At 45.5% G+C, this 123,250-nt stretch overlaps 2 protein-coding genes across 2 annotated transcripts; one reads left to right on the forward strand and one right to left on the reverse strand.

The window, feature by feature from the left end:
• The first annotated feature begins 12,812 nt into the window (after positions 1-12,812).
• SRPRB (SRP receptor subunit beta) lies at positions 12,813-28,949 on the forward strand. Its single transcript, XM_017872422.1, has 7 exons — positions 12,813-13,675; positions 14,245-14,339; positions 15,388-15,465; positions 18,658-18,740; positions 22,796-22,932; positions 24,427-24,481; positions 27,031-28,949. The coding sequence occupies exons 1-7, from the start codon at positions 13,522-13,524 to the stop codon at positions 27,242-27,244; spliced, it is 816 nt and encodes a 271-aa protein (XP_017727911.1). The 5' UTR covers positions 12,813-13,521; the 3' UTR covers positions 27,245-28,949.
• A 3,295-nt stretch (positions 28,950-32,244) lies between these two features.
• RAB6B (RAB6B, member RAS oncogene family) lies at positions 32,245-101,249 on the reverse strand. Its single transcript, XM_017872423.1, has 8 exons — positions 100,748-101,249; positions 70,018-70,076; positions 50,025-50,078; positions 49,700-49,805; positions 47,900-48,011; positions 46,569-46,662; positions 42,616-42,682; positions 32,245-36,846 (listed from the first exon to the last, which is right to left on the reverse strand). The coding sequence occupies exons 1-8, from the start codon at positions 100,815-100,817 to the stop codon at positions 36,782-36,784; spliced, it is 627 nt and encodes a 208-aa protein (XP_017727912.1). The 5' UTR covers positions 100,818-101,249; the 3' UTR covers positions 32,245-36,781.
• Positions 101,250-123,250: the final 22,001 nt, after the last annotated feature.

The raw sequence follows: 123,250 nt of genomic DNA on the forward strand, positions 1-123,250 counted from the left end.
TTGTTGTTTAGCTGTGCCCTGTCCCCAGAGGTGGAGTCTACAGAGACAGGCAGGTTTCCTTGAGCTGCTGTGAGCTCCACCCAGTTCGAGCTTCCCAGCGGCTTTGTTTACCTACTTAAGCCTCAGCAATGGCGGGCGCCCCCCCCCCAGGCTCACTGCTGCCGTTTCAGTTAGATCGCAGACTGCTGTGCTAGCAATGAGGGAGGCTCCGTGGCCGTGGGACCCTCCCGGCCAGGTGTGGGTATAATCTCCTGGTGTGCCCGTTTGCTTAAAGCACAGTATTGGGGTGGGAATTACCTGATTTTCCAGGTGTTGTGTGTCTCAGTTCCCCTGGCTAGGAAAAGGGATTCCCTTCCCCCTTGCACTTCCCAGGTCAGGCGATGCCTCGCCCTGCTTCAGCTCTCGCTGGTCGGGCTGCAGCAGCTGACCAGCACCAATTGTCCGGCACTCCCCAGTGAGATGACCCCAGTACCTCAGTTGGAAATGCAGAAATCACCGGTCTTCTGTGTCGCTCGCACTGGGAGTTGGAGACTGGAGCTGTTCCTATTCGGCCATCTTGCTCTGCCTAATTTTCATTTGTTTGCTATTTATTCTCCTCTGGCTTTGCTTGTGTATGCATATATAAAACTATATATATATATACACACACACACACATATATATATATTTTTAAATTTCTAGTGGAAGGCTTTTATTTGGTTCTGTGATAGTTATTTTGTTCCCTGTGCATTTCTAGCAAGTCATCATTTGTTCCATTTATCTGGAATTCCTAGGCTACCTTTGTCAGGCTGCAAGGAATTGATGGAGTACACTAGCTTTTTAACCTTTAACTAACTTGTTGGATTTTAGGCTTCCTGATACTTTAAATGTGTTGAGTGTATTTTCATAAACAGAATTTGAGTCATATTTCTCTCTCTGCCCATTTTCTCCAAAATTCATAAACTGTGAATATTCTTACTTCATGGCAATGTGTTTGTTTGCATATAGTCAAGCAGGGTTCCTAGGGCCACTTTGGGAGACAGAACCCAGAAACATGGCATACTGGCAAAAGGGTAAGAATTTCTTACCAGCCGGACTCTGGTCTCTGTCTCTCTGTGCAAACTGGTTAAATGAATGGTAAAAGTCACTGTTTATCTCCTCTGTAACGTTTTGATTAATACAAAAAAAGAATTCTGAGGCTGATCTTAAACTTAGTGAATCTGGTGTGCTTTGTGTCTTTCTGTATTGTTCTGTCATAAAGAGGGGTACCTTAGAATGAAATGTGTGCTTAGGACCCCATAGGCCTGCTGTTTAAGGCATCCCAGCAGACTGATCAGTCATGTCTTTGGGAGCCTGACCATGTAACCATGTGGCCATGCTTTCTCTTTTCACAATGGCAGCCTGGTTTTAGGGTTCAATTCCTGGCTTAGGGAATGAGTCCTTTATCTTCTGTCTGTGTATTTATATGTGCTGTGTGTGTACTATAAAAGAGTATCAATTAATTGGTTTAATAATAAGAGCTTATATCAAATATTTTGTCAGAAAAGTAAAAAATGTAATGCCTTTTATTTACTTCATGTGACTTAAGTAATCTTTGGGAAATAAAGACAATCTTAAAGATTATTGGTAAAATAAAATATCTTCAAAATGCAAATATTTAGTCTAAATTATGCAGGTCAGATATTCGGTTTGTGAAATGCTTTAAGGTCATAAGCTGCTTCTTTGACTTTTAAAATTGCTTAATTTATTTTGGAGCATTAGATTCTAGATAAGGCCTGGGGACAAATAGAATTAGCTACGCCCCCTAGCTATGCAAAGAAAGTTATAAAGAAAAGAGATTTTATATAAGAAAGGATTTTATATCACAAATTATTGTCCTAAAGTAAAATAAGTGGTTGTTAAAAAAGAGGGATGTTTAGGACAAGTTAGAAAGTCCAAGCATGTCATAGATGGTCTGTGTAAGTCACGAACTAATTTACAAAAGAGAATGTATGCAAGAAGACTCCTAAATGCTTCATGAAATGCCACTATGACTCTTAACTGTACAACTTGCCTGCTTTACAGCTAGGTAGATGCTGGAAAGAGTCAGACCTTATGTGTACTTCTGTCTGGGTCCTAGACTCCACACCTAACATATAAGTAAAATCCTGAATTTACTAAGGTTTTCACCAAAAGTAAAACTCGCTAAGAGTTAACATTGTAACACGTGAGACTACTGAAGCAACAGTTTTACATGCAGGGTATGTAAGAAAAGTGAATGCATTTTCAGTGAAAGATTATAACAAGGCATGGGAATGTAGATTTTGTTTTTTTGCCTAAAGGGTTAAAGGATTGTTTTAAGTTCAGACAAAGCTAAAAGTTTGAATGAGTTGTGGAAGATTTATAAAAATTAATATTGTAAAAAATTATGTGTGTGAACATATTGACTAAATTTAAAGGGGTATTTTCTGGTTTTCCATAAATTGAACATCAAAATAAAAGCACAAACAGGGTTTTCTTAAAGCACTGATCTGTTCTTTAACAAAATTTCTAAAGGGTTATATAAGGTTTATGAGAATCTCACCTTATGGTCAAACTGATTAAGATTGGAAAGATATGTCTACAAGGTTTTCTTAAAAATTGTAGTTGACATTAATAGTACACTAATGCAAAGGTGAAATTTGACTTTCTCTCTTGAACAAGATTTTCATGCAATATTAAAAGATAATGAAAGATTTTGTTTGCCTTTTGAATAAACTACCCCCCCACACACACACACCAAAAAAAAAGGAAGGGAGGGAAAGACAAGAGACAGATTGGTTGGAAAGTAAGTCTTGCCTCTATCAACAACTAAGGTTTTTGCCTCTTTAACACATTTTATGACGTCATTCTGCTAAATGAAATGACTAGGCTAACCTGGTATCTATCTTCACAATATCGAGTGTTTTAATCTTTTAACATATCTTTATAGGCTTCCCAAAATAAATTTCAGCATTCAAAATTGTCTTTTCTAACCTCTACTTTGAGATGTGCAGAGGGCCTGAAGCATCCAAAAGAGAGGTAAACAGAATTTATTTGGCTGTTTAGTTACATGGGAGCATTGTCAAAATAAAAAAAAATTAATCCTTTTCAGGTTATATTTTAGTGAATAATATTAATATATGTTCCAAAAATTGTATGAGATTTTCTAAAATTCTAATATGTCTGAGTATATGCTATCAATCAAATTATGATTATTTGTTATTGTATAGACCACAGAATAACCAATTTCTTGTCAATTATGTTTTTAACTATAACTATTTAAAGTCATCTTCAACAGTTAATGCTTAATACTGAGCAGTTTTCTGAAACTCACAAGCATGGCAAAGTCCTAGAATATGGTATCTTTTAGGAGGATTCATAAAAGATTAGAAGGGACCCTAAAAAGTTACTCTGAATACGGTTTCTAATTAAGTTTAGAATCATGTCATTTGAACTGGGTAAGAATTGCTGGAACTTTAATGAAAAGACTGACTGGGTTATAAAACTGCTAATCCAACTAGAACAAAAATTAATTAAATACCAAGAAAATACTTTGCCAGATTTTCATGCTAAATTAGCTGATACTGAAACTGTTTAGATATACAGTTTGAATACATTCCATCATTTAAATCAAAATACCTATGATAACCCATCAGTTATCAGTGTTATGCACCTAATTTGGGGAAGCAACTGGTATTCAAGAGGATATAAGTCTAATGTTAATTAAGCCTGAACTCATGGAGAACCAGGATGGCCACTTTTTCCTTCCTCGGTCCTTAAAGCTTTTGTTAGTAAAATTTCTGCATTACATGACTCATCATGGAAAAGATAAAATGATCCAAATTGAATATATTGATGTCGTGACTTATAAATTGCTAAAATAGTTTATAACAAATGTTTGGTCCCATATTCCTGGGAAAACAATAAAAGCTTCAGGTACATCTGGTCACCTGATAGGCCATTTAAACATTTTATAGAGGGATTTCATTCAATTGTTATTTTCAGTGCATGTTTTCTGGATGTATAAAAGCTTTCCCATGCAAGAGGGCTGATGTTATAACACTAAGTTATTATGCCACCATGTATTTTCACAAGGTAAAGACAGCTTTTTATGGTTCACTAAGGACAATCAACTCCTTCACAACCTAGAACCCGAAGATTGGATCTTCTGAGAACATCAGATAAAGACTGTCCTTGCCATCCACACTACAGCAAAACTTCTGGACCTTGAACTTTGGGTTCATGATCTCACAACTGAGAAGAGTGCCTCCACACTCTTGGAACTGTATACCCATTGGAACCCTTAAGGTAAGGCTAACCAGGGAAGCTTCTCTCAAAGAAGAAGATGGCATCCTTGATGTGAACAGCTTTTCCCGAGATCATGAGTCAAGACTTCTCTATTATCATGAGACTCCTATCTTTGAATATTTTTTCCTTGCTTATGCCTCTATGAAAAATAGAAGTGGAAAATGGATCTGTTGCGTACACTCATGGGGTATACTTTTATTTGTGAAGAATTTTGCAGCCAGCTTTAGGTCCCTTTTCCATGATGTGGAATAAAAGACACAATGATTAGAAATGTATCCCTCATAATAGACTCTATAGCAGTTTACTATAAAGGTTATGGCTACATAATAGACTAAATTCTCTTAAGAAAGTTATGCTAAATAATAGAATTGGCTAAACAGAAGAGTATCTATGCAGCTGCCGGCACTCAAGGCCTATGGAGAAAACATCAGGTATTACCGAGATTCAGTTGTAGTGAATTAATGAAGAGACTGCTTAGTTAAGTGAGTAGACTCTTTATCTAGCTCATTCTTTCATCTATTTGAGTTTAGGAGGTTTGGTTTATGGGGACCCTGGATAAGGAGCGTACTTACAACTTTGGTATTATCCTCCTGATAGTCATAATAATAGTCTCCCTGGTGTGCTATATTCTCTCAAAGGTTTTAAATGTTTGCATACAGCCATCTCTAGAATGTCAAATGGTCTCTCTTAAACTGGAATGACAAGAACTGAAAGAAATGTGCGACCATGAGGACACTGTAATCTATGAATGATGTGCTGAGACCAAAAACCCAAAATGTTGGTAACTGAGAGTGGTGCTAAGTAAGGCCCTACGTTTTGGTCACACTCTCAGTTAAGTGAGAACCTGACCAAAAAAGGGGAATTTTTTAAAACAAAATTATGGGAGGCCATTTTTTTTTGGACTGAGCTCATGTGTTAGGCCCCAACAGACTAAACCAAACCAAAATGGAGTCACCTATGCTAAGACGTTAAGCAAACACATAGATCCTAGAACAGACCACAGGCCAGGTTTTGTTTTTCTCCTACAAATCTCTATAACAAACATTCCTGATAGCATATGTATCCACCCTCTGAAGTTCCCATTAAATCTTTTAACCAAATTCATTTCCTCTCGCCAAAAGACCATAAAGCTTCAGATGATAATACAACAAAAGTTCCAGCTGGTTCCACCACCCCTGGCCATCAGGGAGCCAACCTGCCTTCACTAGACAGAGCAGGGCAGGAGTTCTGTGATCCTCAATAGGTAGGGACTACACCTCAAGCCAGCATGCAGCAGTTACAGGAGAAAGACCATTGGCCCCTCCACCTCCCATAAAGATTTATGGGGATCACATCTCTGGAGGAAATGAGGCAGAATAATAGGGTCTGGAGGCAGGGAATATACAGCAGATGCATGCTGACTTCCTAGAACTAAATAAAATGGAAACGCTTCAGCTATCATGGGAAATGCCTTCTCTATTTACATAGGGCATACCCTGAGTCACCAATGGAAACCTCTAGAGGGTATTTAAACCCCAGAAAATTCTGTAACTGGGCTATTGAGCCCCTATGCTCAGGCCCTCTGCCACCCTGTGGAGTGTACTTTCATTTTCAATAAATCTTTGCTTTTGTTGCTTCATTCTTTCCTTGCTTTGTTTGTGCATTTTGTCCAATTATTTGTTCAAGAAGCCAAGAACCTGGACACCCTCCAGTGGTAACACTACTGTGCATATAGTGGACAAAATTAAGTCCTTATTTGAAACATCTAGTCTTCTAGATGTTTAGAAGTGCACAAAGTTATGTTAAAAGTAGAGGTAGTAAATAACACATTTTATAGACACCCTTTTGATTCATATGAAATATTGTCTTTTGGAAATTGATCAAACCACTTCACATTATATTTATGCTGATTCAGGGAGGAAGGAGCAGAAGAAAGTGCAAAGGGCTTTATACCAGTGTGTTTACAGTATGACACAATTGACTATTGTCCTTTATATCTGTATTTCCTTTTACTTTGCTGTGTATATAAACAAACATTTACATAGCTTCGGGATTTTGGATTGGTAAATATTCATGATGTGTGAAAAAGTGTGATACATACTGTATGATCCCAATCGCATAACATTGGATGGTGTCCTAATTTATAATATCTAGTCTTTCTGGATGTTAAAGAGGTTGCCAGCATATAACAAAACTAGAGTTAGTAAACTAATACATTGAGTACACTTTATGTTAAAATTCATAGGATTGTTCTTAAAAACACTTCAAAAGTAGAATTGTTAAAATTCCCTCTAAGTATTAGAGATGTTTATACCTGTCCACTGGGTTGATAGAGGTAGGAAGGGCAAGGGTTCTAGGCCATGTTCCTATTTAGAAGACACATTCAAATTATAGCCTGTGCTTTGTATGTGCACCATTTATTCAGTGCTACTGTGTATAAAGTGGAAAACTCAAGTCCTATTTAAAACACCTAGTCTTTCTAGATGTTTAAAATTGCACAATATAGATTAAAAATAGAGGGCTAAAGTAACACCCTTTATGCATTTTTGTGGTGGTGGTTATTTCCTAGGACTGGTTGCATTTGAGAATGGAATTTTTAAACTTGATGCTGACTGTTCATTGGGTGGCAGCAGGCGGGAGGAGGAGGAAGTATGCAGGGAGAAGGGTTCTGGGCCCGTGAGTTAGATTAGTTCAGATGGTCTAGCCATTGTTCTATATGTGAATTTTAGTTAATATTGATGTGTTTTAAAGAATAAACAAGTCTTAATGCTCAAGGTAGTTTAAAAGTAGAGGTAGTAAAATATCCCTTTATAAATGTCCTTTTGTTAGTTTTTAGGAAGACCTGTCTTCTGGGAGTAACCTTTGTTAATCCACCTCTTGGAGCTAGACATAGTCCTGTACTTAGTCACTGACATGGGAGAAGAGGGAGAAGAGGAAGGGTGAAGGGAAGGGCTTTTCGCTAGTATCTCCATATCCAGAAGATAGTTTGAGATGACAGCCATAGGTCTGTCAGCATTTTAGTAAAGTGCCCACGTTTATTGTGGACAGAATTTATTTTTTGGAACACCTAACCTTTATGAATGTCCTGAGGTGACAATGTATGATTAAAAATAGAGCTAGTGAATTAGCCAATTTGTATATATATTTTTGTTATAATCGATAGAAAAGATGCATGTTGGACATGGAATTGTTAAACCAGCACTGAGCAGTGTATATCAGGACTTGTTCATTAGGTTGGCAGCAGAGGGGCAAAAGGAAGTATAAAGGGGGAAGAGATATATGCAGATATACATTTACATTTTGATGATAGCCACTGATGTGTATGTGCATCTCTTTTGGCTGTACCATAGGAATACATTAAGTAATTCAATGAAAATATACCTTCTTGCTAATATTTTAATGGTATAGATCTGCTAATGAATTCTCTTAGAAACATACTTAGTGTATTCTGTTGCTTTATGTTTCATTTTAAATTGAACATTAAGGGAATGCAGTATTTTAATTGGAACTCTGCCAATGCTTTTATCTGGAGGTGTGATGCCATTTTGTCTTTTATAAAATTTTGTCCCAAGAAAGGCAGGATTATATTTTTTCTTAATAGATTGAGTTGGTGTAGTGTTTTCTTGACTATCAAAATACTCATATAGCTTTAGGATTTTGAATTGGTAAATATTCATTATGTGTAAAAAAGCATGACACATAAAATTGCATGATGATCTCAATCCCATAAATTTGGATGTTGTGTCTATACACACACAGGACCTAGAAGGACAAGTCAAACTGTAAACTGCCTGTGATTGTGGATGACTTTGCTCTTTGCTTCATGTGTTTCCCAGTTTCCTAAAATGCACATGTTAGCTTTTAAAAAATAAAGGATATTTTAAAAACCTTAAAAAAGAGATGAACATTGTGATAATAGGCAAAAAATACTAGAGACAGTTACTAATAACATACATAGAACCAACACACATCTAAAATATGAAGCGACTCACTCATAATTAAAGAAATAGAATACAGGAGAACATGCATTTTTTTTAAGATCAGCTAAAGTTAAAAAGCTGCTAACACGCAGAGGTGGGAAAGGAACAGAGAAAACGGTTACTGTTACTAGTTTTGATGTGACTCTAGATTGGAGAAATCTTTCCCTAGAGGGACGTTTCGCCAAATCTATTATCCTTCAAATGCATATGTCCTTTATTCTCGATTGCACTTCTACGAATATATCCCACGGAAGTACTCTCACAGAGTATTTATAATAAGGTAAAAAAAAATATGTAATCCTAAATTTCTATCATTAGAGGACCAGAGTAATTTAGGACATATCTCAACACTGGGATACCCCGCAGCATTTACAGAGAGTGCAGTATAGCTATATGAACTGCTGGGGAAAGGTGGTTCGTAAAACAAGTTTCATAATCAGATGTATAGTATATAATCATATATTTGAACAAAAAACATGAATATATATGCTTGCGTGTGTGTGAAAGGACAGTTACATATAAGCAGTGGCCTTGGAAGGGCAGAGAACAAAATAATCATTTTAATTTTGCATTTTTATATACCATTCAGCTTCTCAAAATGATCTATTACCTCAATTACTTTTTTCAAGTGGCTCTCAGGGAGAAGTTAAATAGTAAAATAATCTGAATTTTGCAGTTCCTGGTATTATGCAATTGTGTATTTTAAGGTCTAAGGAAAGTATGCCCAGATAATTCTACAAAGGTCCCAGCTAGATTCTGTTAATATCAGGAAGGATTTAAAGTAGAAGAGGCCCCTTCTGTGTTTAACAGACAAAAAGTTATACTTGAATGTGAAGGAAAAAGTGCCAGTGGGTGGAAAAGGCTGGGAAGGATGAACAGAAGTGAGTGGAATGTTCCCTTGTAGAACACCATGGTGGCTCTTCTCGTCTACATCACTGTAACGCCAGCATGTGCACTTCACATGCCAGTGAGCAGTAGTGACAGCACGCTTTGAGTAAAGCCAGGACAGCTGTGGCTGACACCATTTTCCTTCTTCCCCCAGGAGAGAACCTAGAAGTGTGGCACTGTTCCTCTGTAGTACCAGGCTGCCTGTGACTGAGGCTCAGGGCTGTAATCTGGCCTGGCCTTAAATCCCCCTCCTTGGTCTCAAAAGGATAAGGCATCATTTGTTCACACTGTGCTGCTCCATCAGCAGATAGGGACCGCCCAGGACCTCCAGGTGTTTCCTTCCCAGATCAAGGCATTTAAATAAGTGCAAAGTGGGTGCCTGCTAAGAGCCAGCAGTTTTGGTATAGAGCCAGATCCTCCCTATGCCTACACCTGAAGTATGGATGATTACGTTGTACAATGTATGCTGTGGGACTGTCCACAGTATCAGAGAGCTGAATAAGCTTAGATATGGTGCAATCAAGTGAGCAAGTCCGCTCTGAAGTGAAGCTCTTCGTCAGGACCTCTTGTGTTTCCAGTAGACTCACCTTTCTCCCCTTCCGTCCTTTAAGAGACAGGAGGGAGCTGCCCAAGCTGTCTGGCCAGATGTCTGTGGACAAAGTGTGATTGATGGATGTGGGCAACTGATCCTACTTGTATCTGACTAAGAATATTGAATGATGTTAGAGAAAATCCTAAATGGTGCCTCTATTCAAATGTAATTATTCTTTTTTTTTTTCCAGACAGAGTCTCACTCTGTTGCCCAGGCTGGAGTGCAGTGGCGCGATCTCAGCTCACTGCAAGCTCCGCCTCCCGGGTTCATGCCATTCTCCTGCCTCAGCCTCCCACGTAGCTGGGTCTACAGGTGCCCACCACCATGCCTAGTTAATTTTTTGTATTTTTAGTAGAGAGGGGGTTTCACCGTGTTAGCCAGGATGGTCTTGATCTCCTGACCTTGTGATCTGCCCACCTCAGCCTCCCAAAGTGCTGGGATTACAGGCATGAGCCACCATGCCTGGCCTTCAAATGTAATTATTCTTACCAGCAGATCCCACTTTTGAAGAAGCTAAAATTAGAAATTAAATTTGTTAGGCTAGGGTGACACATCCTCAAACCCACTAAGGCAGGGATGTGAACCAGGAGGGTGTCAGACAGGAGCCTGGGGCACGGCAGTGGACACAGTAGGCCTGGGATCATTCATTCAACAGTTGACCAGTGCCTCCCATGGGCCAGGTACTGTTCAGGGACGGGGAATACAGAGGTGCGTACTATAATCTCTTTAAAAATAATGTGTTCATTTGTATTTACTGCTCTTATCCATACAGCCTTCTCATTAGTACATATGTACAGAGGAATGTCTGAAATAATATTTATCAGGTATTATAGGTAGAAAAATGGAGGTGATCTGTGGCTTTCATTATTGCTTGAGTTTTTAATGTAATAAGCTTGTGTTAAATTCTGTTTTTAAAAATCCTCTAAACATTTTTTTTAAAGCCATAGCAGGGGAATCCCATGATTGGTATCCCTAGGTCTGAGGTATGTTCCATTGTACATTGGAGCTTTGGGGAGCAGAAGGAAGAAGGTGTCTGGTGAGTGGGACATTTTAGTTTATGGAAGAGAAGGGAAAAATTCCCTGACTATATTGGTTTCATTGTAACTCTCCATCTGCTAGTGGAATCAAGAACTAAAACTTACCAGTGGGCAGCAGTCAGTATCGCATGTCTTTCCTTTGCATCTGTGCCCACAGAGGTCCCTAATTCATTTAATGGCTTTCTCATCTTCCTAGTCACCCACACCCACCACCTAGGATGCAGCCTGGATAACATTCCTTTTACTTAGTTCACAATATCCGACTAATCACATCCTATGTATTTTAACTCTCAGACATCTCTCAAATTTGTGCCCTCATTTTCATACCTATTTCTGTCTCTGTATTAGATTCTGAGCATCCTTTGCCTAAATACTGCATCTTTTACCTAAATGCTCTCAGCTGGTCTCTCTCCCTGAAGTTTTTTTTTTTTTTCTCTCAAGTGTTAGTTCTCCATAGATCTGCCAATTATCTATGTCACCTCAAATGACACTTCTTACTGCATTCTGGATAAACTCTAAGATCCTCAACATAGCACACAAAATCCCTTCTGGTCTGATTCCTGCCAATCTTTCTAGCTTCATCTCCTGTCACTCCTACTTAAATGACTGCTGTAATCAATTTTTATAGATTTTATAATTGATGATTTGACATCAATTCATCACCAGGCCAAACTAACAGCCAACATTGTTTACATTTCCCCTGTGGCCTGGCTTTTGAGGGTGTGCCTAAATCATATTACAAAGCTTCCTAACACAACCCTTAACATCCGTGTTTCACTTCTTGCCCAATCAAAAATGTCTCTCTCTAGCTACTTGCTGACACATTAGTAATCAAGGCAGAGTCCCAGTTCCTCTCTTTTTTTCTTTTTTGGAGGCAGGGTCTAGCTCTGTTGCCCAGGCTGGAGTGTAGTGGCATGTGATCACAGCTCATGGTAACCTGGAATTCCTGAGCTCAAGTGCTCCTGCCTCAGTCTCCCAAGTAGCTGGGACTGCAGGCATATGCCACCATACCTGGTTAATTAATTTTTAATTAAAAAAATGGTTTTTTTTGCAGAGACAGGGTCTCACTAGGTTGACCAGGCTGGTCTTGAATTCTTGGCCTCAAGCAATCCTCCTGCCTTGGCCTCCCAAAGTGCTGGGATTAATAGCTGTGAGTCACCAGGTCCAACGCCAGTTCCTCTCTTTTTCCTTGTCCCTGTGCACATTGAGGTTTTGTGTGGCCCTGAGTGTTATCAAGCTAAATAACAAGCAGAGAGGGAGGCTCTAAAAGAAAATAATATTTATTCACGAATAGGCATTGCAATGGGAATACATATGCCATTTCAACTATGTGCACATTCAGGGAGGTGTAAAGGAAGACAAAGATTTTAAAGAAAAAATGAGTCAGATTCCATAACTGTTTTGAGATAATTATCCTCGGCTACAAGGATCAAACAGCAAGGATGGCATCAGTAGTAGGCTGGACAGGCAGTTGCTGGGTAGCTGTCCTCAGACATATGTTTTGTGTGTAAGGCTGTGATGGCCTTTGTGCAAGGTTGTGGTTTTTGCAGTCTTTTGTGACGGTTTTTGTCATCAGGCATTGGTGCATGAGAACCCTCCCTCCATGGCCTTTCACCAGCTCTGTTTTTCTGATTTAAAAAAATAAATAAATAAAGTGACTCCATTTTGATTCTGACAACTTTTTCAGTGGCAATGTGGAACTGTAGTAACTTTTTTTAGTCTTTCAGTGACACTGACATCTTCATGCCTCTACTCAGTCATACAATTAAATTAAATCATGTGTGCATTTTAAAACAATGACACTTGTTTAATGACAGAGACTATGAACTGGGACCCTCGAGGTTGGCCACTTTTGGTGTTTTATTTGGGCCACAAGTTTTTGAATGCTTTCAATTACCTACCAAAATTTCCAAAGTGGAAAACTTCCTATAAAAATCTGCCTTTATTGCTTCTCTTGAAAACTGGAAGAACTGGCCACCCAGGTCCCACAACACCTACCTGGCTGAATAGGGTCGGCTCCACTTTCAGCAGAAATAACCTCTGCAGTTTTCAACAGCCCCAGCTCTCCTGGGCGTTGATTTTCCTAGTTGCTTCCTTTAATGCAGACATTTGAGTTTGCAGCCCTAGATTTACACTGTAGGGGCACTGAATTAGTTAGCTTTCCCATGCACATCATTTCTTATACTCATTTTCTTCTGCACAGCACCTCTTTTTCCTTTAATCACTCGCAGATGCTAACTCATTCTTCAGGACTCAGTTCGAATTTCCAGAAGCTTTTCTCTGAACTCATGATGGACTCTGCGTCCCATTATGTACTCCCGCATCGCTCCGTGCATCCATCTGGCACATCCCTTGCCGCATTAAATTCAGATTAAATGTTTGTAGGATGCTTGAGTTCTTCACAAGTCTCACGTCACTTAGCGACGGTTGGGAAATCCTCAGTGGTAGTTTCGGGAGCCATTCATTCATTTTATTGATTTCATCATTCTTTCAACAGCCATAACGTACGTGACGACGACTGACTCGTATCTTAAAAGATGTGTGTGTCCCTCGACCAATAACCTGTCTGTACCTATCGTTCTGGAGGAGGACCAGGTACCAGAGAACTACAACTCCCATCAGGCACTTGGGGATCGCCGCGGCTGAGGGAGAGACTAAGGCTTAGGAATCACCATTCGCGTGAGGCTCTGCCCCCTGCGCCTGCGCAGAGTGCAGGGCCACGTCGCTTTTGCGGTACCAGAGACCACGCGTCTCATCCATGGCTTCCGCCAACTTGCGCCGGGTGGCAGATGGCGGCGGTGCTGGGGGCACCTTCCAGCCCTACCTAGACTCCTTGCGGCAGGAGCTGCAGCAAACGGATCCAACGCTGTTGTCAGTAGTGGTGGCGGTTCTTGCGGTGCTGCTGACGCTAGGTAAAAGGCGGCCGGTGGTTATGGCGGGTTCGGGGCGGACAGAGGTCCGGGCTGAGAGGGCGCCTTGAGGGCATCAGGAGGGTGAGACCCACCCATTCTACACCCCACCCTCTCGCCTGAAGCAGCGGCAGCAGCGGGGCGTTAAGGGAGATCCCGGGCGACCCCCGGAGTTATGTCCTGGTCTTTGGGGCGCGGATTGCTCTTCGTCACCTTCCCTGTTATGCTTGAGCGCGCTGTTCCCCGCCTTCCGCTGTTCTCACTGCAAGGATTCAGGGTCTTGACACCAACTTTCAGCCTCCGGTGTTTGCGTGCGAGCGCTGGGATACCAAGGTAGTGAGATAACACTTGAGTCCGCAGTCCGAGTAAGGAGTGCAAAGAAAAGTTGACCGTTGACACTGCCCGGCTCTCAGTGGGCCCCTAACAACAGCAATAGTAACCATTATGATAAAAGTCAGTTCCAGGTGAATGAGGTGTTTCATCACAGACTTCTGTGAATTTCCCCACCCCAGCCATGCACTTAAACTGATTGCCAAGGCGTAATTTGTTGTTTTTCTGTGTCTATTCCACAGTCTTCTGGAAGTTAATCCGGAGCAGAAGGAGCAGTCAGAGAGCTGTTCTTCTTGTTGGCCTTTGTGACTCCGGGAAAACGTTGCTCTTTGTCAGGGTAAATGATTTCATTTACACCCCTGTTAAGCTTAATAGAAAATTGTATAGCATCCCAGTATTCCTGTCATCTCATGGTTTATTTTGTAAAAGAAGCTGATGCTGGTAAATTTGAGAGTTACCAAATTTACTTGACTTACTTGGGAGAACAGAAAGACTCTTAGAAACCCATAATTGAGAAATATTGATCATTTTTCCTCTTTTTTTTTTTTTGCCCTTGCCTGATGCTGATATTTAGTCTTATCACATTTAAGGGTTTTATTTAATTAGTTTCATTCCAGAACAGCAGAAGGCACAGAAGCCAGTGGTCTACAGTTTATCATTCCTTGGTTAACAAATTCTTATGAGAGTTTATCAAAGACACTTTTTCACAGGATGATCCTTCTTTGACATAGTGGGCTAGTTAGCTTCTTTTTACTAATATTTATTTTAATACATTTAGTATTTTTAACAGTGTGTTTTAACATGGTGAATAGGAGAGGTTTTCTGCTTTTTAACTTTTCTTTCTGAGAGTATAAATTATTTCTCTTCCATTCAAGAAATAGCTCAAACCTTTTTTTTTTTTTTTTTTTTTTTTGAGACAGGGTCTGGCTGCAATGCCCAGGCTGGAGTACAGTGGCGAGATCTCTGCTCATTGCAGCCTTGACTTCTGGGACTCAGATGATTCTCCCACCTCAGCCTCCAAGTAGCTGGGACTACAGGCGTGCGACACTAAGCCCGTCTAATTTTTTATATTTTTTGTAGAGATGAGATTTTGCCACATTGCCCAGGCTTCAAATCATTTTTGATGGTTAAAAATCTTTACAGAAGATTGGGAAATTTGGCCACTAACTGTCTTTTGAGAATAATGTTTTTATTCCATTAAGGAGTAAAATTTGCAATTAATTAGATTTTTTTTCTACAGGTAAAAAATACTAATATGGTCTTTTTCACCTATTGCAAGCAGCATTCATTTACTTAACCTTACACCTGGGAGACTTAGAATAATATAACTCAATTTCGGTTTGCTATTAAAATGTTGACTATCTCCCATCTTGTTTTTTTTACAGTTGTTAACAGGCCTTTATAGAGACACTCAGACTTCCATTACTGACAGCTCTGCTGTATACAGAGTCAACAATAACAGGGTAAGATGTTTGTGGAGTTTTGGAGTCTCACAGCCTTACTTTACTGTGGTATGTCAGGATGAGTTCATCTGAGGATATAAGTACCATTTGTAGCTTATTTTTATGGAGAAACATATTCTTTGTGACAAATTCTGCTCTTGACAATCTGTACAGTAGATTTAATCATGCCCTCCTCTGCATTGTTGTACCTTAATGTACAGTAATGTTATATCACATTTTATTCTTACTTTTTGTTTCTGTGTCTTCTTTCCAACTTTACAGTGAGTTCTTAAGAGTGGGCATTAAACCTTTTATGTTTTGAATAGGTAATACATGCACGTGGTATAAAAATTCAAAAGGTTAGAAAGGATATTTGGTGAAAAGTAATTTTTCCTTTCTGTTCCCCACTACCCAGTCTTCTCCTTAGAAGCAGTAACTTACTTTTTTGTGTGTGTAGCCTTCCAGATGTTCTCTGCATATATAAACATGTCTGTATATCCTTTATTGTTTTTTCTTTTTAAATACTGTTCTGCCCATTATTTTTTTTCATACAGCTGATATGACTTGGGCTTTTCTTATTCTCCTATATTTGTATACGTAGTACCACCTGGTTGGTTTATGAGCTGCATAGTACTCCACTCTGTTGCTATACCACACAATTAAATTCTTACTTAATCAGGACCGTGTTAATAGACATTTAGTTTTGTTATTAGAACCTTTGTTTTTACAAGCAGTGCTGCAATGGATATCTTGCAGAGTATATATGCGTATATTTCAAATATAAGGAATCATGGGTCCTGGCTTGGTGACTCATGCCTGTAATCCCAGCACTTTGGGAGGCCGAAGCAGGCAGATCATTTGAGGTCAGGAGTTCAAGACCAGCCTGGCCAACATGATTAAATCCCGTCTCTACTAAAAATGCAAAAATTAGCCTGGTATGGTGGCGGGCACCTGTAATCCCAGCTACTCGGGAGGCAGAGGCATGAGAATCACTTGAACCCGGGAGGTGAAGGTTGCAGTGAACCAAGATTGTGCCACTGCGCTCCAGCCTGGGCGATAGAGGAGACCAGACGAATTGTAATACATAATAAGTTTGTTTATTTGCTTGTTTTTGAGAAACAGTCTCACTGTGTTGCCCAGGCTGGAGTGCAGTGGTGTGATCTTAGCTTACTGCAACCTCTGCCTTCGGAGTTGAAGCGATTCTCCTGCCTCAGCCTCCTGAGTAGCTGGGATTATAGGTGCCCACCATCATGCCTGGCTAATTTTTGTATTTTTAGTAGAGATGGGGTTTCACCATGTTGGCCAGGCTGGTCTTGAACTCCTGACCTCAAGTGATCTGCCCACCTTGGCCTCCCAAAGTGCTGGGATTACAGGCGTGAGTCACTGCGCCTAGCCATGTAATAAGTTTTGGTGAGTGAGTGGAGTGAGGGCTGGTTGGAGGGTGTGGGTGGATGGTTAGATGGATGAATTAGAATTGTGATTTGAGACCTTTTCTTCTTCTGTCTTCTTTCCCCTTTCTCAGGCCTCCAGAATTAAAGATTGTAAAGAAAGATAAAGGGACGTATTTGTAAATATCTTAGAGAGAGATATATATATTTTTCAGTGATGACACTCTTTGTGGCCCAGACCTTTTTAAACTCCCAAGGATTCAGATTTTGAAATTCCAGGTTTGGAAGGTCATCTGGTACCTGCACTAGATTTTTAACATAGGATATTCCAGGATATGTTTTAGATCTGTACCTTCTAATATGTAGCCACTGGCCACATGTGACTGTTGAGCATCTAAACTAGGACTAGTCCAAATTGAGGCATGCTGTAAATGTGAAGTACACACCAGATCTTGAAGACTTAGTATGGAAAAAAAGAATGTAAAGTATCATTAATACTTTCTTTTTTTCATTACATGTTAAAAGATAATATTTTGGATATATTAGATTAAATAACTAGTAAAATTAATTTTGCCAATTTCTTTTTACTTTTTTATTATGGTTACTGGAATATTTAGAATTACATATGTGGCTTCTGTTATTCTATATTTCTATTCTATCTGTATTTCTACTGAATATTTAGAGCATTTTTCCCTTCCTTCTTCACTCTTTCTCCTACCCCCTTACGTTTTCGATCTCATCTCTTTAGACAATAATGTACCTAGTAATGTATCTTCCGAATTGCTTAGGGTATGTGGTGTGCTGCTTTTGAAATGGAGCAATAAGTTCCAACCTGGGGTCTCCAGACTCTTAACAGTACTTTAAAAAAAAAGAGGGACTAATAAAAAACATTTATATTTGTCTATAAAGAAATGCACAGGCTATGTGAAAGGTAAGGTCATAATAAACCCAGCTGGAATTGTGTTAAACCTGTACAGATTGTCTGCTTCTGAACTGTGGGTATGGTTGGCTGTGGAAAACGTAGAACAGCTGAGAAATGATTAGTGGGTCTGCCGCATGTACCAGGCCATATCTGAGAGTCTTATTGTTAAGCACAGCCACATTTGCACTGAATATAAGCTCTATTCCCATTCCAGGCCTTGACCTTATATTCAAGAATGGTGGCCTGGAATGGTGAATAGAACTTACTAGGGTGCATCATAGATTTGCTCAATAGGGGCCCCAGAATTGACACAAATACTGACGGAGTTGGAACAAATAAATAATGTGTCTGGAAGATAAATATTTTAAAAATTAGATTAAGCGTGGAAATGATAAAAGTGTACTTTTGTTATAAAGATTGGAGATCCCAGTAGCAGTAATAAGCTCTATGAAAAATTGTAAGTTCTTATATTACATTATTAGTTTATGAGTATTTGTTACTGTTTTCACATTTTTGCTTATACTCATACTGTACTCCTACTTTGCTGTACTCACACTGGTTTATCTCCCAAGCTGACTCAGGTAGATCATGCTTCCCTGACACCCCCAGACAGGCTTCTCCTGTACCCTCAGAACATTTATCAATGTTCCCATTTTATATTTATGTGTAATTTTACTTTACGTTCACCTTTCTCATAAATTTTGCTAGATCAGGAACTGTGTCTTTGGCCACTGTTACATCCCCAGAACGCTGACTAGTGTTTTATGAGTAGAAGATGCTCTGTGAACATTTGTTTGATTAATTGATTAGGTACCAGTTTGGTAGCCAAAATATGATACTAAAGGTTTATACTGTGAACGTGGAACTCTACTGAAACATTAATGTTATTGCTGCCATCCCTAGGGCAATAGTCTGACCTTGATTGACCTCCCTGGCCATGAGAGTTTGAGGCTTCAGTTCTTAGAGCGGTTTAAGTCTTCAGCCAGGTAAGAAGGAAAGAAGTGAAGTGGGCTTGCCTAGGTCTGTATCTGTTTATCAAAGCCACTCATGTGATTTGCCCTGGTGGTGTTTGGGAGGCAGCTTGGTATCCTTTGGTAGGCCTTGAGGTGACCTTGGGGTCAGTCAGTTCTGGCTTGCAAGTCCACCTTCACCTGGATTTTGAGGATTTTATGGGATTAAAATGCTTAAAAAGTGTTTTTTAGTGTTGAGGAAATGTTAACCCTTCTTGTCATTGTTACTAAATGTTTGCATTTATTCTGAAGATGAATTTAATAATGTATATGACTATTAAAATCTGAAAAAAGAGTTTTAAAGCTGGGCTGAATCCTAGAAGTTATTAAATGCCAGCATCATTTATATATATAGTTTTTGTTTTTTTTTGAAACGGAGTCTCATTCTGTCGCCCTGGCTGAAGTGCAGTGGCGTGATCTTGGCTCACTGCAACTTCCACCTCCTGGGTTCAAGCGATTCTCCTGCCTCAGCCTACTGAGTAGCTGGGATTACAGGCACACGCCACCACACCCTGCTGATTTTTTATATTTTTAGTAGAGATGGGGTTTCACCATGCTGGCCAGGCTGGTCTCGAACTTCACTGGCCTCGGCCTCCCAAAGTGTCGGGATTACAGGCGTGAACCACCGCGCCCAGCCCATATATATTCTCAAATTACCTAAAATTGATGTTTCAAGAAGTACAGAACAGTATTTCCATATTTCTTTTAGTGTGTGCCCTGGTGTTACTGATTCTTAAGTTCTTCCCTAAAAGTCTTATGCTGCAGTTTCAGATGCTTCTTTTTTGGTCTCTAACATTAATAAGAACTGAAGAGGAAAATCAGTATGCCACATTTCGCTGATTTGAAGACACATTTTATTATCTCTGAATTTGGAATATATCTTACAGTTGATGGTGTCATAGTTTAATTGGCAGTATTTTGTCTTAGCGGTCCCTGAAATAATGTCTTTTAATTGACAACATTTTAGTTTTGATGGAAGGAAGTAGTTGATTCTTTGCCTTTTATTGAAGATGTCTAGACTGAAATTTCATTGTTGCATCTTTGCCCACAAGATGGGGTGATGAACAATTTGTCATAGATAAGAATGTGATTTTATTCCTTGGACAATTGAGACAAATCTAGAACTGGTAAATTTTGCCATAATTGGGTTTTATTTCTAATTAATTTTTTTTCTTTTCTATTGCCAGTTCTAAATATTTTATGATTTGCAGTATAACTACTCCGTGATTCATGTATTTTGGGTAAATAAAACATGCAAAATATGAAGATAAAACTTAGTTCAAATACATTATAATAATGATACATGCAAGTTGAAAAGACATTTACTATATTGGTATGTGACTTTTTAAAATTCTACTGTCTTGCTTTGCCAAGTTTCCCTAGTGGCTATTTACCCTCTCCTGATTTGAACATATGCTATTGCTGTTCTTATCGTGGTTCCCTCCCCCACTTTTTAAACACTGCTTATTTGATTGTCTGAAACCAATAATAGCAGTTTCCTTTTCCTGAACCTTAAACACTTGAACTTTGATCTTTCTCACATCTTCCTTTTATTTATGCTCCTTTTTAACCCCCAACCATACTTTTTTTTTCTCTTACATTCAGTGATAAGAATTACCAGGATGTTTATGGTCTTTTGCTCCCCATTGCTTCTTGAATTTTACTTCTTCCCTTTAGATTCAGTTTTCTCTCACTGAGTATATCTTTTAGAAGTGTTTCCAGAGAGGGTGATGAGTAGTCAAATGTTTTCAGTCTTTGTTCATTTGTAACTCTATTTGACCCGCATTTCGGAATGGCTGTTTTAGCTGAGTGCAGAGTCCTGGGTGGCAGCCGCATCACTCCTGACATCATTCATCTGTTGCAGATGAGAATGCTGTTGCCAGTCAGTTAATTGTCATCTCACTGTAGTAAGTCTGCCTGATTTGACCTATCCAGGGATAGATTTTCTTCTGCTTAAGGATGGATTTAGCTTTATCATTCTTGGAATTCGGGTGTGCTGTTCCAGACCAAAGATTCTCCTCAGTTTTGGAAAATTCTCACCATTGTTTCTCCAGGTAGTGCTGTTTCCCCCATTATCATTTCTCACACCCTGGAATTCTTATGAATGTTATTGAACCTTATTATTCTGCCTTTCTTATTTCCTCTCTATCATATCTTACAAATCTTTCTACCTCGCATATTGTAAGATTCCCTCAGATTTGTTTTCTAGTTTATTACATTCTTTTCAGCTGAGCATAATCTCTGCTTAACTTTTCCATTGATTTATTAATATCATTTGCTGTATTTGTCTAAAATACTTACCTTTTCAAACCAGCCTGTTTCTTTTTATATTATTCTATTTTTTATTGTAGTTTGTAGTATTTTCTTAAATAATTTTAAACATTTACTTTATAGATAGATAGCTTTATTATCCTAGTTTTGGGGTGCTGATTATTCTCTTTGGGGTGCCAGTTATTCTCCCTCATGATTATTTTCTTCTGTGCCGTGTAATTTTTGATCCAGAACCTTTCTTCAAGAGTGACACATCGCTGATACTGTGGTTGGTCTTCTTTAATCCTGTAGGATATGAAAGCCTTGCTCCATAAGCAGTTTATAATTCCTTCTGTTGGGGCCATAGGGCTTCAATAAGTCTGGCCCAATTTTTATGTAAACTTTTCCCCTTGGGGGTCTTATACCTGGAGAGTATAAATTCATACCCTATATCTGTGTGAGGCAGTGGACGCCTGGTGTTTCTAAGGGAACTTTTTTTGCAAGCCCCGACCTCCCTGAGACTATTTCAAGTTGTAGGCTTTGTGCAGGGCGTTCGGTTCTAGCTCCCTAGCTGCATGTTGGCCATTGCATGTCTCTTATCTCCACCTGGGCATTCAAACCCTTGCCCATAAGGCTTGTATTTTGTTTTTTTTTTGAGATGGAGTCTCGCTTTGTCGCCCAGGCTGGAGTGTAGTGGCGTGATCTCAGTTCACTGCAACCTTTGCCTTCTGGGTTCAAGCAACTTATCTGCCTCAGCCTCTCAAGTAGCTGGGATTACAGGCTCCCGCCACCATATCTGGCTAATTGTTATATTTTTAGTAGAGATTGGGTTTCATCTTGTTGCCCAGACTCGTATCGAACTCCTGACCTCAAGTGATCTGCCCATCTCAGCCCCCCAAGTGCTGAGATTACAGGCGTGAGGCGCGACACCCAGCGCCTAAGACCTGTTGTCTACCGTTTCCCTGGGCTGCTGCACTTTAGCTTTGATATTTCTTTTTCTCTGTCACATGAGGAGTCCCACTGTGGCTGCGTTCAGTGACACCCTACCTGGTCACTGTGCTTCTAGTTCAAGTGCCCTCTGAGATTGCTTTGTCTTCCATTTATGCACCAGTATTCTTCATAAGACAGAAAAGCATGAGCTCCACAGGTCATTGTGTCCCTCTTCGCTGTCTGACTTGGTTCTCCTTCATTTCTCCATCTCCCCGTGTACCAGCTTACCTTGACTTCCCCAGGGAATTTGTTTCATGTATTTGTGCCTTGAACATACTGTAGGCTGAGTATCCCTTATCCATAATGCTTGGAACCAGAAATGTTTTAGATTTTAGATTTTGGATTTTTGGATTGGGGATACTCAACCTGTACTTTCCAGACAGTCTGTGTCCCAATTTTTGGTCTAAGATTCAACTCAACTGTTACATTCTCCTTCAAGTTACCTTTGACCTGGTCTCATTTAAATGATCTTTCTCTTTATTCCTATTACACGTATGCATAATTCTGTCTTGGCATTTTTCATACGGTTCTCTATATGATGATGTGTCTTGGAGGACAGGCATCATTTCTTACTGTCTTTTTTCAGCTTCAGTCATTGATACACAGTAGCACTCAATAGTTCTTGTTAAATGAGGATTTGTGTTGTATGATAACATATGCACAGACCTGCATGTGTGTCTGCTGAGTGTTAATCACCAAGATTGACTTTGAAGAAATTCAGGATAGTTTTTCAAGATAATGATGTCCTGTTACATGTTCACGTGCTAGTTTTTCTTTTTTTCTCCCACCAGGGCTATTGTGTTTGTTGTGGATAGTGCAGCATTCCAGCGAGAGGTGAAAGATGTGGCTGAGTTTTTGTATCAAGTCCTCATTGACAGTATGGGTCTGAAGAACACACCATCATTCTTAATAGCCTGCAATAAGCAAGGTGCCATCATGTTTTCTTGCAATAATAATTGAGTTTTTTGGGGATTGCTGCTACTAAGAATTATTTCCATTATTTACAGTTGTTATTATTGAGGATGAGAGATAATTGCTATAAAGAACTATAAATTGAAGGATTTTTAATCTTAAAATTTATTTCTACTCCTACCTTTTCACCAGTCTTCTACCCAGAAGACCAAGGAATGATAACCAAGAGACTGCTAACTGATTTTTCTTTGATACAGTGTTTTTTCCAATTATAAATTATTTTACCTTACCAAGTTAAGTTCATCAGATTGACAATATGTGATATCAGATGCACAGTTTTGAAGGATAGAGTCTCTGCTTTCAAACAAGTTTAACAAGTTTACTGTGCAGCACATTTTTTTCCTTTTTTTTTTTTTTTTTTGAGACGGAGTCTCGCTCTGTCACCCAGGTTGGAGTGCAGTGGCACGATCTTGGCTCACTGCAAACTCCGCCTCCCGGGTTCACGCCATTCTCCTGCCTCAGCCTCCCGAGTAGCTGGGACTACAGGCACCCACAACTGCGCCTGGCTAATTTTTTGTATTTTTAGTAGAGATGGGGTTTCACCGTGTTAGCCAGGATGGTCTCGATCTCCTGACCTTGTGATCCGCCTGCCTCGGCCTCCCAAAGTGCTGGGATTACAGGCATGAGCCACCACGCCCAGCCAAACCACAGGTCAGCAGCACATTTTATCAAGAGGAGTTTGCTGAAGTTGTTTCTTTTAACCTGATAACCGTTGAAAACGTTCCAGTAATCCCCAGTAAAACTGGGCTTCAGTTCCGTTACCTGTACAATAAGATAGACTGGCGGATCTCTTCAGGTCTCTTTCAGATCTGAAATTCTGATTCTATGATGAGTCCAAGGCATTTCTCAGAAGTGACCAGTTAATATTGATAATGCCTTATCGGGAATGCAGTTATTAGCATCATTACCTAACCTCTTTATTTCTCTGATTGAGTATAAGGAGGGGAGTTACTGTTTATTTGCCATGGGCTTTGTGCCAAACCAGGGCTTGTTTCTTACCTTTAGTACACTTAATGCTTTAAACATATCGTCTTAGTATCAACTGGAAACATGCTAAGTTTACTTTTAAATGACAGGTAGGGCATTGTCTTTTGGTGTGTGAAGGCACTTCTCACAATCACAGCACTGGTAATTTTCTTTCTGTTAAACTGACTAAACTTATATGTGCATTGAATTGAAAGGTCTGTAAGGTGTGAAGAACTTTAGTGAAAGCTAAAGTCAGTTTTAGGGTCACCAGCATAATATGTTTATAAGCATTATCTTGGGAAAGCCCCTAGTGCAAGTATAAAGCTTACTTTGATAGAGAAGGAACTAGTAAAAAAGGTATTTTTTTTTTAAAAAAGAGAAAAGAAACTTGCTGGTTTAAGTAGGAATTTTCCTTCTGTGTAAGAAGTCTTGGGAAAAAACCCATTCTCGTTTAAACTACAACAGTGTCTTTATTTCTTTACAGATATTGCAATGGCAAAATCAGCAAAGTTAATTCAACAGCAGCTGGAGAAAGAACTGTAAGTGTGAAAGAGGCCTGTTGGTTAATTATATATCTTAATACTTAGACTGTAAGCAGCATATGCATGTTTCTTTTGTTTGGTTGTATGTGATTATCACAATTATAGACTGAAGATTAGTGTGATACGTATTTGTTAAATAATTTACAAAATAATGGAATCACAGAAACTTACTAGGATGCTTATATTTTAAAATTTCATGGAAAGATTTTTTTGAAACCATAAACTCAATTTATTTTACCATTGTTACTAAATCATTTATAGTTGAAAGGTTTTAGAAGCTAAAAAATTTTACATGCCAACTTGAGAACGGTGTTATTTCAGTGAGTGGAAGTGTTTGTTCACCACTCAATAATGCATGTAAAGTGGTATTTAAGGACGCATGTAAATAATAAAAAGTAAAAACTGAGAATCAGGAAAAAAGAAATTAAAACATTTAAAAGCCACTGTGGAAATTATTATTGACAGAATAAGAACAGAACACTGAGGAAGCCTGCAAGTCTTTGATACTATATCGTAGCTTCATAGATTATTAAAGTACTTGGCAATATTATATATCCTGCTTTGAGTGTTTCAAAGTTTATAAATTGAGCTTTTGAATTTTTAGGCATCTAGCATGTCTTCTGTGTTATGCCAATTTGTGAGAGCTAGCCAAAAGCTGGCTTAAAAGAAATGATCAACATTTATAGTAAAGCAAGTTATGTTTTCTTATTGCTTTTGTGTAAGGCCTTGAAAAGGATCTGATGAGGAAAAACTGTATAAATTCAACTTTTAGAACCTTGTCTCCTCACTATGATTTACTGACTCCCTTATTCATTTAAGAAGCACCTGTAGTGCATCTAGTAGATGCCAAGCCTGCAGTCGGGAGCAGCTGTAGGAGGAGATGTGTTCCTGTACTCAGGAGCTTAGAGTCTAGTAGAATCTAGTCAGCTTCGGGCATTGGCAAACTCCTGCCTGGGCTTGCAAGCCAAGAGTAAATCGACATTTTTAAAGGGCAGGTAGAAAACAGAGGAAAAATATGTGACAAAATATTTAATTTCTGGCTCTTTGCAGAACAATTCTGCTGGCCCTGCCTATGCCATTTTCAGTGGTTCCTTTCCCTTCTGGAGCTGTGAGTTTATCACCCTGCCCTGTGCTCTTGATGCTCACTCTCTTGGATTGTATCTATTGCTTGCCGTTAGGTTAATAGGGACATTGGAACAATTCGATGGTTGGGTTTTTCTAAAAATTCTCTTGAAATTGTTGGGAATTGTTTTGGGGAAGCCAAAGCTGTCATAATATTATTTGTGAATCAGTGTTTGGTTATTTTTAACAGTACAGTCCAAGTCTTCCCCTGGTTAAAACACGTTTTCCATAGGCTGTTTGCTTTTCACTCTGTAGACTTAGAGAAAAACAATACAGAAGGCAATGCTTTATTAAAAGGCAGTGAAACGAAATGTTGAAAAGTTGTAAAGGTTAACATCAGTTAAAACTAGGAATCTGACTAATTTTAGTTGAATTTCAGATTTATGAGAATTAGGTCCTGTTAGCTTTGAGGCATTTCATAGTCTCTGAATAACAAGGTATACTATATTTACATGGCCTTGTGGCAAAAGCTGAATACATACTTTTTTTCCTTAAAAATTTTTTATTATAAAAGATCTTATATATAAAAGTCACATGCATTAAGCTTAAAAAATATTAAAATGAGTATCTATGTACTCACCACCATACCTAGAAGGCCCATTTTTCTCCCCAAAAGCTTTTCCGTCAGGAGGTTAGCAATATCCAGTTTTGTATTATTTTTTAAAAATACTTTTATAGTTTGTGTGTGTGTGTGTGTGTTCGTTCCTAAACAAGGTATTGCTTAGTTTTGCCTGTGGATTCTTCACTAATTTTGAAGCAACTTTACAGAACAAGAAATGCTTTATTTTGTAAGAAAGAAGATTGGCAGCATGCATTCCTCTGCTTCTGGATAGCAGAAAGGGAAGGGGAGGCCAGCAAATGAGTGTTGCTTATGTACCCTTTATTAGGACCGGCAGGTGGCAGTAAGGGGACTTACATTGGGAAGTTTTGGTGGTTAAAGAGGTTGGGTAATAGTAATTGTGCCCTAGTTAGATATGAGCATCTGGAGTTTGTGGATTTCTCAACTCCATATCCAAATAGACTCAAGATAAAAATACATACCCTATCTACCCACACTTAACTTTCAGAAACTTATGTCTTTGTAACACTTACAGCATGTATTTTAAAAATAAATTTTTAAATAGCATCATTCAGGAGATCCTCTTAGGAGGGGTCCCTGGGCTGGAAGAAAGTTGGTGTGACCTGGTCCACTGCTGACCTGCCCTCTAGCCCTGTGACGTCCGACCCCCTCCCCCACTAACCTGCCTCACCTCTCTGTCCAAGAGAGGGACTTATAAATGCAAAGGATTATTCAACAATCTTAATAGCATAATTGGCGATTCTATGGTTAAGTTTTAAATGAGTGCTGAAATGTTTAGAAACTAATATGATTTAATTGCTGTATAAAAATATTGCCTCCTGATTTGTTTCCTTTTGCCCCACAGCAACACCTTACGAGTTACCCGTTCTGCTGCCCCTAGCACACTGGACAGTTCCAGCACTGCCCCTGCTCAGCTGGGGAAGAAAGGCAAAGAGTTTGAATTCTCACAGTTGGCCCTCAAAGTGGAGTTCCTGGAGTGCAGTGCCAAGGGTGGAAGAGGGGACGCGGGCTCTGCTGACATCCAGGACTTGGAGAAATGGCTGGCTAAAATTGCCTGAGAGGCAGCTCCAAAGCACAAGACCCGGATGTGTGTGATACACAGTTTTGGAAAACGGGCTGTGGTAGTCTGGAGTTGATAAGGAAGGGATACAAAATGTGGTTAGAAACATTTCCTTGTTGAAACAAAGTACTGTTGAAACCAGCTTGGAATTTTTTTTTTTTAAGTTCATTTCTCCCTTATGGCTGCCTTTCAAACAAGTACCTTTTATTTGATGCCTGTATCTTCCCTTTGTTAAGGTTTAACTTGATGTAGGGTCAAAGTTTTTGTGACAACAAGCAGACTCCACACAGAGAGGATATGATGAGATATGGCCATCACCTGAAAAGTTTTCTCATCTTCTCCTTCTATGCTTTGGTCCCTTTCTCCTGGAAACAAACCTGCCTATGTATGAAGCTAGTTGATTTCCGTTGCCTCTGAAGTTCACAGGCAAAACATTGTCTAGTCCTTTGCGAATTTCTCTGATTTGTGGGCACAGTTAACGAAGTTTCCCCACATATGAAGACAGGTACAAAATAGCAGAGCCAAGCAGACAGTAGGTCTGTTCTTCATTAGCTCAGTGACTTGTCCACACTCCAGTCTTAGCACTTATGTTTCAAAAGCTTGTCACAAACCCTTGGAGTCATTCCCAGATAACAGGACTGGACGTGATAAATCCCCTAATGCCAAGGGTCTAGTGTGTTCTTAGTGGTTATACTGGGAAGTGTATGGAGATTTAGGTGCTGCTCTGCTTCTCTGGATGGCTGAAGGCTCCTGGGCCATCTTCATGTGCTGCTCGAAGAGCTCCTATTTTGTACTCTTGGCTAGAATGCTGTGGAGCAAATACAAAGTGAAAAAAGTTCTCTGTAAATTTCTGAAGTGCATATTCATTGATGCCAAAAAAAAAGTTGCCTTTTGAAGTGATGTTCTTTGCTGTCTTCTTAAACGTGAGGCTTTTAAAAATGATTAGTATATTTTGTGGTAAAGAAAACAGGCTGTCTGGCTCAAAGCAATTAAATAGAATGGAATGGTGAGTACAGATGAGTGCACATGTCAGGATTCTGGCCTAACTCCTTGTTTCCTGAGCCTAAAGATTGCAACATACAGAAGAACACACTCTCCTATTCCTACCTCACACACTCAGGGACAAGCCCAGCTAAAGCTTACAAGGAGAGCAGGGTGGCTCTGTCCAGGTGAGAAGCCAGTTGTGGAACAGTGTGTTAAGAGCCATGGTAGGAGAGGCCCGCAGTTCTCTGGAGCATTCAGCAGGGGCACCCCACTTGGCCTTGAGGATCGGGGGAGTCGAAGGATAAAGCATGGGGCTGATGCCATCTGAGGGAGTGTGATCGTCCATGTACAGCCTCTGCCTGCTGTCTCACATGTCCCTTCTGGTGGGTCACTTGGGCTCTGGGAGTACACGTCACCTCAGACCATCTGGCAGAAATAAATACTCCAGGCTCCCACCCCAAAGCATGTGTCAGCCTTGCTGCTGGAGCACGAAGACAATGTAAATGAAACACGAAATGGAGAAGTCGTGAGACCCTGACCGAGTCCTTATTTGAAAGCTGCTGCTAGTGTTCTTAGTGTCTTTTGGACTCTATTTCTTGCCCTTTTCCTTATTAGGCAAGTAGTAACTTAGGAAGTAGCTAAGAGCAATGAATGACATGCTTACCTAATCACAGGAGGAGCTCATGGGAATAAAAGTCAGTGGCTTGATGCTTCTGTTAAGAGACATGTGTCCCTCTCAGCCTCTTCTTTTTTCTGGTTTTTACTTCATTGGAGGAAGCAGCACACCAGAAAAAGTGAATGAAGAAGGGGTACAAGTTTGAGTTTGATTCAAGACCTAAAGAAGGTCTTCCAGAAAAGGAAAATTCTATCTAGAACCACTAGTAGTCTCAAATGTTAGTGGGCGTCAGAATTACCTGCAATGCTTGTTAAACTGATTTGAGGACCTACTCTTAGACAACTTGATTCAATAGCAAGTCTGGTATTGCCTCAGCAATCTGCATGTTGAACCAGTCTTTTGTCAGGCACATGGGGCTCCTGGGCACCCCTAGAGATGATCTGGCCTGGAGTGTCACATGTGCCTTTACTGTTTTGTTTTTAAAGTCTCTTGGGGCAACACCCTGCGAGTTTTTCTAACAGGGTCAAGTCAGCAGGCATGGGAACTCTGACCTTGCTTCTTGCTCCTGCAGGCATTCCGTTCCTGTGGCTTTGGGCCAGGATGAGGTCATAGTGACTAGTCCTTGGGAACTGGGAAGGGTTTTGATGGGAGGTCAAATGTGCTCTCTCCACTCAGGTGGTGCCCTCTTGTGGCCCTGAAGGCATTTGACTAAAGTAGGCCCATTTTGTGAGATGGGCAGGTGTGGCCAGAGTAGAAGGATGGATGTCAGGTCATGGAGACGGGCCGACTAGGCACGAGTGTATGACATAGATGAGACATTTGAGCTTGAAACACCTTAGGAACATGGAAGTGTATGGGCACTGAGACCTCCTAGGACAGCAGCTGCCTAATGCAAATGACCCTGTTCCTTGCTAAGGCTGCGGTGAGATGCTGTCGTGGAAGGAGCAGCTGTGATGAGTGAGCCCCAGGCACTCTGTTGGTGAATATGTCCACTTCTGGAATGGAATCTCCCAGTGGGTATGGACGTGGACAGACCCAGAGGGGTCTAGGCACTGCACTGTTTCTTCCTTTGGCTCCTCTCCAGCCTGGGCCTTGGTAACCTCTCCACTACCAGGTGCCTGACAGTCCACTGGGGGTTCCTAATCAACAGCAGCTGCTGGTGGTGGGGAGTCCCTGGGGTCTGTCACTTCTTCCCACTGCCTCTGTCTCAGTGCCTCCTGGGCTGTCAGTGTTCCCCTGTGGTCCTGCCTTGTATGAAGCACTGACCATGCTCTGTTGACTTAGATCATTTCAGCCAGTCTATGCTTTTTCTTGTTTTTGAAGTTTTGGGTTCAGCACAATTGTCAGAGCTTCAGTGGGCTCATGCCTGTCCTCACCTGAAGGCTATCAGTAGCAATTAAGATGCCTATCTCTTTATCTCATCCCTTCACACATTTAAGGAAAAGTGATCACCACACCTACCTTCATTTAAATGCGCAGGAAAACAATCCCACTTACCTTCAACCGTAAAGCTCACAAGAGCCTTGTACACATTCATCCATTGGGTAAATGCTACGCCTTGCAGCAGACCATGGAAACGCTAAACAAAACACAATTCCTGCTTTAGAGGCTGGTGGCCCGGTTCTGAGGTTAAGAAATTTGCCCTTTCAGTGTGGTTTCCCCACTCTCTCAGTAGTGTGAGCTCCATGATGGCTGCACTTGACTCGTAAGTGCTGTGTGGGCCTGTGGTCGGCTGCCAGCCACGCAGCCCCAACAGGACTGCCACTTTTCCATTGGCCTCTGAAATGCCAGTGTTCCCATGATGCTGATGTGTGAGGCACATGGCCATGTTCTGTTGACTTGAATATTGTTTCAAGGGCTTTTTTGTTTTGTTCTGTTGAGACAGAGTCTCACTCTGTCGCCCAGGCTGGAGTGCAGTGGTGCTGTCTCGGCTCACTGCAAGCTCTGCCTCCTGGGTTCAAATGATTCTTTTGCCTCAGCCTCCCCCAGTAGCTGGAATTACAGGCGTGTGGCACCATGCCTGGATAATTTTTAGTATTTTTAGTAGCAATGGGGTTTCACCATGTTGGCCAGTCTGTTCTCAAACTCCTGGCCTCCATGATCTGTCCACTTTGGCCTCCCAAAGTGCTGGGATTACAGGCATAAGCCACTGTGCCCAGCCTGTGTTTCAAGTATTGAAATCATTTTGTTTCAGAAAGTTTTTTTTTTTTTTAATTTGAGTTTAGCACACAGTGACCTCCACTCTCGTACACTGATGAGGAGAACCATGCTGAGCAGCGTCGCTGAATGCCACACCGTGCACTCTAGGCAGGGCGTTCACCACAGCTCTGCCATCGTCCCATCCATGGCTGAGGAATCCCAACAGCACTTCCTTAGTCTGCCAAAGGCAGGAACTGCTGGACAGCTGAGTGTGAATGTGAGATTACTCGCTTCCCTGTAGTGTGAAGTCGTGTCACCATAAATTATTGGGGAACGACTGCTTGTCTTGGAACCACTTCACTCAAGCCTTAGTCTGGCCCATGCAAGCACCTACTCACTGGCCCTCAGCCCTCTGTCTTGCCACATCCCCTGTACCTGCTCTGCCTCACATTTTACAACTGGCAGCCAGAAAAAGTAAGGCTTAGTAGGCAGGGACATCTATTTCTTGTCTCTTCTAATTAAAGATGGCTTCCTTGAGGTGGCAGCAGATTGGAGGGTGTTCTGGAACCTTTAGAAGCTTTAGAAGGGAGGTAATTAGTGAAGTTGGACTTGAAGAAGAGTGAGATTCCCAGGCTACTGCAATTTACCTAATCCTGGCTTTTGTTCCTCTTTGGATTAGTCCCAGAACGGTGCTGACTTTCCGAGCATCTTTTAGTCTGGAGATAACTGAGACCTGGAGGGGCCACTCAGGGATGTTCCTAACTAGTGTGGGGTGGGGCTAGGGATGGAATATGGCAGCTAGATATTGTCAAAGGTCATTACAGTTCACCTTAAGTTCTTGCCTTTAAATGGCTTTCTGAAAATCACCAGAAGCATAAGAGATCCAGTTCCTGTACCCTCTCCCCGCTTCCTAATCCCCGAGCCATGGCAAGCAGAGAGTGGGGATGAAGGAAGATACGGTACCCCTGACTCTCAGTTCTGCCTGGAGGCTCCCTTCCCGTCAGCCTTTCAGCAAAATGGAGATTAGGGGAATGTGTGTGGATTTACTCTCCTGAGTGTGTCCCACCTTTCCCCTTTTGGAGTTGGTGGACAGCCCAGCTCCACCAGTAGAAGGAAGAATGAAAGCGGCAAAGGACTTTGGGTAGTGGACATACCACCCAGGCAGGAGAAGAGGGACTCTGTGGAGCACACACTTGAGGAACTCTGTTTTTGAACTCCCCATGTATGACTGCACCACTTAAACATAGACCAGAAGCGTCGTTTTGAGAATTAGGACAGTTTATTGTTTGACCAACATGCTGAGTCTTTTCCACATTTTACACAGTTTAATGTGAAATCAACATGGCGGCTATGTCTTCTGAGCCCATAACAGATGGAATTGCCACCCTCTGTGCTCCTCACAGCCAATCACTTTAAAGGGATGGGTGAGGGGAAAGTGAGGGGAGAAGTGGACACACACCGCGAGATGCAGGCTGGCATTCGATGCTACGGAGGCTTCCCACCTCCTGAAGGAACCATCTAAACCCCTGCTGCAAGGATTTCCTGATGAAACCACATGCTTCTGGGAGTGCCAACCAGACAGGGGTCTGGAGTCCAAGGAGTTTGCACATTGAGATCCCAAGGTTTTGGAACACCTAAATAGTTCATGTCAAACAAAAATTCAAAGGGTGTCCTGATCTGTGTGGGTGCCCATGACAGAGTAGACTTGGGGACTGGCCCTTGTGCAGTAGAGGAGCCCAAAATGCCACTGATATTCTCACTCATATGCTGGGAAGAACCTAGTGTCCTAACCAAAGAGTAGAGATGGTCTGAGGAACACACCCACGCACAGCAGTCCTTGCTGTGTAATAAATACGGAGTCACATTTGTTCACACACAGGGCAGCAATGGATGAAAAATGGAAACTTCACTGGTTCTGATCACTCCTATCCTAATAAGCAAGTCGCCCTTCTCCATCCTGGTTTTCCTGCCTGTAGATAGGAAGAGTTGTGAGAGCTCTACTTCACATAGCTGTAACAAGGTGACAATGCCTCACGTTCTTTGGGGAGAGGTAGTTCGGAAACGAGTGGGCACACAATCTGCTCAGTTGATGCACACAGACATCCTTTTGTTCAGCTGCCCCTCACGTGGCTCAGACATGCCTCACCGTCCTCGGCTACCTGGTCCCATCTCATCCTGACAATCCTCACCTGCCTTCCATCTTGTGAAGGAATGAGGCTGCTCTACCTGCAGGATGCCGAAGCCAGGAGGGCCATCCCTTTATTGTCACAACTGGTACCCCAGGGGAGGGCCTCCCAGCACTGGCTAGCCACCAGGATGATGGAGACATTGCACCCCAGATGTGTCTGCACTCTTAACTACCACCATTTCAATCCTTGTTTCTGTTGCCAGAGACACTGAAACTGGTCTGGCCATTGCTCTCCGCAGACCTGGGAACGTGACTGAATGTTTAAGGATGACAAGAAGAAGAGAGCAGCGATAGACAGCAAAGAGGCCTCTGACCCACGGAAACTGCTGCCAACAGCTACCAAGCCAACTAGCCTTGGATCAGACAACTGCAGCCATGGTGCTCATGATTCTGATGTCACACTTCCATGATGATGTATGTATGATCACCCAGCAAGTTAGGAGTAATCAGAACCAATGTGTTTCCACTTGTAAATAGGCTGTTTGATTTTTCCATCTTACACTCAATTTTCCTGATGCCTGCAGAACAGGAGCTTTGTTGATAGCTTTTGAGATTTACCTCCCTCACTCCCATCATCCCAAAAGAGAAGGCCAAAAGAAGAGGATCCTGCTAATCTGCCAGGTCAGGCCGGGTCTTTGGGGAGAGGGACTGAACTGCTCAACTGAGAACATTTCCTCAAAGGAATCCTCCACTTTGCCCTCTGCTAACCCGTCTGGATTCAGCAAAGATGCAATGCTCTTGCTGGGGTGCTAAGGTGATGCCATGACATCTTCTTCAAGAGCACCTAACAGTTTATTATGGAACCTTAACTCTGTGCCAATTCGACCTGCAACCAAGGGGACAAGGATGGTGCCTGCTCAAGACAAAAATCAGGGAACCAACAACTTCTGAAAAAGAGGTCTGGCTGCCTTTCCACACCCCAGCAACGGAGGGGTGGAAACTGCACCTGCGGAAGGGAGCGTCATGGAACTGCTGAGATAGGAGGACGGGAGGAAGCCACCCTCAGCCTCAGAGGCCAAGGGGCTGGGGACAACCCAAACTCAAAGAGAGGATGTCGTGTGCATGCTAGGAAAGGCAGGACTCACTAAGGCCATGTCAAACCAAATGCTATCTTTTACTGCTCCTCTAGGCCTGGATGGAAAAACAGTCCATGGTGCCTTGGATATGTGTGCCCATGAGAAGGGAACTGAGTTTCTACTGTTTTAAGGATGTTTTTTTAAAAAAGCTAATCTTTAGTGCCAAGAAAATAAAAATCTACCATACGTTCATTCACTGAGACCCAGTACAGATCCCTGTAAATGGGGCGGTCTCAGAGGCCACAGGTGATGGCCCTCACTGCCAACCAGGCAGGACACTGTCATGTGGACTCCTGTAAATTCTCTCGAGGTAAGTAAGCACTCTTCCAACAAGCACCACTTGGGGGTGTGCCCATGGTGGGGGGACACTGGCCCACACAGGCATGCACACCCGTGCATATAAAGTACATAGAGAAATGGTGGAGATATTCCTGTGGGCTATGTTTGCCTGTAGTTTAACACAACTATGCATTATTTTATTGATGGCAAGACAATCACAAGTTATTTGACAATATTAAGTATTTCTTATTTCAACACGTTGCAGTACTTTTGAATTTCCAAAACTTATCACAATGCAAGTTCCAACTTGAGAGCAGGAGAAACAAGAATATACATTGAGCACATGTATCTCCGTGAGGATGTGTTTGTGGAAGGTGTATACACAAGTCTATCTCTATACATAATTATGTACACACATATAAAAACTAAACACATGACATCTGAAACACATTCAAACATTGGTCCTTGCCTTCTGCAAGAGGTGTTCAGTGGGATCCTGCTTCCTCTCTTCTTCACCTGAAGATAAATTCCTTGCTAGAGATGAGCTGTGGCTTACAGCCTCCTAGGCAGAGGGTGTGTGGCAGGCCCACTGCACAAATATCAGTCCTGCCAGATTCTGCTGCACTTACCACCTGCCATGTCAGATTAATTTCTGAGAAGTTTCAAAATTCATTCCAACAACCTTGTGGAGTTCAGCCCACCATACCCCAGATGGTCATTCATTCCATCTATGACATGCCCAGCAGCAGCTTGGAGGGAGAGCCAATGACAGCAGGGAGGGTGGGGTTTACATTTTGGCCAGACTCACTGCCCATTGCACCTGGCTCTGTGCAGGCTCAGGGCAGTAAGTCTGAGTCTATTTGGAATGCTGGCCAAGTAGGTTATATCACTTAGTGGGAAGAGAGAGGTCTCTTCAGAGACTTTGCAGGTTCTCAGGACTAAGCCATTCTCAGGAATGAATCAAAAATGGAAGAGATGGCTCTCTGGGGGCAAGTCCTAGTGCCCTGGGCAGCCTTCTGGAGACCCCACCTGAACCACACCCTCAGGTGACCACAGCGCAGCCACAGTAGCCAGAAAGATATGTCCACAAAGACTTCAACTGTGCCATGCCAGTGGGTAAAAACATAGCAACAAATCAGCTTTTCCAGAAAGCACTCAACAATATTAGAAGCTGAGGCTCTACGAACATGGATCTTTCCAGGTGGTGGTTCTGCAGACAACACCCCCACCTCCCCAATCACAGAGGATCAACTCCAGGTGGTACAGGCTCCAGCTTTCCTGACATCCAGGAGGAAGGCTTCAGGATGGCACGCTGCCCAACATCACACAGAGTTTCTTAGACTTGGCCCAGGCATGTGTACTGACTGCTGGGTGGACTGGTTAAAATCTTTTCAGAACTACACATGGCACCCCAGTCTATAAACCATGCACCACGCAGCTGCAATTGCCAACAGCACCCCATCCTTCTGATGGCCTCTTGCTCTGCCAGTCCCTGAGGGCACAGAGAACACAAGGTTGCCTGTACCCTCAACCCCCTTCAAGGCTTTTCAGGGATGGAGAAAGAGAGGTGGGAGCAGTTCCCCTGGGGGCTGCTGCCGGGCTGCCTAGAGCCCACAGTCCTTGGTCTCAGCTCCACACAAGGTTGACGACCCACTCTGGCCATGGAAGGACAGAGTCAGAGCTACCTTTTCAGAGGCTGATGTGTTCAACCAATGTTTGATTTAAACAGAGTAGGGCCTAGAGAGTGGGGCCAGATGGCCCCAGACTGAAGCCTAATTAAGTTGCTCAGTTAATTGTTATAATTTATTGGGCTGGGGATGGGAGGAAGGCAGAGGTGATGAAAGGTTCAAAGAGAACAGGAAGGAGGAGGTGTGTGGAAAGGTTCTCTATAAGTTTACAAATATACAAAACAAAAGCACATCTTTCAAATAAAATGACTACATTTTATCTGGCAAAAAATTGTATACACATGATTTAAATTTTTTTTAAATTTTAACAGTTTTTGGCAATCTTAATAAAGTACAATATATTACAACCAAACCAAAAAATAGTTGTTTAAGTAACAGCTGTTAAGAGTGATGTGATCCCTGATGCCCAGCCTCCCTCCCCATCCCACCCTACTCCTAGAGACAGAGAGAAAAGAAAAATCCTCCCATCTTGATAACTCGGTTCCCTCCCCCCTTAGGAAGCTAGCCAATAGGAAGCAACACAACAAGCAAGGAGTGTCATGGGAAGCCGCAGGTCGGCTCTGCATTAGCAGGAGCAGCCGCCCTCGCTGGCCGGGGGCTCCTGGGGTTTGTCCAGCTTGATGTCGATCACTGCAGGGGGACGGGCTAAGGAAGATGACTCTCCTGGAGAAGCTGCCACCCCACTCAGCCCTGTGCACTGTACCCTTTGGTTACTGCTCTGTTTCTCTGCAAACACCTAGGGTCTTGGCTCTTGGTTTGGCTGGGCTAGGAAGGATGCAATACCAACTCCCACCTTGCCTCCTCTTCCCTTCACCCGTCCACTTCCCCCAGCGCCTGTCCACCCAAGCAAAGCTTGTGTTGCCTGGGCCGTGGGATCACCATCTATACCAAGGCCAGGGAGTCCCTTTCCCAGAAGCCTTCCCTTGACCAGTGCTCAAATGCCAGCTCCCAGCCCTGGCCTCAGCCCGGTTACCTGTCAGCCCCACTCAAAGTGCAATGGAGATGAAGAGCCCGCTGGGTTCACATCTCAAAGCACAGGGGTATGTGGGCCTTGCCTAATTGGCAGCAGGAGGAAAACCCTCAAACTTTAGTCAGAACACATCACTTAGATCCTGAGGATGGCTATTGTGAGAAGCTGTGCTTACAGCCCCCTCGCCAGCCCTTTCCACTGGTGCCCTCAGTGGCTGTGGGCTAGAGAAGCACTTACCAGAACCACCAGAGGGACTGGTTCCAAATGCACAGCCAGGCTGGCTCTCTGCCTTCCTCATCGGGCTCAAAACCAACACTGCGTTTGAGATTTTAGCCTTGCATCAAACCAGACCTAATTAGAGCTGCGGATCAGGTCCTTCAATACCTCACAGAATTGCTCTTCCTAGACAGGGCTTTGGTGCCGGCTGTAGATGATTGCCCTGAGACAGGGGTGTGTGGGGTGTGGTGGTATAAGAAGCACTGTTTTGGAACTTCTTGCTGGCATCCTAAGGATGCTTTTGTGGCTCCTATTTGAGGACAACAGGAGAGGTTCTTTTGGTTTAAGCATTATGAAAAGTCATGCTTCTCCTGAAGTTCACATTTTCTTTCCTTGTCTTGGCTGTGAGAATGCTCAGAGCCAACTTTTTGGCCACCTCTAACAACCATGCAGCCATAGCATATATTTTGAGTATGACTTTATCTCTGACTTTTCTTTGCTTTTTCTACCTTTATTCTCCCTATGTGTGTGTACACACATACACATACGCCTTTATCTTGTGTGTACATGGGTATATGTATCTTCTACCATGGCAGTGTATAAATAAATGAGTAAATAGATAATAAGCCAGTGCCTTCCTTCGCACTGCCCACCACAGCCCACCTTTTGTTCTCTCTACTCCAGTCAAGCAACCTACTTCTCTACTGCCTATCATTTTTTGGCAAACCTACTGCCAGGAATGCCCTGCTGTTTCTGCCAGCTGCAGTTCTATGGCCCATGCCAGTAGTGCAATCCCCTTCTGTATTGCTGGCCTAGGCACAGGCCTCCTTGAGGTCTCCTGGTCTTCTCTGAGTGCCCCTCTGAGCCCAGCCAGCTCTCTCTCAGCATAGTGGCTTCCCAAAGTCAGCTCTGGTGACAACCATGTCACACTCTGCTACAGAAACAAAGTGTCCATGGATTTCTTACTCTGGCATTTAAGGCCTCCCCATTTAAGGTCACCCCAACCACCTGTTGACGCGAGTTCATCCCCTTCCCTCTATCACACACCAAGCCTCCACCAACCAGATTTTCCGCACTTTAAACACGTCTTATGCTTTCCTTCTTTCCTTTGTTCTTGCTGTTCTTTGCTTCTAGAAGTGATGCTCCCTCCCTGACACCCAGCCTTCCTCCCCATTTCCACCTCTAAAAATGTCCTCATTCCTTGATCCAGGGTGCACGCGTTAGTGGCCTCTCCTGCTGAGCGTTTACTCTGTGCTGAGCACTATAAATGCGCTACCTCACTTCCACATTAGACCTCGTGCAGTGGGGAGTAAAAGAGCCACCTTCCAACTGGGAAGCTGAGGTGCCCAGGTACAAACCCAAGGCTATCTTGACCGCAGCCTTCTACTTTCAATGACCTGGCTGTGCTAAGCCCCTTGTGGACCAGCTTCTCAGGCTCAACACTACTGACATTTTGGGCCAGACAATTCCATGTTATGAGCAGGTCCTATACACAAAGGACGTTCAGAAGCATCCCTGACCACTATCTATGAGATGCCAGTTAAACCCCATTCCCCCTCCCCCAATTTATGGCAAGTCAAAACGTCTGAAGACATTGCCAAATGTCCCCTGCGGGGAGGGGAGGAAAGGGCTATCAGTCCTGGTTGAGAACCAGTAGTCTAGCTTAAAGCTTGGCCACTGTTACAGTATGACGTTCTGCCCAGTATTGAAGTCACCTACTACCACTAAAAAAATCTCATGTGCAATTGGAGTCACAATACTTTTGTACACTGCACGGCAGTAGTTCTCAAATGGATTGCATCAAATTTTTCTGGGATATTTGTCAAAAATATGTCTCGCTGGGTCCTACCTTGGTAGATGTAGCGATGGGCCCCAGATGTGTGTTTTTAACAAGTTCTTTGGAGAGTCCCAACACAAAGACATCCAGGAAACCAATTCTACTGATACTCCCCGAACAGCCCTGTCCAAAGAACTTTCTCCGATGATGGAAATATTCTATATCTGCATTGTCCAAGATGTCACCATTAGCAACATGGGCAACTGGCCACTTGAAAGGATGCTAGTGCAAGTGAGGAAATGAACTTTCAATTCAACTGCATTTTAACTAATCTAAGTCTGAAGAGCCACATGTGGCTGCAGAATTGGAGAGCACAGGCCCAGCTCTTCCGCTAGGAGCTTTCACACAGGCTCTCGTTTAATGTCACCTCCTTCCTTGTTACGGCACATGCTGCTGAAACGCAATGCTCAGGGGCCGCTTGCTGACTGAGAGGATAGGGAAGAATGACTGGACCCATGTCCAAATAATGCGCCAGAAGGGGAAACTCACGGTTTCTCATAAGCCTCAAGAGGTTTGATATGTGCCTTTCCGGCAGGCATGGCCACAGCACACCCACCTCTTCCCTCTGGGTCAAGTGTGGCCCATCGTGGGCCACAATCACTGCCCACTGTCCCTTCTCCCTGGTTCCTGGAACAGTGATGGGTGGGTCCAGACAGCCTGTTACAAACTTACCCCCTACTGCTGGGTATGCTTCCGCAGTCCCAGCGCCTCTGACTCTACTGCAGCGCAATCCTCTCCGTATCTGGAATGTCAAAGCACACCACAGCCCCACCAGAGAGTGCAACAGGGCTGTGGAATCCAATCATTTGGATGTGGTTCCAGCTCTGAATTAAGGAGCTGGGAGGCCTTGGGCATGCTCTATCTGGTTTGGGGTGTCACTGTCCTCACCTGTTTAGAGCCACCTCATGAAGTGCCCACACTATTGCTGTTCCTTTGCGTAAGCCAGCCTTATTCAGAAAGAGTTCGGGGCCCATGCGATGGAGGCATACTGTATTTGAGCAGAAAGTGGGGGTTGGGGGTTGTGTATGAAGAAGCAGTAAGGGGCTTATGGCTCTACCATTTGGTGGCCCCTTGGCCTCTACTTTGCTGAGAGAGACCAGTGGAAGGTGCTGCTGGGCAGAAGTATTGGCCAGAGCGGCCCTGAGGGGGCCTCCTGTCTTGAATGCGAAGAAGAGGTGCAGCAGCCTCCCATCTGGACCTGCAAGATGTCCAGATGGAAGCCTCAAGCCACACGTTCACCAAGCCCTGAGCCGAGCAAGTGAGGCCAAGTGTGAACAGTTTATACAGCGCCACAAAGCAGTGCCTCTGTGTGTCTGCTCTCAATGTTGAACACAATTATGAACATGACCCCAAAGCACCCACCTTCGAAACACCTGAAGTTGGACTGTGAGTAAGCAGAAATGCCAGCACCCCAACGCCAATGAAGCAGAGTGACAGCTGCCTCTGCCTGGTCCCTCTGGGACCTCTGGTGGCTGCTCCAGCACCTGCCTCGTGAGAAGCCCAGCAAGCTGGCTCCTGGGCAGAAGTGAGAGGATGGGGGTACATCCACCTAGATGAGGGGACCCCATAGGTAGAAAAAGGGACACATGCCACATCGCCCTGTGCAGTCTGTTTGCAACCTGCCCTGTATCCTTTCTCCCAAGGGGCCCAAAGGTCAGTGGTAGCTGGATGAAACGCTAGGCATACCAGGACGATGATGAGCTCGCTGTCACCTGCACTCAGCCCAGTCTCACCTGATTGTGGGCCCAGCCTGGAGCCCTGAACAACGCGACTCTGGGAGAATGTGAATGAAATGATCACCACTCACCCTGGCCAGTGTGCCGCACCTTGGGAGCTGGTGGGATGGAGAGCGGGCAGTGCAACCCTTCCCCTCGCTGGCAGGCACAGCGGAGATCGCCTGCACCTTGTCTGCCCCTCTCCCTTGGTCCTGCTCCTATGTTTGCCCTACAGGTTGGCTTCTGTATGTTCCTGGAACCTCAAAGGAGTCCCATGTGACAGGTGACTTCATGGGGGCTCTCTCCTGAGCTCTGGAGCCTGGCTCTGCTACTGAGAGCCGTGGGGTGCCCTAGTCAACTTTCTGAGTCTCAGTTTCCTCATCTGTGATTGCAGTCTTATAACTGACCAACCAGGAGATACTCCTCAAACCTCCTCCTCTCGGCCACTGCTTGTCCTCTGGTGACACACAGACCATGGGACTGCTGGGGCACCTGCTCCTTGGTGAGCCTTCCTGCCTGCCCCCCCGTCCCCTGCCCGGGGGATGGGTCTCGAGTCTGCTCAGAGAGCTCCTTGACGAAGGCTGGAGAGGCCCAGCTTCCCTCCAGGCCTGTGTCAGGCTCCCCCTTGCTGCAGCCCTGAGACTCCCAGTGTCCTGCCTGCCCTGCCCCAGCAGCTCCATCAGGCCTCCAACACTAAGCTGTGTGCTCCTCTCGCTTTTTATTCTTATCAGCCCGAAGGTGCCCTTCCATCTTCCAAGTGCCCTTCTCCGATCTGTCAGGGATGTCTACCCTCAGAGGCCTGTGGTATCAGTGGGGGATGCTGGAGAGCTGCCGCATAGGGACAGGTCCATTCTAAAGGATGCCAGCCAGGGATCTGCGTGCCTGGTTTCTGGTGGCTTACTCAGGCGGGGACATCTGACTAGGTGCAGGGGAGGCCCAGGTGTGGGCAATGCCTTCCCCTGCTGAAACAGTTTTCATCTGATCCTCTCAAATGCCCTTAGAGAGACAGTGTCCCACATGGAATAGGGCTGGATATGGAGGAAGCAAGCCCGAGTGTGAATCCTAACTCTGTAACTGCTGTGTGACACTGGGCAAACCAGACTACCTCTCTGAACCTCCGTTTCAGCATCTAGGTGTCTCTTCAAGTTGGGGCTGGTCAGTGGGTGATGTAACTGTCCCACAGACCAGTGGGGAGCCTCAGGGGCTGTTCAGGGCTGGGCAGAGAAGGCAGGCGGGACAAGGAGGGGGCATCTGTCTGAAGGGAGTAGCTGTCTCGAGTAGACTGAACCATGTTGAGATCATATCCCCAGTGACAGAGCCTTCCCTGCAGCGGAGACTCTGCCTGTGTTCATGAAACCCACACCCATGCTCACTGTAAAGAGGGGCAGTCGCTGTTTCTCACTCCCCACCCCACAGCATCACTCTGTGCACACCCCTTTGGTATCTTCCTGCTATTCTGGAAGAAGTAGATGGTTAGAGCCAGATGGGGCTCCAAACCATGGGGCTCAGCTGTATCCTGTCTAGAGGAGGCCCTGTGCCATTCGCGGCAGGCTAGGGAAGGCCAGGCAGGGACTGGGCGAGTGTCTGTCCACTGCACTAACCTTCAGTGAATAAATGGCTCTTATACTTCTTTTCACTTACTTGTCAAAGGAAAAGGATACTCCCTTCTTTGCTTTTCTCCTGGACATTCTCCATTCCAGGTAGAGCCGACGCCACACGTCGAAAAAGCTGGAAAGATGAAGAAATGCAGCGTGAACCCCAACCCTGACCCTCCCCTCTGCTCCTCACTGCGCCTGTACCCTCTCCCCTCTTCCCCTCCCAACCTGCAGCTTTACTCTCCCATCCGCCCAGCGGACGGTGCCCTCAAAGGCAGGGGCTATGCTACATTCTCTCTCCCCCACCTGCAGTGCCTCTCACAGCATCAGGTCTGGGCAGGCCTCAGTAGCTCATGGAAGGAACAAAGCTGTGGACTCTTGCCCAAGCAGACTGGCCACAAGGTCACTGGGGTAAGCTTAGGTCACGGCAGTGACTGCAAAGGACCTCCTCTGGTGCAGAAAATGGTTTGGGCCTCCAAGTGACAGGCCTTAAGGTGGGTTTCTGCACACAGCCCTCATGGGGACCAGGCGTGGGGAACTAATATGACCTTGAGAGGAATGACTCTGCTCAGGGAGCCCTGCAGGTCCGGCGCCAAGGCAGCGAACAGCAGGGCCAGGGCCACATGGGCACAGTGGCGAGGCTTCTCTGAGAGCGTGAGGGACGCAGGAGTGTGAACACAATCTTGTGGGCTTGTTTGGATGTGGAGTGTGGGTTGTTGATTGTGTGTGGGAGTGTGTGTGCAGTGTATGTGTTTTATCTGTAGGACTGCGTGGAGAATGTGTGTGTTGTGGGTGATGGGTGTGGGTAGGTGCATGTGTGTTTGTGTAAACATACGGGAGAATGTTTGTGTGGTGTGTATGAATGTGTGGTATCTTTGCGTGTTTGTGTAAATGTGGGGGGAATGTGTCTATAGTGTCTCCTTGGTAAGGTGTGTGTCTTGGTACATGTGGGTTTTCTGTGTGTGTGTGTTTGTGTGTGCGCGCGCGTGTGTGCGCGCGCGTGTGTGTGCACGTGTGCGCGTGCCTGAGTGCACATGGGCTACCTCGTTTACAGGCCACTACAACCCTTCCACCAATTCTGAACACACATACACTTCCTTACCANTTTGGATGTGGAGTGTGGGTTGTTGATTGTGTGTGGGAGTGTGTGTGCAGTGTATGTGTTTTATCTGTAGGACTGCGTGGAGAATGTGTGTGTTGTGGGTGATGGGTGTGGGTAGGTGCATGTGTGTTTGTGTAAACATACGGGAGAATGTTTGTGTGGTGTGTATGAATGTGTGGTATCTTTGCGTGTTTGTGTAAATGTGGGGGGAATGTGTCTATAGTGTCTCCTTGGTAAGGTGTGTGTCTGCGTACATGTGGGTTTTCTGTGTGTGTGTGTGTGTGTGTGTGCGCGCGTGCGCATGTGTGTTGGGGCAGGCGTGGGTGGCAGGGGACAGGTGGCAAATGGCAGATAGGGTGCGGGCAGAGATGGAATCTTGGAGGTGACAAGTACAAGGCAGAAGTATGAGGCACAGAAGACTCTGAGCTATGCTCTAAATGCTGGTCCCCCTGCAAATTGCTATGTTGAAACAGAATCTCCAATGTGACAGTATAAAGAGGTGGGGCTTTAGGAGGTGCTTAGTCAGGAGGGTAGAGCCCTCATGAACGGGACAAGCGCCCTTAGGAACGAGGCCTGAGGGAGCCTGTCTGCCCCTTCCACATTGTGAGGATGCAGCAGGAAGGTGCCATCTAGGAGGAAACGGGCCCTCACCAGACTCTGAATCTGCCTGCACCTTGACTGTGGAGTTCCCAGCCTCCAGAGCTGTGAGCAATACATTTCTGTTGTTTATACGCTACCCTACCTATAGTGATTTGTTACAGTAGCCTGACAGGACTAACCCAGGAGCACTCCCTGCTCTCCTCACAAATACGAATTACAGGAACTGGGTGGGCTCTGGGCTCATGCCCTCCACTGCATGAGCTCTCTGAAGACAGGGTGAGTCTTATTCATGGCCTCACCCCAGAGCCCAGCCCCAACTGAGCACCTGGGCTGAGTGACAGGGCTAAAGGCCGTGAGGGCCCAAGGCGGGAAGCTGCTGGTGGGTGCAGCACGGTGTGAGACCCTTGTGGGCGGGCTGCAGAGGAGGCTCGGCGGGAGGGTAGCTATTAGTAGGCAAGGGTACAAAGGACCTGGGCCATCCTTCCTGAGCTTTCCCTCATGGCATTGGCCCTGGGCGGCTCCTATCTGCCTGTCTGGCTCTCAAAACGGTCACAGCCTCGACTAGTGGCCAAAATGCCACTAGGGATTTTGAAGGGTGCTCTAGGGTCAGGTACGGGTTTCTGTGAGTGGATATGCTCACATTTAGATCCAGGAGTCTGCACTGCATGGAGACTCCTCTGAGCCACGTAGGGTCCGAAACTGACCACATTTAACTCCTGCTAAACCACTGCGTGGGTTCCAGAGCACTCTGGGGGTGGGGGCATCAGTGCCTCCCTGACCCTGACTGATGAGGCAGATGCTACCTGCCCTATGGACCTGCTGGTGCTGCCCTCCCTCTGCTTCCCTGCTTCCCATTACTTTAGCGCTCCCAAAGAGCAGCAGCCCAGTCTCTCCTCCACGCCCCCCGGGAGCAGGAAGGACCATGGCAGCTTCAGCCCCACACCAAGGGAGGCTAGGAACAGATGGGAGTGAGTGGAGCCCTGCTGAGGGCACTCCAGTTAGGGTGGGGCGCTGAGTCCTGGAGCTTTGGGGTCCCCAGTGTCACACAGTGTCCCTTCCACTCTGTCTCTTCTTGTCACTCTGCCAGCCCACCCTCCCCATTGCCACCAGCACTGTTCGCACGGGGCAAACCATCACTGCATCCAAAAGGCCAGTGCTGCATACACAGCTTGCCGAGGGTTCCCAGCAATGCGGGGTGGCAGGGCAGAAGCGAATGCCAGGCCAACCACACTCCTCACCCAGAGTCTCCTCCCCACACCTCGGACACCCTGCAGCCACACCTTTGCTGTTCCCCTGCTTGGCATGCCCTCCGTCCTCACCACCTCTCCAAGTCCTATTCGCATCCCCAGTGGCAGGAGTTCTTAACCTTTCCGTGAGCCAACGACCGCTCTGGCAGTCTATGGACTCCTTTGAAGTATGTGAAATCAATTACATAGGATGATAAAGGGAACTACTGAGTACTGGATACACCTCATCGACATTTGTGCTTCCTTATGAACACACCGAACAGCGAGAACTAGTAAGAGATCTAATAACTACGGTGACACTGAAACACTGATGCATGTAAAGTTCAAGATACCTGCAACACTATGAGGTGATGGGAAGGCATCTGTGATTTCTACTGGTGGTAAAGCCATAGGCACCACTAATACGACTGAGTGTCATTGCCTACATTAATCACTGAAGGACAAACAGACGTCCTTCAGTGCTATGGACGGGTTAGTGGTTAGTGAAGATAAAAGGTGCAATGTTTTCCAGCCCTGTCTGCTGACCTGCTAAATTCCATCCACGGACCACTCAGGGGCCCTCATGCTGCAAGGCTCGGCCCTAACTCCACTGCCTCGCCCTCCTGTGAGTTCCAGCCATACCGTGGTGGGCTCTTTTCCCTAGGCCTGAGTTGCCCTCCACAGCCCTAAGCACTTGCTAAGTGCAAGGCATGAACCCCAAACGCTGATTGGATTGAATTTTCCTGCACCCGTCATCCGAAGTGGGGTGAGGGGCTAGGGAACCACTGCTTCCCTCAGCCACCTGGAAGCTGGTGGCTGGACACTCTTAGGGACTGCTACGCGGGCTGTGACTGGCCACTGCTATGGTGGCTGGTGACTTACATTCTCCAGTCGCTATGCCCGGAGTGCTCCCTCCCTCTCTTAGGTTTTACCAGCTCCGGAAATTAGCTCTCCCCGCCCTGGGCGCATCTATGGGTGTTCTGGTTGGCTGCCCCAACCCCGCCACCAGCCCCTCAGGGCAAGGCAGGTCTGAGCCTGCGGCTGACCACAGGACCACACCGTGACAGGCCCGGTGCCAGGTGTGTCCTCACCTGCTTCACGTTGTAGCCAGTCTTCGCGCTGGTCTCAATGAACATGACGCTCAGTTCTTTGGCGCGCTGCTCCCCCTCCTCGATGGTTATCTGCCTAGAGATGAGGGGAAGGGGGGAAATCAGTTCAGCAGAGGAGCAGCCCCTGGCAGAGATGAGGAGGGACCCACCCAGCATGGCAGAGGGAGCCCACCAGGCCCTTGGTCAGCCCTGAAGACAGGCTCTGATCCCAGGGGTCCCTCCTGGGCACCAACCATAGTCTCTCTAGCACAAAGCGGGCACCAGGGAACAGTAGGACACTATCCCCTTCCCCCACTCCTTCCTTCATGTCTTCTCAGCTTCAAAGCAGGCCCTGGGGTAGGGATGCCCCACGCCTGCCTTTCCCAGTAGTAATTACTGCAGAGCTTGTGCTTGTGAAGAGATTCAAGCCACACAGTGCCACTCTGGGTGGTACTATTAGTCACATTTTCCGTATGAGAACACCAATGCTAAAAGTGTCTCCCCAAAGCTACTTAGCAGAGAGGGCTCCATGATGGGGCAGGCAGAAGTGGGTGAGGGTATGAATGGCCTAGGTACCCTTTGTACTGGGATTTGAGCCCAGTTTTCCTTACTTTAAGGACAGAACTCTAGTAAAGCAGGTTCTAATTCAGATGATTCCTCAGGTGGTCAAGGGACAGTGCAGGAAGCCTGCACTGCTTGCTGGAGTCCATGGCCTGTCACTTTATCTGCCCAAGTCAGGGTCACGTGAAATGAGTGGAAAATGTACACACATGGTACCTCAGTTCTCCCTGTGCATGGAGGGCAGCGTGGAGGAGACTCCTCAGAGAAAGCTTCATGCCAGACGCAGCCACAAACCAGGCTAAGCAGGCTACAGCTATAGGTTTGTGGTCTGAATGCTCTGCATGCTCACACCTAGGGCCCAGGGTGTTCACACCCCCATGCACACTGGTGCGGACACTTCACAGGCACAGACAGTAAACAGTACACACACTGGGGCTTAGGGAACTGCTGTGTTTGGGGCAGTGCTGTGGCCATGGCAGGGTCTTAGACCATGCACTGCTGGGCCAAGCCAGGTGCACAGGGCTCTGTGTAGACAGCACACGGAGGAGTGTCCCGCCCCTGTCTGGTGGTGGAAGATAGGGCTTCACAGATGAGACACCCATGGGTTAGAGTCTACCAGGCGTTCTCAAAGCTCCTAGTGTCTCAAGGGACCTTTTCTGGATGCATGGTCAGAAGCACAGACACACCACCCATGCATCCCAGAGCTCCCTGTCCAGGAGCAGCTGGAGAGGAGTGGAGGGTGGTACCCTGCACCTGCGTGCCCTTGTACCTACCTCTTATCAGCCAGGTCCGTCTTGTTGCCCACCAGCATGATGATAACATCACTGCCCCTCTCTGTCCTGACGTCGTCGATCCACTTAGAGGTCTGTTGGAAGGAGTTGAGATCTGGAGGCAGAAAGTGAGGAAAAACTGAAAGCCAGGGCCAGCCACCAGCAGGAGATGGGAAGGGGATGTGTGAGCCAGGAGCAGGAGGGAGGGTGAGCATGTGCCCTCAGATACCCAGGGAGGGGTGCAAGCTCAGTCAACACAGATCAGCCGGGTAGGGCCTTTCAGAGGGAACCAGGCCCTGCCCTGCAGCCCTGGGAGCCGCCTGCACTGTTTAGCCGCCCTTTGTGGGAGAGGAATTGCCCCATCTGGAAGATCATGGTGTCATGATTTGCTACATGAAATAGTGGCTTTAGGGGCCCGCCTGAGAGTCAGACCTGACTCTGGGGATTCAGAGTGGAGTGTGAGAACTGGGTCACACGTGTGTGCATATATACACACACACACACACACACACGACTTGGCAAGTTTGGAAACAGTGAGGGGTGGGCAGAGGAGGACACAGAAGCCTCTAGGGAAAGAAGGACCCTACTGAGTGGCCTCCCCACCAGGGGAACTCAGGAGAGTTAGGGGAAGGCCAGAGGGATTTCTGAAGAGAACCCTCAGGCTCTGCAGGTGAGAGGAGGGGAAAGGTGGCCCCAGGACTAGTCAGGGGAGCCAGGTGCACTCAAAAATCCAGGAGAGACAAGGCCACTTCTTGGCAGCCTGACCTCCCTCAGCTGCCATGACAAGCCTTGCAGGGCAGAGCAGCTATAAGGCAAAGCCCACCACTCTGCAGCCTGCACACCCAAGGGGAGGGGAGGCAGCTGTCCTCAGAAGCCGCAGTTTCACACAGCCTGGTATCCCTTCTGATGTGCCTCAGGCCATGTGAACTCAGGCCCTTGTGGGCCCAGCTCCCACCTGCACTCAGGTGTGGATGGGGCCTATAGTCAGAAGAGGGGTGGACAGAGGTGGCAGGCAGAGCCAGGGCAGCAGGATGGGTGGTGGGGGCATGCACCAGCGTGGGGTCACACATGCTTCCTTGTGTGATTTTAGGGCTGCGGACAGCACCTAGGGCATCCGCCCACTTCACGGTAACCACAGCCCTGAGGGCTTATCAGGTGTGTTCCATTACACCAGCCTTGCAGGTCTGGCTTCTGCATCGGCCCCTGCCCCACCCCACCCCACCTCTGGCCCTGTGTGCCCTCGAGGCTGTGCAGTCCTGTTAAGAACACCTGCTCTGGCCTGAAGAGCCACAGTGCTGGAGAAGGATTACCAGTCTACTGCGCTTCCAGACCCCCTTGGCCTACCTTCCCAGGGAGTCCTGCACCCACAGCTGCTGGGCCGGGGTTGACCTAGGGACCAGCGTCTTCTCCCATGGTGACACACATACAGAAGTAGCTCCTTAGGGAGCTTTCTGACAGCCAGGGAGAGGGAGGGTGCAGAGAGGCTGGAGCAGAGCCAACCTTGTGAGCATCTGCTCACACCACATGCTGGCCCCTGCTCTGAGCAGGGCCAACCTGGCCCTGTAAAACCCTGCCTGTTGCAGGAGGGTGGGGGGCAGTGGAAAACATGTTGGTGTTCAAAGGCAACTCACCACTGCTCCCTGCCTTTCTGCATTTAGGGAGCAATCACACACGTGTGCACACAGATGCATGTGCACAAACATGCATACACACACACGCATACACACAGGCCTGGCCACGGTCACACCTGGGCCCTGGAACCCCCAATGAGCCACCCTCCCTTAGGCGCAGACCCTCACTCACTTGTGATGTCGTACACCACCACAGCCACTGTGGAGTCCCGGATGTAGCTGGGGATCAGGCTGCGGAACCTCTCCTGACCAGCTGTGTCCCAGAGCTGCAGTCGCACCTGTTTCAGGGAGGGCAGGACCACAGGCAGATGGGTCAGTGGGGCAGTGAGGTCCTCCTGGTCCGGGGAACTGGGAGAGCTGGGCTCTGCAATGCTGGCACCACCAGCTCCAGTCCCCAGTGTCGGCAGGGGCTCTCAGTGGTGACCAGCTAAAGATCCTAGGGGATAAGCCCAAAGGAACCTTCCCTGTCCCTCCCAGTCCTAATATTTGGTGCTCACCGTGCGGTCCTCCAAGTACATGGTTTTTGACAAGAAGTCAATCCCAATGGTTGCCTGTTAGAGAAAAGCACAGAACAGTCAAAACCAAAAGGTCTCATGCAAAGGGGCAAAAGCCTGGTGACCGCAGGTGGTGGCATAACCAGCAAGAGGGGACGTCCATGTCAGGTCTAACGTGGCCATGCTCTGTCCTCCCTGCCCCTCCACCCACTACTCAGCGGCCCTCTTACTGAGGGATCAAGCTGAGGAAAGATGGGGGTGGCCTTTATAGGGCGAGATCCTCTCTGGAGAAGGAAAGTGCTTCGGGAGCAGTGAGAGCACCGTGGTGAGGAGGCCTCCCCAGGAGCAAGGCCACTCAGGCCACTCAACACACATATCCTGCTCTCCCCACCTGGCCTCCCTGCCTTGTTCCCCTTACAGACTAATCTGCAGCTTCCAAAGCCTCTTCCCGCTGCCCTAAAGCATGGGCCTGGGCTCAACACTGGCCTCGGGAGGGTGGGAGGCAGGGGGCAGGAGCAGGCAGCTTGCTGCTGTGTGGGAGCAAACAGGAGCATGGCTTTTCTCAGGTGCGGGCACTGCAGACCACCCAGAGTGGCCTCTTGCTGGGAGGCCCCACTGGCTCTTTTCTCCTCAAGCCAAAACGTTGGAAGCTGTCACCAGCTCCCCTGTGCCACACCTATGCCTCTTCTGCCCTGGCACCTGCGAGAGGCAGCCAGTCTTGTGGCCAGATGGCCAGGATTCTGTGTGTCCTTGGGCAGGCCACCAACCTCTCTGGGCCTCACATGCACCCAGTACCTGTCAGGAGGACTGAGATGCTGTCAATGTAAAATGGAGATATCATTGCTATATAATCAATAATAACAAAGACTTGGACACAGCCCAAATGTCCAGGGCACTGAATAAGCCTAGTGTGGTACATCCATGTGATTAGAATCCTTGGCAGCTGTTAACAATCACATTCTTGAAAACATATTTAAGGATTTGGGGAAATGGTCATTCAGTTAAAAAAAAAAAACAGGTTATAAAGCATCATGTGGCGAGTGATCCCAATTAGATTAACTCAAGTAGATCCATGAGTATTTTTCATGTTTTCTTCGACACTGAAGTGAAGGGAATCTGCTAAAGTGTTAATAGCATCACAGTCTGAATAGTGACAGTGCATTTTGTTTCCTTCATTACACTTTTCTCTACTTTCCACAATGAATATATAACAGTTCTAAAATTAGAAAGAGTCCTTTGAAATAAAGTTTAATAAATAAGTTTAATTGTGTGGAATGCCATGATTTTCTACTGCAAAAAACAAAACCAAAGGAAGCCCAAGAAAGTAGAAAAGGTCATGTCTCCAGGCCCCCGAGGCTGAATGCAAAGGTGTGCACCAATGTGTGTGCACAAGTGTGCATGTTTACATAGTCACACTCCCAAATCGTTCCACAAAGGACTGAGGGTGGCTGCATCCTCTGGGAAGCTTGCTTCATAACACAAAGATATGGAGGGTGATTCTATGTTCCGGAGCATATGATGCTAGAACGAGGGCACTAGACAAACACCTTAGATACAACCCAATCAATCCCTTACTTTGGAGATGAAAGAACAGACGAAGAGGGTTAAAGGACATGCCTAGGGTGACTTCACTCATCAGTAGCAGGGCTGGGAAGATCAGAGCTGCAACCTCGGCAGCACCTGGGCTCTTTCCAGCCCAGCTTCGCATACTGTAGCCACCGAGGGACAAATCTGCAATGACCAGTGCTTGTGGATGCAGACTTTTTCCTTCACAGGTATATGTTAGATTGACACTCCTTGTCTTCTGATTCCCTTATGGAGAAATGTACATAGCAGGTAGAAGTCTCTCAACTCCTCAATGCTCAACAGGCTCCCCAGGAGTGACATGCTCCTTTTGTAGAGTAACCCTTGAAAGAAAACCAGGTGTATGAGCTTAGGTCTGGTGGCAGGGACTGCTGGTTGTCCCCAGTATGTAGTCTCCCCTTCTATAGTAACAGAATTCTGGGTGTGCAGATGGACTCAGGGCTGCCCCAAATAAAGACCATATTTCCCAGCCTTCTTTGCAGCTGGGTGGCTACATTCTGGTTAATGGGATGTGAAGGTGATGCAGGCATATTTGGGGACAGGTCCTCTGTGGGCAAGAAGTACCCACAGCTGCTCCCTTTCCCACTGTCTGGTGGGGATGAGTCATAGTGGCCCATCCAGATGAGGATGACAGAGGAGCGATGACATCAACAAAGCCTGACTCCCTGACCCTGAGGAGCTACTTCAGCAGCGCTGGACTGCTCAGATTGTTCTATTTTGTTTAAGCCACTGTTATTTTGGGTTTCTGTTAACATAGCCTAACTATAGCCTAACTGACAAGCAAAGAACCATGAAGAAATGTATCCCTCAAAGGTAGGCACCCGATGGCAATGCTACTGGTAACTGTAATGATGACAACCCCATCACACCTCACATGTCACAAGGCACTTCTGCTTCCATGAAGGGCAGAGAAGTCACCAAATGAAACAAGGAATTGTGCTACTTGGATGAAGTCCCAGCAAAGCTCAACCCAGTGGCCTCCATAATCATAAACACCATTACTGAACATCCATATACTTTCTCTCACATCCCATAACAGCTTGACCAGAGGCAGCAACGAGGAACCTGAATGAGGCCAACATCCCATCTTCTCCAGCTCTCTCTTAATTCCCACTTCCAGCTTCCCCATCAGAGAAACCTCTGGTCCCTTAACTGTCCACTCCCTCAGACCTGTTCTAGCCACAATCTCCATCTGACCAGGCCACTGAGCCACTGAAGAACTTCCATAGTTGTGGAGATGGTGCCAAAGCATAGGCATTGTGTCTGGGTGTAACTGAGCCCTCAGCTCTGCTCAAAAACATATTCCTAAGTTTTGCTTTCAATAATGGCTGAGTGGCTTGTATCAAACAAACCCTCCCACAGAAAACTATTTTAATATCTGGAAAAATACAAGAAATAACAATTTGCAAGCACTGAAGAATGATCAAAAGCAGGACAAGGCAGGGCACGGTGGCTCATGCCTGTAATCCCAGCACTGTGAAAGGCTGAGGCAGGAGGATCACTTGAACCCAGGAGTTTGAGAGCAGCCTGGGTAATATAGTGAGACTTTGCCTCTATAAAAAATAAAAAATAAAAAATAATCAGGTGCAGTGGTGCCCACCTGTAGTCCCAGCTACTTATGAGGCTGAGGGGGAAGAATCGCTTGAGGCTGGTAGGGCTGAGGGTGCAGTGAGCCATGATGACACTACTGTACTCCAGGTGGTCAACAGAGCAAGACTCAGGCTCAAAAAAAAAACAAAAAAAAAAAAACAAAAAAAACAAAAACGTATGCAGAGGTTACAATCGCTGAAGGAATGCAAGAGAACTAGGTAGATTCTACATTAAATCAGTTTGTCTCCTGAAGAAACTCCCCAGTCCCACCAAATTAAAAGAACTTCAAAAACACCTCAGACTCCACTGAAACACCAGAAAGGCTGGCTTTGGGAGGGACAAGATCATCTCAGGACTGAGGGTTACACCAGAGGACTAAGAGAAAACCAAAATAAATCTATTGCTATGGTCTGAATGTGTCCCCTGCAACCTCAAATTCAAATGCTGAAACTTAATCCTCAGTGTGACAGTATTAAAAGGCACATCCTTTGGGGAAATGATTAAGTCATGAGGACTCTGATCTCTTGAATAGGATGAGTACCCTTATAAAAGATGCTTAAGGGAATGCCCTGGCTCCCCTCTGCCATGTGAGGACACAGTTTTCGTCCCTTCCACCACGGAGGACACAGCATAAAGGTGACATTTTTGAAGGAGAGAGCAACTCCTCACCAGATGCAGAATCTGCTGGAGGCTTGATCTTGGAAGGAAATCCCAGACTCCTGAATTGTGAGCAATAAATGTCAATTGCTTATACATTACCCAGTCTATTTTGTTACAGCAATCTGAATGGATGAAGACATCTGTCTTAACAAGGTCAATACATGATAACTAACCATTCCCTAAAAAATATTAACTGCCCATCATTTAATTGCCTATTAAAATAAAACAACACTCTTCAGAGGAAGGTAACAAAATCCAGGACTATAACTTATTATTCATGAGGTCCACTGTATAATAAAAAAGGACTAGAAATGTGAAGAAACAGAAAATTCAAGCCATAATCAAGGGAAAAAGCTCAACAGACCCCTACATGACCCAAATGTTGAATTAGTAGACAAAGACTTTAAAATTCTTATAAATATGTAAAAAAATTTTTAAATAAACAATGGGTGACTGTCAAGAGATTTATGAAAATTCTAAAACAAAACAAAATGGAACTTTTAACACTAAAAATTATAATATCTGAAATAAAAATGCATTGGATTTAAACAACAGTAGCTAGGACACTGCAGAGGAAAGCTCAGTGAACCTGAAGACAGGCCAAAATAAATTGCTCAAACTGAAGCACAGAGAGAAAAACGATGCAATAAAAATAAAGAGAGCTTTAAGCACTCCTAGGACCATATGAAGTGAGCTGATATAAATGCAATTAGAGGCCGGGCATGGTGACTCATGCCTAAATCCTAGCACTCTGGGAGGCCGAGGCAAGCAGATCACCTGAGGTCAGGAGTTTGAGACCAGCCTGCCCAACACAGTGAAACCCCATCTCTACTAAAAATATAAAAATTAGCCGGGTATCTCGGCGGGCGCCTGTAATCCCAGCTACTTAGGAGGATGAGGCAGGAGACTCATTTGAATCTGGGAGGCAGAGGTTGCAGTGAGCTGAGATCGCACCACTGCACTCCAGCCTGGGCAACAGAGCAAGACTTCATCCCCCAAAAAATAATAAAATAAAAAATGCAACTACAGTATCTGAAGGACAGTGGAAACAGATGCAAGCAAAACCATCTTCACAATAGCCCCAATTTCCCCAAGTTAATTAGAAACATCAACCCACCGTTCCAAGAAGTTCAGTGAACCTAAAACAGGGTAAATCTGTAAAAAACCAAACCAAGGTTTGTCATAGTCAAATTGCTGAAAATAAAAAAATAGAAAACCGTAATAGCAGCCAGAAAACAGAACAACACGTGACATACAAGGGAACAATGGTAAGAATTAGAGTTGATTTATCATCAGAAATAATGGAAGACAGAAGACAAGGGAATAACATCTCTAAACTGCTTAAAAAATAAAACAAGACACACACACAAAAACCCTGTCAGCCTAGATTTCTATAGCTGGTGAAAATTTTCTTCAAAAATGAAGACAAAACATAAACATTTTCACATAAGGGAAAGTCACATAATTTGTCACCAGCAAGCACTCATTATAAGAGATGCTTTAGGCTAAAGAGAAATTTTGTAGATGGAAATTAGAATCTTTAAGGCTGGAATACAAGTGCACCAGAAATGGCAAATCTATGGGCAAATATAAAAACATGCTACTTGTCCTTGATTGCTTCCTATCACAGTAACAATGACATCCACAGTAACAACTAAACATCTCAGCACTTCATCATTTCCCAGCTCTTGTACTAACTGCTTTAGATACATTACTTAATTTAATCTGGACAATAAATCTATGTGATGAGTTAGGCTCTTCTGTATTCTGTGTCACTGCTAAGAAAACGGAATACAAGAGATGCTAAGTGACTTGTCAAATGTCCACAGCTGAGACTGCAGTCAAGATTCAAAAGGTATTTGCAAAGTTGTCTCCATATGTCCAGACTTATCCCCACACGCCTCCAGGCTCTGAGTATTTGTTATTTCTCCTGTTTAAAGAAAGCCTCTTCCTAGGCCCTCTTGGCCCTGGCCTTCTCTGGATGATGCTTTCTCAGCCATCTCCTTTCTCTTCTGTATCTCAGTCTCTCATTCTCTACTCACTCTTTCCTTTCATCCAAGAAACATTCTCAAGATTCTCACATCTTTGAGTGGAAAAATCCCTCATTTTCACTAAGTTGCTCTCTAGTCATCTGCAATCTCTCACCTCTTCTCAATGGGCTTCTTGGAAAAGGACTTCAAACCCACTGTATCCATTTCCTCTATGCCCACCCATTTCTCAACTAGGTCACTCTGGTTTCTGTCCCTCTGCTCACAGCTCTTGCTATGGGCATCAGTTGCCACTTCATCACCAAATCATGAGGACACTGCACAGGCCAGACACAACACACTTGACCCTGCTGACCATTCCTCTTCTATGGCATTTGTTTCTTCTTTGCTTTCCATGACTTTACTTGTTTCTGGCTTTCCCTGTCTCTCTAATTGCTGTTCCTTATTGTTCTCTTGTAGGATCTTCTACCTCTCTTTTCCTAAAATGTTGGCATTTCCTACTGTTTTGTTTCAAGGGGAACTCATTTACTCTCGATGCTTCACATATGATATACTGATCAGTTCCCAATCTATAACTCAGGCCTTACCCCTGTTCTGAGCCCCAAATCTATGCATCCAGCTACTTACTACAAATCCCATTTAATTATCCACTAGACAGTTGACTAAATATAGTATGTTCTGAAAAGAGCCTATCATCTTCCTCCAAATCTGCTTCTGCTATTTTTCCTATTTCAATAAATGGCACCTTGACCACCCAGGGCGCCCATGTCTCTGGAACCTTGAAAGCCCTCCTGAGTTGCTCCTCTTTACTTGCTGTCTGTTCCCTCACATCAAATGAATACTGAACTGGTTACTTGGCCTCCTAAGGGCTCTCACCAAGCTCCCTTTTTCTCCATCCCCAACCCCACTGCCCTAGTTTAGACACTGAACTTCTTTTACCTAAATAACACCAACAGCTTCCTGACTATCCCTCATGCTTTCCACTGTAATTAATCTTTCATGTAGCAGGCAGGATGTCTTAGTCCATTTTCTGCTGCTGTAACAGAATACCACAGACTGGATTTTTTTTTTTTAATTATTATTATTATTATTATTTTTGAGACAGAGTCTCGCTGTGTCTCCCAGACTGGAGTGCTGTGGCGCGATCTTGGCTCACTGCAAGCTCCGCCTCCCAGGTTCACGCCATTCTCCTGCCTCAGCCTCCCTAGATAATTTATTTTAAAAAGAAATTTACTTATCACAATTCTGGAAGCTGGGAAGTCCAAGAACATGGCACTGGTATCTGGAGAGGGCCTTTGTGCTGTGTCATCCCATGTCAGAAGGTGGAAGGGAAAGTGAACAGAGAAAAAGGGGCCCAAACTCCCATGGATATCAACCCACTGCTTCAATAACTGCATTAATCCATTCATGAGGGTGAAGCCCTCATTACCTAATCACCTCTTAAAGGCTCCACCTTTTTTTTTTTTTAAAGCAGCTGCATCCTTCTAGGATCACCTCTTAATACTGTCACAATGGCAATTAAATTTTAATATGAGTTTTGATGGTGACATTGAAACCATTGCACAGGGTTATTTTTCTGAAACATTAATATGATCATATCACTCTCTACTGCCTCTAAGAAATAGCTCAAACACTTCAAGCTGGCCTATAACGCTGTTCAGGGCCTGTCCCTGGCATTCTTTGGACTCATTCCCTCCTTGCCCAGCCTGCACTTTATACTTTAGAAATAATATTCTGTACAGAACTCCTCACAAACAAGTTCCTTTGTGTGTCTGGGCCTTTTCTAATACTGTTCCCTCCTCTGGAATGCTCTTCCATATGGTTTATACTTATCTGGAATTCAAGACTCAGCTCTTCTACAAATCATTTTCTGGGCCCTCAGGTTGGTCCAGGGCCCCTCATTTAACACTTTCTCTGTTAAACTGGAAAGATCTCATACTGATCAATCTCTCCCACTGGCCATTGATTCAATGATTCTCAGTATGTAGCCCATGAGTCACTTGCATCAGAATCACATCAGGAGCGTGTTAAACATGTAGATTCCTGAGCTCCACTCAGACAGACAGAATCACAATCTCTGGGAATCAGAATTCCAGACAAGCCCTCAGATAACTCATTTGTGCAGTAAAGTTTGCAAACTGCCTTCTGTTGTAATCAGAGTCTGGGAAGGTTGTGATGCCCAGGAGTGGCAGATGCCCTGTACGGGGTGAGAGACAAGAGGGAGATGCTTATGCATGAGAAGGTGCTATTCACAGAAGAAAGCAAGGCTTACTCAGAACCAAGGTCACACAGTCAGTGGTGTCAGTATCAGTTTCCCTGAGTGCAAAGTCCCTGCTCTTGACTATTCAGTTGTACTCCCTCTCCTTCCTGAAATCCCTTCATTTCTGAACCTGTCATGCGCCCTGAAGCTGTCACTGAATATTCCTGGGGGTCACATACTATCTGGCTACCTATTGTCATAATCTTATGGTCATCAGCCATAATAGTTCAGCAGAGCCCACTTAAGATGAAGTTCATTTGCCAGAAGAGAAAAGTCAGCTCTCTAAGGACAGAATAGAAACAAGAACTTTTTTGTTTTTGTTTTTGTTTTGTTTTTGAGACGGAGTCTCACTCTGTCGCCCAGGCTGGAGTGCAGTGGCCAGATCTCAGCTCACTGCAAGCTCCGCCTCCCGGGTTTACGCCATTCTCCTGCCTCAGCCTCCCAAGTAGCTGGGACTACAGGCGCCTACCACCTCACCCGGCTAGTTTTTTTGTATTTTTTAGTAGAGACGGGGTTTCACCGGGTTAGTCAGGATGGTCTCGATCTCCTGACCTTGTGATCTGCCCGTCTCAGCCTCCCAAAGTGCTGGGATTACAGGCTTGAGCCACCGCGCCCAGCCAAAACAAGAACTTTTAAGAGGGCCTTGGCTGGGCCTCAGTTACTAGAAAATTTCTAGCTCTTTGACATCATCTATTGCCTCAAATAAGGCACAGACAGTTTTACTGGTTGAGAAATTTGAGAACAATCTGCAAAGCTACTACAGCAGCCAGAAAGTATGGAAAATCCTGGAAGTGACATAGATACAGAGAGGTGACCCCAAATTCTGCATATAAATGCTACCCAAATCTCTGACTGACCCGAGCAGACCCTAAGCAGCAGCCTACCTAAGACTGAAAACAAAATAAAACAGGCAAACAAAAAAATCTGAACATAACTTTCAGTTGCTGCCTACCACAGTGGGGAGAATTGAGAATCTGGGTCCAGACAATTTAGCTGCCCACTAAAACCAAGAGCACTCTTCACAGGAACAAATAGAGTCCACAGTTTTAACATAATGTATAACCCAAAATTACTAGTCACATGAATTAAGAAGAAAATGTGAGCCATATTCAAGAAAAAAGAGATTAAATGGAAACTAACTCTGAGGTACCCAGATGTTGAAAATAGCAGGCAAGTATTTAAAAATAGCTCATATAACTATGCTCAAATATAAAAATAAGCTCATAATAAAGGCACAGATTTAAAAATCTCAACAGAGAAACTAAAACTCTTTGCCCTAGGAACCTTTGTGGTTGCAATCCCTATAAACATCCCAATAACTGAGTATTCCCAGAGCTTCAGGAAAGGCTGACCTTCAGAGAGCTGGGTTCTAAAGGAGACTACTTCCCTCTTCTAGCTTGCCATGGAGTCTCCTGGTCAAAGCATTCTTTCTCTGAACTTCATTTTCTCTTGTGAGGTATGAAGCAAATTATTTTTGCTGGTAACTATTTTACAGGGATGTAAACACAGGATATCATGACAACACGAGCAGCAGGCCTGTCCTTGGGGAGTCTCCTGCCAGCCAGTCCACAATCCCTATGACCCTCCTCTCCCTCCTCGGCTGTGCTGGGTGCACCGTGTCCTCTGAGAAGGCTGAGCTACACACTGCTAGGATTAGATTGCTCCAAACCTGGCAATGCTTATTTATTCCTTTAATATCTTTGTGCTTACAAATAGCACTGCATATGAGAAAGGGCAGGCACTTCATTTATGCAAAATGTGAGGAACCTTATGAGTATGGATTTCATAGCTGCATCCACATTTATCTTCTTCTGAATGTGGTATTAAACAGTATCTACAGGGGTTCAGACATACAGTGCAGAATGACAGTACATTACACGCTTCCTTCTGCACAGAAGCTTCCATTGGCCCTGCTGATCCCAGAGGAAGGAGAGGTTTCCTGAGGCACTTGTTGAAGTCTTCTTTGCTATGTGCATTTATTATGAAATACAATTTTGTATCCACATTCTGACAAGACACAGTAATAAAGTCTGCAATGGAAATCTGCATGGTAATTTGCATAAATTGACTCAAGATTCTCTTCTCAGGAAGAGAAATAATGAAAAGGCATGTATGTGCATCTTCTTTTAGCCTTGGCCAGGCCTGGGCCCAGGGCTGGGGAAGCATCCATAAGTGGCAGAAAGCAGCTGGGCATGACAAGCCTTTGACAATGAAGTTGCTGTTTGTGCTCTGCACCACTAACCATTAGATTAAAGTATCAGGGTAAAGTCATGCAAATTAGCTTGCAAATGAGCCTGCTGAAACTTCAGGATCCAGACTGGCAAGTGGGTGCTTTGGAGAGATGAGACAGCAGTCTCTGGCAAATAGGCTGGGCGTGTCCTTGCCAGAAGCGCAGTAATGTGCCCTGGGGGAGGGGATTTTGGCTCAGAAGGCCACAGTACAGTTACCTGCATTCTTCCAGACACCTCAGTTTCAAAGTCTGTATGGTCCTGGAGGCCACTTTTCTCCCAATGGAGAGTGGCTTGTACTTTAGTCACCACCCAATTTAAATATGTGATTGCTCTTTTATTTACTGACTGTGCTTTGAAAACATATACCTTCAAACTTTAAACAAGGTTAAATTTCATCAATATCAGTGGGTCCCTTCAAAAGCCACCCATATGTGAAGGTTGTGTGGCCTGAAGCTCCCTGAGAGGCCTCCCAAAGGGTGACAAATGGATCCATGTGTGCCAGCCCTCCCCTCAACTCTTACAGCAGAAGATACTCCAGGTGTTGGACTTTTGAGGGCATCTAAGAACTTACTTATGGTAACCTTCAAAATGAATTAGGAAAGATTACAAGCCTGGAGCAGAGATCTGCATCCTGAGTCCATTCCACTTATTAAATGTATCAGGAGCTACTGGTGGGCTCACCCAGTACCCACTGGCAACCTCCTACTCCCTCGCTTGACTACTTTAGACTGTAAAAGCTAAATTTGGCTTTCCCAGCCTCTCTAGAGGCGAAGGGTAATGGTGTGACTCCATTCTGGCCAATAAGACACAGGAAACAGTCTGCTGGAGGGGGAGGGATTCCAGGGAAGCTCTTGCTTTTTCTGCCTTGAACGTGGATGTGATGTCTGGAGCAGCAACAGCCAGCCCGCACGAAGATGAGAACCCACAGGTCACGACGGCAGAATGGAAAAAGCAATAGTCCAGGGGCCTGATGGTAGCACCACTCAGTGTGCCAACCACATGACCTCTTGCACCTACAAAATTAAAACTCTCCTTCATTTATGCCACTGTTCATCAGCCTTCCGTACTAGAAGGGGACTACATTTCTAATTTGCATGTGCTGACAAAGAAGTGGACAGGAGGGCATAGGAGAGGAGAGAGAGAGAAAGAAAGCATGTTAGAGGCTGGGCAGTGTGGTTGGTACACTGAATGGTGATAAATCAGGCCCCTGGACTACTGCTTATTCCGTTCTGCTGTCATGGCCCATGGGTTCTCAGCTTTGTGCAGACTGTCTGTTGCTGCTCCAGACATCACATCCACATTCAAGGCAGAAGAAGTAAGCAAGAACTTCCCTGGAATCCTTCCCCCCAAGCAGACTGCTGCTTGTGTCTTATTGGCCAGAATTGAGTCACACCATTACCCTTCGCCTCTAGGGAGGCTGGGAAAGCCAAGTTTAGCTTTTACAGTCTAAAGTAGTCAAGCGAGGGAGTAGGAGGTTGCCAGTGGGTACTGGGTGAGCCCACCACTAGCTCCTGATACATTTAATAAGTGGAATGGACTCAGGATGCAGATCTCTGCTCCAGGCTTTGGTAATCTTTCCTAATTCATTTTGAAGGTTACCATAAGTAAGTTCTTAGATGCCCTCAAAAGTCCAACACCTGGAGTATCTTTTGCCGGCTCAATGCCCAGAGGGAACACCTGGATGACCTGCGGTGCCCCAGTGGGTTTCTGAGGCAGGGTCATCTTGCCAGAGTGATTGGCATTCAGATTTCATGACATAAGAGTGTCAACTCATATTGTGACCCCAGAACATAATGTCTGCAAAAAATGAAACTCCACTCTATTAATACAAAAAAAAAAATCCTCATGTTGCTAGGGGTAACCAAGGACTGTAGTCCAGTGCTCTGCCCGAAGTCGACGGGGTCAAGCATCATTTGGCAGAGCAGCAAAGCACAGCACAAGTGCACATGCAGGGATGGTCAGGACACTGTGGAAAGTTATCATTCATTTCACTTTATCATTATCATCTTGGTTTGTTGCAGGGTTGCCATCATTCTTTCTGTAGAGTAATGCACATTTGTATCAACAGTGGTTTTGGCCCATAATTTTCTACTACCTCGACTTTAATACCTCTGTGAGCCATAGTTTAAATACAAATTAATTACATTCCTACTTCCAAAGTTGAAGGCCACTGGTTTAGATGATAGAGGGCCTAAATTCCATCTGAATAATTTCTAGGTTAAAAAAAAAGTAATACTAAGAAACTGAAAAGCTTGGCCCAGGTCTCCCAGCGAAGTGGGACTTGAACATGGGGCTTAAACCCAGGCCTCTTTTTGAAGGGAAAAGAAAAAAAAAAGGACTGAGGCATAGGGGACATGCTGAATCCTTCTCCTCGGCATGTGCCCTCACTCTGACCACCTCTACCAGGGCAGAAGATCCTGTCCCCATCTCCCCCAGGTGCTGGGGACACACGGCATTTGAGATTCTGTGGGTAAAAGGCCCCTTCTTCTGGCACTCTGCCTCCGTCCTACATTCTGTTCGAGAAAAACGCACCCAGTTTTAGGGCTTTAGGAATCTAGATTTGCCCAGTCTCCCACAGGCTGGCCTCAGAGAACAGCCATTTTCAAGCATTTTGGCTGTTTGATCATTACTTCCCACTGGACTCTTCCTTTTTCTTTCTGTCAATGGCATTGATATTCTTCCAGCATGTCCAGACAGAAACCTGGGGCACATTCAGGCCTCTTCCTCTTCTGTATGTAACCCACAGACACACTGTTCGCTGGCCCCTTCCACTTCCTGTGCTGTCTCTCCTAGGTCCCTCACTTACCTCCCACACAGCGCTGCATGGTTCCTCACTCGCCCCTGCCCTCCCTGCCCTTCCACACACAGCTGTATCTGAGTCTTTGTGTGTCCCGCTTCAGCTGTCACCCTGTGTGTCCCGCTTCAGGCCCAGTCCCTCCAGCCCTGCCTGCCACAAACTCTGTATCTTTGATCTGAGTCTTTGTGTGTCCTGCCTCAGCTGCCACCCCTGGTCCCGGCCCAGTCCCTCCAGCCCTGCCTGCCATAAACTCTGTATCTTTGATCCCGTCAGTGTCTGGGTCAGGAACCCTCCATGGCGCACCCTTCCTACCCAGGGATCCCAACTCAGTCTTGGGCCTTCCACAGTCCCAGTCACTGGGGCCAACTCACCCATCAGGCATGAGGGGCACAAAGCCCAGTGCCCACAAGACATGTAAGGGCCAAGGAAAATGTTTCCATTTTAATTTATCTTAAAATCAGAAGAAGAAATGACTATAATTATAATGAATCCAGTCTGAATTACATTCATCTCTATACCAATGTAGCTGTAAAAATATAATTCTTAACATTTTTTAAAGGAAGAAACCTGTATTCGTTTCCTAGGTCTGCCATAACAAAGTACCGCAGACTGGATAGCTTCAACAACACAGTCATTTCCTCACAGCTCTGGAGGCTGGAGTCGGAGACTGAGGTGTAGGCACAGTTGGCTTCTTCCGAGGCCCTCCCTGGCTTACAGATGGCCGTCCCTTCCTGTGTCCTCACGCTGTCTTTCTCTGTGAATGTCAATGTCCTCATTTCCTCTTCTTCTAAGGACACCAGTCATATTGAATTAGGGCCACCCTAATAATCTCATTTTCCTTCTGTAGAGACCCTATCTTGATCTACAGTCCCATTCTGCGATACTTGGGGCCAGGACTTCGACACAGGAATTTTGAGGAGACACAATTCAGCCCATGTTAGGGCCCCTGAAGCGAAATGCCTGAGGCTCATGAAAGTCAAAATGCAGCCCTGCCAACAGCCCACTCACAGGCCCCACTACTGCCCTCCTTCCACTCCAACACACCGAGCTTTTCAGCGTCTTAGTACTGCATTGTTTTAACCTGGAAACTAATCAGATGGAATTTAACCCCTGTATCATCTAGACCAGTGGCCTCCTTTAGAGGTAGGAATGTGGCAAATATGTATGTATATATTTATTAATTGACTGACTGATTGAAATAGGGTCTTGCTCTGTCACCCAGGCTGGAGTGCGGTGGCATGATCATGGCTCACTGCAGCCTTGATCTCATAGGCTCAAGCAATCCTCCCATCTCAGCCTCCTGAGTAGCTGGGACCACAGGCTCATGCCACTATATACAACTAATTTTTTAAAAAATTATAAAAACGGGGTCTCATTATGTTGACCAGGCTGGTCTGGAATTCTTGGCTTCAAGCAATCCTCTGGCCTTGGCCTCCCAAAGTGCTGGGATTACAGATATGAACCCCCAACCTCGGCTGTAAATTTGTATTTAAACCTTAGCTCATATAGGTCTTAAAGTCTAGATGATGGAAAATTACACCAAGAAGAAAGTGCTCAGCAACCTCAGAATCTTGCCCGAAGTCCTACAGGTGTCTCTTTTCATGCCCCTTTTCTATTCCTGGGTTGGGTGTGGGTGTCAGGGTCCAGTATCTGTGAGTGTGTGGGTGTCTGTCCACAGGGAACCTCTGGCTTGACCCTCGCTCAGGTCTGTTTTCCTCATTGGGCCCTACCTCACCCACACCAGCAAAGGCAGTGCGGGGGCTTTTTAGGCCCGAGTCTCTGTTTGTCAAGGTCATGCTGCTCAAGGCTGGCAACCCCCAGGGCCACCTGAGAATGTGCTGACCTGGAAAGAGATGGCAGAGCACCAAATAGCATGTTGAATAAAGCATAGCCTTCCACGCACCGTGACCTCTCCTGTTTGCCCCCTCCCTAAGCAGCTGAGATGTGCTGCGTGTGGAGCTCGGCTCCTCTCAGAAGGGCAAGATCACTGGGGAGGGGCAGGTGCTGGCTTATGGGCTAAGCAGCCAGATACGTGGCCTGCAGACACAATGGCCAGGCCCCAGGAAACACTCATATTTATTTCATTAAATCAACTTACAAATGTTACACAAAGAAATAATCTGGAGACACTTTGTGAGAATAAAGAGTCATGCTGCCAAGATAGGATCCTGGGGAAAATGGCCTCACCAGGTCGAGATGGTGGGCAGGAGGCACGTGAAGGACCAGAGGGGCTGTGAGCCTGCAGGGGCTATGCTGGGGGATGCGGTGAGGCGCCCAAGCTGAGGAACAGACCAGAAGGTGCAGTCCCCACTGGGATCAGTGGTGCCAGGACTGGGAGGTGCTAGGATTTTGGAGTGAGTTGAAGGGTATCCATCCCCAAATTCATGTCCACTTGGAACTTCAGAATATGAGCTTATTTGAAAATTGCAGTTTTGAAGATGCGATTAGTTAAGGATCTTGAGATGAAAAATCATCCAGAATTTAGGGTGGGTCCTTAAATCCAATGACTGGTGTCCTCGTAAGAAAAGGCAAGGACAGAGAGAGACAGGAGGCCTGCTGAAGACAGAAGTGGAGAGTGGAGTGATGCAGCCACTAGCCAAGGAAGGCCCAGAGGCACTGGGAGAAAAGGATTCTCTCCCAGCGCCTTCAGAGAACAAGGCCCTCTGTGCCTTGATTTTGGACTTCAACCTCCAGAATGGTAAAAAAATAAATGTCTGTTGTTTAAGGCCCCTCTACGCAATTTGTTAAGGCAGCCCCAGGAGGAGAGAGAAGAAAGCCTCAGGGCAGAGCGGCAGGAATGCAGTGAGGATCACCTGTGAGGCCAGAACATCTCAGGCAACGCCTTGGCCTGGGAGGGCGAGGAGGCAGCCACTCTGTTCCCAACGGCTCTGTGGGACCCAGGAAGGGACCCAGTGCAGGTAAAGCTTCACAGGCCTCCAGAAATGCTCCTCCACGCTGTCAGTGTGTCCTCCTGAGAGCAGCTGAGTGAGCTCTGGCAGGCCAGGGACCTGCTCCCAGGGACAGCCCATTAGGTCAGTGGTTTCCTAATTTGTGCCATGGTGTGAGGCCCCGGGACGTGCCAGTGGGCTCTAAATGCTTCACAATCACTGCTGAGGCTTTAAGCATGCTAATGCCCGAGCCAGCCCTTGAATCTCCCAAAAGGTAATGCTAACAGGCAGCCAGGAGTGATAGTGGGCCCATGAGAGGCCCCAGAAGAGTGCTGCAGCCAAGTCCTCCCCCTCCATCCCCAGCAGCCACCTGCAGAGACTGAACCCTTCCACGGTGGCGTGACTGCAGGTTTCACACAGGTGGCTCACAGACCAGGCCTGCAGTATGTTTCATTTGGCCTGTAGAAGAGGAAGGGGGGCTGGCCCCAAAGACAGCCAAGTCTCATCACAGTGCACATACTGGAAGGTTTTTTTCTACCATAAATTTTGAAAGTAGTTACTTAGTTGGGGTTTTATATGGGAGAACCACTGCAGACATGAATCTTATCTGGCTGTGACTCTTGTTTTTTTACTTCTTCAAGTGAGTGGATTTAGAGGGGGTGATGGGCAGGGTGTTGAGAGGCCAGAGAGTACATGTGCCTTGAGAACATGTGTGTGCATGCGTGTGTGTGTGTGTGTGTTTGGGGGTGAGGAGGTAAGTGTGAGGCAAGAGGAGGCAGAAGACCTGCCCCCTGAGGCATCTCACGGGGCCTATCAAGTAGACGAAAAGTCTTGAGAGGTCTGTAGAACCCAGCTCCGCACACCCAGGTCCTCATGCCAGTCCCTCAGGGTCTCCTGCATGTTCAGCTTTAGACCGAGGGAGAACTCACCAGCTGTCACTGAAGATAGGGATAAACACCCCCCTCCCAGCCCTCCATGCCCTGGCTGAAGGCAGGGCCAGATTCTGTGGCCAGGCCACTTTCTTCTGCCTCTCCAAACATACAGTAGGCATTTGACAAACATCTTTTGTCAGAATGAATGAACGAGAGGGGAGTAGTGGGGCCAGAGACAGAAAGTGTGGGAGGGAAAGAGGGAAGGAGGGATAGATCCCATTCTAGGAACTGTCTGGGCACCTCAGTCAATCAAGGCAAGGCAGCTCTGCCAGGTTGTACAGCTGGAAGGGTATCTGAAGGGGTGGTGAGGAGTCATTGCTGTGCAGGGGCACAACTTGGGGTGAGGTCTGCTGAGCCCCCAAAGACCCTGGGATCTTGTCTACTTCTCAAATGCCTCTGCCACCACGTTAGGAAAAACAGACAAAATAACATTTCCCTTTCTCCATCTCCACAGATTTCATTAAAATGAGCCTCTGTATGCACAGAATTGGAGCCCTGGTCTCCCAGCCTAATTACCATTTTTAAGGGCACTGGGAAAGGAATTCCACCTGCTGCAATATCAAAAAAAAAAAAAAAAAAGAGAGAGAAAGCCTGGGATGGGGAGGGCAGTCCTCTCTGAGGTTTCTCTCCATTTTGTCACCACATTTGGTCCTTGGAGCCTCTTGATCTGATGGGTCTAAAACCCGAGGCCAACTCTCCATGATTTTTTTTTTTGTGCCAGCAGGCATTGGTGACTCCAAGTATGGTCAGGCCTGTGCTAGACTCATGAATCCAGTGGTGGGTCCCAGAGGGTCCTGGCCTCAGCCAAGTGCAGAGCCCAGCCCAGAGCCAGAAGCACACAGGAGCTACTGCACAGCTGAGAGGCTAAACCAGCCCTGAGGATGATGCTATAGGAGAGACGGTCATGGAGAGAACAGAGGATGAAAGGCCCTCACCACTCAGACCAAACGTGTGCTCTGGGCCTTGATGCATCCAGAGAATTCTCGCAGCAGAGAAGAGAGGAAAAGGCATTCCAGCAGAGACAATGACATGAGCCAAGGTGTGGAGGCATAACAGTGTCGCTCCAAGGGCAGCAGGAGCAGGGAAGTCAGCTAGACCACAGGATGGGGGACAAGCAGTAGGCAATGGGAGATGACACTGAACATGGAGGTAGGGCAAGATTTTGAGGACCTTGAATGACATGGGGAGTAGTTGAGGCTTTGATCCACACTGATGGGACCTACTGCACAGGCCTGGGAGGAGGCCTTTGTCACCCACCACTGCCAAGAACACCAACCAACCAACAGTCTCACTGTTTTCAAGGGGACACTAACAAGAGGCATTATAAGTAACTTAATAGTAAAAACTCCAAATAATATATGAGATCATTCACATACACACATGCATGCACAAAAATAAATGAATACCAAGTCAGACTTCAGAACTAAGTCTGCTGCAGCTGTCATCTTGAATTCAAACTGATCCAGTAGAACTCCCCTCATTAGGAGGACAGGCTTGGTGCTACAAAGCCCTGGCCCAGAGAGGATACAACAAAGACAAAGTGTGACCAAGGTGAACATCCCACAGTCCACGCCTGAGGCTGTGCACATCAGCCACGGCCCCTCTCCCAGAGCCTCTGTCAGTTCCTATGGTCAGTTCCACCAAGTTCATGGGCTAGCCAGTATTTCAGACCACAGCAGAGCAGAAGCAGAGGTAAAGTAAAAATTGAGACCACTGCAGAGAAAGAGTGAAAATTAGAGAGAGGCGGACAGAGGGGCTGTATTTAAGGCAAGGAGGATAACTGGTCCAGAGGGAGACAGACAGACTAAAAAGTAGACACAGAGCTGCAATCTGCAGTGAGCTGTGCTCCACATACTCTGTAAATCCAGAAAGGCGGAGGGACATCTTAGAACAGCAGTCCCTGGTGTGTTCTATAAATATTCGTCCTTTGAGAACTCGATGACCAAGGGATTCCATGATCAAATACATCTGGGAGATCCTACACACTATATCTCTCTTTCAATAAATCAAAACCATCCACTGATATAGTCAGGCTCCGAGAAGCCCTGCAGCACAGCAGATTTACTTTTGTTCGCCCAGTGTTCCCTAAATCTGTACAAGCTCTGAACCCACCTGCCCCACACCTACCAACACCTCTTGGAATAAATATCTCACAGAATCCACTGGTGTAGAAAAATGCATTATCATTTGTCTCTATCTAAGGAAGAAAACAGCACCTTTTTTCCTTAAAAGAGTTGAAATGATTAAGTTTGGTGCCTTTTGCAAAAAGCTATAGTTGCGTGGAAAATTTACTTTACTTGCACAAACCTCCCTACTCACCAGGGTGCCAGGAAAGTGACATGTTATTAACCCCCAAGAGCTTGGCCTTCAGGGCACCTGGAACCACCTCTGGGCCTCTGGTTGATCCCAGACTACCCCTGCAGGGCCAGGAGCTGCAGAGGTCACTGAATCCAGCCTTCTGCCCTGTAGGGCAGGGCAAGCTCATCACACCAGCCTCTCCAGGGAAGGAAGTGCCTCAGCAACCGTGTGTGTGTGTGTGTGCGCGCGCGCGTGTGCATGCACACTTGTGCGTGCATGTGTGCGCATGCGTGTGTGCATGCGTGTGTGCATGTGTGTGCGTGCGTGTGTGTGTGTAGGGGGCAGGGAGCGAAAGAGAGAAGGTCCCAGCAAACACAACCATTACAACCATGCATGAGATGCAAGCTCGCCTAACACTCTCATTTTCACCTCTCTCATTTTTCATCTTGTTCCTCTTCCACATGATGACTCCCCTGAATAACCAAACACTATCATGGTTTGGATCTGCCTGTGAGGAACAAGAGAACACAGACTCTCTCTATTTTTAGAATTTTCCTCTGGAAAATGTTTCCTTTACCAAGGTGTGGATTTTCAGAAGGGCTCAAGCTCTTTACAGGGATGGGGCCAGTATAGAGGTGGGAAGCTCCTCCATAGCGAAATGACACCCTGGGAACCCAGGGCCATTCCACTCCCACCCCAGCTCAGCAAGTTTCAAAGAGAGGCTGGCTGCTGCCAGGTGATATGGAGGGTGAGCACCCAGGACCTCACCTGGTATGTGTTGTCGAAGCTGTCGTACATGAACCTCGTAATCAGAGACGTCTTCCCGACTGCAAAACAACAAGGAGACAGGTTTTCAGTCAAGGCATCTGAGCTAGGCTCTTCTAAACACACTGCATTTGAAGAAAACAGATAAAACCAAAAAGCACTGAGGAAAGGCCGAGTTGCAGAAATACAGAAGTGGGAGATAGGTCCCTGCCAAGGACCCCGTGGTGTGGCCACCGAGTCTCTATTCCAGGTGGGCTGAGAGCTATTCCTGCCAGGCACCAGGCTGCTGCCAAGGAGGAGGTGTCCCACTGCCCCATGAATTTCCACTACCCAAATCCAGGTCTTCCTTGACCCAGGAGAACCCAGCTGATGCAAGAACCATCTATGAAGAATCAGGGTAAGTGACGCGAAACAGGAGGCTCCTCTCGTACTTGCCCATGTACACTTGGTTGTTGGTCATACACTGGGATGGAACCTGCCCTTTATTTCCTGTTAATTCAGCCTGAAGATTGGTGGGGACAGTGGCTTTCTAAGGAACCAAGGGCGGGGAGGCAAATGTCATTTCCCAATGTCTCTCATGGACAGGACTATTCTTTGTGTACCTGACCGTCCCACTCATTGCTGGATGGTTAGTATACCTAGAACCCCGCTGGGCAAATGCTAGGAGGATCGATCCCCAGTCATTGTGACAACTGTGGACTCACTCACACATCTGCAAATGCCCTGTAAGGGCAGTGACACCCCAACTGAGAACCACTGGCAAGGCTGAGAGAAACCAGGATGTCTCTTGGGAATCCTACGAATGCTGCTAATTTCCCAGACTGTAAAATTTGGCTTCTGACCTCACCCTGGGCTGCTCCCCTGGGGCCTGGCAGTGACAGAAATGTCAGCTGCTGCGTTTCTAACCATCTAGGATGGGAGAAGAGGGCAGTCAAGGAACATTCATTAGGAGAGGCCCTGCACGATGCTTCTCTGTACTATACCATCATGTCTCCGCCATGGCCCTGGGAGGCTCTGTTCCAGAGTGGGGAATCTGTCCAGCTGTACTGGCTCAGAGCCCTCTCTGCACTGGGCTGCAGGAGGACAGGTAACGCTGGCAGGCAAGGCAAAAACGCCCTCGCCCTCCCATTTCCCAGGCTGGCAGGACATTCGCAAGCTGTGCCTGGTGGGGCAGCTGGTCACTCCCTGGAGGGAGCAGGACAAGCCAACAGGACCCCTTGGCAAAGGCCCTTTACCAGCTTTAAAGCCTCAACGGTGCACCACGTAAAAGACAAGTGCAGTTAGCTCCCAGCCACCAGCATGTGCTAGGGGAAAGATGATCATCTACTCAGAAGGAGCATCTGACTCACTGTGTTTGGGGTGAACTCGGAAGACCCCATCTTTAACCCAAATTTGGTTAGCTGGATTGAAATCCTACTGGGGTACTTTTCAGCTGTGTCACCTTGAGGTGATCACCATCCCAGGACCTCAGTTCCTCATTTAAAAATGGATATATTAACAATGAAGACTTCAGGGGGCTGTAGTAAGAACTAAATCAGGTAAAAAGTACAAGGCACATGGGAAATGTTTAAAAGTGGAAGGAGGCAGCAGATAACTGAGCTAGGTAAGGTAGTTTCCGGAATATCAGAAGGAAAAAATATATGTGTCACTTCTACCCCAACCCTCAACTCGGGGCGGCACTCAAGTCATCCCCATTTCACACAATGGGCAATTAGGTGGCAGCTCCCGGCCCAGGGTCAGAGCTGAGTGGGGCTGGGATGAGGCTGCCTGACCAGGTGTTCAGTTCCTATCCAGGTCTTCCTTGATAGGTCATGCTGGGTTCAGGATTCTGCCAGGCCAGGATTCTGCCCTTGTTGGAGAATACTGACCACCATGCCAACTCTGGGTGGTCAGTGCCAGAAGTGAATTGTAGGGTACCAGCTGGTGTCAGAACAGCCCCATTTTTAAAAGAACATTTCTGGGGTGAGCAGAAATGTGCCCAAGATATCTTCTAATTATACCTGGAAGCAGCCTTTTAAACTTCTGATAGAAATGAAGCTATAAAGAACATTCTGACTGCTTTAAATCTCCCCTTAAATTTCACATGAAGGTGAGAAATGGGGGGCCTCCCACACCTGGAAGATCAGCTCTGAGGCCATGAAGCCACAGGCACCTGGCTGAGGACCACAGAGGGAAAAGTGGGGCAACCCTGAGCTAGCAAGAGGCAGATGCAATTGGGGAGAACACGGCATCCTCCTTTTTGAGAGGCCGTGGAAAGTTACTGCCTCCTCAGGAAGAGAGGCATCCCAGGGTGCACTGGTCACTTCCCTAGGCAGCAACGCTCTGCATCTTGTACCTTAGGGAAAGGGGTGTGCATCAGGGATCAGGGTGGGGAGATGGATGGGAAGATACTAAGCCTCTTCTCCCAGTAGGTTCCTCCCTGGGGCCTCCAAGCACAGAGAGGAGAGAAAGCAGAGTCTCCAAAAAGCCACTAAGGGCACAGGAAGTTCATGGAGTAGCTGAGAACTTGGAAATCCCTGCAACACCTTCTAATGCCAAGGTGCCCCTCCTTGAGACACCAGCCACTGGCAGTGGATTAGTACTGGCTCACAGGTCTAGGTGGCAGGAAAACATCCCCCAAAAGTTTTTTACTGGGACTGTGCAGGAGGAGCTTTTAGGTGTGGGGTCCTGGCCAGAGCCAATATTTTCTATGGGGGAATGCACAGAAAATAGGACCATAATACGCAACACATGACCCCAGCATTTACAGAGCATGTTCCAGGCACATAGTAGGGGCTGAGTCAGGCACAGAATTGACATGAGAACAGTAAACAGAGGAGACGTGGCACCTGCCCACCGAAGCTTGCAGCAACACCCGGCACCACACCTCCCAGCCCTCAATTCTGGGCGGCACTAATGTCATCCGCACTTCACACAACGGGCCATTAGGTGGCAGCTCCTGCCCTAGGGTCAGAGCTGAGTGGGGCTGGGATGTGGCTGCCTGACTAGGTGCTCAGTTCTTATCCGGGTACTCCTTGATAGATCATGCTGGGTTCAGGATTCTGCCAGGTCATTATTGCCATTGCTGTGGCGCTCCAGGGAACAGCCCATCCCAGGCCAAGTCTGGAACTGGGGGCCTTTCTCTACTTGGGAGGGGCTTGATCCAATCTGAAAGGTCAGAAACTGGTCACTGAGGTGCCCTGGAGGTGCTCTGTCAGGCACAAGGAGGGCTCGGAAAGTGAGAATTTTAACATCTGGGGCCCAGCACCCCAACTCAGGCTTGAAATGGATGAGGGACTCATTCTTGCTTTTATGCAAAAGGCAATGACTTTACGCTATTCCTCTAGGCTCGTTTTTCTCATTTCTCGGAGCTAAAGCCTTCTTCCCCACCTCAGAGCCCACTAAGACGACCCATGTTCTCATCACCCCTGCAGTGGTATCCGAGACCCTTGACCTCCATGCTTTGTCTCTGGGGAAGCGTCCGCAGACCTGAGGCAGAGCTTATTAAAATGAGCTCCTCTTGTCCATTTCTGCCCAGCCTCTGCCCATGGTATCACATAAAGGAGCTGAGTGGGTAAGGGGTTGCCCTGTGCTAAGCTCCTCTCCCCTCTAAAGGGCAAAGACCCCTTCCTCAGCCCACATCTGCCCTCAACAACTGCCCAGGGTAGAAAGTGCTGGAACCTGCAAATGCAGAGCTTGCACACTGCATCTACCTGGCTACCTTCTCAGTCCCCCAACCATAAAGGGTGGGCAGTACTCATCCCTAGCCACCTGACTGGGCACTCCCACTCAGCCTGAGAGGAGCAGTAGCACGGGGCATCCCAGCAGCCCTGCAGACGGGCAGGTGGACGAGCCAGGAGCTCCTCCTATGTCCCCCTGCCTCGCAACAGCTGCCAGAGCTTCTGTGGGAGCTGTCCTCCCGCCAGCTCTGTTCTCAAGGTCACACCACTGTGCTTCTACCGCAGTTCTCGGACACCACTGCAGCAAAGTGGAGCTTTTCCTGAGGACAAAGATTCAGCTCCACTGGCAGGTTTTATTAAAAATAAGCAGGCAAATCATATTGAGCTTTTTTATTTTCTCTCTGATCATGGCTCAGCAATATTCTTGTAATCTTCTGGTAGTTTAGTCCCACATGATTAAGCAGGGAGATGCATTTCTCCTTTTTCAACCAAATGAGGGTGAGAAAATTCATTACTGAGCATTTACCAGGAGATGCTAGAAAGAAGGAGAGGAAACTCAAACTCTTACTGGGCCTCTATTTGGCAGCAGATGAGAATTTGGCACTTTATTTAGGTTCTCTCATTTAATCCTCATCACGATCCAATGAGTTAGTTATTATTCCAAGGTCACAGAGCTGGGAAGTGGTGGAGCTGGAATAGGAGCACAGATTTGAGCCAGAGTCAATGCCTCATCCACTCTGCTGTGCTGGTTTATGTAAAGGTCTGACAGCAGCAAAGCAGCAGATCCCAAAGGCAGGGGTGCAGGTGGCCGGGCAGTCAGGATGGCTGCAAGAAGGCGGGGCAGCTGTGGGGCTGGGGAAGGCTGTAGGTGGGGTGAAGGGGAAATTCCAGACAGAGGGAACAATGTGCGCAAAGGCACAGAGGCAGGGAGAGAAAACGCTTGTGAGAAGAAACAGGAGGCAACAGGCTAGGTTGCGATGGGGGAAACACATCTCAGGGCAAGTGGAGCCAGACACTGTGTGGGGAGGAGTGAGTGGCAAACACTGTTCATGGAAGCTCCATGTGGCTGTCAGGTTGATTTAAGCCAAACCCATCTCTGGGGCCAGCTGTGGAGGGAGGGAGGGGCAGACAGAAGCACGAAGGCAGGGGCAGGGGCCAGACGGCACAGGCCATGTCAGCCACATGGAGGAGCACGGATTCTAGCCCAAGGGCAGTGGGAGCTTCAGAAAGGATCTTCAGCAGAAGGATGGTGTGAACAGGTGTGGCAGTTCATAATTTCCATAGTGGGCTCATAAAATATTCCCATCCCATGTGCTCTTCTTACAATCCAACTCTGACATTCCATTATGGAGTGAATATGGGCAGGCCTGTGACTATGGCAGAAATGGCCCTGTGGGAATCCCAAGGCTAGCTTAGAAAGAACAGCACAGCTTCTGCCTGGAGCGCGTTCACACTCACACACTCTGGAAGCCAGCCCTGCAACCCAGTTACCATGCTGTGAGGAAGCCCAAGAAAGCCTACAGGAGGAAGATACGCATGCAGCAACCAACTGGGGCCCCCGGCCAACAGCAACCAGCAGACCTGTGAGTGAGTGAGCCTTCAGGTGACTCCTGCCGGCAGACTTCAAGTTGCCTTCAATGCTGCATGGAACAAAGCCACAACTTCCCTACCAGGTCCTACTCAAACTACAAATTCGTGAGCAATGTAAATATTCTTACTGTCTTGAGCCACTAAGTTTTGGGGTGGTTTGTTACACAGCATTAGGTAATCCAAGCAATAGACCTGTGTTTTAAAAAGAAGAAAACTTGTTAGTCCATTCTCACACTGCTATGAAGAAATACATGAGACTGGGTCATTTATAAAGGAAACAGGTTTAATTGACTCACAGTTCCCCATTGCTGGGAAAGCCTCAAGAAACTTACAATCATGGCAGAAGGCAAAGGAGAAACAGGCACCTTCACAGGGCAGCAGGACGGAGTGAGTGCAAGCAGGGGAAATGTCAGATGCTTATAAAACCATCAGATCTCATGAGACCTCACTATCACAAGAACAGCATGGGGGAAACAGCCCCCATGATCCAATCACCTCCAGCTGGTCCCGTCCTTGACACGTGGGGATTATGGGGATTACAATTCGAGGTTAAGATTTGGGTGGGGACACTCTGCTACAGAATGGCCTATGGAAGCCGGACTGGGGGCAGAAATCTTGCCAGAGATGGAGGATCACAGTGAACAATGCAGAGGTGGTGGGGCTGGAGAGAATGGGGAGGAGAGCAGGGGACAGGACCAGTGACTGGTCAGATTCAGAGAGGAGCCCAGAACTTCTCCCTGCGACCTGGGTTCGTGGCCATTAGATGCTAGAGCTCTTCCCTGAACCCAAGCCAACTGGGCAAGGAAAAACACCAAGCAATCACCTTGGATTCAGGTCACTCATAAAAGCCTTCTTTATAATTGTCAGATCAAAAGCACAAATGCCAGCACTGCATTCAGAAAAAGCAATTAACAATAATCACTCAATCTCCTGAGCTAAAGATGTAAGCTTATTTTTCACTATTGGCATCAGCATGAAACATTTATTTTCTTACCCTAGTGAGAACTACTGTCCCAGGGGTCTTGCACATCCATGGGGATGTCCAGAGGAGCTTGGTCCCATGTACCCTAGAAATCCCACCAAAGGAGGGTGCACTGGATGCTGGCCCTTCACAATCAGCTACCCCTGCCTACCTGGACCTAGCCTACCTGGACCTCACCTATGGGGGCTATTCACTCCATCAGTGCCCCCCATGGGCCCCAGGCCCCCATCTCACTGGCAGGTCCCAGGTAAACAGATTCTCGTACATTATGGTGGTTTCTAGGTAGTTGCAGAGGCCAGTGAGGCTTCTCCAGCCACTCAGCAAACATCCACTGGGGCTCATTGTGTACCAGTCCTGTGCAGGGCACAGAATTTGTAGTGACAAAGCAGATGCACCTCTGGCCTCAAGCAATCCATATCCAGTGGTGAAGCAAGACACAGATCCAAATACTAAAATGCCAGGCAATACAGGAAAGGTCTCCTGAGAGGCCCATACAAGGAAAGGCCACTCTGCTGGGAAAATCACAGTAACCTCTTGAAAGAAGCACCATTTGGGCTGAGCCTTGATTGATGGAGATGAGGGGGTCACAGGGAACGACATTCCTGGGGGAGGAACTGAATGAAACCACAGTCATGTGAGGCTGAGATTCCTTTGCTTAAAATCATTTGCCCACATTTCTCCATAGCTGCCACGTGACGCCAAATCCACCCAGGGCTTCGGAGTCAGTGGCTATGAGAACTTCTGGTCTTGTCTTGTGCCCACATCACAGGCTGAAAGCTGAGTGGGCGGTAAGTCCCCAGACTCCTCCACTGACACTGCCTCCCTCCACGAAGGACAGCTCTCCTCCCTGTTGCCTCCACAGCGGGTGTGGATGTGGGTGGAGAGGCTGCTGCAAGGGCCAGAAACTGGGAACAGCGGGAGGCAGAGCACAGACTTTAGCCAGAGACTCCATGGAGGGTTTGCCAGGACCTGGCAGAAGGTGCACCACCCACTAGCTAGCCCCTCGCAGAGCCAAGCCAGAACCCTGGCCCACAATCTGCTCTTCGCTGTGCATCCACACTTACCACACACACCAGCTCCTCAGAGCTCCTGGCCAAACAGTGGGATCCTGATCCTCCTGGGGTTCACAGAGCTGGGCTCAGGGCCTAGGGCCCCAGGAGTTCTGGGAGGAGATGGCAGGCAGGACAGATGTGGCATAACTCACTGCCATTTCTAGGCCACCTTGGTGGGCTGCCCACCTCTCAGATGCCTGTGTTCTCAGATGCCTGTGTTTTCAGGAAAATAGTCCTTATGCCAGGGAAAGAACCTCTGCATCCCTCGCCCCCAGACCCCAGCAGCCAGGCCCATTTCAGATAATGTCTGCAGCTGCCAGAAGGTGGTCCTCAGCGCTGAAAAGGCAAATCTGCTTCCTCATTGTGCAGACCAGTAACCCAGTCCTAGCAGAGACCTGGCTGACTCAGTCATCCCATCAGCTCAGTTTCTAGAACAGAAGTGGGAATTGCTGGTATAAATGCTGAGAAGGACCTGCAGAGGGACTTGGCTCTTGTCCTGCAGCTGGGAAAGAGGCCAGGCTACTCACATCCCTGCTGCACAGGGCCCTTGTGGGGAGGCCTCCACCATCCCTGTAACCTCTGCTCATAGTCTACCATTCCTGGCCTGACTGTGAGGTGCGGCCCCCAGGCCCTGTGGTGACAAGCAAAACAGTTAGAGACACCAGCTATATCTGTCAACCTTGTTTCCTTTGGCTCTGTTTTCACCAAATAGAAAGTGTAGCACCATTCTTCCTCAAAGGCGGGTAAGCTTGTGAGCCAGGCTCCCCGCTCCACAGCCCACCCTGCCACACTGGGCTCCAAAAGGCAGCCCCAAACTGGGCATGCATCTTTGGCAGCTCCCACTAGAGCCCTGAGGGGCTGGCTGGCTCACCGTAGGCTAAATGAGGAAACACGTGAAAAACCCCATTTCAAACCATCCCCCAAAAGACTCAGATGGTAATTAAGAAATATGCAAAGCTCTTCATTGGACACTTTAATTAAGTGTGTTAATTCCCTCTGCTAGAGGACGCTCAGCCGCCTGGGCCTCACCCAGGGATCCAGAGAAGACGGAAAGGGGAGGGTAGAGGGGAGGGAGGAGTCGAAATAAGGGAGGGAGAGGTCAGCCAGACAGTGGCACAGGCTGGTCTGGCCCAGGCCCTTCTCCTGCACCAGCGAGGAGGCGGACTGATGCCTGACCCTCTCACTTCTCCACTGAGTGCCCCGTCTCACTATCCTGCACCCAACCCTTATCCTCTATCCAAGCTCAGGGGGCCCAGTAAGCCTGCCCATCACAGCAAGAAGGAACAGGGCAAGTACATCCTAAAGGATCCCATCCACATAACAGTACATGGACAAGGGCAGAAAAAGGAAAGCCAAAATAAAAGTCCCTTGTGATCAGGTAAGCTAAGATTCTAGACAGGAGTGTTCCCAGGATGGCTGGTCCTCCAGCTCCTGAACACCTTCAGCAGCTCTGTGGTTGCCGGGGACATGATGGTCTGCTGGGGCTCCACATGGTGACTGGCTGGAGAATGGAAGATTTACTCTCAGTTTTCCTTCCTATACCAACACCCTGGACCTCCTCCTGCTTTTTTCCCCCAGAGGCTCCACCTTTAACACAAAGAGGCAAATTCCAGAGAAACATGCTGCCAGCACAGCTGGGCTGGGAGAGGCCCCATCCTCAGGTACCCGACCAAAGCCCTGGCTGCCACAGAGGAGGGCTCAGCCCCCTCTCCTGCCCTGCACAAGGTGCTATCATCTTTGGTTTTCTTCTTTTCTCTCTAGCTTCCTCTCTTTCTGCCTCCACCCCAAGGTTTATTGAGGTACAATCAACAAACAAAAAATGTATATATTCAAGGTGTAAAATGTGATGTTTTAATATATATAGAGTTGACCCTTGAAGAAGGCAAGAGTCTGGGCACTGATACCCTGCACAGTCAAAAATCCTCATATGACTTTTGAGTCCCCCAAAACTTAACTATTATAATAGGCTACTGGTGACCAAAGCCTTCCTGATAACATAAACGTTGATTAACAGGTATTTTGTGTGTTGTATGTATTATATACTCTATTCTTATAATAAAATAAGCTATGTGTTATACGTATTATATATTCTTATAATAAAACAAGCTAGAGAAAAGGTTATGAAAATCACAGGGAAGAGAAAATAGATTTACTGTTCGTTAAGTGAAAGTGGATCATCATAAAGGTCATCTTTGTCGTCTTTACGTTGAATAGGCTGAAGAGAAGGAGGAAGGGAAAGGGTTGGTCTTGCTGTCTCAAAAATGGCAGAGAAGAGGTGAAAGAGGTGGACAGGGAGGCAGAACAGGAAGGCACACTGGTATCAATTTTATTGAACAATATCTACCTTTAAGTGGATATGCATAGTTCAAACCCATCGTGTTCAAGGGTCATCTATCTATGTATCTATCTATCTATCTATAGTCATGTTTTGCTTAATGACAGCGATAAGTTCTGAGAAATGCATCATCAGGTGATTCTGCCGTAGTGCAAACATCATAAAGTATGCTTCCCAAACCTAGATGGTCCAGCCTACTACACATCTAGGCTATAATGGTACCCTACTGCTTCTAGGCTGCAAACCTACACAGCACATTATCGCAGTGAGCACTGTAGACAATTGTAATTCAGTGGTATTTGCGTATCCAAACATATCTAAACAGCAAAGGTACAGTAAAAGTACGGTATAAAACATAAAACATGAATACAGCCACAGGACTGGAAGCTGTTCTGGGTGAGCAAGTCAGTGAGTGGTTAGTAAATGTGAAGGCCTATGACATTACATGACAATAGACTTTATAAATACTGGATATTTAGGCTACACTAAATCTATTTAATAATTTTTTTCTTTAAGACTAAATTAAACTTAGCTCACTACAACTTTTTTTACTTTATAAACTTTTTAATTTGTTTTAACATTTTGACTCTTTGTAATAACAGCTTAAAATATATACATTGTACAGCTATACAAAAATTATTTCTTTGTATCCTTATTCTATATGTTCTTGTCTATTAAATTTTTTTTTTTACTTTTTAAACTTTTTTGTTAAAAACTAAGAGACAAGCATACACATTAGCCTAGGCCTACATGGGGTCGGGATCACCAACATCGCCGTCTTCCACCTCCACGTCTCCCACCAGAAGGTCTTCAGGGGCAGTAACACACATGGCACTGTCATTTCCTGTGATAACAATACTGCTTTCTGGAATTCCTCCTGAAGGACCTGCCTGAGGCTGTTTTATAGTTACCTTTTTCAAAAAAAACAAGTAGAAGGTGTACACTCTAAAATAACAACATAGAGTATAGCATAGGCAATCTTTGGAATAGGAATAGGCAAAAATAGGAATTTTTGAGCTCCATTATAATCTTATGGGACAACCTTCATATATGTGGTCTGTCATTAACCAAAACACTGCTATGCAGCACATGACTATATATACATTGTGAAATGATTACCACAATCAAGCTAATTAACATATTAATTGCTTCACATAATTACATGCTTGTGTGTGTGTGTGTGATAAGAATACCTAAGATCTACTCGACAAGACACAGAAAGACAAATACTGCATGATCTCACTTATATGTGGAAACTAAAAAAGTAGAACTCATACAAACAGAGGGTAGAAGGGTGGTTACCAGGGGTCAGAGGTGGGGAAATGCTGATTAAAGGGTACAAATTTGCAGTTATAAGAGAAGTAAGTTCTGGAGACCCACTATATGGCACGGTGACTCCAATTAATAATAACGTATACTTGAAATTTCCAGCTTTTCTTCTTCACTTTCTAAAGCCCCTAGGCCCAGCCTGCACACCAGTCTTGGCCTCAGTCCTTCCATCCTCCTGCAGGGCCTCATGAGCTCTCAGGACACTGCAAATCATCCCTGTCCTGGGGCTTCTAAACTGAGAGTCCATACCTGACTTGAGATTTCCTCTTGTCCCCCGGCCTGAAGCAGACGCTCAGGGCACTAGGGACAATCCATTTCCCTACCTGCTACAGTCAAGTCTACTGTGAGGACTAATGACTTGGGGTACGCTGCTCACGTCATTAGTCCTCACAGTAGACTTGACTGTAGCAGGTAGGGAAATGGATTGTCCCTAGTGCATCCCATTACCTTACCCTAAGAAATGTTGTAGCCAAGAGTCAACCCCAGCTTCAAAATCAGGCAGAGGCGAACCGAATGCACGGGTGTGGAGGGAGAGGCAGTGCTATCCGGAATGCGACTACTGTGCACAAGGAGTACTTGTACTTATGACTCATGAAAATAAGATTTGAAAACATAATTATTTAAAATAGTATCAGAATAAAGTAGCTATATATCAAAACAATGAATAGCCTCCCAGTCCCTCTGAATATCCCTACTGTGTTTGGGGAGGTCCAAAACCATTCTCCCCAGTGTAGAAGCCTCCTTTGCAGCTATTTTGTAGGCACATAACTGAGCCTTCTCCCAACAGATGTTCACGCAAGACTACCAGATTCAACTGATATGAATCTGGTGAGACAGAGAATTCCCTCTGGATTCTAAATTCAGGGGCAGCCATGATGTGCGTTTCAACAATGGCACCTGCCAGAACCCATCATAGGAGCTGTGTCTTCCCCTGGACCAGTTCTATATGACTCGGGCTGCTGCTCCAAGCTCAGATCTCTGACCTTCCCACGGATTCTATGAACTTCCCAATCATTCCTCTAATACATTCACTGTTTGCTCAAATCTGCTGGATAGAGAGAGCTTCTCTCACTTATTCACAACTACAAATGCCAGGAGAGATAAAATATAAGGCAAAAGTTACATAAGCTAAAAAGAGAAAGCTAGACCAAAAATTTGCTTACAAAAAAAAATCTTGAAAAATCTTCCCTAATTATTGAAGTTAGACTAAGAAACTGTCTAAGCTCTCTGGCAGTCAAAGGAGAAAAAAAGAAGTACGACCAACAGTAAGATTCACAGTGTTCAGGAGATTAAATTCCATCAATTGCCAATATTGAGCTTTTTATAAGAGCTGGGCAGCAGAAAGTTCTCAAAAAGAGTTTAGAGTGCAGAAATTTTGTTGCCACTTAAAGGGGAAGTCTACACATTTATACAATCAACTGGATGAAAATCCCAGATGAAAATCAAGGCTGATAAACCAGACCACACAACACTGCCTGCCCAGACTGATGTTCCCTACAAACAAATGAATACACAAAAAAACAAAAGTCCCAAGACTTTAGCTCTGGTCAAAATGGAGTAACACAGACCAGATTTAGCCTCTAACCTGAAACGACCAAAAGACAGACAAGATATATGAAACAACAATTTTTTTTTTTGAGATGGAGTCCTGCTCTGTCGCCCAGGCTGGAGTGTGGTGGCCGGATCTCAGCTCGCTGCAAGCTCCGCCTCCCGGGTTTACGCCATTCTCCTGCCTCAGCCTCCCAAGTAGCTGGGACTACAGGCACCTGCCACCTCGCCTGGCTAGTTTATTTGTATTTTTTAGTAGAGACGGGGTTTCACCGTGTTAGCCAGGATGGTCTCGATCTCCTGACCTCGTGATCCGCCCGCCTCGGCCTCCCAAAGTGCTGGGATTACAGGCTTGAGCCACCGCGCCCGGCAACAATTTTCAAGTCATTGGATATTAGGCAATGATAACCCCTGAGATACACGAAACAAAGGAGGGGAGCCCCACAGATTACTGCCCTCAGAACATTTCAGGCCACAGCACAGGGAGTGGGGACCCAGATGAAACCCAGTGGACACCCTAGGTTGAGAGGATAGGGCTGAGGCTCAGAGAAAACACAGCAGCTAGAGTTCAGAAGATGGAATACCAGAGAGGAGGGAGGTGCAGAAAGGGAATTGCGGAGACCTGCAAAGGGTTTCCCTCAAGCCTTCAGCTGAGCACTGATCAGCAAATGTGTATGAGGAAACTACTTGAGACTGGGGAAAGACTGCCCAAATGGACTAGAGGAAACAGTGCTTGGCATCCACACCAGGCTGGAGACAGTGCTCATTCCCAGCAGCCAGAGCAGAAAGTCTCATCATTCACGGGATGCTGGGGAGAGTTCTCAGAAGGGCAGGGCCTCATAGTGGGTAATAACTAGCCATATACTGAGCCCTACTCTGGCCACAGCTAGCAAATCTTAAGAATATTTATGGGAATAGAAAAACTATCCACACACAACATGGCAAAATCACAATGTCTGGTATCCAATAAAAAATTATCAGGCATGTAAAAAAGAAAACAGACTCACAAAGAGGAGAAAAAACAATCAACTGAAACCAACCCTAAACTGACAGAGATGTTATAATTAGCAAAGATATTAAGAAATAGTTCTTATATATAACTGTTATATAATATATATTATATACAACTTAGTTACTATATATTATATATAACTTAGTTATATATAGCATATATGTTATATACTATATCTTAGTATAATAACATATAGTATAGTATGTTTAAGAAGTTACACAGGGGAAAAAATAGATTTTCAAAGACACAAATCAAACTTCCAGAGGTAACAACTACTGGCTGACATGATTAGACAGATTAGATGTTGCAGAAGAAAAGATCAATGAACCTGAAGACAGTAATAAAAATTACCTGAAGCGAAACATGGTGAAAAAAGAATGAAAATAAATGATCAGAACACTAGTAAGCTCTATGATAATGTCAAGTGGTCTAACATCCATGTAATTGGAGTCTTCAAAGGATGAAGGCAGAGGCAGTGACAGAAAAAATATTTGAAGAAATGACTGAAAATACTCCAAAATTAAAGCAAACTAGACATCCACGGATTCAAAAAACCCAAGCACAGGAAACATAAAGGAAACTAGAGCAAGGCACATCATAGTCAAATTGCATAATCAGTGATACAGAAAAAAATCATAAAAGTAGTCAGAGAAAAAAAGACACATTACGTACAGAGAAACAAACATAAAAAGGACAGTAGATTTCTCCTCAGAAGCAATGCAAGCAAGAAGACAATGGTGCAATATCTATAAAGTACTGAAAGAAAAAACCTGCTAACCTAGAATTCTATGTCCAGGGACAACATCTTTCGAAAGCAAAGGTGAGATAAAGACTTTTTCAAACATACAAAAGCTGACAGAATTCATCACCAGCAGACACTCACAACAAGAAATGTTAAAGAAAGTACTTCAGGAAGAAGTGAAATGAAACCAGATGGAAATGCGGTTTTATACAATGGAATGATGAATGCAGGAAATGGTCACTACATGGGTATGTAAGATCTTTCTCTTATTATTTGAGTCTCTTTAAAGGATAATTGACTATTTAAACAAAATTAGCAGCAATATATTAGATCACAGACCTAAGAAAACATAGAGAAATATCTGTTACCCTGTCAGACGCTACACACACTGGGAGAAAATGAAGTGCCACCTTTGAAATACTAAAAGAAAAACACTGTCAACATAGAATTCTATACCTAGCAAAAATCGTTCAGAAATGAAGGTGAAATAAAGGCATACGTTGAGACAATTCACTGCTAACACATCAATAATACAAGAAAGAAAGCTCTTTGGGCAGAAGGAGCAGTATACCTGCACTTTCACACTTAGATCACATGTGGTCAGCATGTGCACTAAAGTCTGACTGACCTAGGTTTTAATCCTGGCTCTGCCACTCATTTCTTGTGTGATCTTGGGTTAGTTCCTATTCTCTCTGAGGCTCCGCTTTCTTCATACATCCAGTAAGGATAAAAATGCCTATCTCACAGAATTGTTATGAATTCTATGAAAGCAGTAACAAGTTAAAATTCAGGGTATCTGGGTGAAAGGCATATGTAAAGTCTCTGTACAATCCTAAAAGTGAGTCAAAATAAAAAGTTAAAGAAAAAATGGTAATTATTTTAATTACGTGCACACATCCCTGTTTCTTAGATTCCTGGCACATTCAGAAAATGGCTTATTCTGACTGATTAAACATTCTGGTCAGCATGAAATTTTCCTAAGGAACTGGAATATAACTGTACTTGGCATCAACTCAGGATTCACGAAAGACCAGGACTAGCTGGGCACTGCAGAACTGCTATGTGTCCCTCTAATCACAGGCCAGGAGATAGAGAAAGCCTGGATCAATCAATTCAGTGGCTGGGGTTCATGTAACCACCACGTGTGCACATGCACAGAGAAGAATGCAAGTATACATATATACACATGTGTACTTGCTCAACTCAGCAGGCACCAAAGGCCCTGGTGTGGGTAGGAACTCTAGTTTCCCTGGTGTCTTAGCTATGAGGACTGACAGTCAAGGGCAATACCTTCAGGGTTACTTGAAAACCACCTGAGATTTGACCAAACAGCTTGTATAGACTGCATACCTCTGTGGTTAGCCCACTCATGTTCTGAGTCCTCTCTGCCTTGCTGAGCCTTCTCACATACCCTTGGCAGCTTCAAAATGGAGCAGGATCTCTCCACCTGGACCTAAGACACAGCTGTGGCCTGGCCATGAGACTAAGCTTGCTCAGGCAAGTGGAAGGAGGACTCCAGACTGCAGGCTGATGTAGGCAAGGCATCATACCAGACGCCCGTCCCCTTCTCAGAGGAACTCTTGGCCTTGGCAGCTGTAGTGCTGACCTGCTAACCCAGGGGGTCCTGTGGTCTCCATGAACATAGGGCGCTGTCCCTGCACTTCTGCAGCCCCAGCTTCTCTTCCTGTCCTTCCATACACCCTCACACAGCCTGCTCACTGCTGTTCAACCTTTCTGCTTTGCCAAGGAGGAGGGCACAGGCCCAGCCCCTGCCCCGGCCAAGCCAGGTGGTGAGGGCAGCACAAGGGGCAGAGTGAATTTCTAGACCTCCTCATTCAGTCAACAGAAAGAACCCTCCTCCTGTCCCTAGAAGGACTCAATGTCACCTGCTCAGCATTGATTCCAGAGTAGGGATGGCCTTTCCAGTGAAGTTTAGAGATGAAAACCACTGACTCTGGGGTGGAAAATGCACTTTAGATCCCAAGGACCCTGGGCCTGGGAGTAGGCACAGGACCACCCAGCAGGCCAGGAGGCCCACTGTGTCTCTAGCCCTTATGGACACAGACTGCTGGTCAGGCATCAGGGTCACCAGAGGGCCAGGCTGGGGGATGGATCAAGGGGAGCTATGTCAATGTCCACATATGCCCCCCCTGGACTTGGATGCTTGGGCACCAGGGCAAGGAGATGGTGGCCAGGCTCACCCATCCCCATGCTGCAAGCTCTCGGTCCCTAAGGTTAGCCTTTCTCAAAAGCAGCACCACAGATGAGCCATAGAGGAGACTGTAGCTGATCTTGTCAGAGGAGATGCAAAGAGTGGCCACAGAAGAGGGGCCGCTTGCCCAGGATCACATAGCACCAGGGTCAGGGCCAGATGCTATCTCTTCTGGTGCACAGACCTCAGAGACTGCTCTTCTTACTCCTGCTTTTGCCACCAATCTGAGCCCAGAAGGCTTACCAATGTGTCCCCATGTCATGAGGCCCAAATGGAAACATACAACATGGGAAGTGCCAAGGAGCAGCAGAGAGTGAACCATACTAAAGCCTGGAAGCCCAGCTTCTAGAAGGATCACAGATGATCAGAGTAGCCCCAGAAAACCAGGTCATGACAAGAAGGGCCTACAGAATGTCTGGTCTGGCCCTGCATGCCACAGAGGAAAAATATGAGGCCTAGAAAGAAGGAGGGTTTACTCAAAACACAAAGACAGAACGGGAAGAAAGAACAATAGCAGATCAAGAACCAAGGCCTGACCCCAGTGAGTGTTTCATGGGTTGGACCAGGCTGGCTACTTAACCTGGGACAAGTCTCAGCTCCTCCTGGACACTCCAATTCCTTACGTGTAAAATGAGACCATCTCAGGTGTCACCTTCCTCTAAAATCTTCATCCCATCTGTATTAGTTATCTGTATTCGCAAATACCAGCAATTCAGCGGCTTAAAACAATATATTAATACATTTATTATGTCACAGTTTCCATGGGTCAGGAGTCTGAACATGCCTTAACTGGGTCCTCTGCTCAGCATGTAACAAGGATGTAATCAAGGTGTCAGCTGGGCTACATTTCTTTCTGGATCAGGGAGTCATTTTTCAAGCTTGGGTGCTTGTTGACAGAATTTGGTTCCTTGTGGTTATAGGACTTTCTCCCAGGGGCTGCTCTTATTTCCTGAAGGCCACCCACATCCCCTGCCACATGACCCCCTCACAGGCCCTCTCCCAGCACAGCTGCTTACTTCAAGGCCAGCAAAAGGAGTCTCATAAAGAAACATAATCATGAGAGGGACTATCCCATCACCTTTGAACCTTTGCCACATAAACTGATGAAAGGAACGCCACCCATCACCTTTGCCACACTGTATTTGCTACAAGCAAGTCACAAATTCCATCCGCACTCAGGAAAGGAGCCTATGCAACGGTGTGACTCACCTGGGGTCACCTTAGGTTGTGTCTACCACACCATCTCACAGTCAGGTTCCTAAGAGATGCAGCCTTTACTCTTTACTACACCTCTGCCTTTTCTCCTACTGTGGCAAACTTGGCTAATCACCTGGAAGAAAACCTCACCGGTCTCTGCCTTAAAACTAAAGCGCTCCTAGCTGGCCGGGGCAGAGGCTGAGTCCTGCCTGTGTACTTCACTGGGCATTTGCATGCTGCTCCATCCAGTTCTCCCACATTGCACCCAGCCCTCCCCCAGGCAGAGGTGGAAGGACCAGCAGACACAGCTGCCCAGACCACACCTCCAGCTGAGACTGGACTTCTTGCTACATGAGAGAGGCAGGAGAGGAGCTGAGTTCTTCTGGCCCAACATCTGGGATGCTATCCTCTTCTGATAAAGATGGGTGAGAGCCAGGGTCAGGCGGCTAGGCTAGGTACCTCTTCAGGTCTCCAGTTCACTTCTAACCTGGGCAGCAGCCCGCAGTGTTTGGGTTGAATGTAGGGGACGGAGGGGGCATTTAATGAATCAGAATCAGGGGAGAATTTCCAGATCCTGGTGCTACAAGTAGGATTTGTTAATATCCCTAAGAAAATTTGGGAGTGATTTCTCCCCCTAAGGACACCCTTGGAGGTTTTCTCTGTTCTGAGAAGTGCAGAACCAGATGAAGATTACCCAGTGCCAAGCCCTGACTCTACTCGCAGCAGCCCAGAGACAGTCTGGGAACTTCAGGGTCTGTTTCCAGACCCTGGGCAGGGTGGGGCAGAGCCAGACAGCCTTGGGGAGGAAGAGACAAAGCTCAGTCTTTTCCTCAAAGCCAATGTTGGCAGCACAGAGGCAGTGTGCTGGGAAAAAACCCTCCCTCAACCTCCAAGGCAAGGTAAGAGCCATTCTCTCTTTTCATTCCTCCTGCTTTGCTGTGCTGGAGCTCCTCATCTTGTTCTCCACGCAAACACAGAACTGGTCACATTGTCCTGTGCCCCCATACTCATCAGTGGCTCCACGGGAACCTCCAGCCTTTAATTAAATTTGGTCAGAATCCTGGGATGGACAGCACCCCCCCTGGAGCTTGACCTACCCTGGCTCCCAAGGGCCCTGTGCATAAACAACAAGCCCCCGTCTGGGTCTGGTAGGAAGCAGTGTCTGTGAGCCTCTCCCTTTGGTCTCAGCACTTCTGTAGATCTCTCTTCTCCAGTGCCCCTTGCTTCCCCTGTTTGCCCTGTTAGCCCTCCCCCTTTACTAGACAGGGGAAAGAAACAAGAAATGTGTTCTAAGTGCCTCACTTACTGTTTAGTGTATGCAGTGTTTATTCCCCCACTCACAAACAGGGTCAGAAGAGAACATTTTCTCTACCTTTCTCAGAATTAGCACAGCCACTCCCAGAGAGAAAGGTTTTCCTTATCTCTAGGGACTTGTTTCTGGTGCACAGGCCAAAGTTGCTGCTCTCCAATCCTGAGCCAGAATGGTCCTCCTCCTGCCTGCTCCAGGGTTGGGGGAAATGGAGGGACCAGAGGAGGGTGGAACAGGTCAAAGTTGGCTGAGTTGTTTGTGGCCCAGCTTTCCAAACCAGTTTTTCTCTGGGCCAGCTGCTTCAGGCAGAAGAGCCACCTCTGCTGAGCACCAAGATGAGGGGGCAGCTCTCTTTACCCACTGTGAACTCATAGACAACCTGGCACTGCTCAAAGAGGCCAAGGGTGGTGACTGAAAAATGCTGTAATCATTGATGCTGCAAAATTAGGATAACTCCATGCACCAGCTACAATGGCAAAGGAATACCCAGGTGGTGCTCAGTCACCTCCAATGGGCAATGCCTGTGTAGAAGCACAGGAAGGGCAGGGAGCAAAAGTCATCAGGCCTTTGGAAGGTGGGGTTTCAAGCCTTAGTAGATCACGAGCTGACCCGTGAGCAAGGGGCTGTACCAATTGGCCTGAACAGGCTGCCCTCTCTGGGTTAGGGGAGGGTTCAAAACGGCAGTCCCTGCCTCCACTCTGGCCCCCCGGCTTTCAGCCGTAGCTTTTTGTGCAGCCAGCTTAAGATGGATCTCTGTTCTCCAAGGCATGGAAAGGGGCACTCCCCTCTACAATGCTGCTCTCTCTCAAGTCCTAGGGGACTCTGGAGCTTGCTGGGGTGATGAAATCCAGCAGACAGGCATAGGGGAAAATATCTAAGAAAGCAAAGGAAGTGATCGAGTGTCCACTAGAAGAGAAGTCCAGTGAGACAGGGAGGGACAGGAGGCTGCATAACAGGGCCAGGGGGGCTCATATAACTAATGACCAGAGGATGGGGGGGCTCACACACCCAGTGCCCAGAGGACAGGGCACAAACACGCCTAATGACAGAGAATGGAGGACTCACATACCCAGTGCCCAAAGGACAGGGGGGTTCACATATCCCAATAACCAGAGGACGGGGGCTCACACACCCCAATAACCAGAGGACGGGGGGGCTCACATATCCCAATAACCAGAGGACAGGCGGCTCACATATCCCAATAACCAGAGGACGGGGGGCTCACACACCCCAATAACCAGAGGACGGGGGGGCTCACATATCCCAATAACCAGAGGACAGGCGGCTCACATATCCCAATGACCACAGGACGGGGGGCTCACACACCAATGACCAGAGGATGGGGGATTCACACACCAATGACCAGAGGACGGGGGCTCACACACCCAACGGCCAGAGGACGGGGGGCTCACACACCCAACGGCCAGAGGACGGGGGGTTCACACATCCAACGGCCAGAGGATAGGGGGGCTCATACATCCAATGACCAGAGGACAGGGGCTCACACATCCAACGGCTAGAGGATAGGGGGGCTCATACATCCAATGACCAGAGGATGGGGGGCTCACACACCCCGTGGCCAGTTTCTAGTCATGTGCCACATCCAACCTGAGCAGGTAGCAGAAGGGGAGGAGTCCAGAGGGGCTGCCAACAGTCCCGCAGAACACCCATGGAAGGCCAGAGCTGTCAGGGAACCCAGGGCACTGTGGAGATAGGATGGACAGGGGAGTTTAAATGGGCTAGCTTTGGTCCATCTGGGTACAGTATGGCCTTGCAGAGAGAGACAATAGTCCCTCCCTTACAATCCTTCATTGTTCCTGAGGCCTCACTCTAAGAGAAAGAATCAAGAAAATACACATCTGCAGTAGAGCTGAGCTTCAGAACTGGAAGGAAGCTTAGGTTTACAAGCCCTCTCTATAAATTCCATCCTCGGAATGTTTCTGTTCTGACCCAGTTCAGCCACCTGGATCTGCTGCCTCCAATCAGACCACATTCTGCCTTCACCTTCTAATCCATGGGCACGTCCCTCTGGGTCAAAACTCCCCAGTGGATCCCCACTGCCTGCAGGGAGGTCCTCCAGGGCCTGACCCTAATGACTCCTCTAGGCTCAACCCCTCCTCCCACCACTATTTCCCCACCTGCACCAGAATCCCACCACCCTGAACCACACCCGATTCCCCAGAAGCCCCAAGCTTTTCACTGCCTGGGCACAGCCAGGCCCTCTGCCCTCAATGCCTCCCCTTGTTTGCTGGTGAGTTCCTGCTCACTATGCAAAACCTCCTCCGGAAAGCCTTCCCTGACTCCTCCAAGCACATCACACCCATAGCCTTGCTTGTGTATGTAATATTAATCCTAACACTGGCTGAGATTTGTTGCCTGCTTATTGTGGGCCGACTACTGCCTATCTCACATGCCTGAAGGCATATAACTCCAATGCTGCAAAGCCTCTGCCCTTATAGTACACCCTGGCTGAGCTCCTTAGGGGAAGTAACAGAGCTGTGAAGATGAGGTGCTCTTCCCCTGAGCAGCTTTGGTGGTCCCAGACGAGCAGGCATGGTGAGTCTGTCCCACTTTTTGCCAGCCTGTCTCTGAGCAGGGATGGGGAGCTGGGGAAAACACTGGCCAGGGAGTCGAAGGGTCCTTCCATCTGTGTAAAAGCCTTCACCTGGCAGACCTTCGCTTTCTTTATAAAACGGGATGAGCAGCTCTTCCTGCCAGATCATGAGGATGTGGACCCCACAGTTCACAATATAGAAATGATCAATAATTCTCAAAAGTTTGCACCCTACTTCTGCAAGGAGGGAGGAGATGGAGATTGCTGTTACTATTTCATTAACAACGAGCTGAGTGTTTATCATGTGAGCTTTAATCACATGCCATGTATAGATGCACTTGATCTTCCTGGAATCCCAACTAGGTAATGATCACCCTCCTGCACAGGTGAGGAAAATGAGCACAGGTGGTGCCATTGCATACCAACACCATCCATTCAGCAGAGGGGTGGGCTGAGGTGGAAGCCCAGGATGCAGGAGGACCATTACGGTGATGGGGTGGGAGTGGGAGCTGCAGCCGGGTCTCCAAGCCCTCCTTGGTCTGCTGGGGACACCATATACCCCTCTTGGCTCTGCCCTTTCCCTGCCCTCCCAGCTTACCCCTACCACCAGGCTGTGGAAAGGGGTGCCCCTGGGCTAGGAGCACCTGGGATGCGTGACCTGCCTTGTCGTCCTCATCATGGTTCCCCTCTGTGTGGAAGAAACACCTCCTGGAAGCAGAAGTGCAGGACAGCCCCATCCCTGTTGCTTGGCAACCAGAGCCAAGCACATCATCAGGAGAGGGGAGTCAGCGTGCCCCTCCCCCACATTGTGCCCCCAGGGAGGGTTGCACTAAGGTGTAGGTGGGCCAGGAATGCCTCCCAGGAGAGGAGGTGGTAGGTTGGAGAGGATCCTGCATGTGGGACCCAGTGCAGTTCTGGGGGCAACAGTCGGCAGAGCCCCTGATCCCACACCTCACTCCTGCAGCCCCACTTACCAGCAGCATGCTTGTCTCCAGGCTGGGAGTGTTATTGGCTTGGCCTCATACTCAGAGCTGGCACTGAATTGCGGAACCAGAGTTAGAGCTCCATTGGCCCAAGGGGTCACCCAGCCCTGTAGCCTTGAGGGGATACACAGAAAAAGCCAGAGATGGGCTGGGGCTTATCCAACATACGGCCAGCCAGTGGCAGACCGGGGATAGAATCAGGGTCTCCAGGGCCCTAGTATCTCCAAGCCAGGAAGGAGGATGTGGCCAGGAAAGGGTTACCCCAGAGTAGGTGGGAACCAGCCGTTTAGTTTAATTGGTTCTTCCCTGGTTAGTAATTAGTTCTCAGCTAGAACCATGGCAGTGGGCTGAGGGCTGACTTGGGGGGGATTTAGCTGCCCCCATAGGCTCTATCAACTCCCTTCAAAGCACCCCAAATAAACAGTTCATTCCATGGAAGAACAGGGTGCCTGCTGTGCAAGACCAGCTCCAGCAGCTCCCACACAGAGACCCTGCTTCCCTCCTCCCTGCTCAGGGCCCCGCAGGTTCCTCTTTAGCAAAGAGCTTCGCACAAACACTCCCCACAAGTCATGCACAGCAGACCTCGTGTCCAGAAGACCTCAGTGTTCTTCTGTCTCCTCCACTCCAGTCCTGGGCCAGAGCCTGCCTTTTAGGCAAGAGGTCCGACAGTCCACTGTGTTTCTCACAGTGACCTAGGTCTGAATTCTAATTCTGCCACACTCATAGTCCTTCGGCAGGGCCAGCTCTCTCTGAGCCTCTGCCTCCTGACCCACAAAACAGGGATGATCTCATATCCATCACAGGGTGGTTGGGAAGATAAAAAGTGCCCTGTGTGGAGCCTCCGGCATAGAGGATGTTCAATAAATGCCACGTGAGTGAACTCACATGAGGAAGGACACGGGCTGCCATTCTTTTTATGCATTTCCTGGAAGTAACCTTTGCTCTGAAAGCTCTATTCTGCCCTCAGGGGTGAGGTATCATCTGCCTCCTCAGGACTTGGGCCTGTCCCTTAGGTATGTCAGCCCCTTGGGACAGGTGATGGCTGGCCCAGAGCGTGTGATCTGGTCACCTGGGCTCCCTCTGGCCTTGTTACCAAGAGATCAGAATAAGTTTTTCTACTAAAAATAAACCACTTTATTAAAACGCTAAGTTACGTATATCAGTCAATATTTTTAAAAAAGATCTTACTTTGTTTAGGGCAAAAGTTACGAAAATAATGAAAACAATTTTGAAATCTCAAGCCCCAAGATATGGTAAAGAACATCCTAGGAGTCCTTAGGAGTTGTGAGTCTTCATATTTTCCTTCCCTTGTTCTAGGAAACAAAGACTGGCCTGCCATTCCAAGTTCCCAGGGGCTTCCAGTCCCCAGGCCCTGCTTGGAGCCCCATTTCCTGGCAGCCTCTCTTTCCGCCCTAACAAAAGCTGTCCATCTCAGGGCGTGTCTGGTACTTCTCCCTGGCAACCTCAACCAGAGCTCCCCCGGCTTCTCTTCCCTGTGGTGACAAATGGAAAAGGATGGCAGACGCAGAGAAAATGCCCGGCAGCTTTCCTAGTAGTCCACCCTGAATGTTTACGAATTCTGCTGTTCTACCTAGCCTTCTCTTACCTTCCCCAGTGGTTCTGTCCAATAATTTCCCAAAATTATCCACACTGAAACCAGACAGCCCTACACATTCAATGGCGAATGCATTTGGCAACAATGGACGACATGGGTGGGGAGGACAGGGGAAATCTGCAGCCTGGATGGGATACAAATGTTACTACCCTTGGGCATGTCCCCGGTGAGTTTGCAATGTTGGGGCAACACCTATAAAGATAAATATTCGGCCGGGCACGGTGGCTCAAGCCTGTAATCCCAGCACTTTGGGAGGCCGAGACGGGCGGATCACAAGGTCAAGAGATTGAGACCATCCTGGCTAACACGGTGAAACCCCGTCTCTACTAAAAAAAAAAAAAATACAAAAAACTAGTCGGGAGGTGGCAGGTGCCTGTAGTCCCAGCTACTCGGGAGGCTGAGGCAGGAGAATGGCGTAAACCCGGGAGGCGGAGCTTGCAGTGAGCTGAGATCCGGCCACTGCACTCCAGCCTGGGTGACAGAGCGAGACTCCATCTCAAAAAAAAAAAAAAGATAAATATTCGTAGACTGATTTTAGGGATAGAATCAGGAACAAAAGGGCAATAAGGTTGTTTTGTTTTATATATATATATATGTATATGTATATATATATATATTTATTTTGAGATGGAGTTTTGCTCTGTTGCCCAGGGTGGATTGCAGTGGTGCCATCTAGGCTCACTGAAACCTCCGCCTCCCAGGTTCAAGCGATTCTCCTGCCTCAGCCTCTCAAGTAGCTGGTATTATAGGCATGCATCACCATGCCCGGCTAATGTTTGTATTTCTTAGTAGAGACAGGATTTCACCATGTTGGCCAGGCTGGTCTGGAACTTCTGACCTCAAGTGATCTGCCCACCTTGCCACCTCGGTCTCCCAAAGTGCTGGGATTACAGGTGTGAGCCACCACGCCCAGCCTTATTTTGTTATAATTTAGTGTGATTCATTATAATCTGGGGGCTGCAAATGATAATGATAATCAGATCATGCAAAAGACAGTAATTATTATTACATCTACGCAGCCAGAACACATTCTAAGTTTCTCTCTTTACTGGTAAGTTCTCTTGCTATGTATCATCAAATTAAAGGCGCCACCTTCCTCTTCTACCAAGTCCAGGTTAATTCTCATCCTGGTGTCTGTGTGACTCTCTACTCACACACATCTCTTTAAACAAATAAAAAAGCAAAGGTTCTGGGTCTATATCCCATATCCACAACGCTGCCCCTTCTTATGCCAGCCACTGAGGAAAGGAGAAAAATTGGGAGGAGAGAAATCAAGAGAAGGAAGCTAAGGATCAGGGCAACAGGGTGATTTCTTCCAGATCTCAAAGTGAGCTCTGGCAAGCTGAGGTCTGGTGTGTCCCTTTCCACCTCTGGTGGTCTGGTTGTTCTCATGCATTTTTTCAGACACTAGGAATGAGGAAGTGCCCCCAAGAACTCCAGGTTTTTTGAGATGAACTGTGAGTTGGGCATGACCAAGGTTAAATGATCCAGCTGGGTGCTGTGGCTCACACCTGTAAACCCAGCACTCTGGGAGGCTAAGGTGGGCAGATCACTTGAGGTCAAAAGTTCAAGACCAGCCTGACCAACATAGTGAAACCCCATCTTTACTAAATATACAAAAATTAGCCGGGCATATTGGCGTGGGTCTGCATCCCAGCTACTTGGGAGGCTGAGGCACAAGAATCGCTTGAACCCAGGAGGTAGAGGTTGCAGCAAGCCGAGACTGCACCACTGCACTCCAGCCTGGGCCACAGAGCAAGACTCCATCTCAAAAAAAAAAAAAAAAAAAAAAAAAACGTTAAATGATTCAATCCTTCAGAAAAGATTCTTAGATATTGCTGGTTAAAAAATCTGGCTTGAAAAGCAGCAGGTGTCAGGAATGTGAAATAGGAATCCTATTTCAAAGCCACCTCAACTTCCTTCACTTTTAATCTACTGATGGGCCATCAGCAAATCTCACACAGCGAGCATAATCTCATCATTTTCAAATCAAGAGATTTAATAAGCACAAACCACCTGCAGGTGGGGAGGGGTGAAATGATGACTAAGACATAGTCCTCAGAAGACACTTAAAATTCAATTACGGTTTTTGTACCTGAAAAAGTTAACATTTTAAAATCCTTAGCTAACAGAGACAACAGAAGACAGGTCATGGTGAAGCATATGATTGTATTTAAGCGATGTTCAGAGAAAACCAAAGCTATGCCACAATGTGTGGCCAGGCGAGCTGGTAGCCCGGGGAGCAGGAGTGGAAATGAGCACCTAAGAGCGGGTAAGTCTGGAAATTGCTGGGAGGAGGAAACTTGCTAGGAGGGGCTGCTGGCACATCTACCAGGCCGATGAAGGGCTCCCTGCAGGAGGGCAGATGTTCCATGGTGTGGCCAGTGGGAGGGCAGGAGTCAGGATGGGTCAGGCTGTGGGCAGAGGAGTAAGCCTTCCAGGCAGTGGGGGCCACTGAATGATCATCAACCCTTAACCACAGAGGAATGGGCTGAAAGTGCAGGGACAGCCCCTACTCGGTACCAGCAAGCCAGATACCTGAGAGTCACCTTTGTCCTCCTGAACCTCCACCTCATGTACTTTCTACAAAGCAGAACAGAACAGGCAAGGCCCTTGGGGTAGGGTGGGCTCGTTCCAAGACCTACTTTCTACACACAGCCCAAAGACGAAGTAGTAGCAGCCTACTGCCTATAGAAGCATCCCTTGGTAGCCTACAGAAGCTGCCTCTGACATCAGCCCTCAGAGGCGGGTCAGGTGCCCCTGCTCTAGGCCCCAGTAGCAGCTGTTCTTCTCTCATCATGACTCTCATAGACCTTTACTATAATTATATCCACAAATGTCTGTGTTCCCAGCAGACTAGAAGTTCCAGGAGGGCAGGAATACGCTCAAAGAATAAATAAATAGACAGATAACGGAGGGAGGACAGAAGAGAGAAGGAGCAGGAGGGAAAGATACATGAACAAATGACTAAACAACAGAACAACAAAAAGGCAGCTGCCTGCAGGGTCGCTTCATTGCACAGCTCCAAGGAATGCTATTCACATTATGCTCAACATGGACAGCACCTCCAGAAGCACAATGCCAGGGGCAGGGCAGGCAGGTGGCTGGTCAGAGTGAGAAACTGGCCTGCTGGCCTCAGCTAGCAAAGCAGACAGAGCTTCTGCATCTCCATCCAATCCTTCTGCTTTCGCTGGAAGAGTCTTGGGGAAGGGGAGGTCAGAAGACAGTGCACAGCAGACACATCCCTGACCCTCCCTTCCCACCACACACACTGAGATGTACCGAGTGAGGCCTAAAAGCCGACAGAATGCCATTACAGCTTAGGAGGAAGATGTAGGTCCCACAGGCCCACTCTCCTTCCTCAAACACCTGCTCCTTCTTGTCTTCTCGGACGCCATCAAATGCCCCAGTTGGGACTGATGTATGTCACCCCCCATGTCTCCTACCACTGCCATCAGCAGAAGGGCATATCCAGTGGCCCAGAGAACCATTTGGCACCAGTGGGACTGCACAGCCTCCCTGCCACAAGGAAATCTCTCACCCTGGATCCAGAGCACCGTTCCCACAATCCCAGCCTATATTCCACGGGCCAGGGGGACAGCTGCCAGGAGGGGGGCTCTCTCACTGGCTTGAGGTATTTCCTCCAGAGTGGCTTCTCAAGGGCCTCCCATTTAAACCAGTTCCCTGTATCTTTAAAGACCTGATGTCCACCCAGGATTATCTGGCCCAGAGTGTGCTCCACACCCTGGTCCATGCACACCACTCTTCTTGGAAATCCATTGCTGTTGCCCACCAGCCTAGAGAAAAGCCATCATTATGCTAGGCACAGGAAATAAGATAAAGCCACATCCCTCCAGCTCCTTCCCCTGGCCCATCTCCAGGGGACTCGGCTCATATCGGCAAGCCCATGCTGCTCTGAAAGACTCCACTGAGCTCAGCGGGCCCAAGTCCCCCATGTACAGAAGGTAAAGGACCTCCGAGGTCATATAAAAAGAGCCACGGCCAGCATGAGGGCCAGCCCTCAGGAGGCTCTCTCCACTGCATAGGCTGCAGAGAATGCTGGCACAAATGACCAACAGATGCAAAACTGTGCAGGCAAGGTAGAAGAAGTGGCTGTGGAGGTGACTCCCCATCCCATAAGGCTTAGAGACGCACATGTCCCCTACCTAACTCAAAAGCTCTGTAAAACCTAAAACAACCCACTAACGATGCAACAAAGTGGAACAGGCTTTTCAGGGCCTTGGGACTCCCTGACAGAAGGCACCAGGGTGGCCACTAGCCCATCTCACTGACAGCAGTGACTCTCTAATGACCATGTTCCCAGGGCCCATAACCCTGCTTCTGACCAACTACTCATTCCTACCAGTCACAGGCCCCAGCTATAAGCCTGGCCGTACAGAAGCAACCCTTACTCCCTCTTGGGGAGGCTCCCCAGTTGTTGGCTTCCCATATTCAAGGTCAACTTACTTCACAATGACACACTAGTGAAAAATATTGGACTGGAAACGAGAGGTGAGGCTCCAGCCCAGAAGTATTAGCAACTCACAATGGGACTCTGGGACTCTGGGCAAGGCCTCCCTGTTCCCTGGGGCTCAGACTTCCCATTTGAACATGTGGGAGAGGTGGTGGGTTCATTTCTTAGACTTCAGCTATCATTTCCGTGGTTCTGGGAGCAAAGGGGGTCTGTGGAGCCCAGCAGGGGTCTCTGTTCATGAGGAATTCTGAGGGAGCCCAGATGTTCCCTCAAACTCACCAGAGACACTTTATTCACCAAACTCCTAGTCCTTTCTAAAGCTTTTGCAGACTTAGAATAAACAAATGTTTGTTGAGAACCTACCAGGGTCCAGGCACTTTGAGAGGCACTAAGGAAACATGAAGAAGTAAGAGAATTGTCTTCAAGCAACCATTTTTCAGAGACAGAAAGTGAGTCACAGAGAGGCCTCAAATTTTACTAAAGGCAACACAACTAAGAATTCAACTCCCAGGCTGCCTGATCCCCGCAGGTTATCTCCCAGGACTCCAGGCCCGGTGAGACTAGCACTGGGATGTGAATACCACCAAAATCCCTTCCAGACACAGGGAATGGTCAGCTCCATGAAACTGGGATCTACTAAAACAGGCAATCAGAATCCAAGGCAAATGCTGGCTGGCTGAGAGGATCTTCTGAAACACCCAGCCTGGCCCCCAAACCCATCTCCATATTGGGCCTGGACACTACCTTCTAACGTCCTTCTCTGAACCATCCATCTCAGGCAATGAGCATCAGCAGACAGGGGCCAGTCACATGACCTCCATAACCCTCATCTACACACAGCACAGTAGCACTGTTCCTGGCCCACCCAGTCCTCCCACAGTTGCCTTTCTTTTGGACCCCCTTGTCAGAGAGGGTCTGCAGAGCCAGAGCTGGGGTCCTGCCCGACAAGGACAGCCTTCTGGGGTCCTGCCCGGCAAGGACAGCCTTCTCCCAGAGCAGAGCTGACCAAAGCTCAGTTTGTCTCCCTGCAGCCCCATTCGAGAGGCCTCTGGAAGGATGCTCCGAAAGCCACTCCTTCCTACAGGTGGCAGAGGGGTCCCTGCTCTTCAATCTGGGCTTCCCGCCTCGGGACCAAGCTGGTTTTCAGAGATGTTTTCCTGGGGAGGGAGCAAGGCAGCGGAGAAGCAGTCTCCCCCTCCCCCAGCTCTGGCCGGCTGCCACAGTGACCTCCCCTCCCCCAAGAAGGGCGGTGAGCTGGGAGGTGGGGGTGGGAAGAATCCACCGAGGCTCTCAGGAGGAGTGCTGGGAAGCAAGGCAGGGCGTGTCGCCTGGGCCTTTCTCTGCCCAGAGCCAGACTTCACAGCCTCTTGGTGTGAGGTGCCCCTGTATCATTCCCCAAATCGCCTCGAGTTGGGGTAGCCTTCACTGTCATTGCCCAGACCCCTGAGCAGCAAGGAGGCTAACGAGCGCCGGCGAAGGGCACCGGGTCTAGAACCTTCTGTGCCCAGTCGGACGTGAGATAGGGGAGGTAGGCGCCCCGTTCCCTCATGGCCTGCACTCGCTCTTTCGAGCAGAGACAGGTGCCGGTCTTTTCTCCCCTGATGGCTATTTGTCCCAGCGCCTGGACGTGCCCTTTCGCATGGCTACCGGCAGGGTCCGCAGGGAACCCCCCTCCAGTGCAGCGGAGTGGGGCTCGGCCAGACCCCAGTTTCGCTTCGTTCTCCAAGGGGGGCGCCCGTCGCTCTCCCCACCCCCGGCAGCACCCAGCCACCTGCGCGGTCGCCCGCAGCCGGTGCCGCAGTGTGAGCTAGCCAGCGAGCCCGGGTCCTTCACGCCCTGGTCCGCGCGGCGGAGCCAGCCGCCGCCCTCCGAGCCCCTGCGGCGCCGCACCTGCACCCGCACCCCGGGCCCCCCACCCTCACCTCCACCCCGGGCGCCAGCACCTCCTCCGTCCTCACCCTTGGCCCCTCCCCAGTCCGACCCCGCCCGAGCCGGCCCCGACCTCCCCATCCCTGTCCCTCTCCTCTATCCTGGCACGGAGGGGCCTTTCCGAGCCGCGGCCGGTGGTCCCAATGGGGTGGGCGCTTGGGCGGCGGGGGTCGACTCGGCAACAAGCCAAGAGATTAAACCGGGTACTTACCGCTCTGCTCCCCCAGGAACACCAACTTGAATTTTCTCAGTGGATTCCCAAAATCTCCCCCTGCGGACATGGTGCTGGCAGCCGGGGCCGGGAGAGGAGGAGGAAAAAGCGAAGGAGCAGGGAGGGGAGAGGAGGAGGGCGAGGGGAGGCGGCCGGTGGTGCGGGAGCCGGAGGGGGAAGGGCTGGCTGCGCGCGTCCCTGACTCCCCAGCTGCGTCCCGGCCCCGGCCTGCGGCTGCGTGTCCGGCGGCGGCGGCGGCGGCGGCGGCGGAGGAGGAGAGGGAGGAGTAGGCGGGGGAAGGCTGGGGCTGGGCTGCTGCGGGCAGCACTGGCTGCGGTGCGAGGGGCGCGCTCTTTACGCCCGAGGCGCGGCGCTGGGAGAGAGGCGCGGGCGGAGTGGGGCGCAGGGACGGCGCGCGGGGCGGAGGAGCGCTCTCTAGAGCCGCGCCAGTCGGCCCCCTCCCGCCTCCCTCCTCCGCCGGCGCCTGCGCTCTGCGCGCTCCCCAACCTCTGATGTCATGCGGGGCCCGCGGCGCTGCGGGGCTGGGGGCCGTGCGACCGCCCACCCGAGCCCGCACCCGGGCAAGAGAGAACCTCCTCGCTGTACCCCTGAGAGGCCCCCGGGTCGGACCGTCTCTCACTGCCCCGCTGCGTCTGTCTTCCCCACTCTACCCCTCTTTCGAATCCAGAAAATGACACGAAATTGTCAGGGGACATTTGTTTCTGGTCTTTTAAACCTAGATGCCAGTCCCTTCCTCCACCTCGCGAGACACCGATGCACAGCGCAGTCGTCCGACAGGGCGGAAAGGAACGAAGGTGGGGGAGAGCCAGGGTGTGGCGAGGCGCTTCAGGGCGGGCAGACCTAGGGAAACGTGGCGTACTCGGCGCAGATGGGGCTTGACTCTTGCCCCGTGTGGCTTCTAGCCCGCCCTCCCCTCTCGATGCCTAGACCGTTTATTTGGGCGGCCTCTTGTGGGGTCTGTGGGTACCCACAGACCTGGCCAGCGAGAGAGGAGCTGCCAATATAGGGCGCGCCTACCTCAAACCAGCTGCTCATTTGGATAATTTTATGCTAAATCATAACCTGCCCCATGGGAGAGAAGGAACGGTAGGTAACACTCTGAATGCCAGTGCCACTATCTCCAGGACAGTACAGTGCCCTGCGTTTCTTGATCCTGGGGTCGCCAGGCTGACAACGCCACTCCCCACCCTGGCAATTAGGTGTATCTGGACAATGAGCTATCTGAGGACACGTGGGCGACCTCTCTCCTTGGCCTCTACTCGCCTGGTCCATCCGAGGCACGCAGACCAAGCTGTGAGTGGGTGAGAGCAAAGAGCAGAAGCCAAGCGCTAGAAACACTCCCAGGACAGCCCGAGCCTAAGGCATGCTGGTTGATTGAGGTTTAACAAAGCTGCCCCTTACTCTTCTGCCACAGCGCGGTCTTGTTCGTTTATGGCTGTTCAGTGAGCATTTATTTGAGATAATAATCTGCATGTTGGTGAACACGATGATGTGTTATACAAAGAGAAAGGAGTGAGACACAACCTTCACCTCCAGATTTCTCGTGGACACTTGTTACCCACTTTTTGACTGATGGGGCTTGCTTGGGCAAGCCTGTCTGTCTCCCTGGTATGCTCACCTCGAATCTCTCTTCTATTTCTTGTTAAAAACCTGACCACAAGTTCCATAAAAGCAGTCATCCCAAGGACATAGCTCAGAGTTTAAGAAATAGTTGTTTAATGTTCGAATGAACATCTAGAACTCAAATCAAAATAACTGTCCTATTCTCATAATCACCTTTAGTTTGGAACCTCAAGGGTTGTAAGTCATCACCTAGAATATCTGCCCCATTGTGGCTGGCACCAGGCTCAGGGTAACCCTCCAGATGCCCACCCACTTCTCTGGGGCTCCTGTTCTCTTAGGAGACCATATCCAGCTTGGGGCTGAAGAAAGCTCTAGAAGGAGAGGAGACTCCCAAGTCACAGCCTTTCCTGTCTCTGTAAGTGATCCCTCCAAAGAAGGGCCAGGGAGCTACTGGCCAAGGTACCCAGCCATGCAACACTCCTCCAACCTGCACCTTCTCCTAACATCTGGTGCTGTCTCCCTGTACCTTCTCATCCTGACCTGAGGAGATCATCGGTGGCAAGACAAAGCAGCTGAGGTGTGCCAGAAAAGGCAGCATCTTTTGGGTAAGCCTTGGCAAGTCCTGTACCTCATCTGATCATCTGGTCCTGCATATGAAAGGTGGTATGGCAGTAGGGGAGGGAGGTTTGGGGCAGGGCCCCTCTGGGCATCTCTAAGCCTCCAAGTCATCCCATATGCTTACCAGGTCCAGCTGGGCTGACTATGATCCAGCTTACCTTGGGGGACTCTGTCATAATCTGCCAGTTCGAATGACAAAAACCCGGCTCCAACTACTGGGCTGGCTTATGTAGCTGGAGCGGATACTGGCATTGTCTCAGAATGCAGTCATCATGCTGTGGAAATGAGAGCCGTAGAGACTCCAAGTTTGCTCTGCTCCAAGTCTCTCTCCTCCAACTATCATTGCTTGTCTCTCTTGATTTTGGGTCTTGTCCTTAACCTGCCCTAGAGCAGACAGGCTTTCTCCAGGTGGAAGATGTTGCCACTGAACCTCAGCTTGGCAACCTCACTAGAAAGAGTTTCTTCCAAATAGCATCTGTGTGTTCCATTTTAAAAAAATCTGTAAATCTTCCTATTTAGTATGTGCTGTGTATATGTAAGTTACAAGGAAAACCCATCACTATGAGTGCCCATTTACCCTCTACACAGCTGGAGGGCTCAAATATTACAGTACTTTTCAGGTCCCCAGGTGTTTTCTTCTCCTTCCTCCTCCCCAACTTGGAAATCCAGAATCTTGGCTTTTCTTTGAGTTTTATCACATTTGGATGTGCCCTTCACAATACTTTGTTTTGTTTTGCATCTTTTGAATCTTATGTAAGGTATCAAACTGTGTATTCTGTCCTGACTTGCATGTTTATTAACATTATGTTTCTGAGATCCATTTGTTAATTCATGTAGCAGCAGTTCTTTCATTTTCACTGCTGGTTAGTATTCTACTTATGTCCCAATTTTTAAATTATTTTCAGTAAAATGTGTCATTTAAAATTTTTATTATTTTATTTTATTATTGTTGTTATTATTTTTGAGATAGAGTCTCGATCTGTCACCAGGCTGGAGTGTAGTGGCACCATCTTGGCTCACTGCAACCTCTGCCTCCCGAGTTCAAGCGATTCACCTGCCTCAGCCTCCCAAGTAGCTGGTACTACAGCCACGCACCACCATGTCCAGCTAATTTTTGTATTTTTAGTAGAGCCAAGCTTTCACCATGTTGGCCAGGATGGTCTCAATCTCTTAACCTCATGATCCGCCCACATCAGCCTCCCAAAGTGCTGGGATTATAGGTGTGAGCCACCACGCCTGGACTTTTTAAAAAATTTTATTTGAAATAATTGTATTTAATAATTTTTATAATCTCACATAGAGATTATAAAAAGCACTACAGGGAGTTTCTATGTACCCTGCACCAAGCTACCCCAGTGATAACATCTTACATAACCGTATTAATTAGTAAAACGGGAAATTAACATTGGAAAATGCACTCAGTTTTGTTTCTGCTATTAACAAACAATGTTGCTATCAACATTCTTTCCATGTTTCTTGATGCCCCTGTGAAGTTTTTCTAAGATATGTGTCAGCAGGTAAGTTGTGGTATAAAAAGAACTGTATGTTTAATTTTGTGCAAAACTATTTTCAAAGATATTCGTCAGATCATATAGCACTACAGCATTATCCATATTTTCATTTTCTTCAAGATCTTGGTTTTCCTCAGCCTTTTGCTGTTATATATATATATTTTTTTTAAATTAAACTTTTGAGATCGTTGTAGATTCACCAACAGGAAAAAAAAAAAAAAGACAGATCTGTGTATCCTTTATTTAGTTTTCCCCAAGAGTAAGATCTTACAGAACTATATACTACAATATCATAATCTGGATACTGGCATTAAGACAGTCAAGGTACAGAACATTTCTGTTCTGTGCCTTGACACGCAAAGAGCCCTCATGTTCCCCTTTTATAGCCACGCCCACTTTCCTCCCACCCTCAACCCCTTTCTAACCTTTGGCAACCACTAATCTGTTCTTCATTTCAATAAATGTGTTATTTTGAGAATCTTATATAAGTGGCATTACACAGTATATCACCCTTCGGGAGTGGTTTTTTTCACTCCACCTGGCTGGAGCACTCAAATATTTCGGTACTTTTGAGGCCCTCAGGTGTTTCTGCCCCTCCCGCTCTCCCCAGCTTGGAAATACAGAACTGTGGCTTTTCTTTGAGTTTTTTTTTTTTTTTTTTTAAATCACATTTGGATGTGTCCTCCAACAATACTTTTTTGTTTTACATCTTTTGAATTTTATATAATGTCTCAAACTGTATATTCTGTCCTATGACTTGCATTTTTCTTAACATTATGTTCCTGAGATCCATCTGTTGATTCACATAGCAGCAGTTCTTTCATTTTCCGTGCTGGTTACTATTCCACTGCATGTCCAATTTTTTTCACATAATTCTATGGAGATTCACCCAGGTTATTGTTTGTAGCAGTAGTTAGCTCCCTTTTACTGTTGAATGGCATTCCATAGTATGGATGTACAGTTTGTTTAACCACTCACCTGTGGAAAGGCATCTGAATTATTTCCAGTTTGGGGCCATTACAAATAAAGCTGTTATGAACTATCATGTAGAGAATTTTGTGTGAAAGGAAGTTTTTATTTCTCCAGGATAAATGCCCAGGAGTGCACTTGCTGGGTCATATGCATGTTTGTTTTTTAAAGGAACTGCCAGACTTTTCCAGAGTGACTCTACCACTTTCTACGCCAGCAATGGATGAGTGATCCAGCCTCTTCTCACCCTCACCAGCATTTGCTGTTGTCAATATTTTAAGCCTTTCTGAGAGGAATGTAATAACATCTCACTGTGGTTTTAATCTACATTTCCAATGACTAATGATGTTCAACATCTTTTCATGTGCTTAATTGCCATCTGTGTATCCTCTTAATGAAATGTCTGTTCATGTCTTTTGTCCATTTTTAAATTAGATTGTTTTCTTTACTGTTAAGTTTTGAGAGTTCTTTATGTATTCTAGATACTAGTTATTTGTCAGATATGTGATTTACAAATATTTTTTCCTACTCTGCTGGAGTGCAGTGGCACAATCATGGCTCCCTGCAACCTCAAACTCCTGGGCTCAAGTGAACCTCCTGCTTCAGCCTCTTAAGTAGCTATGACTACAGAGGTGCGCCAGCACACCCAGCTAATTTTTAAATTTTGTTTTTATGAAGACAAGGTCTTGCTATGTTACCCAGGCTGGTCTTGAACTCCTAGCCTCAAGCAACCCTACCACCTCAGCCTCCCAAAGTGCTGGGATTACAGGCATGAGCCACCACTCTGAGCAATTTAACAAGGTCTCTTTCAAAGCAAAAGTTTTTGCGTTTGATGAAGTCTAATTTATGGTATTTTCTTTTATGAATTGTGCCTTTTGGTGTCATGTCTAAGAACTCTTTACTAAGCCCTAAGTCCCAAAGAAATGTTCCTATGTTTTTTGAAAAAAATTTAAAAATAGTTTTATGTCTTCTGTTTATGTTCATGGTCCATTTTGAGTTAAATTTGTATGAGGTGTAAGACTTAGGCTGGAGGGGTTTTTTTGTTGTCTGTTTTCGGGTTTTTGCCCATGGATGTCCAGTTGCTACAGCACCATTTGTTGAAAAGATTCTATATTCTCTATTGAATTGCTCTTGCACCTTTGTCAAAAATTTGCCGGTCCTCATTACTGTGGGGTGGTGGTGGAAGTCCAGCCTCCCCACATGGTCTACGCTGACATTGCAGGTTGGAGGCCTTGGTACTGCCCACTGGAGGCAAAAGTCCTGGCTCCCATCTTGACCTTCTGTGATACCCCCATCCCAGCCAAAGAGTTGGGGCACCTTGATATAGTCTGGTGATGCTAGAAGTCTATATTCATCACTTAGACTTTGCTCACTAGGTAGGTGTGGGGTGGGAACAGCGCAGTTTTTTCTGTGGTGTTTGGCTGGAGTAAAACAAACCCTTTCTGGTCCTTTGACTAGAGAGATCAAATTTTATTGGGGCTTGATTTGGGCCTGTGCTTATTGATGTGTCTGGGTTGCCACCTTCTTCAGCTCCAGGACTCAAATATATATGAAGTAAAAAGAAAACCCAAAAAGCTCATCACTGCTTCATCCCTTGGGACCCAGGGTCTCTAACTGGTTCTTCCTTCTTTCCTCCACCTTTCAGAGTTTTCTTATGTTTGTTTTATTCACAATATCCAGAGTACTCAGTTATACCTAACAGGAGGAATAGAGAAGAGTATCCCTACTTCATCTTTCCATGCGCACATTTTAATATAAACTTATATTTAAACATAACATACAGGCATAAAAGTCAACAAATCACAAGTGTACAGCTTAATGAATTTCAATAGAATGAACGAACATATCCTTGTAACCACTGCTCCCGTCAAGAAAAAGAATGTTACCCATACCCCAGAAGTCTCCATTATACCCCTCCCAGTCATTACACTGCATTTTCCACAAAGGAAATAACTCTCCAGATACATCAGCATAGATTGGTTTTGCCCATATTTGAATTTTAGATGAGTTGAGTCAAACAATATGTACTCTCTTTGGAATCTCTTTCGTTCAGTATTGGGTTTGTAAGATTCAGCCATAGTATTGCATGTAGACAAAATAAATTCATTTTCACTGCTGCATAGTGTTGTGTTGTATGAATACATCACGGTTTATTTGTCTTTTCTACTGTGGAAAAATAGGTTGTTTCCAGTGTTTGGTTATTACAAATTTTGCTGTTATGAAAATCTTATACATGTTTTTGGTGAGCATACGTACATGTTTCTTCTGGGTACACCTAAGTGTGGGGTTGCTGAAGCATGTATTTTTTCGGATTTAGTAGGTATTTCCAGCTTTCCAAAGTGGTCGTATAAAGCATTAGTTGTGTGTAAGAGTTCCAGTGTTTCATATCCTTCCCAACACTTGCTATTTTATCAGTCTTTTAATTTTAGATATTTTGGTAGATTTGTAGTGATATCTCACAGTAGTCTTATCTGCATATCTCTGACAACTAGTAGTGTTGAGCACCTTATCTTATGTTTATTATCCATTTAGATATTTTCATAAGGAAGTGTTTGTTCAAGTATTTTCCCATTTTTCTATTGGGTTTTCTGGTCTTTTCTTATTGGCATGCAGCGTACATTATGTTTTCTGGTATTTTTAATAATATGTATGACAAGAATCTTTTTAAAATCTGGATTGCCTTTTTACTTTCTTAATGATATCTTTTCATGAACAGATCCTTTTTTAAATGTAGTCAAATGTATTGTTTTCTTTATTGTTAGGACTTTTTGTGTCCTGTTTAAAAAACTTTTGCCCACTCCAAGATCATGCAAATATTATACTTCATTTAGTAGAAGTTAACGTTGTATTACCTTTCATATTCAGGTTACAGAACACCTGAAATTGATCCACTTTTTACCATAAGGATATCTACTTGATGCAGTGACATTTATCAACTTTTTATTGTACTTTTCTGCAAAAGGTACTGCAATCGTACCTTTTTCATAAACCAAGTGACTGTAAGTGGTCTGTTTCCGGACTTCTTTTCCGTTAAGTCTGTTTCACTTTCATTGGGCCAACACCACGCTCTCTAAATTACTATAGCTATGTTGTAAGTAGTGTATATTAATCTTCGAAAATTGTCTTGTTTCTTTTTTATATTTTCCAAATACATTTGTGAAACAGAGTCTCAATTTCCAAAGTCACACACATACACACATACTACAAACTCCTCTGAGAGGGTTTTGATTGAAATTTCATGGAATCTAGAGATCAGATTGGGGAAAGTTGACATCTTTACAATATCGAGTTTCTCAACCCATGAACACAGTGTTTACTTCCACTTATTTGTATCTTTAATTTGCCTCAGTGATGTTTTGTAATTTTATGTAGAGGCCTTATCATGGATTGATCTTATTGATCTTATCCAGTATCATGTTAAATTCACTTATTTATTGTAGTCGGTTATCTATAGATTCCTTTTGGATTTTCTACATATACAATAATGTTATATGATCAGTTTTAAAAATTTTAGTCATTCTAATAGATGTATAGTGGTATCTTATTGTGATTTTTAAATTACATTTTCCCAATGAGTAATGGTATTAAGCATCTTTTCATATATTTATTAGCTATCTATATATCTTATTTGATTGTAGTTACAGTTTAAAAATCTGCCAATTCTTTTTTAGTTATTTGTTTTCTTATTGTTTGGTTTTGAAAATTCTTTTTTTTTTTTTTTTTTTTTTTTTTTTGAGGCAGGATCTCGCTTTATCACCCAGCTGGAGTGCAGTGGTGCAATTTGGGCTCACTGCAGCCTTTGCCTCCTAGGCTCAAGCGATCCCCCAACCTCAACTTCCCAACTAGCTGGGACTATAGGTGCATGCCACCATGCTGAGGTAATTTTTACATTTTTTGTAGAGACAGCATCTCGCTATGTTGTCCAGACTGGTCTCAAACTCCTGGGCTCCAGCCATCTGCCCACCTCAGCCTCCCAAAGGGCTGGGATTACAGGTGTGAGCCACTCACTGTGCCCAGCTGAGAATTCTTTAATATATTCTGCTCACAAATCCTTTTGGGGAAGTGTTATGGTTTCATCAGTTTTCTGGAACAGTGTGTAGAATTGGCATTACTGTTTCTAAAGGCTTGGTAGGATTAACCAAGGAAGCCATTTGGTTCTTTTCTTTGTGGGAAGGTTTTTTTAAATGTTAAATTTCTTCAATAGATATTAGACTCTTTAGGTTATCTATTATTTTCTTAAGGTACGCCTGGCAGTTTGTGTCTATCAAGGGATTTGTCTTTTTAAGATGTATAATTTATTGATGTATAGCTGTTCAAATATTACCTTATTATCCTTTTAATATATCTAGAACCTGTAATGATATCACTTCTCTTGTTCCAGATATTGGTAAGTTGTGTATTTGTTCTTTTTTTCCCTCAACATTCTGTCTAAAAGTTTACTGATTTTACTGATTATCTCAAAGAATAAACTTTTGGTTTTGTAGATTTTCTCTATTATTTTCTCTTTTATTGATTTCTGTTCTTGTTTTTATTATTTCCTTTATTCTCTTTACTCTGGGTCTAATTTGTTCTTCTTTTTCTACTTTCTTATAGTGGAGGCTGATTTATTGATTTAAAATTTTCTTCTTTTCTGATATACACATTTATTGCTCTAAATTACATTCCAAGTCTTAGCTGCATCTCACCAGTTTTAATATGTTGTGTTTTCGTTTTAATTCAGTTCACAATCTTTTCTAATTTTCACTTTTTGATTTATTCTTCTATCTATGGTGGTTACTTTTTAGAACAGTATTATTTATTTTACAAATATTTGGAGATGTTTAAGAAATAGTTTGTTATTCTGATTTTATTTCATTGTGGTCAGACACCACAGTTTGTGATTTATATCCCTTAAATTTATTTGGGCTTGTTTTATATCCCTGAATATGGTCCATCTTGGTAAATATTCTGTGTACATTTGAATAGACTGTATGTTCTGTTGTTGTTAGGTGAAATGTTATACAAATATAAATTAGATCAAGTTGGCTGATTGTATCGTTCAAGTCTTGTATATTCTCACTGATTTTCCACTTCTGTTACTTACTGAGAGAGGTGTTTGGAAATCACCAGTTATCATTGTGGACTTGTCTATTTCTCCTTGCTGTTCTATCAATTTTGGCTTCATGTGCTTTGAAACTTTGGTATTAGCTGCATAAAGGTATAGAACTTTTATACTCTCTTGATAAATTTGATGCAGGGCAGGAGAGCCCCAAAGGCAAGCTTAGCCCGTGAGGGTTCTTGGCTTTGTCCAGGAAAGAATTCAAGGGCAAGCCAGAGGTAGAAGAAAACAGCTTTGTTGAACAGGCAGTGATACAGCTCCAGTGGTGTTAGAGCTCCATGACTGCTCTTGCAGAACAGTGCTATCCCAAAGGCAGAGTAGCAGCTCAGGGCAGTTTTGCAGTCATATTTATACCCATTCCAAATTGCATGCAGATTAAGGGGTGGTTTATGCAGGGAAGGGGTAGTAACTTTTGAATCATTGGGTGCCATGGAAAGGGGTGGTAGTGCCCGGGTGTTGCCATGGCAACAGTAAATTGACATGGCACACTGGTGGGTAGGTCTGATTGAAAGCTGCTTTCACCGGGGTTGTGTTTTTAGCTAGTCCTCAATCTGGTCTGCTGTCGAGCCCTCTGAAGTTGAGTCCCACTTCCTACCTAAAATTGACCCCTATATCCTTATAAAATGACCCTTTTTATCTCTGATAATGTTATTTCCTTAAAATTTCATTTTGATATAAATATAGTCACTACAGTTAACTTTTTATAGTTTTAGTATAGTATATTTTCCAATCTTTCCCTTTTTAAGCTATTTATATATTTTTCCTGAAAGCGTGTTTCTTGCAGGTGGTATATATTAATATTTGGGTCTTGCTTTTTTTGTCTAAACAGACAATATCTGCCTTCAATTAGAGTGGTTAAAAAATTTACATTTAATGTGATTATTGATAGTATTGGCTTTAATTAAATTTATCAATTGCTATTTTTTTCCCATTTGTCTAATCTGTTCTTTGTTCCTTTCTTCCTCAATTTCTACCTTCTATTGGATTGAGCATTTTTTTATGATTCTGTTTTATCTCCTTTGTTGGCTTGTTAGCTATAACTCTTTGTGGTGTTATTTTGGGGGTTACAATAGGGTTTATAGTTCGCATCTTTGATTTAGCATAGCCTATCTTCATACACTATCATACTACTTTACCTATAGTACAAGATCCTTACAACAGTATACATTTGGTTCATGAGAGAAATGTAAACAAATATAAAGTTACAATATTAAATCATAACTGCATGTAATTACTGTAGTACATGCTGTACTGCTGTAATAATTTCATAGCTACCTCTGTTGCTGTTGCAGTGATCTCAAGTTTTGTATTTGCCTAAAATACCATGTGAAGCTAATCATATAAATATACTAATAATATTGTCAGTTTGTGGTCTAAAAGATTAAATTGAATTTGTGATCAGAATATTTTCAATATTTTACATTTATCAAAAAATAATTTCAGCTAGATATGCATAAAATTAGTTTCTAACAATGGAAGATGCTGCAGCAATGTTAAGTAAATAATCTATACTTACTTAAAGTTTAAAACTAGAGACTGATATTTCAAGATTTTTTTAAACAAATGTTAGTCAGATATTCAATAATCAAAGATAAAAATGTCAGTGGGATTTAAGTTTTCTTACTGGTATTACACTGCATGTGAATCATCTTAATCTGAAATGTCAAGGAAAGAATAAAGCTTACTTATGACCTAGCTAGAAGTAAGATCTTCTAGCTTACTTCTAAGTAAGGTTAGAAGTAAGATAGGTTCAAGAGTTTATTTTTTTTCTTCTTTTTTTCTTTTTTTTTTTTTTTGAGGCAGAGTCTCACTCTGTTGCCCAGGCTGGAGTGCAGTTGCGCCATCTCAGCACACTGCAACCTCCACTTCCCAGGTTCAAGCGATTCTCCTGCCTCAGCCTCCCAAATAGCTGGGTTTACAGGCATGTACCACCATGCCCTTCTAATTTTCAAGAATTTATTTTGAAAGTGCAATATTTCATAATATGTACAAAATAATAATAGCGATTTGACACATTTTTCTAAAATGAATCAGCATGCACAAGATTTTAATTGTAATTGCTACCATTATGTAAACTGGCTGCAAAGACTATAAGAAAATTTTGAGGAATACTTTTTAATGTTGATAAATTTGGAATTGCCTTTTAATTTATATAATACTCCTTTAATGTGATTTAATAATACTGAGTTGACATAGGTTATTGAATTTTCTTAATTTAGATCTAATTTTGAAACCAATATGCTTTTGCTTTAAAGTCAAATTAATTCTTCTGAAAAAAGATGAACTGGTTTTGTCAGTATGAATGCAAATATTAAAGAAAAAGTATAATATGAAGGAAAATATTTAGACTGAATTCAGTTATTAAAACACTTAATGTATATTGAAACATTTAAATATGATCCCCATACTCTTATCTATACATTCTAAAAAATATTGCATCCAAAATTGAAACATGTGCTATAAATGTAAAACAACACAACTGGATTTCTAGACTTCATGTTAAAAAAACTGTAAATGCCTCTTTATAATTTCTATATATATTTGTTACATATTGAAAAAATAATAATTTAGTTTTATTGGGTTAAATGAAATATATTATTAAAATTAATTTCACCTGCTTCTTTTACTCTTTCTAATGTGACTACTAAAAAGTGTAAAATTGCATACCTGGTTCACATTATGCCATTCTGTAGAGTCAAAATTCATTTAGGTTTACTTACATAGTTACCAATTTGTTGTTCTACCTTCTTTCCTGCATCTCCTTCTTTCTTCTGGGACCGATTTAATTTTGCCTAATAAGGTCTTTAAGTGTTGCTATGGAGTTGTCAGTGGTGAATTTTCTCAGTTAAAAAAAATCTTTATTTTGGTTTTAATTTTGAAAGATATTGCTGGGCATAAAATTCAAAGTTGCAGTTATTTTCTTTCAATGCTTTGTAAATATTTCATTGTTTTCTGACTTCCATGGTTTTTGTTGAGAAGTCAGCCTTTGGTCTAACTGTTGCTCCTTTAAGGGGGAATCTGTCTTTTATTCTCTGGCTGCTAAAGATTTTCTCTTTACTTTGGTTTAGGAAATTTGATGTGCTTTGGTATGTTTTTCTTTCAGTTTCCCTGGTTAGAATTCTTAGAGCTTCTTGAATATATGGCCTGATATTTCTCATCAGTGTTGGAAAATTCTCAGACGTTATCTTTTTTTTTTTTTTTTTTTTTTTTTTTTGTGGAGACAGAGTCTCACTCTGTCACCCAGGCTGGAGTGCAGTGGTGTGATCTTGGCTCATTGCAACCTCTGCCTTCTAGGTTCAAGTGATTTTCCTGCCTCAGTCTCCCGGTGAGCTGGGATTACAGGTGCCTGCCACCACGCCCAGCTAATTGTTGTATTTTTAATAGAGACGGGGTTTCACCATGTTGGCCAGGCTGGTCTTGAACTCCTGACCCCAGGTGATCCACCCTGCTTGGCTTCCCAAAGCACTGGTATTACAGGTGTGAGTCACCACATCCAGCCATCAGACATTACCTTTTAAACTATTTCTTCCTTACCACTCTCTCCCTTCTCTCTTTCTGGGACTACAATTACAGATATGTTAGACCTTACTGTATTCCATGTATCTCTTATTTTCCATTCTTTTGTGATATTATGCTCCATTATGAATATTTTCTTCTGATTAACCTTCCAATTTACTAATTTTTTTCTTTAGCTATGTTTAATCTTTTAAAAATTCATCCAATGGGCTCCTAATTATTGTATTTTTAAGGTCTAGTATGTCTGTATATTTGTTTTAAGTCTACTGTATTCTCTTAAAATATATCCTTTTAATGGTTTTCTCTTATCTCAAAATTTTCTAACTTTTTTTTTAACCTCATTAAATTTAGCAAGCATTAATTTTAAAGTGTGTATCCAGTACCTTTACTATCTGGAATCCTTATTGGTCTGTTTCCTTTGTGGGTTGGTTTGGGGTTTTGTTTTGGGGGTGTTTTTTCCTCCTTTTCATTTATGTTGTCCTGTTTCCTCAAGTGTCTGATTATTTTTATTATCTGAGGAACATAGTATTTGAAAAAATGTTTGTGTAGAAATAACTTGAGGCCTAGGAAATGTTTTCCTTCTCTAGGGAGGATTTCCATTTGTTTATGCCAGGCACCAGGGAATCCTGGCAAACTGGTATTGCTTTAATCCAATTCCAGAGACTGAGCTGATTTGAGGCTGAAATCTCTGTGAGAACTGGTCTGTTGCAGTCCAATCTTATTACTATACTGTGATTATTTGAGTTCTCATCCCAATGCTAGGCTGTTTCCCTTGATGAGTCCTAGAATCTGACTTTTTACCCCACTCTTTGAGATTGTCTAAAACACAGATCGGGCTCTCCACTAACTCCTCCGGAATTAATAAATGTTCCCAAGGTAGAAGGAGTCCAAATGTGGAGCTCGCCTTTTTGGATTCCTTTTTTACTTTTTTATTTTTGAAGCTACAGGCCCGCTAATTATTTACTACCTTGTTATTTATCTAGTATCTTCAAGTATGTATTGTTAAAAACTGTTTCTAGTTTTTCTTGATATCCTGAATGAATGACCTATTCTTCTATCAAAAAACGCACAGGGTTCTTCTTTATCCCTTCTTGTTCCTTCTTCATTTTACTGATATTCTCTTTTACATCCTTGAAGGTATTTCTAATATTTATTGTGCTTATTTTCCACTGTTGGCCTGTCTGTGATAAACACTTTATTCAGTTTGTTATGCTTCTATAGCTCCTCGGGTGTCTACTGATTTTGGCTTGTGAAATTGTGTTTCCCTGGTGATTATGAGATTCTCAGTCTGATCATGGATAAGGGATGTGACTAAAGTCTGCCCCTCCTGGTGAATATGAAGAGAGGAGTGGGGATGAGCCCCAGGATGGAGAGCCTCAGGTATTGCAGAGCTGCTGCTCCACATTCCTTTTGTTTTCATTTCACAGGAAAATTTCTTTAGTCAGGGATTCCTCTTTAAATTTTTTGAAAAATGCAGCACCGAGAGGAGACAGAAATCTCTGGAATGGTCAGCTGCCATACATGATGACTTGGTTTGGCTCTGTGTCCCCACCCAGATCTCATCATGTAACTCCCATAATTCCTGCATGTTATGGGAGGGACCTGGTGGGAGATGATTGAATCATGGAGGCAGGTCTTTCCCCTGCTGTTCTCATGATAGGGAATGGGTCTCATGAGATCTGATGATTTTAAAAATGGGAGTTCCCCTGCACAAGCCCTCTCTGCCTGCTGCCATCCATGTAGGATGTGACTTGCTCCCCTCTGCCTCCCCAGCCATGTGGAACTGTAAGTCTAATAGGCCTCTTTCTTTTGTAAATTGCCCATTCTTGGGTATGTCTTTATCAGCAGCGTGAAAACAGACTAATACACATGAGAAGGTCATCCACTGTCCCTGAGATGCTCATCCACTATCCTTGGAGGTTTAGAGGAGAATAGGATGGAAGAGTCAATGTCCTGTGACACTTGGTCAGCTTGCATTTGCTTTTCTCAGAATCTCAATCCAGCATGGCTCTGATATTACCGTGGTATTCCTGAGCGGCATGAGTTCTTGCTGCTGATTTCTTTCTTACAGTATCAGAGGCCACTAGTGACCTTCCCTGGAAAATACGGGAGAGAGGAATGAGCAGAACTTAAAATATCTACACCATCCTTTCTTCCTACCTCTCAGACTGTTAATTTTTTTTTTTTGAGACAGAGTCTTGCTCTGTCGCCCAGGCTGGAGTGCAGTGGCGCAATCTTGGCTCACTACAAGCTCCGCCTCCTGGGTCCACACCATTCTCCTGCCTCAGCCTCCCGAGTAGCTGGGACTATAGGTGCCCGCCACCATGCCCACCTAATTTTTTTTGTATTTTTAGTAGAGACGGGGTTTCACCATGTTAGCCAGGATGGTCTCGATCTCCTGACCTCGTGATCCGCCCGCCTCGGCCTCCCAAAGTGCTGGGATTACAGGCGTGAACCACCGTGCCCAGCCCAGACTGTTAATTTTTCACGTTAGTTCATCCCAGCTTTAGTCTCTCCAAGGGTTAGTCACAGTTTTATATTAGTTCCTCCATCTTCCATAATTTCTCTATCATTGAATTTTTGGGAGACAACTAGAAGACAAGGTTAGTTCACTATCTTGTGAGGCACTGGTATGCCTCTTTCTCCTACTTTCTTTTGGCTCTTCAACTCCTTCTTATTCTTCTTATTCCTAGTCTCTTCTTCTTCCTCTTTCTCCTTTCTTTTTTTTTCAACTCTAGGTTTGATTACAGTTTCTCTGTTCCTACTTGGCAAATTAATCTACAAGAGAGTTTTTAAAGTTTGTTTATTTCTGTATTTCTGTATACTTTCCTCTTGATTTGTTTTGACTTGTATTTTTCATAAATAGCCTTGATTCGGTCACTGTGGCTGTGATTCACTCATCTGAGTGAGAAACTTAGCTTTTCTCACCTCCAGTTGTTACCAAGGTCCACTTCAGTGGTGCTTCCAGGCTGCTTAACCTACAGAGAGGGTGGGGAGAGAAGATTTAAAACTATATGCAGGTTGGGCACGGTGGCTCGTGCCTGTAATCCCAGTACTTTGGGAGGCTGAAGTGGGTGGATCTCTTGAGCCCAGGAGTTGGAGACCAGCCTGGGCTACATTGCAAAACCCCCTATCTACAAAAAATACAAAAATTACTCAGGCATGGTGGTGTGCACGTGTAGTCCCAGCTATTTGGGAGGCTGAATCTGGAGGATCGCTTGAGCCCAGGAGGTCAAGGCTGCTGTGAGCAGTGATCAGGCCACTGCACTCCAGCCTGGGTGGCAAGCGAGACCCTGTCTCAAACAAACAAACAAACAAACACAACTATATGCAATTTGGCAAGTCACATTCAGTGCTGGCTGGATGGCCAGAGAGCTTTATAGTGGGTGGATTGATGGAAGGTTGTGCCCCCAGTAAAATCAAGAGACCAATGTGGGAGGAGGTCTACATGAGTCCAAATATGGGCAATGTTTCTGCTTCATAGTGTGAGGTCATAATCTCTGCTGATTATTCTTCAATGAAGAGGGAATTGGTTACTGTAAGATTAGAAAATCCAGTTATTGGAGAGATTGTTAACAGAGGGCCCACTGTTGAATAGGATACCATAAGATCCACACTCTGTTGCAAGAAGTTTTATTTAGGTAAGAGGCAATTAGGATGTGAGTTCACAGACTGCTTATCATGCTAATGAGATGCTGTGGTCTTCCCTTGATAGCTGGAAAATGGAATGAGATCAGAAGAGACATAGATGGAAACCATTCCCTATTCTATGAAAGATCCAGGTTTCAGAGTTATCAGATAATTTGATGAACTGGTTGGATGAATAGATGAATTAATAGAAAGGATAGATGATGGATCGGAGATGGAATGGAGTGACCTGTGAATGGGTGAATTGATAGGTGGGTAGATGAATAGATGAATGTCTGGATCAGCAGATGTATCTATGTATGCATGTATAAATGGTGGATGGAGTAAATTAATGTAGATAAATGGATAGATAGGTGGATAGAAGGATGATCAATGGATTGATAGATGCCATATTGAAATGTCTGGATAGATTAATGACTACATGTAAGTATATGTAAGTTTGCATCATATGTGTGAATGGAGTAATGAAGAAGTAGGTCACTGGATGTTGGATGGATGGATGGATGGATGTAACAGACGGATAGCTACAGAACTAGACAGGTGGGGATTCTGGATAATGAGCAATTGTGTAACTGAGTGGTGTCAGTGGATAATGGGATAGATGGTAACAGAATGAACTCAGAAATTAGACCTGTATTTGCATCCTGACTTTGGATATCAGCTGTGTGATTTTGGGTATGATCTTTTAATTTCTCTAAACCTTGGGAAAAAATTAGATATTCAAGAAAATAGCCACAATTCACAGTGAAAACTCTAAAGGGAAAATATTGTTTAAAATAAGTACTTGTCAGAATAAAAACATTGAAGAATAAATATCATTAGCTGAGAGTGGTTCGGGCTTATTTGAAATTAAATTTTTGTAAATAAAAAATTTAAAAGTGGAGAGCTGTGTTCTAATGTCTAGTGGTAAGACTTGGAAACATCTAACTATAAAATAATATTAATACAGTCTGGGCATGATGGCTCACATCTGTAATCCCAGCACTCTGGGAGTCTGAGGCAGTCGGATCTCTTGAGGTCAGGTGTTTGAGACCAGCCTGGACAATATGGTGAAACCCCATCTCTACTAAAAATACAAAAATTAGCTGGGCTTGGTTGCTCATGCCTGTAATCTCAGCTACTCGGGAGACTGAGGCAGGAGAATCACTCCAACCCGGGAGACAGAGGCAGAGGTTGCAGTGAGCCAAGATCGTGCCATTGCACTCCAGCCTGGGCAACAGAGTGAGACTTCGTATTTAAAAAATAATAAATTAATGCAAAACATTTTGCAAATTATAGTTGCAAAATAAAATATAAATGCTGCTTGTGTAAAATGTTAATATGACAATATGTGAAGATGGGGGAAGAGAAGGAAGGATGCTTTGTGTCTAATGTCCTTATCTTTTGTAGCAGGGAATCAAAAGATAATACCTAAACTGAAGTACGGAATGTAAAATGATCACTCTCCATGGTTTTCTCCCCAAATCTCTTTTGTAAATATAGAAGATTATTTTGTAAAAACTCTCAAAGTGAATAAACATTTATTTGAAATTTTATAATTTTTTCAAATTCCTTTTGGTTTCTTTTTCAAGTTTTAAATACAAATAAAATTAAATCTGATAACTTATGATAAATAACATATAAAACAATCACATATTTATGAAAATATTTTAATATATCTATTTAGAGTTTCTGGAACATATGAACTAAAAAGATGTCTAGAATGATACTCTGCTAATGTAAATGCTAATTATTTATGAGTAGTGGCATTTGAATTTTTTAACCTCTATGCAGTGCTTGAATAATTTATAATAAGCATGCATTATTTTACAAAGCCTATCTTGATTTTCTTTACCTAAAAAAGAAAACTTAAAAAAATTAATGCTCTGTTTATTCTAGTCTTGTCATCATAACCTTAAGTAGTTGATTTGCCAGAATGCTGTGGTAACCTTGGACAGCTTAACTCTAGGCTTTATTGTTAATTCCCTATGGAATGTAACCCTTAATCTCAAGGCCGCAGAGACCACAATGCTTGTTTTATTTTTATATGTGTTGGAGAAAAGTGGAGTTATTAAGATGCTTGTTATAAAAGATTGTGACTGTTCACTTAAAGAGTTGCAAATGATATTTGTGGTAGGAAATTGAATGTATTCATCCTTCACTTGACAAGTAATCCCTGGCTATGTCCCCTCTGGTCTTGCTATAATTAATCTGAGAGTTTATAAACTAAGTAGAGTCTTTGTGAACAAGAAATTTAATGGTAAGCTTTCTTCCTTAAGAAGGCTTTTTGGAAGAATTTATAGCAGATTTATTTCGAAAACAACACAGAACCTTTTATAACAGTTAAAGAGTTGTGAGTCAGATCAGACTGGGGAGTGGGGAGACGGGGTGCACAGCCTGCCAGGCTCGGGATTTTATCTGAAAGTGTGCCGGGATCCCAGCAAACTGCCCTGCCAGTTCAAAGCTAGCCCGAAGCCGATTTTGTTTTGTAATCCCTAAATGATATATGGAAAGGAAAAGCCCACCTGCAGGTCAGTTAGGTTGAAACCTAAGGCGTTAGAAACCCTGTCAGTGAGGAGGTGTTCTAGCTGAGAGGTGGTATGTTAATTTCTTATGGTTGTTGTAACAAATTCTGTAGCTTAACAGAAATGTATTCTCTCACAGTTCTGGAGGCCAGAAATTCGAAATCAGTATCACTGGCTGAGATTAAGGTGTCGGCAGGGCCATGTGCCCTCTGGAGGCCCTGGCGGGGAATTGCTCCTTGCCCACTCAGATCCTGCTGGCCTTCCTTGTCTGTGCCTGCATTGCTTCCATCTCTGCCTCCACCGCTTCCATCTCTGCCTCCACCGTCCCTTCCCTTTCTCCAGGTATTCCTGTCTCATCTCCCTCCGCTTCCCTCTTGGGAGGACACTTGGGATTGTATTTAGGGCCCACCCAGGTAATCCAGGATAATCTCCTTATTTTAAGATCCTCAATTTAATTACATCTGCAGTCTTTGCCATATAAAGTAACATTCACAGGTTCTGGGATTAGAAGGTGGTCATATCCTCAGGGGCCATGATTTACCCTACCACAGCAGTAGCAAGATGGTAAGATTAAGAAAGAGCTAGACACATTTCTGTCTCCTCCAGAGGCAGCTGTTTCACACCGTAGAAATTCACGTTTCAATCTGAAAGATGAGGATGTGTGCATTTGCCCTACCCTGGATTGTGCAGCCCCTGCCTGAGAAAGAGGTTTCCATCACTGTCACAGACCAAGGCGGAGGCTCCAGCTCTCCCTGGAGCTATCCAGGCGCCCTCACCTCCCTCCTGAAGGTCTCTGTGGCCAGAGGGTAAAGCTTCAATTGGAGAATACACCCATGCTGGCTAGTCTGAGTGTGTTTGCTCTCTTGGACCTTGGGAGAGGCCAGGCAGGCAGAAGTGGGTGTTCTGATCCACTCAACCCATGTGGGGCTTTCATGCTTCTGGCTTCTACCTGCTTCACTAGGAGTCAGTTCTCACCAAAGTGTCTTTTCTTTTCCTCACTGCACATGGGACATTCATGTGGAATGTCATTCATATTTAAATAGCACCCAGACAAAAAGTGGGTGCTTGCTGTGTGTGAGTATGTAGGCATGTAGAGCTCTCTGTTTAGATGTGTGCTTTGTGCTTCGCATCCCAGAAACTCCCCCTACTTGACCAGTCCTGGCAGCACTGGATGAGTAGAGAGGGCCTCCTGGCCTCTCCAGCTGCACTGGGGTTGAGTCCCTCTGTTCCACTGTTGAAGGGTGAATGATGTTCCTCTTGGACACCCAAGTGCAGTGAGGTGGGAGGAGAAGGGAGGGTGTGTCCTTAGGAATTCCCTCCTGCTCAGCACACATGAATCATGGCCATAGGAGGTTGTCAATACAAAGACGTGGAATAATATTACAGGGGTGTTCAGACAAGCAGTTAAGTTATTTGTAGATTCCTGACACATTGCCTTAACAGCTGGGGCTGATAAACATTTTGTTCCTTCCCCTGCCCTCCATGTGTTCCTGTAGTTCTAACGGGCTGATCTTTGTCATCTCATAGAATGCTGAGTGAAACTGTGGTTTTTAAACTGTGAAATGTATGTAAGCATATTAAATGAGTTTCTTTAAGAAAATCATGGATTGAGGACTGGACTTGATCAAAAACACAAAAACTTTTTTCTTCGAAATAGGTACCTTGTGACTATACAATTAAACTGTGGGTTAATAATTAAACTTTCATTTAACAAGCAAGAAGAGGCCAGGCACAGTGGCTCATGCCTGTAATCCCAGCACTTTGGGAGGCCGAGGTGGGTGGATCACCTGAGGTCGGGCGTTCGAGACCAGCCTAACCAACATGGAGAAACCCCATCTCTGCTAAAAACAAAATTAGCCGGTGTGGTGGCCCATGCCTCTAATCCCAGTTACTCAGGAGGCTGAGGCAGGAGAATCACTTGAACCCTGGGAAGCGGAGGTTGTGGTGGGCTGAGATCATGCCATTGCACTCCAGCCTGGGCAACAAGAGCAAAACTCCATCTCAGAAAAATAAAAAAGTAAATATTGTGCTCTGATAAGAGAAAACAAACATTTGAAGATATTTTGGGGTAAAAAGCTATTAATTATAGCATATTAAGTTCCAGATGAATTTCACAGTAAAGACTAAAGTGTTCTTACAATTTATGTTAAGTGTTTAAACTGATCATTTTTTCCCACATAACTTGTTTTCTATCCTATCAGACAGTGCAGACTGAGAAAGTCACTTCTCTTTTTTAAATTTAAAAAAATCAGACTTTTGGCTTGAAGCCATCTCTGGCTAAAATAAGTTCCAGGGCAGGTAATTTCTTATCTGTATGATAATATCTTACCTTAATATGATAATCTCAGACATCATTCGAAACAACTTCAGAAATGTAAAGGTAAATTAGTAAAAGTTTGACAATTCGAAATGTTTTGTATTTGAGGACACTTTAATACAAAACTATTTATTTAAAAAGGTAGTAAGTAGCATGCGATTGTATAATTAAACCGTGAGTATTGATTTTAGTCTAAAACCTCTAATTAAATCAACCTTTAGAAAAATCAAATATTAGGTATGAGTTTTACTTTAAGAATGATTCTACGTTTTATCCCTGGGATGACGGTGTAATTGTAATAGTGCCCAACTGAAATATGTGCATATCATTGTAACATTGTATTTATTACTATTATTATTATTATTATTATTATTATTATTTGAGATGGAGTCTCATTCTCTCGCCTAGGCTGGAGTGCAGTGCTATGATCTCGGCTCACTGCAACCTCTGCCTCTCAGGTTCAAGCAATTCTCCTGTCTCAGCCTCCTGAAGAGCTGGGACTACAGGTGCGCACCACCATGCCTGGCTAATTTTTTTGTATATTTAGTAGAGTTGGGGTTTCACCAAATTGGTCAGGCTGGTCTCAAAATCCCGACCACAGGTGATCCAACCACCTTGGCCTCCCAAAGAGCTGGGATTACAGGCATAAGCCGTCGCACCCAGTCTATAACATTTTTTTTTCTTTTTTCTTTCTTTCTTTTCTTTTCTTTTTTTGCAGTCAAAAGGGCAGATGCTTTT

Source organism: Rhinopithecus bieti, unplaced genomic scaffold (genome assembly GCF_001698545.2).
Source record: "Rhinopithecus bieti isolate Rb0 unplaced genomic scaffold, ASM169854v2 scaffold_7308, whole genome shotgun sequence".
NCBI classification, from domain to species: Eukaryota; Metazoa; Chordata; class Mammalia; order Primates; family Cercopithecidae; genus Rhinopithecus; species Rhinopithecus bieti.

Excerpts from the sequence above, each read along its gene's own strand:
- RAB6B (XM_017872423.1), bottom strand. The coding sequence starts at position 100,817 with ATGTCCGCAGGGGGAGATTTTGGGAATCCACTGAGAAAATTCAAGTTG. Across the intron at positions 70,077-100,747 it reads GTTCCTGGGGGAGCAGAGCG|TCGGGAAGACGTCTCTGATT; the intron begins GTAAGTACCCGG and ends GTTGTTTTGCAG. Across the intron at positions 42,683-46,568 it reads CTGGCTACAACGTGAAGCAG|CTTTTTCGACGTGTGGCGTC; the intron begins GTGAGGACACAC and ends TCATCTTTCCAG.
- SRPRB (XM_017872422.1), top strand. The coding sequence starts at position 13,522 with ATGGCTTCCGCCAACTTGCGCCGGGTGGCAGATGGCGGCGGTGCTGGG. Across the intron at positions 14,340-15,387 it reads AAACGTTGCTCTTTGTCAGG|TTGTTAACAGGCCTTTATAG; the intron begins GTAAATGATTTC and ends TTTTTTTTACAG. Across the intron at positions 22,933-24,426 it reads AATAGCCTGCAATAAGCAAG|ATATTGCAATGGCAAAATCA; the intron begins GTGCCATCATGT and ends ATTTCTTTACAG.